The following is a 109,636-nucleotide window of genomic DNA, read 5'->3' on the forward strand; positions in this document are numbered from 1 at the left end:
ATAGTATAATATCGACGATCATGATGTTCGAACATAAGCTTAAACATGTTTCAGCAAACTGGTTTTTAAGCTATCAGTTAATTCGATGGTTCAGTTTGTTTAAATTTAAGATGTGGAAAATGTTACGGCGTACAATCGTGTTCATAAATATCAAGATACCTCCTTGTTCTATATAAGATGCGATAATTGGTTTCAATTATCAAGAAAATAATTAATTTTCACCTCGTGTTAAAAGCTTGAAGAAGTTTGCTTCGGAGAATATATAAATTAATTGATTCAGTTGTTGAGAATGTTTTAATACTTTCCGCCATATTAATGGTTGATACATGAGAAGTATAAAATGAAGAGATGAAAGTGCAATAATTGTTGTATCGTTACAAACAAAAAATGTAAATGGGAGAGCTGAAGATGAAATTAAAGTTGAAACGCAAATTTGCTATTTATTAAAAAAGTTTCGGCAAATGCTTCCCAGGAGTTTAATTTACTGAAAGTTGCACCATTGAATTTTTTTTAACAACAGAACACTCTATTTTTTGTCGTTGATTTTTATGTAGATACTATAGCGCAATAATTGAAATATCTTTCCTAAAAATAAGATATTTTCTCGGCGATGGTACTCCATAACATTTTCAGTTTGTTCAAATTATAAATTATATTAGAAAAAATAAGATTTTTTGGTCACCTTCGTATCTATAAGAAATCACATAAGAAAAACAAATTATCGAAGAACAAACTTAACCAAAATATTGTTTCCAGAAAGTGCACTAAAATACTCATAAACAATCAAATACCTTTTCATATTTACAGGATCTTTATTTCGGTAAGTGAACGAAGTATGACAGCTTACAACGTTTTCGATCGAGGATGTGTGCGTAACTGAGAGCCTCGTATTACATCGTTACGTGTAACATTAATCAACCTCTCATCTAATCGTCAACCCAATTAACTGTGTGTCTTCTATTTTATCCACAGCATTTATGTCTCACGTGTACATCCGCATATATTCTCCTTAATTATACGTAATACCTTACGAACTATCCATTCCGCATCATTTCCACCTCGATTCGTGTTTCGCATTTCGACGCGACTTTCAAAAAAGTCCGAAGAATACGCTATTCATTTCCAAATCCTCAACGTTATTCTATAACATTTCTTTCTCTTTTATACGTCTCACATGCTATAATTATCAATGAAAACACCGTGAAACGAAATAAAAAATATAATAGTATCTTCGTAAACGTAGTAGCAAACGAATTCTAGGAGGACGTTGGATATACACTTTTGGAAATCGATCGATAGAGAGCGAACGAGTTTGCCTGTAATTATATAAAGTGGCCTAAAGAGTGAAATTAATGTTCGCTCGGAAGGCTAACATACAGATTAATACAGAAGATAACATATTAGAAATACAGTAAAAGAATGCATTCTTAGCCTTTCGTGTAGAATAATGAGGCAACAAAGGGAAAATATACTTAATATACAGAAGCTTAGAAAGGAAATATTTCTTGAGGAAGCGTTTCTCGACAAAAATTAGGCTACTTTCATAATCACAAGCATAAATTAGTACTTCTCTAGCTGAGAAAAGTTCTCACTTCATAGTGTTACAAATAACATGTACATTTCGTCGTCGAGCACTTGTGAATGCAGCAATATATTCGACAAAATGGATTTTTTTTCTTCTTAAAAACGGATTGATTTAAACGATGATCCTAATAATTTATACGATGCTGGAATTAAAATTCCTATTGTCTAATAATTGTCTGAATGGATATGTAAAGGTCCAAATTTGCTTACAATTCTTATCATAGAATAACTATCTGTTTTGTTTGAAATTGTTTTTTGAGATTGAAAATGGTTGCATTCATAAGTCCTCGAAAGAGTGACTAAACGCTCCATCAAAATTGAACGTTGAATGAAATCACGAGATTAATTGTAGCGTCGTGATTCTGTGCATACACTGGCTATCGTATAACTTATATCGCTAAACACGTTTAAGATAGGGGTTTCGGTAATGTTCATACATTTTTAGTCCCACGTTTAGGCGACGTGCAAGCTTTCCGATAAAAGTCATTATTCATTTTCATGCGTATATTTCAGAAAATAAAAAAAAATGTATGAGCTTAATTGTTCAATTTCAGTCTTCGACTATAAAAATCATCACTTAATATCCTATAATTATTCTTAACTAAGGAAAAAGAAAAACAACCATATCGATCTTTCCCATATAAAATTAATTACCAGTTAACAGAAAATTAATAACTTTTATCGACAGCTCTCCGAACGTCCGGAATCAAACGACGATCTAATACAGCACCGAGAGACACCCACCATGGTTCACCTATCAAGTTTTCGCTTACCTACACGTATTTACACACTGCATGCACGTCTATATAGACACTCTTATCGTTTACAAATATCAAAAGGATTCGCCTGATTCTCTCCGTTTCGCGGGACTTCGGTTCATCCCTCGTCCATTTCTCGAGCCATTCAGCCCCTCGCGGTTCGCCTTTAGGGCTTCCTTTCAACCGGCGCCTCAGACAATGGTTCAAAGACGAGCCACGAGGACGTTCGCAGAAAATAGAGTAAATTTCCGGGACGACGTTGTCGAGGATGATTACGGAGCAAAGGGAAATTGTCTTTCGATCGCCTGTGTTAATCGTACCGAATGAAAACCACGAACTATGCGGAGAAAACAATGCCGTTGCGTTAACTATATGTTTAGGATAGATTGTTGAAAATTTATTCGATTTACGTTTGACATTTGAATAAATAGGTAATTTAATACTTTATTATTCGAAATTTTTACTAGAAATAAAGTATTTTAATCTTGATTTTAAATTGTAAATAAAGGGAAGTCTGGTTGTAAAGAGTTAACTCTGTTCTTAGTAGAAAGATATTTCAGATAATTACAGTTTACCAATGGACAGTTAATTAACGAATGAATTGAATCTCTCTGCAAGTTTCAGCCACGTTTATGACCTGCCAGTATCTTCACCGGTATTCAGGCTGTAACAAGAATGTTCGACACAACACGACATATTAAACTCGAGGAATGTTTAAAGTTTTTCTCGGGCACCGGAAACGAGTTCATCGAGTTCAATTTACTTTCTCGTCTGCTTTTTGATTGCCCTCCGTTTTCTCCCTGCTCTACAGCTTCCCATTTTCAAACGAAACATCCTTTTAAAATATTTACTCTGCAGCTAAGGGGTTGTTAACCCTTTGTACTGAACTGTCGCTGTTATAGTGACACTGATAAATGATATGAAAATTATTTCTTACATAAGTATAAGTAACGATATATCTGATATGTCTACGTCTATATATCTAAATTGATATAAACAATATCTCATTATATATGCAGTAATTAAGATTATAAAAATAACATTCAAAATCGGTATCAGACGTTAACAAATATTCACAAAAAATGTTTTATAAATTCACGTAATGATCAGCAATGTTCAAATAGAAACTTTCTAAGCGTTTAATTAACCATTTTATTACAAAGATTATATACGTATTTAATAAACAGACATTTTTACAAACGTACATTACACACCCACTAAATCGTATTAACGTTTCGGTTATCTTGTGTATCACGTATTAACTAAATACACCGAATATAAAATATTTGAAACATTACGATCATTCCACGCTAATAAACTCCGTTGTAACCTGCGCATCATCCCCACACTCCTTCATTACCAATTTTGAATAGTTAACAGCGTACAATGTATAAAAATCTACGATGCAATCTACGGGAGGCTGAGACACCCCCTTGCTCGATCAAACTCAGCCTTCGTTCAATCAAACAAAGAACTCCGCTAATTTTCTTCGCTTTCATCACAGAATTTCAATTTCCCTTTGTTCCGCAATGAATCTACGTAGAACGTCGTGCTACGAAACGAAGGCAGCGATCGACGAAAACCCGCAAACCGCCACCGTAACCAAACTGAACCTCAGACCTTAATTCACTCGCTATCCCGCTGGGTGGAACAGCTTGAAAATAATTTCGTACCTCGTGCAGGATTCGTCGACCTTCTCCCTTCTAAGTAGCGTAACGACGATCGATCAGCCGGTGCGAAGAAAAGGGTGTAAGAGCCGCGTTGACGATCGTTCACTACCCGTGATGATAGTAGATCTTGTCCTTGCAATTGCACGTGGCACCGCAGAACTTCCGTCGTTCGCGGCCCTCTTTCGTGTTCGTCTCGCAGACCCAGTTACGAAACGTCCTGACCAATTCGGCGCAGTTCGACCAAAGATCGTTGTAGTAGCAGGCGTTCGTGCACAGCTTGTTGTACGAACAGTGGTCCTTGCACATGCTGCACGGCTTGCCCGCCACGTAAGGACGGCTAAGTTGACCTTTGTAATTGCCGCTACAAGTAGAAAGAATCGTGAACCATTAACATGGTTTTTTATGCACATGTATATCGTTTGTTATAAACGTCTTTGTTTAAGGCTGCTATGAAACGTTTGAGAGTGGGATAATGTGGAATTTGGTGGAGGATTAATGAAACATGTATTTATCTAGGATTTATCATCATGTATTTATCAGGAAAGAAACACAATCTTTTGTTTTAATGTCACTTTATGACTAAAAACCAATGTTTCAATACGAAATAGTTAAAAATAGAAATATCTTTCAATATTTTAGAATAAGGAACAATTTTAAATTATGAGATAATCTAAATAGTCTAATAGTCTAAATCGAATAAAAGGATATTGTGATACTGCATTTAAGTGCTGCCCTGTAAAAAATGGAAAATATGATTTATCGTTTTTTTCCTCTGCTCAACCTCTTCGCAGTTGTACAATCAGTTACAAGGCACTCCGCATATCGATATCAACTTTCTGCTAAGTAATCATAATGATCTTTCCCAAAAGAGAAACATCCGTTTCCGCAACCTCGAAACAACTTTTCTCTGAATAACTTTTCTCTAAACAACCGGTGTTCGATTTTATACAACCATCATAGCTGTATTTCGACCAGAAAGAATAATTTTGCCCTGCTGCAATCAGAGCGCAACTTTCCTTCATCTCCAAGAACACGACAAAAGGCTCCCTAGCTCGCTCATTTCTCCCCATCAATTTCACCCCATCCCCGTGGCAAATGCTCGCCTAATAACTCCGCGTTTACCCGCTTCGACTCGCCTGCCTGGCACTCTCTTCCTCCGGCAATCTTTCCTTCAACTTTACTTTCAGACAATTAAGCCGTGACGTTTCACGACGTTTCATGATTGCAGTTCGCGAACGTCTCGAGCAACTTTCTCTACCCGTCAGACTCTACGTTTTCTAGCGACAAACAGCCCGAGGAATGGCTCGAGCCAATCTTCGCGACTAAGTCACGATTAACTTACATTTGGAGCATTTTTCGTGCCCGGTCACCGCGATCGTTGCCGCGCCGTTTCGAATTCAAATGTCCCACCGCGAAATTCATCACGAAACTGCGTCGGAAAGTAAAAAGTAATGCTGTCCCCCGTCATAGCTCTTTATCTACTGCTCGATCGACGGAAGACCGCGGACATCGTATTAGATCATCATGAATTAGGGTTTATTGGATAAATGCTAGAAATTGAGGCAATGGATAGTTTCGTCGTTTCTGAAGGATTTTGTTTCTAATTTAATACGTTTAGCGATTATAGTGTTGAAGCAGGTTTTTTATTTGTGTCGGTTTGATTTCATTAGACTGTGGACTTATATTTAAGTCCATTTGTATTCATGTACCTGTCTTGTAATTAGTGAGATTTTTAATTACTGCGGTCTTCGAATTTTTATATTATTTTATATTATACATCATTCTTGCTTCAATATAGTAAAAGAGATTTTAATATTATAGGAGTAATTTTAGTAAAATTGGAAAATAAATCATGAATATCGGTAACAGCATATTTTTCTGAAACTGACGAGCGCAGTAGACTCCATCAAAGTTCAAATTAGACTACATCAGTTATTCTTAAATAGGATCTTATCATAGTTGCATAAGGTTTGAAAATATTTACCGTGTCCTCGCCAAGAAAATATTAACAAGAAACGTGACATAAAATTTATTTTTGTTTATTTTGCTTTGCGTGCAAGAATTACTTTCAAAGAGTAGAGAGAATCGTTCCTGGCTCGATTAATACAACTGACGCGTTAATACTGGTTTTTATGTAAGTGGTTTGAAAATTAATTTCTTAAAACGCGGCTGACAAATTGCACAAGTTATCGGTCGTAATTTTCAAAAGAATAATCGTCCACTTTATGCGGCTGTTGCGTAAAGAACTCGAGAAGCTTTCCTGAAACACGATCCAAGGGGAATAGAATTAATTTCGAAAATGTGCTCTTGCGTCACGACGTTTCAGAGCATTACTCCGGGATATTATTCTAGAATACTACGGTGTAGCACACTATACCGTGCAATAACAAAAACACATATTTCTATAACAACAACAACAAAATATTCGTTGTAAAATGATGAAGCAGATAAGGAATAAAGTAGTTGTTAAACGAAGCATGCAACATATTTGGAATAGAACATTATAATATACAGGAATTTATATTGAATCGTTCGAGTTCCAAGAATATTTATAGAGCTTGCCGACAGATAGAATTTTTAGAATTGAAAAGTATACACGCAAAAAATTGGGAACGGTTTATCGGAAATATTCTTCTTGAAATAGTAAACACTTGGTTGAATCGGATTAATTGAAAAAACCAATCGAATAACACAGATTGAATGGATTCTGGGAATTCTACGACCAAATTACAGAAGCAGATGCCTTAAATATCGCTGTATTTAATTTAAAACGTGTTAAAAATGTAATTTTGTTGACTGTTTATCGAGTGGTTGAAAAATTAACGATTTTACGATTTTTTACGGGTTTAAAAATCTTATTGTAGAGTTTTATGATCTTTCATGATCATCTTCTATGTGAACAATAACGAATAGACGGAGAGGAATGATAGAAACAATCTCCAAGGTGCTAAACAACGTGGTATTCTGGTGAAGCGATAGTGAAGAAGTTTATAGAGGGTGGTCAAAAAGTGGCTACATGCACGAGAGGTCGGAGAAGTGGGTCAGACGTCAAGTAGAGTCTTCTTCAGAGAAGACGTGCTCCTCTTGTCGACAAAAAGCAACACCAGATACACGAAATGTAACGTACACTTCGTGATTCAACTTCTTTTTATCTTCCCTCTTCTTTTCCACAAGCATGCACGCAATTTAGTTATACCCTCTCATTGCACATTCGCATTTTCCACGTTTTTTAATTGTGCTACATTTCGTCGTTATAATCCATTTTCAATATCTGTTCGTTTCATAGAACACGCTCGTTTTAGGAAAATGACTTATAATATTGAAAATAACGAAATATCCAAATTGGGGAAACAAAACAATTCATAATTATTGGAATATCTAATCGTACCAGCTAAAGTGTGATAATTGATTTAACATTATAATAAAATAAAATTATTTTGACTTATCATCGTATAAATTTTCTCGCTTACAGGCCGTTGACCCAACATGATAAACATATCTTAGAATGTAATCGTTCAAAACACAGAGCTTAAGGCGAATTATGCGCCGTGAGCGCGATTTGCCGGCAAGATTGCAAGCCTGTTATGATTATGACGATGCAAATGAAACCGTGATACTCTTTACATAGAGGGCTACGTTGCAACTATTTGGCGAGTGCTCACACAGTAACTCGCAGAATATGACTGATGAAACACTGATAAAAGACTCTGACATAAGATGAACGACTATTGTACGAATCGTCAGATTCATCGAACAGATAGCGTGTTACGTTAATATGAAATCCAACGTTCGTACACACACGTTTAATCTCTTATAGCAAATAAGTATCTATAATTACGTTACATATGACGACATTTAAGACGTGAAATTTATAGTACCTACTATTCACAACCTCCTGAAAGTTAGATTCCTTTACAATCCGTCGACCTCATAAACACCGCCAGCCAGTTTTCCCCTTTGATTTCCTCTTCGCTATCTTATTTTCTGTCCCTTTAATTCCTTTGTAATTTCCTTTCTTTATTTATCCTTCCGGGCAGTCCTAACGCGCGTACACTGGTAATATTTCCTTGGAACGATGCACCAACAACAAGGAAAGAAGGAAAGAAAGAAGGGAAAGAGACGAAGCTGAGAGAATTTAAATTACGCGCGTCGAGCGCCGTCATAAATTCGTTTCTCGACCGCAATTTTCCGGATTATGCCCGTGGCCTTCCGCCGCGGTACCAGGCAAACTTTTCGATTACAATGAGCCACCATCATAAATTCCTGGCGCAGGAAGCAGCTGCGACTACCTACACGCGGTAATTCCCTGTGATACTCGCGACCACACGTGGCGAAGACAACTCTGTTACGTTCGTTTTTCATCAATTGACAGCGTGTGAAAAATTCATTAATATGTGTATTTAAGAACTCTTTAACTCACCTTAATTCAGTTTCAAACGTTTCTCAACATTTCACCAAATCAACATTACAAGTTAAGTTTCACGATTCAACATATTCCGCTCGAACAAACTTGATTTCTTTCTCTTGTCTTAAAATTTTACTACTTATCTACTATCTTATTATATAAAAAATTAAAAATTTCTGACCTACATTGCTCTGCCGGTCTATTACTCGGAGAAAGAAAACTTAGTTTTTCAAACGAATTCGAGCAACCTCGTGCCTTAACACGCTTTTGAAAATATCCCTCTGAAGTCGGCAAAATTAAATAAGACGCTTGGAAAGGAAATCATAATAGCCAGTCGGTCGCGTTTTCGAAACGACTAAACCACAGAACCGAGAAAAATGAAACGAAAACAGTGAAACGAGAGCGCGCACAGAACAGGGCAACTGCGAGAAGCTTGAAGAGAATACACGCAAAGGTACTTCAGCTTTGTTACCGCTCCGTATTGTATTCCTTTCGCTGTTCGCTTTATAGGCGCTTTTTGTTCCTTGACAAGTGGCTCTCTTGTAGGCACCTTTACACCAAATGCGATAGAACCAACTTCAACGTGTACTTAAAATTCTAACCAGTCCCGGTACTCAAATTTCGAATCATAGAAATCCGATATTATGGGGAATACATACAAAGCTATATACTTAAAGTTCTAGCTCTATAGTTTCGTAACTTGTGAAACAAATTGTTAGAATATCAACAATTGTAACAATTGTTCCGAGATTGGTAATAAAACATTATTTTATTTGTTACATATACTGCATAACTCTCAAATTGCAAGCCTCACTATGAAAATTTTCGAATGCCATTTCTCGGTGTATCTGACTCACCAACTTTTTTTATACAAATATTCCACAGTGATACTGCTCGAATGTAATCGATTGACTTCCGAGCTTATAAAATAAAAGAATTGTGAAATTTCAAGGTATCTTATTTTGAAATTGTCAACAGTTGTTTACTCACCTTGGAGCATAGTTGCACACATACATGAAAAAGTCCTTGCCGAGTGGGCCTTTGCCACCAGTGCAATGACTTACACCACAGCCTACTAAATGTGTGGTGGCCCACACGATTTGAGTGTAATGGCCGATTTTGCGATAATCGTTGACTTCTTCGTTGCCGTATTTGAAATCTTTATATTCCATGTACCACATTCTGATAGCGAAATTCCTGAAAATGAAAGGACGATCGATCAATTGACAAATTTACATTAACATCTTCCTTTTACTTTCGTCGTCATTGTACAATTCTACTCGGGCTGAAACGCCGTTTCTTCTTCGCTTTGTACACTGAAAGATGCGAGGAGCGTTCGAAAGGCTTTTCAATCCGAAAGAAGAGAATCGAGTCAATTAAAAACACGATAGACTCGGTCGAATGGTTTCATTGGAATTGCCGACGCCAAAGGAGGACGTGGAAGTGACATCAGCGACAATTGTTCACTGAACGTCAACAGGTGGGTCTCTAAGGAAACCAGCGAGTACGAAAGCAAGTTATCGTTAGGCAGAAATAGAACAATGCTGGTGAATCGTAACTTCGAATCAGACTAGGAACTTTCGTGCCTGAACAATAACAGCTTTTTCTACTGGGAGTCTACGGTCTTCCGCGTATTTATAGGCTTATTCATACGAGGCCACTGAATAATGTATTACCTATTTCTAGAAAAGAATTTCTTACATTGAAACTTTGTAGAAAGTGGCAAATAGAATTTTATTTATACGCGGCTCAAAGCTATTAGAAAGAGATTGTAATTGTGATAAGAGGTTTTATTGTATCAAACAGGAGATTATTTTCCGTTGCCATCGGCAATTCCAATAATTAAAACACTCGTTAAAGAAATTCAGAGATACAAATAATGAGTATAAAAATATGTAAATCTTGTTGCAAGTGAATTAGTTACGGTAAATTACAAGATGCACTGAATCACTGTACAGTGTGATTAATGCTGTACGAAAGAAATCAAACAATTTCATTTTTATAAATTATTACTACGTAAAACAATATATATATATAATACAATTTACATAAATTATATAACAAATATACGATTTATATGATACATAATGACGTAACGTATGATTGATATTTAAAATGTTTCAAATTTATGATACTGCCTGATATTGTATTACGAATAAGTTGAATAAAATTGCGATTTTTATGTAGTATGACAAATGAGAAAGATAAGGAATTTAATTTTATTAAATTACATACAATGGTAGCGAAGGGATGCAAAACTATACGCAATTTTAGCAGTAGTATGAACATAGTTCTTGGCGAATTTTAACTCTGAATCGGCTCATGCGCTTCCGTCTGGCCTATGGTTTCCTTTTCTACTGAAACTTCGAGTGCTTTGTTACGTTTGTTAAACGAATTGCAGAGTGCATTCTGAACCGCTAGACGCTAATGACTCTTTCCGAAGGAAAGTCATTTGTTTTCAAATTACATAAATTATCTCGATAGCAAGCAATGTTTTAAGTTACATCGATTGCATTAGTCAAATTGGTAGTAATCATTTAAACAATTTGATTTCCCCTATTTTAGCCTTCGGTTATTTTTCTTAAATTTCATTACGAACTTTTCGAATAATCCAATAGTCCAAAAAGTAAAATGTAATCCCAAAAACTAGCAAATATTTTCGGCTATATTAACACTAGGTTTACGGGCGTTTCGTATATACCTATCTCTACGGGACCCGTCAAATTGACGGGTAAACGAAAATACGCATTTTTCATTAAAAAATCGATTTATTCAAATTAAGACTGCAAGGAACAATATTAGGCTTCACATTTAAATAAATTATTAATAAATAAAACGTCTTTTTTTTAAATTATCACTAAAAAAATAACAATAACATTAACACGACCCGCCAATTTGTCGGATTTTGAACTTCGAAATGAAATATCTCAAAAACCATAGCATTAATTTTAACCATTTTGCATCGTAAATTAATCACTTCATCTAAAGAATTTATGCAAGAAATTATCTTTTCCTAGGCTTTCTAATTTTTGAAATCTGTATGTAGTATATCTATCTCTACGAGACCCCTCAAATTGACGGCTTAGCTGATTTCATAAATAATCCGTTTTTCAAAGATAGTGTGCAAAAGTTTCAGTTATCGTAGACATTTCCCATTATTGTCTCCACTTATTGTATTTACAATAGGATAATTGAATTTGGGCACAGTATTTTCTTATTTTGAACAATCCCCCTTTTCTAGCAATCATCAGTAAATTCAAGAAATATAATAAGATATTGGACAAAATGTCAACATCAATGAAGATTGTTCTGAGGATACCTCCGAAGAAGATCAGTATGAATTAGGCCAAAGCGAAGCTGACAGTGAAAGCTTTGAATACATCGAAAGTGGAGACATAGAAGGATCTTCGGATAGTGAAGAGGAACACTTCTTGAAAGTGTGTCGTAACAAGAAAAGGATGCCTATTCTTTTTAGTTCTGACTCCGAGGATGAAAGGACGAGCATTCCAAGCATATCCCAAAATGTAATAGGTAAAATTGAAATTGCAATTGACGGGACATAGTGCATAAAACTGAAAGCAGGCGATAGGACGCCCGTTCGTATGATATTCAAGGATATCGCAGGGCCTACTGGCTATGCTAAGAGAAATATTATGTCGGGTTATGTAACTAGTGCTTTCAAATTAATAATTGACAGACACATAATGGAACACGGAAACGATTGCACTGAAACCGAGGCGCATCGAGTTTTGAAAAAGGACTGAACAATCACAGTTGCTGAGTTGCGTAGTTTTCTAGGAATTCTATATACCCGGGGCGCATATGAAGCGAGATCATTGAAAGCCTCCGAAAGATTACAAACAGATAAATGTGCGCTGATATCCGAAATATGGAACAGATTTATAAGTAATAGCCAGGCCTGTTACAAGCCATATGAAAATATCTCAATAGATGAACAATTATTTCCAACGAAAGCCTGATGCAGGTTTACGCAATATATACTGAATAAGCCTCATAAATTTGGCATTAAGTTTTGGTTAGCAGTTGACGTCCAAATAAAATATATTTTGGATGATTTCCCTTATATGGGGCAAGATGAAACTCGATGCTCAAGAGAAAAAAGGACAAGATGACATTGTTTTCCTCAAATTTATATAAATCAGAAAACTGCACACTTACTGTGTATAAAAGTAAATCTAAAGTAAAAGTCCTCCTTCTAAGCACCAAACATACAGGTGTACGAATAGAAGATAATTATAAACGTGTTCCAGAAACCATTGCTTTTTACAATAAAACAAAGTATGGTGTTGACCAAATGGCACGCAAATATAGCGTAAAAGCAAGGAGTTTCCGATGGTCCCTTCAAGTCTTTTTCAATATTTTGGATTTGGCAGCGATAAACGCGTGGATACTATATAAAGAGTGTACCAGATCGAAAATATCCAGAAAGGAATTCATATTTTGTTTAGCCGAGGAATTAACTGAAGAAAACAAGGACAACATTTGCCAAAGATTAGACGCTTCATTTCTGTCACCTTCAACGTCAGAAGTGCGAAAAAGTTGCCAAGTGGATTATTGCAAAAAAAATAGAAGTAATAATTATTGTTTATATTGCAAAAAGATCGTATGTGGAAAATGCACAAACAATACTCAGTATATTTGCAAAAAATGTGCTCAATAGATATGATTAGCCTGTACTGTTAATGTTATTGTTATTTTTTTAGTGATAATTTAAAAAAAAGACTTTTTATTTATTAATAATTTATTTAAATGTGAAGCCTAATATTGTTCCTTTCAGATTTAATTTGAATAAATCGATTTTTTAAAGAAAAATGCGTATTTTCGTTTACCCGTCAATTTGACGGGTCCCGTAGAGATAGGTATACCACATACAGATTTCAAAAATTAGAAAGCCTAGGAAAAAATAATTTTGTGTATAAATTCTTTAGATGAAATGATTAATTTACGATGCAAAATGGTTAAAATTGGTGCTATGGTTTTTGAGATATTTCAGTTCAAAGTTCGAAATCCGTCAAATTGACGGGTCCCGTAAACCTAGTGTTAAGACACTCAAATCTTCTAGTCCAGAAAAAAATCTAACTTTCTCGATAAATTGTAATACTCTAATATGTTAGTCAAACACTGTAACTCTCTTCGCTCGAAACTTGAAATAATAATATTGCACAAGTAAATTCTTTGGTAGTAACAACGATAGTTAACGACTTAATTGAAAGGTATCGATGTGGCAATTATACGGAAATAAGGATCTGCCTTTGTCTGCGTTTTGTGGTGCACTCTACTCGAAATTCTATGCCCTATGCGCCAGAATTCTGCGGTTATTGGAGCACCACGGGGACAATCATCCCCTGCAGTGAGAATATCTTCCTCTGGGGCACGAATACATTATGCGTACAATCCACGAAAGATCTTTTGAAGTAAATTTGAATAATAAAGAATTTTAAGCCCTTACAGGGATGAAAGGTTTGTAGATGCTAGAATAAGATACGCTCGCTGCGAAATACATACATAGCTTAGCTTCTTTTGCATAATTTTGTAAATGTGAAAATTTGAAAATTTCATGATGCAATAAGAAAATCAAATTCAAATAGAAATATTCATAACTTATTTATATTCGCTTCTTTCTGATTTAGAAAAATAGATTGGTGGATATTAGTTAAACGTTAAACGTACTTTCTGATACATTTTAGCTCTAAATCATCCGAAACTTCCTTGTCTGAATAATAACGGGCTTTTCTATTGAAGCACCGCGATCTTCGATGTCTTCAAACGAAGTTTGGAATAAATTTGAAGGCACAAGACGTTACTATATCACTTTCCTACAAAAATTTAATTATTTTAAGATTCTATGAAGTGACGCAATGCTTGTAATATTTCCATGAATTTGATCAAGTCCATTGTTTTGCTCGAAGAACGTCGAGGATTAGATTAAGCTGATATGACTTTGATTGCCCATTGCATGCAGGAATATGTAATCTTACTTGAAAATGTTTAAACTCACCATAGCGTCCTTCTTGTTGTAATAAAGATATTTTGCCCACTCGACCCGAAATCATCCAAATATCGGCCGGTTGCATTGTCATGTACCAAACCGAGGCATCGATTAGCCCATTTCTGTGCAGCTTTACCCAAACCTGGATGCCACTTCTGAAACAATATAACATTTCCTGGTCATATTACGTGTCATATACTCCTGTTCATAATTATTAGAGAATCATCGTTAGAGACACTTATAATAAAATAAGAAACATTTATAATAAATAAATAAATACGCTTGTTAAATGTTTAGGAAATGAAAATCTTTTAAAATTTTCATTTGATTTGTAAATTGAAAAACCAGCGAAGAGCTATTTCCTCAATTGTTAAAATTCCTTAATCAATTTTCAATAATGTATTTACGTTATATCTAGAAAACAGCAGTAAGCACGAGAAATATAAAAAAGTCATTGCCCGGCTATTTTGAAGATGAAAATCCCTTTAAAGCACAATCTCAAATGGCCTCATAACCAGCACGATCCCTTCACATCCACTTCGCGATACAATCTCCACAGAAATTTATCGAAGAACCCCTTCGTAGGTTCCCTCCATGAAACGAAAGCGACGGTAACCAAGTGCCACTTCGTTTATTCGGAGCCCGTTAATTTTCACCCCGGTATCGCTTTAACGCGAGAGCGATCCGAGTTTCCTCATAAAAATTTATAACTCGCCACGACCTTACGATACTCGCGTCCGGCCATCGAACCGCGGCGTTAAGCACTTTTACACGAACATCTCGAAGAGGGAATGACTTTTCTCTACGAGCCCCGCGAATTTGCCAGCCCTGTTCCTCACATGAAGATTAGAATGATACCGTGGCGTCGTGAATGCGTCGTCGCGTCGGCATCGTGACGGTATGCTCGTAACGAACCGCTCGTAAACGAGAGTTTATTAAGATATACTATTTATTAGAGGAACGTGGATATGTTTACGTAGGTACTAGTGGCATTAGGCACTGTGTGAACTCTTCGAGATAAGATCTTACGCTTCAGTTACTATATTAAATATCAAGCAATAGTTTATTACTTTATTTAAATTTCGTGAAATTATAAAATCTAGGAGGAAGAAATAGCGATGAAATAGTATCAAAGGAATCCTCGAAACTACATTTTATGGCGACAATATTAAAAAGCAGAATTTGATAATGTAAAATGATCGCAGAAATTGCAAATAAAATGTCATGCTGGTGCATAAATTAAAAATTCAGAAAATGTCCATGAAACTTAACTTTCTTTTTGATTAAACGTGTGATAAATGCAAATAAAAAAATCACCCAATTTTGTTCCGTTGAAATTTTACAGAGCCTTTGCAGAATACAATTAGTTCAATTATCTTACGTCCGTGTAGTTAAAACAATTACAGAACATCGCGAGCAGGATGCGTTAATGGAATGAAGCCTGCATTTAACAAATGAAATCCAACTTTGAAATAAAGCAGTCTGTGTAATTTGTATTAAACAGAAATTCCAGATAAATCTGCATATTCCTGCAACGAATTCGTAGAACGAGTTAGAGTCAATTGTAATTTATAAAATTAGTTTCGTTAGTCGGCAAAGATATCGTTTTCCTCTTACATACTTTCTTATACTTAAGGAAATAGATTCGTTTTACATTGGCGTTTATGACATGAAATGATATTAAGCTTTCTGTAGATGTTTTTTAACGTAATTCTCATCGAACCAAAAGTGTGAAATCCATCTACGAATGAATGAAATTATACTTTTATACGCGCAATATAATCAAAGGCGCTGATGCAACTATCATTCAAACGGTAATTAACGCCGAAATGTTTTGACAAGAATCTTATTGTAATTGTAAAATAATAATTAGTAGTAATAGTACAACACTGTACTAATTATTTTCAACAAGAAATATCTCGGAAAAATCTTGTACAGGAGTTCCAACAAATCTGTAATTACTTATACGAATTCTTTCTACTTTAGGATAGGTGAACACTGTTCACCACCGTTACACTTCATGTTTGGCTATTATACTACAATTATTTTTGTCATAAACTGACATTTAATATAAATTAGCACAGTTCTATGTCAGAAACTAGACCATAGAAAGAGTAAATTTAGCTTTAGTTCGTAAGAAATATAAAAATTATACAAAAATTACTGCAATAAATTGTTGAAAGTGCTAAATTACAATAAACATTTAAAAGTTATTAAATTTGATTCAATTATAACAGAACAATCATTTTTCATAACATCGGGAAAGATCGTTCGACCAACCATACGGAACATTGAAAAGAGTATGTCACCGGGTATATATGTAAAGTGGTGATTTTCGTTTCTATTTCCGTACCGTGAATATCGCAAACAAATTTTTTTTTACTTACTAACAATTTAGTTATTCATTTGATATTACATTTAAAAAAGTGATTAGCAGCATTAAAGCCATTAATTTATAACATTTAAATTTGATTATGTTACGATAGAAAAATCATTTTTTATGACATCAACAAAAATCGTTAATGTGTATACATCAATTCATCATACGTGCAGTCTGATACACATAGACTTGAAAATATACCGCTTATATAAGGCACTTGTGCCACTAATTTAAAACAACTCTATTGCTAATTTATAAATATATATCATTAATTTCAGACAATTATTCCATTAATTTTTGACAATTGTATCATTAATTTATACTAAAATGCTATTAATTTGTAAAAATTAAATTAATGATTTATTTTATTTCATTTACTATTAATTAAAACCTTAAAATCTTTCAAATGATGTTTTATTTCTATTTAATTCTAGTTTTGAATGTTAAATACTTTACTTAATTTTTGACTAGGGAATTTAACTCTTCGTGTCCGCTCAAGGCCAAAGAATTAAACCGTTTTCATGGACTTGAGGAGGCAACTGTAATCAAATCAAGGACCACGAAATCTCGCCATCCAATCATGCATGTATAATACTATTGGTAAGCCGCATGGTTTGCTTCCTTTGGCGATGAGTTCAAATCTTCAAATATGATTATTTGAGCTCAGATACAGGTTTAATACGAATTCTATCAGTATGTATACATTTCAATAACTAAGAACATATAATATATCTTTATTGAAAGATATTTGAAACGCATCTTTATCCTCTTGTACAAACCTGACAGAGTGATTTACAGATTTTATTTTTGTCTTAATGAATTTCGACTTATTGTCATAATCTGTAGCATTCTCTGCTTTTGAAAACATAATTGATAAAATTATTTGATAAAATATTTGAGAACCAAATATGATGCAGTTAAATGTCCTGAACAATTTTCTACGTACTGTACCCTATTCCCTTTAACAAATCAGATATCATATTATAATTAATAATAAGATATAATATTGCGTATGAATGATCTATATTTTATGAATAGATAATACTAACCTGTAAGATATATTTTGATAATAACCTTTACTCTCGCTCACACACTTATAGATATACTCATATTAAAATCACGTACAGCACAAACCTCTTCGATACATTCAGGTTCTAATTAATAAATTTCAATACTAACTAATTCTTTACTATCCAATAGTTTTATATCTTTTGCTCTCGATAACATGAATGACAATTACTCGTGAACCAAGTATAATACGAAGCATGTTTAAGAACCTTTTACGTAATCTATCCATAGTCTATTCAGAAATCTATTCTCGAATCCATTTCCTTCTCTCCAATTATACATTAAATTGAAACAAATAAAATCTAATGCAACGTAGGATAAGATATTTTATAGATAGATATTTTATAGATATTTTATAGATAGATATTTTATCGATAAATATAATTGCCAATTTATGATATGTAATGAGATCCGAGAGTATTTGCCTCCCCGTAGTGGGCCCTAGTAAGTAGTATCATTTTCCAAATATTAATATCTCGAAATACTATTGTAAATATTAGACAGTTAATATAATATTAACATTAATATTACAGGCATATTGTCATTTGTAAAACGATACACATATTACTATTTCCGAGTATTACTATCAGAAAAACGATATCAAGCTAGCAACTACTTTAATACACCCCGATCTAGGTTATCGAAAATTCTTTTCGGAGTTTCCTGATCTAAACTGGACTGGTACCAGCCGTGAGGGCATCGTGGGACATCCTAGGATCCCGTGGATCGCCATAGGACGCCGTGGTATATCTCGGGAACATCGTGGAACGAGCGCGTTTTAGCTTTAACGAATTATAAGATAGATACCTACGTTAAGCCCATCGCCATCCCATTATGTACAACGACGCTTATCGAACTTGCAACGAAAAATAAAAATCTATTTTCTTCCGCCCCTCTCGCTGATTACATAATACAAATTGTTCTCAAGATTTATTGGTTCGCTATCGTTCATCTATTGCATTCCTTCTATCTATTGCACAGCGTACTCGTTCGCGCGTCGGTCAACGTGTACTTGAGATTCCCTTGTATTCGTAAGTCGGCCGAAGGACACCTTTGTTTTAGTGACTGCTCGATAACTGTTCGCTTATTGCGTCGAGTCGCGAGGGTTATCGTCGAGCCGATGGTACTCGCAAAGTCCAGTCAAGGATATGCGACTCTGCCCAATTGGTACTTCGGTACTCAGACAGGGTTAGAATCTGTAATTTGATGTACTTCGTAATCTTGTTCGGCGAGTTCCTCCCACTGGGAGTGGACCCTTCTAGTTCAGTTGGGGCAAGTTCCTCGTAATCCTAATCAGTGGTTCCTCTCATCGGGATCCCCACTTGTTCATTTGAAGTGTGTCAGATTACAGACCCGCACGCTCGATCCTTGGCTGAGTGACCGCGGCATCATCGGTCGATGACTTCAACCGTGGTTCGCGTAAATTTCGAACGGCGAAGCAGGGATCGAGTGACGGCCAATCTTTGAACCTTCCGCCGAAATTTAGTGTTATATTGTGCACGGGAATGCATCACGTATGTTCCTTGCTTCTTTCGAGAGATCGTGATCTCGTTCGTTCCGGGCACGTTACGATTTTTCTTTTATTCTCTGAATGATCGTTATCCTTTTTGTCTTCCCTCTTTTTAAGGAAAGTTCAGTTAACTCAGGTCAGAGTTTACAATTTTCCGATATTTTGAAAGTTAGAGTTTAATAGAACGACTCGAATTCCCCTTTGCGAGACATGAAATTACATTTCGTTTTCTTTCCGCCGTTTCACGTTAGACAAATGTATCTTTGATACTGTTCATAACGATCGGCGTAATTGCGTGGAAGATAGCTGTTGTGTCGTGTGTGCCTTATTTTAAGATTATAAAATTCACGTGAGCGTTGTGTAGGAAGTAGATATTGTGTGATGCATGCGTTATTTTAAGTTTGTATTCATGTAATATTCATGTAAGCGCTGCGTAGGAGATAGGTGTTTCACAGCTTAGGCTCAGAACTCGACATTCTTCCCAACAGCTTGAATGTCGAGATTTGCAAGCAATTTTGAGTGACTCGTGAGCAAGTCTCGTAATTACCTGCTCATGGTGAGACCTGGTAATTGGCATCGTTTTTCAAAGATTAGTCTTCACGTCATCTTCCCCTTTCTTTACATTATTTTATTATCATTACTACGCTAACATAGTCCAGTGTAGATCATGCAAAAGTTTTTTCGGAGTCTTTTCGTTGAACTGACAATCCTTCATGCCAACGCCTGTGGAATACCGCAAGGACATCGTGGGGCGCGTGCGTCTTAGTTTTAATTAATTAGTTTTAATAACCTTTATAATGATCTGTATAATCTTTGTATGGAAGATGAATGTTACGTGGTGTATGCTTGCTTTGAAGTTTATAAAGATTTGTGTAATCGTTATATATACATGTGTGTGTATTTATTTATTTATTTATTCATTTATAATATAATATAATATAATATATATGTAGTATCGGGGCCAAAAGGCCTAAGGTATCGGCCGAACTGTAAACAAAGTACCGTTTAGCATCAATGTACCGTTGGGTTCTTTAAGTGGACAGTTTTCGTGAAAAGGCTGCGTAACCTTGACCACGGGGGTTTCGGGATACCTGTTCCGAAGAACGGGAAAAGGTAGAGTGTGTAGAGGGTGTAGAGTGTGCAGAGTGTGCAGAGCGTGTAGAGCGTGCAGAGCGTGTGGAGTGTGCGGAGTGGGCAGAGCTTGAATTGGGAAGCAGAAAGCCGCATGCGAGAATAGAACGTAGAACAGCATTGTAATCATTTCGTTGCTTCGAATATATATATATTAAATCAAAACATCATTACTTGTCCTTTCTCTCTAAGACCCATTTAGATACTACATATATAACGATTCCATATAATATACACGTATATCATGTAGAGATTATGGAGAGTTGCGTGCTATATGCTTACTTTTAAGTTTTATATGTATTAGTTTTAACTTTCAACTGAGGCAGCTAATGTGGGATGCGTGCGTCTTAACCTTAATTAATCATAAGGGAGATCTTATGCCTCAGTAAATTATTAGCATCCATCGTGGGACGCAAGGAATATCACAGAAACATTGTGAGATACGTATATTCAAGTTCTAGTTGATTTTAAAACAGATATATCTAGGTTAAGTCCATGGTGCACGTCTCTCTACCAAGATACATTGCCTAACATAGAGCAAAAAGTTAAAAGCTCCTTTATCTAATCCTTTCTAATACTAAATTATTAAATAGAACGATTGATTTAACAAAGTATTTATAGCTTAATTTCGCTTTAAGTGGAGATCTTTGATGCGAGAGGCTGCCAGTAGAGCTGCTATCTAATGTACATTAAATTAAGTAGGTTTTAGTTCTAAGATCTAGATTAAGTTAATTTTAAGTCTCATTGGTGGACGACGAGAGACGAGTAGGGATTTTATTCTTCGTTTCAAGTTTTAGTCTTATTGTCTTCGTTTTAAACCTTGATTTTTGGGTCTTAATTTTAAATTTTAGAATTAGTTTTAAGTCTTACTTAGTTTTAACATATTTCTGAAATTTTGATGATTGTTTCGCTCTTTCGTGAAACACGAAAAAACACTGAATGTCACGTCTATACCTCGTCTGTGATTGCATCGTTCGGAAGTCGAAAAATTGAATTATACGGCTTTCAACGTTATTACCGAATCGTTCCCGCATTTTCTACTCTTCCAGATTGTTTCCTCTGTTATTGCCTCCGAACGAACGGATAAGCTCCTTGCGTTCCAACTTTTGTTAATGAAAATCGCGCTGCATCGCGGAAATTACCAACTTTCCTCGAAGCGGTTGATTCACTTTATGAGATTTGGAAACGTATAATGATACGATGTTTGTGCTAGTGTTGGTGTTTAGAATTAGAATTCTGTGGAAGTAACTGTTATCTCTCTCTTTCTCTTTTTAACACTATAACTTCTAAATTCGTCAAAATGATAGCTTTCGACTTTTTGGTTTGTTTTTTTTTTTTTTTTTTTTTTTGTTTAGGATTATCAGAAACATACAGCTATCTTTAGCGAAATTAATATTCACCTTTATTAAAATAGAAACATGATCATATGTACGTACTTACCTATTAATTTATTATCATATTGTTTTAATTAAAGATATCTTTGTGTAATATATTTAGGTTTATATGTGGTGATAATGACAGATATATTCGTGGAATTTTTTAATCGTGTATAAAATTTTAGAAATTATGTTAAATTCTTTAATTAATTCTTCTTCCAACGAAGAAGATTGTGGAACGTGAACGGAATATGGAAACTTACAAATTGAGTTACATTTAGAAAGTTATGAAGTTTTCACAAGGTCGAGGTCTGAAACTTCAAAAGTATAGAATACAGAAAAATTATGTAGATTTTGTAGAGTTATGGAGTTCTTTAACATGTTTTGTGTCATAGACTAGTTTACAGATGTAAAACTTTCAACGGAGAAAAATGTTTGTCACGCTGCACTGTTAGAGAAAGATACCATACTACAACAGTGAAACACAAGGGCGGTTTTCAAAGCTGATTTAAAATATTTAAATGTCCTATTTTATTTCCGAAACAGTTGTTAATATTTATCGCGTGTTAATTTTAGTTGAGAATCATACACGTGGTTTCGAACGTTCCATGTCTTGATTAAAATTGAGTATTCTCCTGTCCATGAGTAATTAAATGGCTTGAAAGTCTGGCTGATGAACAGCAGCGCGTTCCAATGTTATTTGACAATAACGAATGCTGGTACTTCAACCGCAGGGATTCATCATCGTTAATGCGTTGCCCGTGAATAATCAGGATCAGGGCATGACTTATGAGATTATTTATTATGCATTAGCCGTAATAGCAGGAAATATCCGCGAAACAACGTAACGATCGTCCATTTTGGTTTTACCGGCAATCAACTTAAAATTCATCATTTGACGCGAGCTATAAAGCTTCCACGGTAACCGTACAATCCGTTGTTACGATAGTGAAACGTGTTTAATGGCAAACGCGAAGTAATTGTTTCGGATGTTGAATGAACAAAACGCTCTGTAACGAGATTGATTTTGGTGACGAGCTACTGTATTCCACGTCAACGTGAACCAAATCGAAAATTTATTTGTAAATAAAAATACATGAGATATTTCCACATGGAATTGTTTCTATAGGATACGATATAAAAATCGTATATTTAAAACTTTTGTGTTAGATCAGTAACTTTTAAATAAGCTATAAAAAGTTGATTCGCGAATATTCAGAAAATATCCGATTCGATGGATGTTCAAAATCCAATTCCGATGTTCGTGATTATTTATTTGAATAACAATACGGAATATTTCTACATAAAACTGTTTACTATAACATAGAATTTGAATATTCGACAAATTTTCTAGAAAAGGATATGAAATTTTGTGAAACATTAATATTCGAGATGTTTGCAATTACTTGAATAGAGATACGAAGGAATCGTATTGCGACATAAAGATTTACACGATCGGAGCTTCTATGTTGATCAAAAATATAGAAGTACATGAACATCGGACAGTCTGCTAATAGAAAAATAATCGAGTCCCATATTAACTGAACTGGTATTATCTTCAGTAAAGCTCTGCATATCCATCACCTATAGATTATCCGATATCTCGAAAATGCCCTTATATTATTTTCAAATATAATTCCCAATTTCAAAGATTCGCTTTCAATTATTAAAAAAAAAAAAAAAAAGAATCTCAATTATAACAACGAATCGCGTACTAGAATCACGTTTCCTCGTGGCAGGTGGAATTTTATCAAATGAAGGCGGGAAGGCCGGAATCCCTTTGTGTCTCTTCCACGCTTCGTTAGCCACCCTGACAAAAGCAACTGCTCGGTTTTTTAGGAAAGAAAACGCGGCTCATTGCCTCGGCGAGAGAGAATTCGTCCGTCGCGGCGAGAGAAGCTTGGGATCGTTAAACCGACGCCTGTTACAAATGTTTCCACTCGCTCAAACGGCGAACGATTCACCACCGGCTTGTTCAAAGCTACCAATGTTACACCGGGCTTTACTACTCGTGCTTCGTCACGCCACAAAAATAATCGAATTCGCTACGACTCGTTGGTAAATGCAATTGATTTACTTACAGCGAGGATGTAAGCATGTTGTGATGTTTTTGGAAGGGTAGTTTTGGTTTAGTGCCTTTGGCTGAGGTAATGGAGCGTGAAATGCGTAAGCTTTGTAAATTAAATATTAGATAATATGTACAAGTAGTGTACTTATGAACTAAAGTGAATATAAATTACTCATAAATATATCTTATTTTTATCATTTCAAACATAAGACTAATTAGATGTTTTAGTCGAGAAATACACGTATTCTTGTGAGAAAGAATTTAGAATTCACCGTATATTTAGAATTTAAAATCACTGTTTTCTTCTCTCAGCGATAAATTGACTTTTATTTTATGAAATTTCGTAACTACACGCTTTTCCTTTAACGTTTAACAGCAAAAAAATATCGAATGAAACTTCAATGGCATTGCCAAAACCAAACGTGGAGTATACAATCGGAGGGAAACAACGTTGTTTATAGGGAAAGTAGTTTCGCGGTCCTGATTATGTAAACTGCAGTTCGTACGTAAAGTTTAATGCTGGTTTTACTGGGATAAACATGATCCAAAAGTAATTTCCATTTTCACGATAAGACTAACGGAATATCGATTTCCTTTGTTTCTCTATTTTTTTTTTATGTGTTTCTTTTTCTTACTTATTGATTTCGTTTTCATTAAGAAGATTTTGGAAATCGTGAATGAGAAAACGATACCATCGTTTGCATAGAATAATTCTAAATTTAATCAAGATACTAATGTCGATTTCAAACAAAATTTAGTATCGATTTTATCAGCTCAACTGAAAAAAAATGTTTTAAACATGAAAATTAACATTTTACATAAAATTCCTATAACAAAATATAAAAAATAAATAAAAAATGGAAAAAATAAATTCGGACAGCAGACTGTGTACAACTAAAACTCGTTATTCGCTAAATTGATCTGAACAATTTTTTAATCAAGAAGCGAAGCGAAGATATAGTAAAATGTTTTAATTAAAATTTCTTTATTAAAAAATTCTTAAGCTCTGAAGCATTTAATTTTTATCTCAAAATTTTAACTCAAAGTTTGCAACTTTCTTTCATAACAATGTATTCTGTTACGTTACTGCAACAGCAACATTTCCTCAATCGTTCCCTCGGCATTAAATTTCCTGTTTATAATTATGTTTAGACAAATACAGAATGTCCAACGCAGCTAGGACGATCACAATACCAATTATTAACAAGAATCGTAAATTTCCATTCCATCCATCGTAAGAAAAGATCTTCGTTAACCAAAATTCCTTTTTCTTGTTTCCTCGTAGAAAGATCCGGTTGTAAAAGAGACAAACCAAAAACTCGGAAATTTCATCAAAGAAATCATCTCCTATCTCCGCGAATATAGAGGAAAGAACCTTGCTTCAGCGTGTACCGCGCTTTGTTTCACGTCGATATCCCGATCCCTCGCATCGAAAGCTCGCTCTGTTAAAATGCACGAACGCGCCGACGATGAATGGCGGTGGAAATTCTTGGAAACGCCGTGACCCACTTTTTTTCCTGGGAATGCGTACGTTCCCTAGTAGTTGTGGGCACCAGTGGGGGTAGTAGCAATAAAAAAGACGCTGACTCGGCGTCTGTCGCTGGCCAGCGCACAGGTGCTGCGCTTGGGATAGGTCAGCATTAGAGCGGGAGAGAGAGAAAGATAACGACACCGAACCGCTCGAAATTATGCTTCGCTTCGAACGAACGATATCTCGGGTACGGAAAGTCAGTTCGACGTGAAACAAAAACTGGGTTAAAGGGGAAGAATTGCTGCTTCTGACGGCTTGAGTTATGGGGAGTTGGTGTTGATAGATTTGGAATTACGGTCCGGTGAATTTTAGGGGCATTTTAATAGACGATTGAACGTGCAATCACACTTTCACGTTGTTGCTTATTTGAAAAGTAATTAATGATAAAAAAGGAATAGCTAAAAGCTAATAAACAATAATCGAGAATTGATAAATGATAACATTTAGAAATTAGTTGAATTTAAAAAATAGATCACGTACAAATATCACATACGTGAGCAGAATTCTTGAATCCCCTTAGGTATATTCAAGCTTAAATTTTTGTAATCAAAGTACTGGCACCATATTGTTAATTACATAATTAGTAATAATGTAAAAATAACAGAGATAACGATATTTGCAAAGAAGGGAAGATCGAGAGAAATTTGTTAGCATTACCGTGTCTGAAATAATGAAGAACATTTAAGTTGAAAATTATGAGAAGATATACGCTTCAAGGTAATCATTTCGTATGCAAATATAATTTTAATCGTCCGCCTGGAAATCTTAATTCAACCGGCCCTCCCCTCGGTTTCAATTAAATCTGTTAATCAGGAAATCGTTGTACAAACTAATCTGAAATTTTCAATTAAAATGGAGTACTGCGAAGTCAATTGCAAAGGGCGGAATTAACAATCGTTGACAACTTACTCCCCTGCCTTTCCATTCTAATTTTATTCAAAGTATAAATTTTACTCTATACCTTCCTTTAAATTTACTTTCTCTCTTAAGACAACGTCATAAATAAAAATCATGTTAGTGAATGATTAATAAATTAATAAAATTAACAATAAAATAATAACGTAATACGATTGATTTAAAAAATAAACTACAAGGTAAGCAATGAAATTTCAAGTGTAACGATAAAGTTGCAAGTGACTCACCATGGCGAGCATATTAGCCGCTGGAGGATTGACTTGCGTGCGAAAATAGTTATGCGTGTCGACGATCTTCTGTCGGACCCTGCCGCTGTTCGTTCTTAGTAGCTTGACAGGCACTCTGTCCCCATACAGCCTTGGCGCTGAAAGCAGAGGCAAACGTTCCTCTCAACAACGTCTCGATAACCGATATTCCTTGTCAATAAAAGTCCTCTTTTTCCCTTTTCCCTCTGTCTTTCACCCTCCCCTCTCTTTACGCGCGTTGCTCCATTTCCTTCCCTTTCGCCCATGGAACAAATGTCCGCTTTAAAGGGGAATATCGACAGCGCCGCCAACTCCAAACAGGGCAATAACGTTCTATTTTCATATCCTTTACCCCTGTTTGCTGCTCCGCGATTCCGCGTTTCGCGAATCGCTTTGTCGAAGGGAAACAGACGGAACAGAGACTCACGTTCGAAATTGAGACGGGACATGCGATTTTCCAAATGGCGCCGAATGGCAACCTTCGGAAAGGACGTTGCTTCTTCCTGAACATTTCTGTCGATTGCGGTGAGGCATCGGAAGGATTGTGCAAACTAAACTGTTGCGTTTGAACACATTTGATTTGTGATAACGCGTGTCTCGGATTTTCATCTGTGGACCATGCACGATTCGCGAAGATATTTCTTGAATAATTAAGACGATGCTAAACTCACGATATTGGCGTGATTTTTCCATTATATTTTAGATCAATTAAAAAAGTCGTGATATCTTTCGACTAACTTAGATTTTCATATTTAGAATTCATAAGAGTTGGCCTCAAATCGGAGCTCTCTTTTTTATTCCATAAAAAGTGCATCAAAAAAACGTCGGGAAATAACCTACGTAAGTTCAAGCAATATCTGAACTCTTTTAACGCATCAAACGGTTTATGATCGAGTGCTTTCAAGTTTTTATTACAGCTAAGGATGGATAATTGAAAAGTTCCATTATGCTGCTATGAGACGTAAAGTACCTACATCTCGAGAGATTGCTATAGTTCTCGACATTATCAGCGACAGAACAAAAGATATTGAAATCGTTTAAAGAATAAGTTTATCTTCCCAGTATACACCTCGAAATACTAATTTCCTAAACTTTCGTGTATCTCACGGAAATTCTTAAAATACTACCGATACCACTAAAATACTGATACACTTAAAAACTGAAAATACAAGCTTTTATGGAAACGGTCACTCAATTCTCGGAGAAAGAGATTTATATAAAAGAAATTCCCACAATGGCTTATTTCATCGTCGAACGAGAAAACGAAAGGCGCGCCATTAAACGAAGTTATATCGGGTCCCCGAACAATGGATGACACTTATTTTAATGTGAACGAACACTTGCCATGTGCGTTAAGCCGTGATACACGGGTTGCCCGTGTAATTTTTGTCCAATTACCGTTCAACAATGAAGCCAGCGGGAACGCGTCTATTATAAAAACGCCCTATATCACCGGATCTGAACGGGCGATCATATTTTACTTCCGTAACGTTGACTGTAAATACATTTGTAAAGCGACGCGTGTAACCAGCTAACACCGGCTAATAACCGATATAAGGGAATGCTCGTAAAAAAGCTCGTCAACTCCCATGCACTTCTAGCTTTCTAAAATTATTTCGAAAATTGGTCGCGTGATTCGAAGATCCGTAGTAGCGAGATTTACATAGTATCAAGAATTTTTCTTGTATTATGAGAACAGTTTGTTGCAATTCTGTCGTATCATCAGCTTGCCTCTTTTTTTACTTTTTTCTTTAAAATATTTAAAGTAAAATATATTATAAAATCTTAAGTTATTAAAATCTTAATCTTAAAGTATTATGAAATCTTAATCGCGTTTGTTCGTGAGAATAAAAAGAAAAAATAAATTTCTAAAAGTTATTCAGTTCTGTTTATGTAGTTTCGTGGTTTCGAGCACTTTGGGTAGTTTCTTACTACTACGTTACTATCACATAAGTAATTTAAGACAGATTTTATTCGATCAAAGACACAACTCGAATTCTTAATTTTATTAAATCACTCGCCTATTTTACATTTTATCATTTCATGATAATACCTTACACGATTTTCTACAAAGTTTCCACCATTTTCACAGAATCTCCATTCCACATAAATTCAGCGTCTAATTAAGGGTTCCTTTGAATGGAACATTTTCCTAACACCGACCATCCTTTTATCTAAGAACCTGAGTAACTTTATCGACGAGTCCATTAACAGAGCAAACACGAAACCCATTTTTCTTACCTTCGCGTGTCCCAAAATTATTATTTTAATTAAAAAGTTTTTCGGCGCGTTAAATTGCTCATCACATCCCATTGAAAAATTCCATCTTTTTAGAGAACGTAAAGATAGAAAAAATAGCGAACCTAGCGGTTCATGATCGACTTGTGTATTGTCAAAATTTTGGCGTTTTAATGGAAAATTAGATGAAAATTTTATTTCAACACATTAGAATTCGTAGAAATAAATAGAAAATATGTGTTTCGATTAAAAGAAATATAATGTTAGTAATATAATAATTCATAAAATATGCGGAATGAAATAACGATATGAAAAGAGAAAGTTTCACTTCCTTCATCGACTCTGGAAACGTTCGAAAACTCAGGAACAGTTTCTATTCGCATTTACCGAGTCATTGTATCTTCGAGTCACGAGTAGCAGCCCTTGCGTATTTCGTAGGGTAAGAATTTTGCTGTGATTAATGGTAACGAAAATTCAACTTGGTTCGAGCGACAGTAGCGATATTACTCACGTCATAGTTCGCAAACTCCGGCCCTCGGTAAATACAGATTGGGTGATTTTCTTTCGCTAGATTCCCGACGACAGCTGCGTCCAAGATTTCGCTACGAAGCCACTCAGATTTCTTCTCACAGCGGCAAAATTTCTGGAACGGTTTACCGGTTCCAACTTCTTTTCGACGTGGAACCAAAAATATTTTTCAGATTATGAGACAGCCTGTCCAACGATTTTCTATTATTAGGCCGTCTTTTCAATCTCTTCGCACTTCTCCTAAGTTTAACTAACGATAAAGGTTCCGCTGAATGATCTTGAAATTTAAAAATATGAAATTTGATATTGAAATATCGGGTGTAAACCTATCTCGGTTAATAGCGTTAACGTGTACTATAACAAATATCAGGCGCATCCACAAAGATTAAAGCGAAGCAGAAATTTTCAACATCATTCTACGTACCTTAAACTAGTTTGCTACGTAATTTCTACCATTATTGAGACAATTGTCATAGCGAGACACCGGTTCTTGCATGCGCGCTTCATAAAATGGTGCCGCTAAAGAAGATACCCAGCGCGAACATAACTTCCGAAATTTCAGACGGTTCCGGACATAACTTCGTGGAGAAGTGACCGTAAAATTTGTGGGAAATGAATGGAAAGTAACGAAGTTGTGTCACGTCGTTTGGTATTTCGCAAGTTACTATCACGCTGGTTGCCACTTTAAATGGCATCACTGTACGAAGCGCGCATACAAAAACGAATGTTAGTACAAACATCTCAATAAGAGTAAAGAACTACAATAGATAGTAAAGAAATTTAAGGTATATAGAATGCAATGAACATAAATTACTATAGATTCGAAAATAAATGTTGTGCTTTTCGTTGATAGCCAATCGGAAATTTCTGGAGTACGCCTCGTAATAACAACGATAAACCTATGACCATTACGTAACACTACTGTAAACAAGCCTCAATTATCAGCAAACAAGATGCTAACGCACATTCCCTGTTCGACCTCCTCGACGACGTTAATCCACGATATCCCGCGAATGATCGCAAATTATCCGCGAATGAAGCCTGGTTCTCGGATCGACCAATCCGCATTGTCGCACGGCCAGAGAACCGCCTCGTGGGCTAATCAACGACAGCTTCATCTCCTTGTAAATTACTCGCAACCCTAATTTATCGCGGTGACCCACCAGCATCCGGGGGATCAGATGTTTATCCACTCACGTGTTCTGATAAAATCTCCAGACCCCTAATAACCCCTGACCCTAATTTAACATTCGAACCATGTTAGGCGAGGCCAAGCTCTCACGCGAGTATGGTTTCGGCTTGGATTTAGCTTTTCTCTCCAGCGAAGACGAAACAGTTGATCCTACTTATAGGTCGGAACTTTGAAAGACTTATTCGACCCCGTTTATCTTCTAGATTCTAGTGGAATGGGATTACACGGGACAAATGTGAAAATTCTGATGAGTCGAGCTAACGTTGAACGTGTATAATAAATTGGTGAATTGCGCAGAATTTACGAATTCTTTGTGTGTTTTTTCGTTTCTTCGATGAATTATTGTGATTGTGAATTTCCCTTCCTCTTTTTTCATGAATACGTAAAATTTACAAAATTCTTTGCGAATTTGTCTCTTGTTTTTCTAATCATTTAAGAGAAATGAATTTTCATCTATTCGTGTACATTACGTGTTTTCGTCGCTCTACTGTCTAATTCGAACTTATTTCATTGTACTCGTTACATGTTTTAATTCTTCGTTTGAAATATATTCGACAGAGAATGATTCCAATGGGTGTGGAATTTGTGAAAATCGGCGTGAATTCCCTTTTTGTTTTTATAGCGAGCAATGTATTCGTTTTGTTGTATTCGTTACATGCTTCGACAAAATTGGAAAAGAACAAATTCCAATTGGTGTGGAATTTTCCAAATGCATTGTGAATTCTCTTTGTTTCCTTTTTGTAGAGTTTCATAGCAGATATAATTGCATTTTATTTTACCACACCCACTGTATGTTTCATTGTAGTTTTCGAAATTTTCGATACACACACCTCTCCCATTCGCAACTTTTCAGATTACTAAACTATTGACTTCCAACGTTGCGCTAACGCAACATTTCACTCGCAATTTTTGTCAGCAAATTCACGGTATTGAACTTTGCTATTTCAGGTTGCAATAGCAAAAGTAAGTTCCAAACATTTCCGTAGTATTTTTTCATTATTATTTTTTCTTCCACCTAGATCGCACAATGTCTTGAAATTTGACGAAATTGAAATATTTGTAACATTAGGATAAACCAATCTTTTTTAAAAAATAGGAATAATCTTTTTCTCTTTTCGTAGACCTGCGTGCAATGTCTAGTATCGTAATGTTCATATTTCGGCAAAATAGTATATATGTAATTTTATTTACGTTTATCAATAACGTTGCGTTTGCGAAACTATGGGATTAATAGATAAAGTTCGAAATATAGAAGAAAATGTGAGTGAGCAATCGAATATTTTTTGACAATTTCTTTTCGTTATATGAAAATTTAATTATTTCATACACTAAAACTTCAAGGATTCTTTACCACTGGCACTATTCGCGAAAGCTGCGTTGGAAATTGCCATTTGAAAGCCACTTCAACTATGAAAAATAAAGAGAGGAGCTCATTCGACTTTGCTTTCGAAAGGCAAACTGAAGTTGCGGTGGTGAAGTGAAACGACTATTCCATTGTGAATGTGATCACAAAAAATAGCACTATAGAATATTTAGCACAGGCTAGAAAAGAAAACTGCCTCTGTACCACAGCCTCGTGTAACTTTCGAGTATAATCAAAATATGGGACACTTCATTATGTAAAAAGTGGTGATGGTCTCTGTTTATAAATTCGGTTAACAGCGTTATTATAAATTCATGGAAAATACATGAACTCGCACATACTAAGATGTCGCGGCTAGAGTTTCCATCATATTTAGCTACGATCTTAAGGAAATTCGGAGGATCTTGAAATTGGAAATGAGCAATCTAACTTAAAAATTAATTAAGAGGAAGGAACAAATTATGACCGTCCTACAAAAAGTGCTTTATCCATAAAAATACGTTATGCTCGTATAGGGCATGCTACAACAGTTGGTACTTGAGCAAAGAGAAGATGTAAATCGTGCAGAAGTACAGCTATTTATAAATGCCGAAACTATAATATGCATGTTGTATAATACGCAAAATGTTTGGAACAGTTCCAATCTTCAAACTAATAGTAGGAATATATACCTTAAAAAGGCAAAGTTGCATAAACATAAAGTTTTGTTTCGAAATTTATTTTGATAGCATTTATATTCTTTCTTATACATTTGTATAAGTAATAAATAGCTATATGTATAAAACTTGCCCCATCTCACTAATTGGTCTTTAATGGGCTAATAAACAAATCCGCTATGTAGTAGAAACAAATTATTCTATGTGTATTACACAATGTGGGGAATTTATTACTAACAACCGAACATCTGATTGTAAACTGCATTTTACCTTCTGCACATTTTTACCTCATATTTCTACGAAGAAAAATGTGTGCCTCACTCTACACAATCCACCAGAAAATTCGTGACATTTTTCATTCTTCTGTAGACTTCTTTGCCTTGTGTAAATCTGACTCACAGATAGCAAAATTCTCCGAGTACCTTCGCTCGCAGACTTACCATTGTGCGCGGAGCTTTGTTTATACCAACTTTATATCGGTACTTTTTTCGTGACCCTAAAATTAGGGATGATGAAGTTGAGAGTTTCTGTAACAGGTGTGCATAATGAATGCGGGTGCAACTTTCGAAAAACTCATTCTATCTGGCCCATGAAAAGCAGTGAAAAGAGAAACCCATGACAAAAATTTGAACAACTTGACCCTGTTCTTTTTTCCTTTATATTAAATGCTCCATCTGTCCTATATCCCTTGTATTCTAGAAATTTCAAGAAAAATATAGCGGTAAAATTCATGGAGATATTGGGTTTGATCGATTGATAACGATTCGCGCGTGAGAAGAGTTTCTTGACAGAGAAAAGCTAGAAAGAAGAATCGAAGAGATTGAAATAAATGTGACTACTTACTCGGCTTGCTACGATGCGTCTTCCGTGGCACAGCCGCTGGCAGCGCCAGAGCTATTAGGACGATAATCCACAGCCACCTCATAATTTCCGATTACGACCTGCAACATACCAAACAACACCTTATTCAAGTGCAAAGATCGTTAATAGCTTTGAAGTTTGAAAGAAGCTTGTATCTTTTCTCGCAGACTAATGGTAGTTTCATGAAAATCTTTCAAACTTAACATTTAATATTATAATAATATTAATTCAATATTATTTCATGGAAATTTATAAACGGACTCGAGTGAAGCATTCGTTACACTTCGATTTTTGTCATCGTGTAATTTCTACATCGATACCTTGTATCTGTTTGCGCGCTTTAATAGTAATGACTAACAGCATGTAAATTAATTGCTCAGAAACTTACAAAAATTACATCGCTATATATTTATTCACAATGCATGAATTAAATAGTAGATCTTTTAATTAAATTACACGTAATCTCTTCCGTCTTTGACGAAGCAAATTTATTCACGAAATTGAACAGATCGTTCAAAGAAATTCATTTGACAAATTATAAAACTACATTGTACTTCTTTCCAATTTATATTTCTAAATAATACATTGAATTTTCTCGGAGCTTTCGCTTCAAGTCGGTTGTATCACCGCGAGTAAGCTTATATTTTCGCAGGCGGCGAGGTGTTCATTAAAGAAAGCCTCTTACCGGGCTTCTTATCTCCGCCCTTTTCGCGACGAAACGGCACGGGCCTCGCTCGTATGCGCTTCAAATAGCCGAGCGTACGTGCGCGAAAACGGAATGACGTGCAGAATGAAGAGCAAGGCAGTCGGCCAGAAAAGAGCAGAAAATGAAAATAAGTGATCCAAAGACGACGCGACGTCAGGATAGAGAAAAGGGATTTACACGCGAGATTCTTTTACCTGTTTCCCTGTGTGAGATCTTCTTTCAATGATCCCGTATATTTTACGTAAATAACCGTAAATAAGCTGGAACAAAGCACATTTCATTTCGACTCTCTACAACAAAGCTACGTGACCCAAAAGTTAAACTGTATCTATCTACTTTCTGTATTTAAAGAAGTTCTACGATTGTCTTCTTTTTAAAAGAAACCTGCTGTATAATATATCATCTCGTATAAAATTGAAGATCTCAGGAAAAAGATACGATAAATACATTTTTATCGAGTTACGAATCTTCAACGGAGCAGTTCGACGTCCACGATTCTCAGAATACCAGAGAAAAAGATGGAAGATGAGTTTTATGATTGCAAATTTTATCTTCTTCTTGTTGCAAAAAAGGATACGACTTTATTACTCGCCCCAAACAACGACGAAAATTTTCAAATGCTAACGTGACAATAAAAGTGAAAAAGAGAAGATTCTATCAACATCGGGAAATAAAATTTCACTTGCTACTCGTGTTGAAATCGACATTGATCGCGGTGAATCGGCCGTGTAGCCGAGCTTTTCACGGGCGAACGCGCTTCTCATTAATCACGATTCTCCGCATCAGCGGGAAATTTCATTATTTCTCCGGAGGCGAACGCGTCCAATGCTGTGACAGCGTCGATGTCTGCCACACTGTATCAAACGCACAAACGAAGACAGATTGTGTTGCCACTCGTCAAAACCGCCCAGAGCGCGAACACCGGCCAAAATCGAGGATTAACGCTGGCCTTTTTTTTGTTTTGCGTGAGCGAACAGCTCGACTACCTACCCGGAAAATCAGTCATCAGGTTATGAGCATCGAGCTGTGTCGACGGGACGCTCGTGGTCAGTAGCGTTGAACGAGTTGTTAACTGAATTTGGTTAATGGATTAAAAACGTAATGCGGAAGCTCTCTTAAAATTTACTATTCTAGTACAAGTCTTTATTACCATAAAACACTTTCCTTTTTTGTTGAAAAATTTTGTTCGTAATTTTGTACTTCGAACATATACGATGTCTATAAAAAGTACATCGTCGTATTTATCATAATATTTACATATTAGATAATTAAGTCCGGATATATTCATAGCATTTAATAATACTTCCACGTAATTACCAACAATTCGATACGATATAAAATGAAATGTATAATTTGGTAAAAAATGCTTCTCATTTATATCGTATTCATTTAAAAAATTGCTGATTCCTAATTTATCCGAGATCTCAACAAATGAAACGTTTTAAGTTTCAGAAATTCTTGATCGTCAAAGAGATCACTCTTTCCACTAAACCAAATCCTCTCAGTTATCATACCCATATTTCCATTATTCCCGCATCCCTGAAACCAGCCACTGGTATCAAACTCTTTATCCGTGCTTTACATTCACCTGTCCCAATACACCTATATAACGATATCTCGAACATTATACGCCCGTTTATTCAGCAAACTGGCGTAGAAATCGTGCATACCGATGGAACGAAAAAAAAGAGGTTGAAATTCTGCCAAATACCAAGCGCTTAAGGTATCGTTACATATTCGGGGCAACTATCGATGTAGGGAATCGAGTCGATACCTGAGCAAATGGTTCATGAGTCCGTATCGTGTCTCGATTTCAGGCCCGAGTGATCAGAAAGCCGATAGAAAAAGGCGAAAAAGGGCGAGGAGTAAGAGCCGCGTATCAGCTCTATATCTTAAACCACTTTGCATTTGCTCTATACGGGGTACCATCGTCTTTCCGAATGGCTGAAAAGGGTGAATTCCGCCGGAGAAAATGAAAACGGAAGGTATAAAAGCGTCTGCACACGGTCCATAGGACCGGGGCGCTGGAGAACGAAAAATATCTTTGACGTTCGATCTTGAGAACCTTGCGCCTGACTTTGTTGCAGATACTCCACTATCTTAGGTGCGCGCACGTGAGACACTGGTGATTTAGTAAAAGAGATGTTAACGTGGTGGTTTATGACGTAGACGTGAGAGCAGGATGAAGTTAAATTCTGTAAAACAGAATTTAAGATTAAGTTCTAAATTATATCATAGACATATCATAGGCGCGAGAGAAAAATATAGTTAGATTCGAATTAGAATACCGAATGATCTTTCGAGAGGAAAAATTTCACAATAAAAGAAATCATGGCGCAACGTTCCGACGATCAACGTCATTAGCACGTGTTAAAATCTAGAAGGAGTGTTAAAGTTTCAAAAATTCAACGATCTATTTCCTTATTTACTTTTCGCAACGTGTGAAAAGTGATTATTATTTCAAAACAAGTTGGAGTTCAAACGACTACTTTCGAAGGTTTCGGTAAGTAAGAAGCAGAAGTTTTAGAGTTGGGAACTCTATCTGTCTTCCTATGCGAAATTGGAAGATTAGAGGACTCGTGGTTGTATAGTTTTGAATTAGAGAGAGTTACTGAGTTCAAGATTGCAAGGTTCGGAGTTTTAGGGTTTTGGTTTATAGAGTTTCGAGTTGTGAATTCGGAAGTATAGAATAGAAGATGTAAATTCGTCGTAGATGAAAGACATTAATTTCAGAAAATACTATTTTTTTCTTATCACGTTTTATCTGTTTTTTAAACGGAACTTTTTCCGTTTTATTTATATTTATTCTTAATATCGACACATTTGTAGTATCGAATTAACTATAATTGTTAGTGCTTGAAAAAACAAGTTATTGTTATTCGTATCATTATTACAAGCGCCTACATTCAACATTTTGAAAATGAATTATTTAATAAGCAAAATTTTCAAGAACATTAATTGATGAAAATTAAACAGTCGAATAAAATATATGACAATTGTAAAGTACGTTGGCTTGATATTATTCATAAACAATCATCGTGTGTTTTACATTAAACTAATCATACATAACGATGTAATTGATAATGGAGATTAATATAGTTGATAATGAAATTAATATGTAAATGATAATAATAGAGGGAGCAAAGTGAACAAGATTTATTGGACGCTATACGAATATGTGATGTATCTGTTTCATTTTATCGGAGAAACTAGATATCATATCGAATTTCAGTAGTAAAGCTAGGATACGCTCAGCCATGTTTGACCACAACTAATGTTAACTACTAAAACTTTCATAACGTATCGTCGTGTTTAAGTTTGGATTGGATAACAAATAAATTTTTATGTAAGAAATTAACGAAAGTAAGTATATATAACAATTGTACATTTTCGTTAACATTGTTTGGGAAATTTAAAATATGTTGGAAAATAATTTTTGGAATAATCTTTATTTAATCAGTTGGTAATACATTGTTATTCAAGCTATTACTTAACGATCTTTTTAAAATTTTTATCGATAATTATATTTAGCTGAATGTTTAAGATATATTTTAACGATTAAGTAAACTCCTAATTATAAAGTATATTATAAACTTAATTATTGCTTCTACTTTATTAAACAAATATTTTACAAATACTTTATTACAAATTTAAATGTTTCAAGATGAAAATTTGCACAATATTTATTTGTTTATTTATCATTCGATACATGAAACATGTGACACGTATAGATTGCAACCAAACCGTTTAGCATGACGAGTTATTGATCATTAAAATATTTGCGAAACACCGTGTTGACATGCTTCAATAATGCAACAACGCATAAACCAATCATATACGTTAATAATGAAACGTCCAGGTCGTAGAAGTTGTAAACGTCGATCAACAAGTACTTATTTTCACTAATTAATGAGCTTCAAATCTCTAGATTCGAACCTTCGATCGAAGCAAACATTTGTAACTAAGCGATCATGCTCTGATTATATGTACCTACGTTATGTATGTTGTGTCAATCATTATTTAAATTAAACTTAGTCAAAAATAAGTAAAATTAAATCATTTCATAATTAAATAACAAATAATTAAAATATAGTTTCGAAATATTCAAGCGTGTTTACCTCCGTGTTATTCGTATTAAGAAAAATCAACCTAATTTAGCTGGTAACGAGAAAGACTTTCAATTTTGACAGTTACAGCGGAATGGTTAAACGACACGAGTCGGTAGCAACATATACACGATAGGGTACGTTGCTGGTCGTTATCAGCAGAATTGCAGCATCATTTGCAAAATTAAATGCAAACATTCACGAACTCTACACAGAAATTTTGAGCGAGCGATATTTCGCTCGTTTTTGTTCGGCAAGCTGCAGATGGATTCTGTGTGCGATATGAGTACTTGAATTTATTACTACTTAAGCAAATTGTAAAATTATACATTTCTTCTAACTAGAAACACAGAAATATCTCGTAAACAACTTTTATACTGATACAATACTATAAATGGTATTATAACTGAACAAATAAAGCTAAATAGGGATCTAGTTTTTTCTGCAATTAACTTACGAAATAAGAGTAAAACAAAGCTCTAATTTATTACGAAAAGAAATTCTACGAATACAAATGGATAATTTCAACGTTCGAAACTGGTAAATAGATTGGGCATGAGAATAAATCTATCCTAATCTGAGGAATTTCAATCACCTTCCTATCTCGAATCATTTCTCATAAAACTTCACAGAACTTTAGAATTTCAACGAATTTATATATTCCCAACGTGTATAAATTACCAGTGATCCACGATACGTTTTCATTAAGTGGAGAGAAATGCCCTTTACCTCGATATCGAACTAAAGCGAAAAAAAAGGTTGAACTGAAACGAAGTTACTGTAATTGTCGGGTTTCTGTAATCGAGTATAGCAATGAAACTTTTTGACCCAGTTTTAACGTTCTATCCAAGGTCTTAAATTTAACAGCACATTCGAAGAGTTAGAAAGAGCCATCAAACCAAGGTAATGACATTCTGAACGAACAGAGGCACTAGCTTACCCTTTAACTATACATATTATAGAACCTCTGTACTAAAATTTAAATTTAAATAATATCAAAGCAATTTTACCCTTAAACAATCGCAATCTTTAACAGCTGTTTTAAGGTCTATTACGTATTTTAAATTTTCTACACATTATTTGAAACATTAATTTTAACAACGAATCCACCAGTTTAATCCTTATGTGCATGTAGTTAAACCGCGATTATCAATCAATCACTTAACAAGTAACAGTCAGAACAGTAAGTTTCTAACAGCCAAGTCAGTCCGTTGTTTAATCAATCAGGATCGGCATTACTAAGAAACAATCAGACTTCGACGTTGAACCACTAAATCCATGTTTCTCGTAATAAATTGGTTTCAGCTGCAAACAATTTCTAAATTGGCTGATTACTTCAGATTAGGGCGAAACTATGCCCATTCACCGCCAATTTCTTTAAATGTAAAAGGGAATCTCATATTCATTGGTAACTCACTGGTAACGAGGTAATCGAAACAGTCCGTTCATCTCATATCGCTCTTTTAACAGAGAACATTGAGAAGATGTAGGAAAAAAGGAGAAATACTCCGTCTAGAGAGGAAGACGAGTTGAAGGAGTAGAAGGAAGATCCCTGAGGAAATCCGGCTTCGTCAAAGAAACCCGGTAACATCTATTAAGACCTTTGTCGCATGACTCGCATTTTTATAACCGAATCGACGTGGTTGAAACCCGATTTCATCCCCCGTTGGCTTTTGTCAGACAAAGGGATTGAGATTGCTCGACGATGCACATTATAACAATATTCGTGTACCGTAGAGATTCTAAGGAAAGATACGAATTCTAAGGAATGATCTTTGTCATTGAGGAACTTTATAAAATGGTCAATTTTACAAATGCTTAAAATCGCTCTATCAATTCTTCTTTCTTTCAACCAATCGTAAAATTACAAGTATTCGTCAATATACCTGCATATTTTCGAAAGCTGCTTAATCGTGAAAGAGCTTAATCTTTGTCCATCCTTATAACTCTGAGTACGTTTTCAACTTAACGTATAAAAGGAAAAAATTGCTACCCAATTCTCAAGAACGTTGAAGCGAAAGAGAAGAAAGATGTCTGAGAGAAGCCCGAATGAAACCGGCCATAAGACTCGAAGTTAACGAGGAATAACGAAAGAGACCAAGACGCAGGTTTCCCCTCGGGTGTACCCGGAAATCGGGTCATCGGAACTTTTTCCAATGTCGCGTACCGCTAAAATATCGGTCAAATAACATTTCTCCCTCATCCCCGTTACCTTTCAACAAACGACCATTAATTCGCGGGGAGAGGCTGCTTTCAACTCATTCGAGGAGAGAACCTCCTATTTCCCGATACTGACCCTTCTTCTCTCCACCCCCTCGTTTAAAAACCCTCTTCTCGCTACCGCGGCTTCAAAATCCGCCTGATCCAACTGTCTGTTTCCTCTCTCTCTCTCTCTTTGTCCCTCTCTCTCTCTCTCTCTCTCTCTTCCCACCCAAGCGACGAATTCATGTCGCTGCAGACGATCGAACGAATACCATGCGACCGCTATGAATTTGTAGAGGGGCGAAGACGAAGGGATGATAGCGAGACCGGGGGTTAAACTCAACGACCGCTTTACATCATCGCTTTACATTACCGCTTCAGGCCAGTCCGAATGGATATGGAAACCCAGCTGTTTGATTTCTTTTGATTTACACCGAAACTAGAAGGTAGAGTAGTCTTTCGTGTTTTCGTGGGTTCGGTACGAAGGCGATGAGCGTTGTATATTGGTATATAGATGACTTTTTTGGAACCTTCCCTCGGATGTATTTTGCCAAATAAACCTGTTTTCTAGAGAGCTTGTTCTTTTTATTAGTATAGTAGTTTTGAGGGGTAAAATGTTGTAGAATATGGCAAAGTCGTGAAATCGGTAGCTTGTTGCCCGTTGGAAATTATATATTATTGCCTGTTAAAAGTACCGATATACTATTTGGATTAACATTTCGAAACTCACATGCTATTATAGTACAAGTCCATAGACTAGCCAGTTATAGAACTAAAATATAAGAAGTATTGTACAGCCATCTTGAAAAAGTGTTCGAAAAAATTTGCCACTACGGATTAATACTATCACATAAAATTCACTTTCTACCATTATATTATAATCTTCTAAAATCTTACTAAATCTTCTAAAAACTTATTGATCGAACTTTCTATGTAAAAATCAAGGATATTCTCGGGCATTAAGCAGATCAGAGGTGTACTCGGACTAATTTTATACATCCTCTTTACGGCTGATATTACGAGCAGTAATAGATTCTTGAAGATTGATTGTATAAAAAGAAGTTTAAAGTAAACGCCACTAAATATAAACACATAACGTTCACCTTAACGAAGAGTGAAGCGTCAAAAGACTAATCAAAAGACAAATAATACCAAGGTTTTGCTAACGAAAACAGTCAAATATTTGGGGCTACATTTAGGCTCTAAATCGACGTGGAAGGAGCACATTATCGGAAAAGTTCGGCGATATATAATGGCATGGATGATTGGCAAAAGATCGAAGCTTAGTACGGAAAATAAATTACAGCTCTATAAAAGTATAATAAAGCCAATCTGGGCGTGCGATATACTACTATGAGGAATGATGGCGAAGAGCCATATGACCAAACTTGTGGCCCAACTCAATTATGTCACGTTCAATCGTTAGTGTTCCATGGTTTGTTAGAAACGAAGAAATAAGGAATAAGGATAGTGTCGTCACGGTAAAGGAGAAAATAATCAAGGCACTCGGCAATTATTAAAAAGGCATAAGAACGCACGTTAATCCATTAGCCAATAATACATTCGATCGATATATGCCACGTAGGCTTAAAAGAATACATCTTACAGTCCTAATAAACAAGTAAACATCTGCAAATAATCCACATAAATTGATCTTAATGAGAATGACGTTATCTCTCAGAGACATCGTCGTCGTGGTATTTTGCCACATTTAGAACAATTTGGCTAATGTCTGACTGACAAATTGCAAGGTATACAAGAGATACATAAAAGAGGACAAAAATTTAAATTAACTGGCGGCACTTAAGGTGAATTAGAAATTTTTCTGTTTCATTTTATATAGTACAGGCGCACACAACTGGCTGTTTCTATTTTTAATCCTTACATTATATTTCTTTTTCCTTTCTTTTTACTGCCATAAATCCTTTTTTTTACGTCGTTGCATTCTTCTTCTTATTTCTGGAACTTTTTCTCCACGTCTCCTTACACCTTTTTATTGTCGAAATTCTCTTGTCGGTGATCTTGCGTAGCTTTTCATTGGCGAAATCCCTTTTCCGTGCCCAGCATTATTTTTTATTGCCCGTCTCCCCTTCTCGCTGGGATCCCCTGTTGCTAGAATCTCTGTCTGGTATCCTGCGGCGGAATTGCTTGACCGAATGTGAAAACTTTTTGAGTTAGAACCTGGTCATATCGCAGATGTTTGTATTAGCTTTCATAAATTTTGTATAAATATCTTAACTTCCAGAACAATATCCTTTTCAAAATGAAACTTCCAACTTGCCTTCCATTCCAGTATTCCATTAAAGTTTGAACTATACAATTATTTAAATCACGGACAGGTTTGTACTATTAATAATCGCGCAAACTTAAATTTCAAGATCACTATTGCTTATAATGAATGAAAATGTAACTCAAAGCAAATTTCATTAGCCCTACCGCAACTTTCTTTTCTGTAATTTCAAACTTTTCAAACGAAGAAATTATCAATTCGATATAAAAGGTCAGACATTACTTAAAATTATGAAACTCTTTTCATGAAAGAGAAGCATGACTGGACTAAGAGCATATTGGAAAACATAGCAAATAAAATTACAAATAATTTTGAATTTCAATAGTAACTGAAATTTTAAACATTGTATTTTACATAAACGATATTATGGCCATTACCGACGAATTTTCATAAATGTTAGACGAAATTAGAAATTTCCCATAAACAAGCAGTTAAATATAACTTCATTTTATTCGCGTGGTATGAAAGATTAAGTATAATTACTATGAAAGATATATCATTCCACGATCATTTCGCTTCGTCAACTTCTTCTTCAGCAAGACACTTCATGGAATTATTGTATAGAAGAAACACGAACGTACCGCGACTTTTGCTCACAGTTCCTCGACTTTCTGGGATAGACGAAAACGCAGTCAAGTTTCTTCTCCAGAGATTTATGTGTTGTCCCGAACTACGATACGAGCGTGCTCATTCTTGTCCGGTCTTTCAACTACTGTTACGTGGAATGAATTATGACGCGATACTTTAGACACGAGCGTGATCGTTCGATATCGTTTGAATTCAATTTTATGCCTCGATGTAACTTTAGTACTAATAGCAATGTATACGTGAAAAGAAGAATGAGCGATAAAGGAAGCTTAATACAACGAAAAAGCGAAAGAGATTTGGATATATAAATATATTTATAAACCTTTTACGATTAAAATAGAAAAACGGTATTGGAGAAATTCAAAGGACAAATGGCTCGTAAACTGCAACCCTTTCCTTCTTTAATCCACAGAAACCGAGTCATAAATTCGACTTTACTTTACTGGTCGTTGCACTTCGAATCACGCCATAAATGTTTATAAGAGAGCTTAAATTTTCCAACGAGCAGACTTTATGTAATTCTTACGTAAAATTAGCGTAAATTCGAAACTAAAGCGATGTTTTACGATCAGTGTAGTTTTATAGCAATTCGCTGACGCGAACTGTAATCGACCGGGTGCTTTTTTGTTCGCAAAAATGGCGATCAGTCGTGAACGGTGATATTTTCTGACAGCGAGGTGTGTTCTTTCGAAACAGCAACTGTGTCGAATGATTTATCGCCGGAGTGAAACACGTCAAAGAAAATCCGTGGAGATTTAGTATTTCGATTTAATGTGATCGAATGCTTTTATCGAAGTTGTTTTTGGTGTATCTTTCGAAATGATCGAAGTTTCCCGATGAATATTTCACTTAACAGAGGATTGGATAAGGAATCGATTTTATATAGGTATGGAGAAGATTCCAATGCTGTGAAGAATGAATTACGCAAGCGATACAGGGTACTCAGCTTTTCTCTGCAATAGGTAAAAATAAAAAAACATGTCATATAAATATAGACGTACAAATGCTTTTATAGAAAATACAAGAAAATACAAAATGGCAATAAACTGATTTTTTCCTGAATTATGAGAAAAATACGAGATGACTGTGGACTGCCAATTTCATTATGCAACGTGAAACCGAGTATCAGGATGACAGATTCGCCTGATGTAATATTTTATTATATAAGTTAATGGTCGGTCTTAATTCACAACATTGTTATAGCGCTCGTAGGATTTTCTGGGCCCCACATTTTTATTCCTGTGAATGTAGAGGAATAGCAAAGGATATCTATCGACGTTCGATGGAATAACCATCCACCGTGAGCATAGTCGAGCAAATATTCCTAGAAATGATCCCTTGTTATGCAAACACGCATGGAGAATAATCCGGTGTAATAAGCCCTGCTGGATTGTTAGACGCGACAATAATGGTATCTGAATAGTAGAAAAAATAGAGATGTCGAGAATATGATTTGAAGGAACGTAAAATAATTCCGCACGTTTGTACGTTCTCGTTCTTGCCCACTTTCGTCACGTTTAAGTCGTTGAGCTGTAATTAAATGCAAAAAGAGCAAAAATCCAATCTGCGCGATAACTAACGTTGCCCGCGAAATTTTGTAATAAAAAGTGAGAAATATATCTCAAATAAATATATCAAACTGCAATAAAATCGCAGTAAATTATTTGAAACAATGCATCCCCGCGTGTTAAAGGCCTTTGATCAGAGTCCAAATAAGCAAAAACAACAGAATATATCGTTATCTATGATACGACCCCCGGAAACAACGTATAACGGATTTATGTGGCCCATACTGCTGGTCGCAATGATAACGCTGTCAAAATTCATCGTTTTCTCGCAACGCGAGATAACGCGTCGTGTCTAGCTTTCAGGAAACCGTGGATGAGATTCGACTGTCACGAAACGCGCAATTACCCGGCTTCTATACAGAGTAAACAGCGTGTAACTTTCAAATAGAACATAGCAGTTAGACCGATGTTATATTCCTGTGAAAATGTTGCATTCGCTACAGCGATTTCGCGTAGTTGTTTCGCTATTAAAATTAGATCCGAGAACGACGCATATTACTCTTGGCGGAAGAGACATATGTTGTTATTCTGTATGTTTCTTATAATTTTTCAACTCTGTATACCTTGAATTATTTCATTTTCACATTTCTAACGCTATATTAAGAATTACAGATGCTTAGAACGTTCTCCTGCTCTAGCAGAGAAACTTAAACATAAACAAGAGTGGTTTTTATTATGAGTCTTTTAATTGCCAAAGTCCAAGATATTTCAAAGTCAAGTTTCACCAAGCTCTACCTTCAACCCTGTCACTAAAAGAGCGTGTTTTGGGCCAGCAAAGAATTCCCAAGAAATTTGTAGATAACTCCGTTGACGATGCGAAAAATTCACCGGTGAAACAAGCATCCGAGAGTTCCAGTCAAACGCATTTCAGCGCAAACGAAGGAGACGAACACATTTATCCCTTCGAGATTCGGGGGATCGTTTCAGATTCGCGGCGTGCGAGCAATTCGTAGCGTCGGCATCGCACACGCGCTCGCGTGTTCCTTCCGTTTCCATGTATATATGCATGCGCTGGGACGCGGCGAGCGAGGATTTTATAAGGGATTTTATTCATTCCGAGCGAATTCCTCGCGGTAAAGGGTGGCCTGCAAGCCGACACCGAGCTGTTTCATTCACATTTTAACACGAACCGCCAGAAGTATTCCCTTTAGCGAACCTCTCGTTCTCGTTTTCTCTCCTCCTTTGTCTCTGTGAGGAAGACGAGATGGACTAATCGTAACGTGTTAGCCTTTTTCGGAGAGTTTCGTTTTACCCTTCGTGAATTATTGTTATCGGACAAAACGGTTTTTAATATTTTAACAAAACTTCAAGCAGAACGTTGAAACAAGAAATCACGCATATTAATCGTTTCATATCGTCCACGAACTTAAGAAACGTCTTAATGACAGAAAAATAAAATTATGTAAAAGACTCGGAGAAAGAAGCAGAATAAATTGCGCAGTATACAACATGAACCTACTCTGGAAATAACGAAATACCAAAAGAAAAACAGGCAATTTTGCAAAGTTTGCCAATTATACCGTCATTTGTTTCTCCAATTGGCAGTCGTTTCGTTCATTGCATCGACTGTTGAAACAGGGGAAACGTTCAGGACGCTACAATATACGGAAGAACACTGCAGGCGAATCTGTTTTTCATATTGAGACAGTCACGTTCCTCTGCGAAGGTATTATTACAACCGACATGCCACTGTCTGCAGCACAGCCTCGTCGCTCCTCTCCTGCAATTTGCTATTCAACCTGGAACCCCCTGTTTGCCGAATAGTTTGTCGAATACGTGTACGTCCGCGCCTGGAGTCTGATTGGCTGTATGCGCAATTGCATCAGAGCCTGGCGCTCTTCGCCGAAGACGCATCACAAACTAGTTTCCCACACGTAAACCGCCGTTTCGCGATTTCCTTTTGACCGAGATGAGGAGAGGATTACTCCATGAGAGAGGTATTAACGTAAAAGCGAGTGGTATTGCGAGTGGCAATTGTGGCTCATGACGATTTGCATTGCAAGATCGTTAACGCCATTCCTAGTCCAGAGACGTATTAATTTAAGGATTATATAGATATGTTTAATTTAATTGCTTAGGGAAAAATGGCTGAGCCGTCGATTGTATAAGTGACACGATACTGTGATACTCGATGTATTATTAAGTAATTTGTTGTCGATGTGATATCGAGTACACAATATGATCAATATATCGATATCGTTATATTATCTGGCTTTGCTTTACAATAAACAAATTTTCCAATTTTTTTGTACTAATTGTACATTTTTGTACTAAATGTACATTTTTTGACTAATATAATTTATTGCAATGGATTACCCCCACCTTATCCCCTCAAATCATCCTTACCCACGAAACAAATCTGTTTAAGATCGCCATTAAAGACTTCCACGCGTAAACACCAACCCATCACAAAATAAACGAATCTCTGTCTCGGTCCTTGGAGATTTCTACGCCTTGCTTCTCCCTTTAACGGTACTGCACACGGTGGAACTACAAAAGCGACAGGCAAAACTCGTTAAGTCAACGCAACGGTCTCAACCATCGGTTTCACCGTGTAACGACGGTAAACTCGCGACTGTATTAGCCGAAACGACGTCGATAAACATTTGTAGATAGAGTTATATTTCAACGACAACGAGTGAACCAGAAGGGGTAGAACGAGTAGGACAACGTCTTTACCCAGTTCCTAGGCGGCAGTATCGATTGTGCAACTTGGCTGGGAACTACTTTAAAAGTTTCCACCGCGGTACTCTTTCGTTCCTGGAGACTCTCAAAGCTCGACTCTTCGTACCTGTACTCTTGGACTGGTCCCTTTTACGCGATTACACCCCCGTTCGTCGCGATTCTCACCAACTCGAACCACCACCAACACCGAATCAGAGCTGTGGAGATCGCAATTCGCTTTGGATTCTTTTCGATTTCTTAATGGAGACTCGAGACCATTTCGATATAGAGGAGAGTCGTGCAGTACCGACCGCCCTAAAGTTTGTTGTTATATCTTTGCTAGAGTGGGTAAAAATAAAAATTTAAAGGATGAGTTTATAATATACTTATGGAATTTGATAGAAGGAAGGAAATTAATTGTGTGAAATTCAATAATAAGAATTAACAATTTCCAAGAGTAAAAACGTTATAATTGACTAAAAAAGAAAAATAGTCGTCCAGTATTGGCCAATTACTTAATCAGTAGATTTTTTATCTAAATTATTAATAACGTTGAAAAAGGACACTTTAGACGTTAGAGTACACATTTCTATTCAAATTTTATTTTTACATAAATCACACGTAAAATAATTAATATTTCCTTGGTCTATGCATTCGAGGTTTGTCCAGTCTTCATATTCGTCGTTCTTGGGACATTAAAAGCCGTAGCCTATCTCTCGGTAATTTTATTCTCAAATAGTAATTTTATAGCGACATTCGTGTTCATTTTTCTGCATTGGAATTTCTTCCGCGACATTTTTCTGCGGCAAAGGTAGAAGTAAGATTAAATGGACATTCGTTAACTTTAGTTACCAACGGATTGAGCTTACAAATAAAAAAAACTTGGTCTATAGTAGTCGACAGCCAATTGACTGATACTAGGCGGTAAACATGTAGAAACGTTTTGGATTACAGTGTATATAATTTACAAAGAAAGTTACAAAACTGGAGCTTGCAATTATACAGCTACTTAATAGACTAGATATGGAAAAATATCGTTTGCTTACTTGACAAACAAATTATCAGCTCTAGAAAATAACTTTTAACACTTGGAATACCAACGTATACGCTTAACGTGTTGAAACAGCGAAAACAATATATCTTCGAAATAGACTACGCGTGAATTGTTATATTTATTTGATTATTTTTATAAAAGTGCCAATATCTGGTGAAAAAGCCGAAACTAATCTTGGTTGGTACTGGACAACTCTCCTTTATGTATAATATATATACGTAATTTTTATTGAGATAAATTGAAAATTTAAAGAACTGGAAAGAATAAAAAACATTTCTGTACAGCGTATGGTGAATAAATAAAATGTTTAACAAATAAATATTTTTATGTACATAGTATCGATAAATATCGAACATCAGAAAATGTCAAAAAGTATTACATTCCCGTTCCCTCCTGCCATTCTTTGTGTTATTTCATCGCGTTATTTTATACACAAACTAGTTTTAAGATAAATATTTTTGTTTGTTTATTTTATTTATTTATTTATTTACGAGATAAACCATTTGACATAACAGATTAACGTAGGAAACAAAAGGAAATAAAGAAAAAAAAATAGAAAAGAGAACAAGACGCATATATACAACAAAAAAAAAAAAAAAAGAGAATAGACATGTAAGAAGTAATGAGACAGACACGGTATAAAAATGTAAAAAAAGCTTACGATACAACATTGTCATATATACTATAGATATATAGTATAGATTGTATAGATTGGCCGAAAATATCTATGCTCGTGTGGCAGAAATTTACGTGATTGACTATGCGATTTATGCAATTATAGTAACCGTGCAATGTGCGATGTTGTGTATGAAACAATAAATGACTTTTTAAGCTTCTTAACATTGGTACATTGAGGAAGAGTAACAGCATGATATCCGAATAGTCGACAATATTATTTCACTAATAGCTATTTCACTAATGAAAATTATATCAGACATAATTGTTCTCCTGCTCAGTGTCGGAAGATTTAAGCTATTAAGGACATTGTCATAATTGTGAGAATCAAACGGCATCTGATATTCACTACTTTTGACGTCCAGCCTGAAGAATTTGTGTTGAACATTCTCCATATTATGACTGTGAGACATACAATTTTTGACAAATTTTTACAATGAATTAACAACGTTATTATACCAATATTATTATTAAAACGTTAATTGTCCATAATTATTTATTTTATGAGGCATATAAGAAGTATTTCTTATACAGTACGTCTAGGATTCTCTCTTATTCAATTCAAGCTAGGAACCTTGAAACTCCTGAAATACGTTGCAAATATCGTCCACAGAATATCAAGAATATAAAGAGCCTCGGCTTACGATGTTTTCCTCCAGCCATACTTTATCAGATATTCAGAAAAGAACTCCAAAGACCAAACAGAACGCAGTTCATTTAAAACACTGTCGGCTTCACGATCCTCTCCGCAACAATAAATTTAAACCTCCTTACCAAGGGAATGTCGCGTAACTTACAGAACAATGGCAGACCTCTTCCACAAATTTCACATACATCCTTCTCCGTAGAAACCACTGAAACTTAAACTGCCCTGCACTCCCAATACTCCATACGTTACTTAACTACGAATATCCGTCCACGTTATTCTCCTTTATTTTCGAGTCACATGTCGCAGTAGTTCTCAGCATTGAATCCCTTATGCATTACTTCATTTGTATTTTACTTCTCTTTTTAGAGATTTTTCTTACATCGTCTTGTCGTATCAATGTATAATTTCATCCATCATATTCTTCTAATTTATCTTTCTTCTGAGTTCTTCTTAGACATTTAGATCTTTGCGTTCATATGTAATTAATTCTTGTGATACAATGGCAAAAATAGTATTTGTATTTCCGAACGGGAAGATAACACATGGCACAAATTTGGAAAATTTTATTGAATAGAACATAGAAATACAAAAGCATATTTCTTTAACTTAACAATTAGTTTCTAGCATATGGTTCTTAAGTGTTGCACATTCCTGAAGTGAGAATAAATACTTTTTCCTGGAAAATTAGAAATATGGAATTCGATGGAATTAAATGATAACAGGCGCTGCAGAAGAACAAAAAGTTGCTCACATTTAACGAATATGTTAATATTTTGTATAGTTTCTTACGTTTCTTACAACTACCGTCATTTTTCTTAATAACGACTTAAATAGCTTTTAGATTCTTGTTTGTGTTTTTCTTTTCACACTCTTCGACGATACAGTTTCTCGAGTTATTTACATTCTGAAATCACCGTCTGTTTACATAATCTACTCTCGTGAGCTCACCCTGACAATTTTCTATTATTCGGCTGACCTTTCTGGCCATAAAACTTCTATCTTTCCCTCAAGAAATATTTCTGTACCGACCTGTACAGTGTAACCACGACACTATCCTATAGGAGTACAAAGTTTTCATCAGATCAATTGATCAAGTCAATCTACTTTATACTATTCATTTTCTCAGTTAACAAATGTCCATAAGAAGCGAGGACTGAACTTTGCGGGAAAGCACTTAAAACGATTTAAAGGATGGAGGAGTGTTATTTTCACCGATGGAAAAATGGTTAATTTAGATGGCCCAGATAGGTGGGAGTATTATTATCGTGATTTACAGACAGAAAAGAAATCCGCGATGAATTGGTGGAAATGAGACGAGAGACGAAAATCGTATTTATTAGCGGAAAATGAATAGTATGAAATAGATTGACTTTATCAACTGACAAATACAAGCACACACAGTGCACAGGCCGGTGAAGAAGTACTTTTTTGAGAAAATGATGGAAGTTTTATAATGGGCAGAAAATTCAACCTAAATATAATAGAAAATTGTTGAGGTGAGATCGCAAGAGCAGTTTGTGAAAATAGACGGCAATTACACGATGTAAATGACTCGTGAAACTGCATTGTCGGAGAATGATAAAAAGCAAAACAAAAAGAATGGAGAAGCTATTTAAATTATAACGAAACAGAATGAAAGCAATTGTAAGAAATAAAGGAAAGTACATGAAATATTAACATAACAATATCTTTGGTAAATGTGGATAAATTTTCATTTTCCTGCCGCATGCGTTGCCATTTTGTCGCACTGGATTGATATTTATTTTTACTTCAGAACTATACACACAGTGGTACATTAAAAACTATTTACTGAGTTAATGAAAAATATTTTTGTACGTTTATTTTCTATTTGATAAAATTTTCCGAATTTATATCACATGTTATCTTTCCATCCGGAAGTGTATACTTCAATTACTTCAAAGAAAGATGCTCAGAAAGCTTTCAGGATGATCTAATACATTTTTATCTACCTATTATTAAATATCTATCGAGGGCAATGTAGCTAGTCTGTTCATAATCTGTTTGAAGAATCTTTTCATAAATATACAAATCCTAATCTTCTTATAAGCATAAATAAATTCAATTCGTAAAAATGTATAAACTCGTTAGTCGTTACTGCAATTCTCGCAACCACAGCACTCGCGGATGTATTACATTTCCACCGCGAGTCAGGATTAATTTCTGCGACACCCCCGCGCAGCGTCGATTCTCGCGACGTAATTCAGCAAGTTACACGTTCAGTTGTCCCCGCGCGAACTTAATATTTTCTGCATTGTCGAGTGTAATTCCTAAGGCGATACCACGCGCATTTCACCATTTTCGTATCTCTGTCGCGCTATAATTCTCTGCTCGTCGCGCTTTCAGCGCCAACCAAGCATAATACGTCACCCCCATTTACAACGGTGTGGCGAACATCTTCAAGATTCGAGACTTGTATATGCAACTTATGTGCAACAGTGGTTTCGCATGCGTGCACCTTGGGAACATCATTTAAGCGGAAGCATCCCCGTCGACAGAACTTCTCGCGCGCTTTAAAGTTTTACCGTGGACGAAGCGCGATCTAATAAGTTGAGCGAGACCCAGATTGCTTACTCTCTTTCCCTGTTGCGCCTAACTTTATGCCAACGTTAGACTTCCATAATTTCTAGATCTCCAGTTACAGTTTGAATTTTGCATTTCGTTTATTTGCAAGAGTTGCTGAAAAGCTTCAATCGAGTGGTACAAGCGACGAAGCGTTCAATTAGAGAAAATTGTAGGAGGTGAAATGATCCGAGAAAGTGAGTTTCAATTTTGGATTTCGTTCACTCGTAGGATTTTTTCGGGTTTTTTAATTATAGGATATACAGATGCAAATATCTCTTAAATTACACGTTATTCGAAGACGTGTTTCAGACAAAACTTATTCTGTTTAAAGAGGCACATCTTACGATGCCCAGCAGATTTATTTAGGTGGAGGCGTTTCCGAAATCTCAAAGTGATCTTTGTTTTCCTAAATGGAGCTATACATCTTTTTATACACCGTTCAACATAGTTTTTAATTCTCTACAAAAAGATATTATATTAAAGTGCCTGTATCTGGAAATGCTTAATCCAAAAAAATATTTTTCAAGATTAATTAAGGGCGAGGAAAACAAACAAAAACATCGCGTTATCTTTTCTTGCTCTTCGTACGATAAATTTTACTAGATTAAAGTTGAAATATCTTTTAAACTAATCATTTTTTGTCCCAAATACTTTGATAGTTTCTTATAGAGAGTTAAAAAATGCATCGAACGGTATATGTAGTTTATGAAATATATAATTTAGCAGATATTTGTGTAGATCAATTAAAATGGAACATCCTGTATGTGATAAAATCTTCAACTTGGAAAACTGTAAGCGTGAAATTATAAAATATCGAGAAAATAAGATTGAATTTCGTTTATTCGTAAAAGATCCAATTGGAGGATAGAAGCAATAAAGTTTTTAATTTGGGAAATCTCTAATGCATCCTGATTCGATTTACAAATTCTCGCACAGTTTTGCACCATTTCACAGAATTGGTGATGCGTTTGAACGGTACGATTCCGTCGAAGATGTTTAGTATTTTATCACGCTACTCTTTCTCTTTTTCTCCCTCCCTTTCTCTGTTTCTACGAGAAATCTTTGCCTGTCACAGTATTTAATTTGCCCTTCCTTTTGTAAAGTTCGTCGCCCTGTTCGCGGAATTTGCATATAACTTGCCGTGTCGCAACGTCGGCGTCGTTCGCGAGGAAAATTCAAGGGTTAAAATTCGCCTCACGTATCAGTGGCGCAGGTAAAAGTTGCATTTTTTAATCTTCAGCCGCGCTAACGTGACCGTGCTTCATCCTCGAGATATCGCCGCCTTCTCTTCACCGACCAATTCTAAACTTTCCACCGCGTAATTTTATAAATAAACGAGCTGCGAGTTACTTACGCTATTTTTTCGTTTACATTGCTCTCGGGATATCTGGCTTGGCCAAAGTCGGACAGTAAACAAAAGACATTAGAAAGTAACAGCAGTAAGAAAAAAAGAGATCATTTTAGATTAAAATACTCTAGTATGCACTATTTCATTCGTGTTTTATTTCTCTCTGCGTTTGTGTATGTTTTATCTTTTAAATAAAGATGTATCACGTAAGCTGTTGCGAAATAATCCAACCGAACGAAGAAAAACAAAAATAACGATAGAGCTTTAGCTTTCTTCTGTTTCAAAGTCATGAATAGAACATTTTTCAACGCGCTAAATTTACATTCAAAACAGAACAGATAAAGAACTACAAGACGATGCTAACAACATGTATCGTTAAAAGGAAAGTCCATCTCGAAAGCCGATCGTTAATTCGGTCATCGAAACTGAGAATTTTCAATCTCGCTCGCATCGTCTCGCCGAAACCTTTCCTCGATCAATATCGATATTCCCATATTTTCGAACTCTTTTTTATTTTCCCCCGTAAAAGTTCTCTACGCAGGAATCCCATGAAACCGTACGAAACGCGTTTCAAACCGAATTCAGTGATATATCTGCGCATGCGAAACTAGATACGAGCGCAAAAGTGATCCTAATGAAATGGCCAGCGGAACAATAATAAAAAGCAAGAAAAGGGAAAGAAGATATATTTTAGCAGGGTATTTTCATTTAACCGTTGGTAAACGTTGGACGTTCGGGCGCAACTTTGAATGCCACTTCACCGGTGATATTTAACACGATCCCTCTTTGTGAAGCTCATCGCTCGCGCAATTTCCATATAAACGCAGTTCACAGCGAGATAGTTTAAGCACGAATGCAAATGCATTTTCATTGCCTTCTCACAATGATCGGCGTTTTTCTTTTTTTTCTTTTTTTTCGTCTTTACGCACTCGTGATCACAGCGAACTGATACCCCATAAAAACATCTTGCTATGTTCAAATGAAGAGAAATATGAAGCTTGGTAAATGGGAAATACCTGCAGCCAGTTAGACAATGGACGTACTTAGTCATTGAATCAGGATCGTTCACATTTCGATCCTTTTAATTTTCTTAACAGGTTGACGCCGGCGCCGATATTCATAGTTTTTTCTGTGAGGCGGCGCCCGAATGCACGGTCTGCTTCGTGGGGCGGCGCGGCGTCAGATTAGACTATTCGACACGAGCGCAATTTTTCAACTTTGGCCACAATTTGTAGCAAAATTAAAAAAGCTATACGATTCCTGTTGGGTGAATGAATTCCGTGGACTTCAACTAATACATTGATATACAATAGTTTAGCAATATTAATTTGCATACATCTATAAATGTTAAGTAAGGCTGACGGGACCAGTTTTGGTCCTAATTTTGTACTCTTTTCGATTTTTCTCAAAAAGTAGAAGTCTGACGCGAATTCTGACCATCGCACGCAATTCTGTGAACATTTTTCTGTAAGAAACGTTCATAGCTTTCACTCGAATCAAAAATTTTCAATTCAACTCAAACAAACTCGAGTGACCCATCGATAGTGCACGCCGCCTCATGAGACAAACACGTGTGACCTGCTGATGGTGCACGCCGGCGTCAACGTGTTAAGTATAACACGAATAGCGTATTGTTCTTAATTGGCCAAATTATTACTGCGTAGACCGATCGACATTTCTAAGAAATTGAAGTTTTCAACTTAAAATGTACTTTTCCATCGCAATACTCCATCTATCCACGATTATCGTACGCAACAAGGGACAAACGATGTTGCTCTACAAAATCATGAATACCATTCAGAATCGATTTACGAGGAACATCGATCATTCGGCTGTGAACGCGATTTTCCCCGCTCGTTGACAGCGAAACTTTATTACGCGGCATATTTCGTCTCCATAAACTATTGAATATAAGCGTGTGCACCGTACGAACGGTAATATTTCCTTCCTTACCGTTCACGTGCTTGCAGCCTGTCAAGGATTTGTGCAAAATACGGATATTTGCAGAATAAGATAAATTTCAAAAAGAGTTTTGAGTTTTTAAGAAATATCTCCGAAGTTATATTTGTATTGTGTTATATTATATGTATTCTACTTTATTATATCGTATATTAATTTTATATAGAGTAACGAAAAAGATAGAGTTCTGCAATAAAACTGTACTGGATATTTTAAATGGAACTTTCGATTGCGAGAAATATCGAATTGGTATTTGCACATAGGAGAAAAATTATGAATGAGGAATAATTTTATTCTATTCTATCAATAAATAAGACTGAATTTAAATAAATTTCTTATACATGTTTTTAATTTTACTTTCTTCTTTTTTTTTTTATTATCATCAGTATTGTTTGTGCATTTTCTTTTAAATTATCTTTCGACGTATCATCTCTTATTTTTACAAGCAATTCTATAACCTACTAAACCTCAAAGAACTTCAACTTTGGTAATTCATTGACATTTGCGATGAAATGCGTGTTATGTAAATTATACGTGTAAAAAATAGAATCGTGTAACACAAGAAGTTAAATATTTTGATTTTATTTTACTTGACATTCAGTGTTTGAATCGATGATTTTTTTATAGTGTCTTACGCACAAAAGCTTAAACACATATTATTCGCATAAAGGTTCAAACTGCGAAAATTTTCAAATCGACCTAATATTTTTTACCATTTTACCTACCAAACAAGTAAAAAAATCCATCCATTATATTCAATTTATCTTCCGCAGGAAAATCACTCTTCTTTACCTATCGCTATCTAATATCGTTCCATGCAAGAAGCAAATGGTAGACGACGGAAGAAAAACAGGCCAACGATTCCGAGTCGTGCAACGCATCTAAAACGCTTTCAGGGGCAATCTATCGCGACGTGGGTGGAACGCGCTTTAATCTCCTGCACTGTACGCTGTAAAATGAACGGTTCCTGGTTATTGACGAGTAAACAGTGAAATAAACGAATCCCATAGTAGCGTAAAATATTCTCGATTAACGAGAGGGACCGACACAACTCCAATTTCACGACATTCGTTGTCGGAAATTACTAGCGTAAAAAACGCAACTTACCAGGAATCAGTGGCGCAATTCGTTTCCTTTTGCACTTCCAAACACGGAAAAAAACTGAAACAGAGAAAAGGAGAAGCGAGTGAACTATATGCGATCGATTCTGCAACATGCTTCGTTGATGATATCACTTTCTTTGCGTTTAAATCAAATATTAATAACGATATTAATATAAAAATATTAATAACGTAAATTCGTCAACATTTTTTCAGAGAGCTATATTGAACGTTATTACTTTTATGAGGAGTGTCTTAAACGCTACTGCTCTAAAGATACCTGTTGTTTAACTCTTTCGTGACGATATTTCTTTTAATTGGCTTAATTTTGGAAAAAAAATAGGCGATTCATAATTAAACTCCAATGAGACACGGTGATGTCAGAAAAATTGTAATAGCTCAGCAATTTTTCTAAAAGCTGGAACGTATGGATAATACCTGTCCTTGGATCGTATTGTTAATACTCTCAAAAGTATTGAGTCCCGTATTTTATATTAAGTCCGATATTTATAAGGCGTTAAAAAAACAACAGGTTTGCTGCCTTTTTAAAAGTCCTTATATTTATAATATCTAGAGTAGAATAGTTTCTTACTATGTAGAAGTTGTAAAATAAAAGCGATACAAAAATTGTATCATCATATTTAAAAGAATTAAAAAAATAGGTAACCTAAAAATTGACAATAAACGGCTTTAGAAAATGTCGAGTTCATGCGATGCAACGAAATCAAGTGCAGAAAATTATTAATTACATGTACGGAATTCCAAAAGATTGATGGTGATGAATGGCATTAATCGCTTTGTGTTACTCACCGATCCATTCGCGAACGAATACGCAAACACACGTATTATCTATTGATGTTCGGATGCGTTCGTATGCGACTCGGCAGACGGAAGTTCTGTACGGGCTACGAAGTTGATGTAATTAATTAGCGGAGCAATTACGAGGCGTAATGAAGCCGCGCGAACAAATCGGAAGCACGCGAGGCGCTATCGAACAATTGCTATATTCCGGTGTTAACGAAGATCACATTTTTTTTAAACAGAGAATAGTACTATTCTTCGGTTACGAATTTGTCGTTCGTCGGAAAATTGTAATTTGTAGTTGGAGTTAAAGATTATCATTTTAAATATAATTAGTTTCGCTTTGCCTGATTATGTTTAGATAACGTTCACTACTCACGCATGTGTATGTGATGCTTTAAGATTTCTTTAAATTTAACTTCAAGCTACGAAACGAATACTAAAGTACGAAACGAAAGCTTCGATCATTTATCGTTTAGTATACTGCTCCATGAAAGAGCACTTTACCCAAATCCATTCCAGCGTTTGCGAACCGTTATTTGTGCCAGTTTATCAACGCCGCAAGAACTAAGAAGCGCGTGAAGTATGAACGAACCTATCTACGGCTTAATTAGGAGCATTAATATGGATAAACTGGGAACCTCGACGCAGAGGATTTGCATGTTGGCTGCCTGCCGACGAAGACACCTTCGAATTTCCAGCTATTTTCCCTTCCTTTTCGACAATGTCCGGATTTGTTGGTTCGTAGTTCAGGAATCTAGGATTTCTGGGTACGCGTATCGTCTGACGAATATCGAGGAAAGTGAAGACGTTGTTACGAGAATACTCGCTGAGGTCTTAGGTGAGTGGAACACTCAAGTGGCAATTGGCGATAACAACGTAAGAATGTTGTAATGCAGATAGATTACAAGTCGGAAGATATGACAAAGGATTGGCATCATTGAAATGTAAAAGATATTTCGTAAATCTTTTATCTCTAGAAATTATCTAGCTACAATACTTCTATCGTTATATTTCTATACTTCCACCGCTATAAGGCGTACGAAAGGCGAAATATATATTTTGTGCAGTCACAAAGACACGGTAAAATGTGATATTCAATGATAAGAGAAATTTTATAGATTTTTCTATCTTATAAATTACCTAGCAGCAATAAATACCTCTATTTCTAATTTGTTGTGCATCCACGGTTAGAATACAAGATCTACAAATAGATTCTGTCCAGTGTAAAGGTATAACGAATTGCAACATTCAAGTATAAAAGAAACCTCGTAAATCTCTTATCATTAGAAATAAGGTAGCGATAATACTTCTATTGCTAAACTTCTATACATCTTCTGTTAGAATTCGAGGCCTACCAAAGTTCAAGAATAGGTTTCGTGCAACCACTATGGCATGACAAATTACATCGTCTGGGACTGTCGGTGATCCATTGTTCGAACAAAATCGATCGTTCCCTATCTCTTGGCCGATCGATCGGTAGTGGAAGCCTCTGTGCGGTTTCAGTCACATCCAAGCGGCGTCTAATTGCTCCTAAGGGAATCGGGTCATCGCCACAAACGCATCTAGGCCGCGATCTACGTAGCCAATTAACTAAGTCGCTGAATTGCACCGTAAATACGTATAAATGGCCCGTCGCGATTCGACGTCAAACCAACGATGAATGTATCCTCGTCTGTATTTATCTGCTTCCATGCGAGACAGCTGTGAATGAGAATGATTCTAATAACTGCTAGTGATTTCAAAGACTTCGACGCTATCATGCGCGCTAATGGAGGATTTCGACCATTTAAAACAGATATGCTATTTGTGTTTGTGTTCACCTGTGTTTTAGTTGTGTTTAGTTATTCGTGTTTTCTCTAGAAAATTATGTAAGCAATTTTCTTTCTTATTTTATTCTCCCTTATTGCTTCTGACAACCGGAATTTTTATAAATTGTTCCTCTCTACTTGGCCAAATAATATTTTACAGGGTATGTAACATCAAAAATCTTTTCCTTCCTTTTGCTTTAACGAATGCAAGATTGAAATGTAAAAAGTCAGGGATCGTAACAGACTTCAGCGATCTACTATACATATACTGTATATGTACATATATTAGAAAATTATTCTGTTAAGGAATAATAATAATCTATCGAACTCTCTAGATTATTATTCCCGATCGTAACATTGTCCCGGGCAATCCTAGCGTTTAAACCGAATGGTAACTAACGCGAAAACCGCGATAACGGCGCAAGAATCACGAAAGGTTAAGACGATCAGAGTTCGTGAAATCACGATTGGTTCCGACAGGGATCGATATGACATCCGTTTCAGATTTATCGGGAACACGCCGTCTGTTGAAGCGAATCAAGCGATAACGATGAATCGCGACTAACAGTCTGCAGATAACAATACCGCTTGACAGAACTTTCGTAGAATCGCCTAATGATTCGCTATACTTACCCAACCCGTTCTCCCTTTCGCGAATCGAAAGCAATGAATGCATCTTATTCCCTCCTGGCTCGAGGAACAAAGAAGAAATCTAGACTACCAGTCGGAGATCGTAGCAATCTATCAAATTACCTCACTTCTGCCACTTTGCTCGATCGCCAGACGTCTGATCTTTCATCTAGCACATTTGTTCTTCTCGAGCAAGATGTTCGTGCCGAGGTGGAATTTTTTAGATAGTCTCAGCAAATGGAATGGACGATGGCGCACTATCAGCAATTTGAATGGGGAGAGAAGGTTCATTAAAGTAGTTAAGGATCTTAATGCAGTGGTTTTTGAATCTAAGACTTTTATTTTAATACTAGAACTGCTACTAGATAGGTTTCAATTCCCACTTTCTTCTCTTTTTTCCAATTATTAGAAAGGAACTATTATCGTTGAATAATATAACAACCAATACCCTAAGCTTTTCCCCAGATTAAAATTGATTATCTACTTGAAACAATCGTTCACTCGTAAACTTTCTATACAAATATAACCCTCGCTTCTTCTACCCGAAAGATCGCTGGTATCTCGAGTCCACTTCAACCTTTTAGCCGCTTCAATTTGCAATCCGCTTTATATCCTTATCAGTAAGGACACTTCGAACATGCTCAAATAGCATAAAGATCGCTATTCTTGAATCTGATGAAACGATATAAATTCATGATCTGGACTAAGCTTTTAACCTTCATGTTTTGAGTGCGCCATTATTTTCTGTCGATATTTCGCCCCGGTATTTTCCCCTAATCTACTTTGGTTAATAAGTTGAATAATAAAACATTTCGCTAACGCAGAATACAAAAAAAAAAAAAGAAAAAATTGAAACAACGCGAAAATACAATCATATTTTTCTACGTTCCTATCTATCTCGTAATTTTAAACGAAGTACGAACTATGCTGGAACCCTGCTCGTCTCGCCCGATGGAAATAAAGCACAATCGATAGATTGTACCAGGAGTAGCTTCCGCGTAGTTTATTAAAAATAATGGCCCCGTGAAAAATTGCTGCTCCGCTTCATTTCGAGCGAATCGCGGCTGAAGACGTAGCTTCGAAAGCGGAACAATTTCGAGCAAAACGAGGCGTTGTTTCTCGCGCGGATGAATTTCCGTGTCTCACGTTCGAGGGCAACGTTTGAAAGACGGGGAAATCCCTTTTAGAAATTGCCCGCTACCATTCGATATTGAAAACTCGCCGCCTTGGTTATTCCATGACACTGGGTATCGTTTAGTCCGGTCAGTGACGCTCTCGACTGCTATTCTTGCGTCCTATTTAATTTGATATTCACTTTTCGAATATTTAATTTCGTTTCTTGAATTTAGGATAGTTGATTTTAATTTGCATTTTGAATCTTGCAATTTTTTATCATATAGAATATAACAAACAAGTCAGGGTTAAGTTTCAAACGTTACATCAAAATAAACATTAAGTAAAAAGGATCCGTGAGAACTTTAGTTTCGACTGGAAATTTGGTTGTGGAGCATTTAATCTTATTTTGTATTTTAAATTGAGCACGATAAACGTTATTCATAGTTATTATCATATAGAATGCATAAGACAAATCAAAACAAAGTACTCATAACGAAAATCCTTGTGAGTGGAAAGTTAGTAAAATCTACTTCATTATTTAGCTTCTTACTTTCATATTACTTTTCATCATCTTTTCACCAAATCCAAGCTCCATCAAGATGATCAGAATGTAAGGATAGCTTACAATCACTGGAAGCGAAACCCCTCTCGGAGAACTACAGACACACCAATCGATCGGATTGTCCGTGGATCGACTCTTTGTCCAATCAAACGCAAGTTCCATCTTTCCTTTGCCGCTTTTTCGCGACAGAAACCATCTGATCCCCAAAGATTTCCGGTTTCGACCACTAGCCTCGAAACCTATAGCAACGTGTCGAAACTACAAGAGGAGCATTCAATACCGAAATCTCGTTCGATAAGCACAACTCGTTCAGGTGATATTTTTAAAAACGAGGAATTTCGGAAACACACCAAACTGTTTCTGCCTCGTTATGCTTCTATTTTTCTGTTTTTTCTATCCGTATTGTTTTTGTAGTTTTCTATTTGTTTTATTTTGCGATCGGCGATAATTCAGAGGCGACATTGAAGCAAATTTTGCGGATTAATATTTGTATCGTGCGTCCCGAATTGTTGTCGTGCCGCGAACGGTTTGATTTGTTTTAGCGTTTCCAAAACGCGACTTGAATTCTCGCGAAAAAATTAGAAACGAAACGATACACGAGAACTCTCGAATTTAAATATTTTTGTTCTCCTCCCCTTTTTTTTCGTCGGTTTGCGGAGTAGGATCAATGGGAATTTTTGTGAAATTGCTCGTTCTCGGTTATCGGCCGTCCTTTTTTATTTTTTCAAATGTTTTTTACATTTTTAGTCTTTTTTTCCTAGCAACCATTGATGTTGTTTGAAATATAGACCAGAGGATTGTTTGATTTGCTGTGCAGTTGGTTACAACAAGTTGTTAACAAAAATACGTGGTTTTACTCTATGCAGGTTGATTTAGTGACGCGCGGTCGTTGCGATAATGCAAGCATTTTCAAGAAGTAAATGCACCGTATCGGATGAGGGTATTTGTACACCTTTGAAAACAGAATAACTGTTTTTAAATTGTACCTAATAACGACTTATGTTTTCGTAAGAAGCGTTAGTTTATTAGATGACGTGAAAAAAGTTCACTTTTTACTACTTTTTTGTCTGGGCCTGTAATGAGAATTTAAAGAACACATTTTGAATATTTATGCCAGTCGTGTATATGCTAAAATTGTTATCGAAATAGGTTCATACGAAAACAAGCGACAAGCGTCGACAGATGTAAGAACCTTTGTATTTCAAGCCGAAAGTCGTGAAAAACTACAATTTTCATCGCATTTAACCGTTTATAGCCCATAACAACGTTAACCGATTTCAATGGAATTTTTAGCGCGCATATAACTGATATAAATCTTCAACATGTGTTGCTTCAACTTTCATTACAGGCCCAAATAAAAAAATTATAAAACGTGAACTTTTTATACGTCATCTGATAAACTAATATGTCTAACATCTCACGAAAACTTGTTTAACCCAATCTTAAAAGAGTTATACTGTTTCCAAAAGTGTACGAATACGTTCGCCAGGTATTGTACGCCTACTATTATTTTCTCTCCGATAAAAAGATTGAAATCTAGTAGAGTAAAGAAGAAATACGATAAACTTTCCTTTTAACTGAAGATGCATAAATGCTGAAGTTTCTGAACTGTCTTATTATATTTTAAGCAGAATATGCAATAGATAACGAAATAAAGTTCAGTCTCCTCTCAGAGACAAAATGATCTATAGTCGAGAATTAAACTTACTTTTTCCCGCCATTATAGAGCATTAACGAAGCTTGTATCACAAGCAAAGTTACATAAACAAAAGTTTCAACCTCGGTAAAAAAAATGCTCTTTACCCCATCCCTATCTTTCCTTGTTTCCAACACCCGCATTTCACTGTAACCGAAAGCAAGTATACATCCAAATGCGTTCATAATAATGAAAATTAAAGTAGCGTACCACTGTTTTCGCCCTGCTCGCATTTTCCATCCCTGTGCTTGGATATATCACGAGGTTCGCACGTTCTTTCTCCTCCACAGCATCTCCAAAGTTATTAACATCAGGATCGTGCTTTATTTCCATTATTATTGTTTGTTTCATGCTTCCACGTGCGCGAAATCAGACGCCAGTCGCTCTGTTTCTTTCCATCAAGGAATTCTTTATAACAACATAGACGTGGTAAAATTTGCATCGGGATATTAATCTGTATTCACATCGATACGGCGGAACTTCGAGCCTCTTTACTTACTCTCCTGATCCCTCTTCGAAACTTTCTACTGGAATTAAACCATTCGACGGTGTCCGTCTTTGAAACTCGTTAATGAAATTCTATCGATGTAGCCTGCCACCATAGGGATTTTAATAACACCCTGGCGAGCTTCTTTTACAACCCCCTCCGAGCCGGCTTCTCATGGTAAGTTTGCTTGGTAATTAAAGAATATTTTTTTATCCTTTATCCGTGAATAGGTAGGTAAGGACGAGGGATATTGTGATTAGGATACTGTGACTTTTCAACAGATCTAATTAAAGTACACAAGGTATCCCAATAGTTACGATACGGACGGCAAAAGCTGATTCTATGTGTAAAAATGAATCGAAAATATAAAATGAAACTTCATTTTCGAGAAAATTTGCAAACGATTGTATGATTTATCTAAATGATAAGTATCCCAGAAGTTTTGCAGATTTTTGTAAAGTCTAGAATAGCCAGAAATTAAACCTGGGCACAAAGAATACAAATAATCAAAGGATCGTAACAAAGTATTTTTGCTTAAAGAAGGTTGAACAAGTTAGACATTTTGAAACGTGTCAAGCGATTCTTGTATAACATATATAAAAATCCAAAATGCAAAATGAAATGTGGGGCAATGGAATTGTTTCCCATTTTTTTTAAAGCACGTAGATGTCAAACATGCAGTATTCTGCGTATTGTCCTAGCCGATAGTAAATTAATATGAAAAGAGCAGAGAGAAGAATTTTATGGGAACAATGGCGGAAAATCGTTTTGCTCTTCGATAGCACACGATGCATCGCGTCATTTACACGTGCGAACGCGTAGAGGCTTGCAGTCAATTAAACTCGACGAAATTTAACTGTTGCGCAGAAAATTTAATGCAACGATATCGGATCGCATGTTTTCGACGTGATATTCTCGCGCGGAGAACTTTTATAGCCGATTGTTTTCCATTCGCGCAACCCGCAGCTCCGCGAATGCCTGTTTTTCGCGCGACCAATTACATTCGTTATCATCCATTAACAAATCTCGTTACCGTTAGTTCTCCAGTGGTTATTTGTTTAATCGAAAATGAAAAAAGGGAAATCATTTGCTGAATCGTTATTTATAAAATCGAAAAATTCGAAAAGTTTTCACCGGTTTCAGAGAGAAACGTAACTGTGTATGATTTAAATTATAACTAACTATAAAATTGCGACGCTGGTAGTATTATGGAATATTGAGTTGTTGCGATAACGATTATATTATTAAATGGGATTCTAGAGGAATATATGGAAAGTTATTAAAACTAAAACTAATACGTCTTGTTTCCGATGTTTCGCCATTCTGATACTTATCTGTGGATATATTTAAATTTGGAAAATAAATTTTATTTTATTGTACTTTAGATTCAAATATTTTTTTAAATTTGTGAAACTTGTTTGAAACACGATCTTTTGGATATTTTACAATTATTTACCTGCAAAAATTTTAATTGTTAACTCTGTCGAAGTTTCTCTCATTTAATTGTGAATATATCGGGAAAAAAACGAAACGAAAATAACATGTATGCAATTTACATTGAAACATCAAAATTTCATTTGCATCAGCAAGCGCGTTTACATTGTACAACATCGAAGTTACAATCATTGATACTCGGAAGGAGAATCGATCGCAAATTTCACATCGTCCGTTCGAAATTGCTGAAATTGGTTAACCTTAGTCGGTCAGTTGTTATTGCCTATAGTTCGGCTATTTAACAGGCCGAAACAATCAATAGACCGATTCGGTTAACCGGTTAGTGAAGTTAACCGAATCGGTTAAACCTTCAATACGCCGTTTCTCCAACTACGAGTGAAGTTATTCCGCAAAATGAGCCGATTGTATGACAAATCGGAAACGGATACTGATAATAAATTCAGCTGATGCTAACGAGACGAAAGAGTTAATTAATAATAATAACTCCAATTATGTTTATTTTATATTTTATCTACGATAAAAATAGCTCTCTACGTTAATAATCTTGGCTCTCTTGCATTTATAAATTGTAGATTACAGATTTATATAATTTATGAAATTTGCTTCTAAAATTTCATATGGTTTATTAACAATTTCCTCATCGTTGTATAAAAGGCTTTATTAATGCAATTAGTAAAAAGTAAAAAAATATTTGCTTTTAAACGATGTTTTAAACTAATTTATTGCCAATGAAAGTATTTCGATTGTTCGAAGACAAAGGATACGAAAGTTTAAAAACAACGTAAAAAATAATCAAATCCATGGCCTATGTCCTTCCATCACTTTCTACAGAGCTCTACTCTACAGATACTTCAACTTCCCCACTAGAGAGATCCTCGAAAACTCGGTTCTAGAAACGTGAGAAAGTTCGATCGATAGGGTCCTTGAAGGACTCAGCTGGACATTTAGTATCCTAAAAAGTTTGCTCCTCTCTTTGCTGAGTTCTTCAGCCAAGCCTATACTTTCGAGTGGTCGCTGTATTTTTCATGAACAAGAGAACAACTTTTCCTTCGCATTCACCGCGCCGCGTCATTTTGCTTTCAAAATTAACTTCCACAACGTGAAGTACAGTTGCACGGATTTATTGTTAAAATCGTTTCGTTGCAGTTGCTTTGAAAAGTTAATTTAAATTACACGTCGATTCTTTTTCTCTGAAATATTGTTTTCAAGTAAATTATTCCAGTTTACTTTTTTTTATAGTTGTATTTTCTTTTTCAAATATCAAAATTTAATATATTTCTACATCAGATTCTGTGATAATTTTTGAAAAACCTTCCTTTCTGCGTACATTATCTTTATTAGTAAAAATTATTTATGAAAATACCTGCTGTTTAATTTATTAACGAACTGAACTTTTCACAGCGAAAATAACACCTTTGTTAACACGGGAGTAAATTACCCATCTTTTTAATTAATTTTAATTTTGATTTTATGATTACATTTCTACTAAAAATGAATTATGTAATAATTTAGTCCGCCCTTTCGCCACACACTAGAAGAAATATTATTTTAAAATTAATTAACTCATTTTTGCGTGATAATTTAACATCCCTTTCCTAGTCGAGAGATAGTTCGCTTAATTTAATAGAAAAAGCTATCCAATCTTCAAATTCATAACTGATAATAAATATGAATATTCAAATAGAAAAATTGTGCGTTTATTGGAAATTTAAATGTTTAAAAATACATGTTATATATTATATGAGTTATAATTACATATTATTATATAATATATGTATTTATACACGCTTTACTTTAAATTAATTGAAAAATAACGTCGAGGGAAGAAATTGTTAATCGAGCAACTTTGAGCTCGTCATCTTTGTGAACGTGCGCGTCGTTAATTAAATCAGCCACCCTAGTCGAATTAACTTTCCAGTGCGTGTTCGAGGAAACAATTTTAGGATAAGCTGACACAACGTCGAGGATATAGGTCAGGTGAAGCAACGCAGTCTAATCGTGCGATAATTGAACGAGATTAAAGTTAAGGCGTTTAATAAGAAACGAGCCGCTTAACCGGACACTATGACCACTTATCTTATCATCTAATATGATCGCCTCGTTGAATCACTATTCAGCCTTGTCATACCCGATTTAATTGCCCTTTTGCTTGATTAAGCTATAGAAATATGGTGAATTTACGTTGCCTGGGAAGGAAGAAAAAGGACAAAGGAATTTAAAGTTTAAGTTAAAGTAGTATTTAAAAATTACTCGCATGTTTTCTTAATATTATATTTTATAATTATTGAGATATCAATGTTTTTAATAGGCGATACAAATCATTTGGTTACTTAAATTTTTGCTCTTCCAAATTATTTGGCGCGAAGTTTTCTAAAAGTTATAAAAATTATTTGGAACGATGTAGATAGTCATTTTTAATTAACTTATTCGACTACCGACTTTTTTTACTACCAATCAGCGCAATAGACACGGAAACATCTGTATTAACTCAATTGCATGTTCTGAGTAACCTCGACCGATCCCGCGAAAATTTCATTACCAAACGACAAGATAACGAATCTATACTAATTACAGGCTGCTCGATACAAAGGAAATTAACTACCTGTACAATCAGTCCTACAGAAGCGCCTTCGCCAGTGTATCGAAAGACCAAGACCAGAATCAAAGGGAAGTATCGAGAATCTTGGAAAGTTAAAAGTAGAATTACTTTATTTAGAGTCCTTCACAATGTTCCATACATTCAACCGAACGAATCAAGAGTAACGGTACACTAGGAAAAGATTCATCGAAGTAGTAAATCGTTTGAGATATTTTGAAATATTTTCCCTCGCCCTAATATATCTCAAAAAAATCTATTTCTTCTTTTATCTCGTAAGATAATTCAGGGGCTAACTCAATTGTTCGTTTTATTGTACAGATTTTCGCATCGCACGAAGTTTAACAAATACAGAAATCATTACAGAAATCGATGTAAGCTAAAGCATACATGCCAACATCTCTCAAGGAGATAATTTACGATCTCATCGCATGGATTCCACTAACTGCACAAATCAAGTGGAACGCATTTCAATCAGTCGCGATAAGACTCTAGGACGTAGAGATACGACTGTTTATTTGCAGAGATATTACACAGGCACGAGTTGCCGCCGCTGCGTTGCCTTTAATTAAAAGTACATTCCTTGAGAGTTTAACTTCCATCGACGCAACGTTTCGAACTTTGGAAACTTGCCATGGCTCTTTGCTGTTTGCTCCAACGTTCCTTTTCGATTATCGTTGCATTCGAGGGGTTGATTACCTGGCAATTAAAATTTTTCTCTCTTGAAAGGGCGCAGCGCATAGTGCGTGACTCTTGACAGTGGAAAATAATCTTGGCGCGAGAGAGTTAATTTTGAGTTTGATTGCGCGTTAATATCGAGCAAGACGAAACTTTACAGAAAGTTACAGCAGCTTGATCAAAAGAGATCTTAATTGCGCGTCTTTGAAACAGCAACGATCGTTATTTTCGCAATTATTCTTTTAGCATTTTATACCTTCCTAATAAACCTATTCCCATGGAATAATAACTGTATCTAATATTACAATATCTACAATAATAAAAGAAATTATGTTATTTGCATCCCTCGGCTATTATTAAAATGTTTAAAAATGGAGTGAATAAAGCGAGCACCGATACGAAACACGGTATGAAAAGATTGTTGAATATTCACAAGCTAATTATACGAGGCAACCGAATATGCGAGAACGTCGAAGTTCTAGGGATGTCGACTGCGACGGAAACGATGAAAAACGCTTTATAAGAAACCAATCTAGCTACGTGTAAGTGTGCTAACGATGCAAAGAAACGACGGTGAAACGAAGCACGTTTTTCTTTAACGAACCGTCCGTCCAGAATTTAATTCCAAGGATACTGACTGCTAAGAGACTTTCCCGCTTCGTACACTTTTACATAATCCATGTCTAGGTGTCTATGTATACTACCGTCGAAATCATCCCTCTCGGTAAAACGATGAGGAATCCCTTTATGAAAATTCAGTAATTTGTGTGTAAAGTTTGTCCTGAAACCTAAACTCAATTAATATCTTTTCTTGCTTTTTTAGAATTATTATTAATGAAGAAAAAGTTATTTTTTCAATGTGACTTTATTCTTCTAACTACTATCATTAAAAATACAGTAACGACAATAAACGATTTGTAATAATATTAAATATTTATATAAATAATAATAATACTTATATAAATATTTCATAAGTATTCCAATGAATTAAACAAAGTAGAAATTAAATTATGCTAAAAAATGATGGAATAAATGTATATTTTATAAATTTTAAAATGCAATTTCCTCGAAAGTAGAGCGCTGCATAAAGCAGAATACTTTATTTTACGTTTCGAATTTATTTTTATACGAAGAATCAACCCCTGTCTGACTGTGTCAGCTATCCCATCGCTTTTTGAATATTTAATACAGAATACTGCAGTTCCTCGAGCACGAATATTCATTGTTTTAAGAACATGTAAATAACAAACTCTTCTAAAACATCATACCGTGAATATCTACGATTAGAAACAACGAAAAAGCCATTCTATTGAAAATTCAAGTAATAATAGTTATTATGTATTTTTTATTACATTATTTGTTACGTAAAAGCAAATATCATTTATACAGATAAAATTGCGTATAACTTTTCTCATTTAGTATTTTACGTAACAGTGATAAATTTTTCAAATTAAATTAAAAATTCCATCATGATCCTAACATTAAAGAGAATAATACATAAATTTCATTAAAATGCCACTATAGTTAACTTTCATTGCAATTAATTTTCGACAGCATGCAACATGTATCTCGACACAGAAAACATTTTTGACGTCAAGTTAACTTCCATCGTAATTCAGATCATAAAAAAAAGATAAGTATTTCATTAATAATTTTAATAAAATAACAATTTTTTGCAAAACCAGATATCGTAACTCCGTTGAAATCATTTGTTCTCATAACTTAATTAGCATTCAAATTAAATTTTATGTCACCTCTGGATATTAAAATTAATATTAAAAATATAAATATCTATCATAATTCCATTGAAATCATTTGTCGCCATAGCATAATCACAGTTGACGTTCAAAATAATTTCTACCTGCAAACCAAATTTTAACACTGAAAAATAAATACCGCACGAGAACATACATCGTGGTTTCAAATGAATCGCTTTTTATTCTCCATCTACCCCTTGCTTTAAATTCGTTTCACACATCACGCATATAATTCATTCATACGGAAGCCAGTGAAACAATGTCCTAACCGGGCAAAACGTCACCGGAATTCGCAGCAATCGAATCTACATACGGTTATCTCATCCAGACACAGTTTTATTCGTTTCAGAAATTCCACGATTCGGCCACGAGAGGTTGTAGCGCAATCAATAGCACGCGAAATTTAATCTTAGGCAACCTGGCATAGCCTAAATATCCTAAATTCTCTTGTTCTCGTGGGATTTATCTCCCGGTCGAGCTATGACACGAAAGAAAATATGAACCTGTATTCTTTTTACTTTTTTCTCTCTTCTTCTCCCTTCTTTCTTTGTTTCCTCTTTTCCCTTTTTGTTGTTTCAAAGGAATACGTAGTGAAGTTTATCCACTATATATACATATCGTTTTTACAAGATGAAAAAATTAATCAGAAGATTACATTATGACGCTTAATTAAATATCGATCCAGATTTTTTCCCGCCCCTTAAGTGAAAAGATTGCTGGAGAAATTGATTACCGCGTATATACCCTTGAACCGAACCTTTTGCGCCTTCTCGCCTTCATTCTCCCTTACTTTAGCGTACGCCGCTGGAATATTGTCGGCTTTCAAAAGAAATTTTTTATTCAGTCCTGAGCAACGTAAAATATCGATACGAATAATTTTTGACAAGATCGATATTCTTTCATGCTCTTCCAGTATAAATTTAGAGAAATTTTGTTTCACGATAGAAGGGAAAGAAATGTTTAAAAATAACCAATCGTTCGATATTTTACCATTAAATGTATTGATAATAAAATTAAGTAATTTTTTCTCAAAATTACTTGATTTTTGAAATAGCTTATTAAGTATGAATTTATTAATACGCAACTAATACGAAATCCGATTCAAACCGTATCTAATAAATGTATTTCAAAATCAATTTGAATAATACATTCTTCCTCGTTCTATTATTTTGTAACATTCCAGTACTCAGCATCCCATAATATCCACCATCCAACCCTTTGAACAACTTTGTTTTCATTTCCGCGTAAACACCAACAACAAATCCTCTTTACATCTTCTACATAATAATTTCCCCTACTCTTAACCTGGACCATGCCTCTTCGCCATTTAGAATTTCTTCGAAACATTGCGCCGCTTACCGACAGCACATATACAATAGGTACAATACCTTACAAAATTTTCTTACATTATCCAGCATAGTGATCTCGTTATTATATATTATATTATAATTATATTGAGAAAATGTAATAACAATATAACATTTTACTGTATTTCAACTGTAACTGTAACTGTATTTCAAAACCTTTTGTATTGCGCTAATAAAAATAGAAATAAACAGAATTTCGCCTACTACATTAGAATCTAAGATATAAATATTAAAGAGTTAAAAAATGGATAACAATAGAAACGAAGTAACATCGAGCATCCTTGCATTCATTCAAAAATATGAAATATTTCTCTTTGGTCTAACATTTTTCCACGACACTGTACCTTCGTGCGTTAAATACGAAATATCACGGCAACCGGGAACACGGAGTTTCCTTAATTGCGGGATAGAACAAGATGTGGAAGACCACGGTGAAGAGGGTAGAAAACATCGAAGGAAGAATGGACCGGTCGACGAGTAGAAAAGCAAGACACGCCACTGACAACGAACACGAAATTTAATTCTACCGAGGCCTGTCTCCAGCGAGAATGCATCCATGCCGCAGCTATATAATCCCGAGGCCACGGATTTATCTTAGATTATGTCGTTCCCGTCCTCTTGTTTAATTCGCTCGAGCAGAAGATACTCGCGATTTTTCATCCTGACTTTTATAATCTCGCACCGATCTCATTGTTCCACACCCCGTCCGCGGCACGATCCTTCATTAATCCGCGAAAGGAACGATTCACGGATTACATACTTGTCTATTCACCGTGTCTGCCGTTTCATCTCCTTCTTTTCATATTTTCAAAGCAGAATAAGTTTCCGATTATGCGTAATGTTCGGTTATGCGATTCCTCCGACGTTGATGAAACGAAGGAAATTTACTTTTTCTATACTCGAAATAAGAGATCGAAAGTACTATAAATTACAATATAGAGAAATGTTGAGGTTGACTGATAGAAGAGCGAATAGAAGTATAAGTTCAGGCATAGTGTATGCTGATCCAGATCCTCACTCTTACAGCGTTACAATACAATAGAAGAAGCAATGATAAGGACCACGTTCAGATATTTATAGCAAAGGACATTACCAAAAAATTAACCTTGTAGCTCTAGCTGAATGCTATAAGAAACAATAGAAATCCACTTATAGCTTTTTTGTTTCTAGACCTTGTAATCCAAAACAAAATTTATATTCAAGGGCACAATAATATGGACTTCTCCTTATTTCGAACTTTTTGGTTCCACTAAATTCTATTCTCTTCATAACAGCGGTCTCCAGGTCACGGATATACAAAAGTAAAGATGTAGAGTTTTTCTCGAAGTAATTACTTCAACAAGATACAAACGCGAAACTTGTCATGAACTACCTCATAAAGAAACATGATACTTAACGTACGATACTGAACGTAAACGAATCTGCTATTTTATATTTGTGATGAAGCTCGCTGGGATTTTATTGAGAGTATCTTCTTTAATTTAGTTGGAATCTCTTTTTGAGCGTTCTTTGTATCTTTCATATTCCAAAAAAGATAAATGTTTCCACTGATGTTTCCGGTTTTTCTATCCATTCTTCGTTTCGTAATACAGATTGCAGAGATTGCACTGTAGATGGTAAAAATTTTTCTAAATTTATTTCGCTTGATATGGTAAATAATACCATATCGGAAGAGGAATAATTTTCTTATTTGCGAGTTAGAGGACTGTATTTTAGCGATCCTCTTTTTCACTCGCATCATGAAAATTGTAGAGATTATGGTGGATAAAAATTTCCTTAATTTATCAGAATTTTCGTTCTAATATTTAGCATCAATTTTTTTCACGAGACAAGTATGACATCAAGAGGATGAAGGTTTAAATTTTTACTTTACTTGCTAATCTTCTCTAATTTGCAACTTTTTCCTTTTCCTTCACGATGAAACTATTAGGATTATGTGTCACGGTTATGAATATCTCTTTGAAGTACAGAAGGCTTACGTATATTATTTTCAGGTACGTATTTTACTTCAATTCTAAATTAAAAATTCTAAATAAATTAAACATATTATAACGAATGAAAACTTATTCGGGTAATCTTTTCTAGCTATTACATTTTTTCTGTTCTCTTTTAAAATAGTATCGAATATCGTATTTCTGATGATAAGTTCCACGAGATTTAGGAGCTTGAAAACGACGTCTTCAGCTTAAAACCGAGAATCAATTCTTCCTTATATCCGCATTTTCTCTCTGCTCTTCACCTACTTGTTTCAGAACGAAGTTACAAAAGTTATATCTCGTGTCACGACGAACTCTTGGATTAATCAAATCCTTAAGAAGAATTTTCCTCGTTTTTTCAACTGGTATTAAATATTGAACTTTTAATTATTGCAAGTTTCACGTCGAAGTTGAAGAATGACAAGGGGACATGACCTAGATTTCGACACGAGTCTCTCAAGAAATTAAATTAATATATTATTAAAATATTGTAATCTTACGTACTGGCATTCTTTTCAGTCGGGAAAATACTAATCAACGTTGCTAAAAATGCTAACCAAAGTGTAATTCTACTTTATTAATAAATCCTATTAACCCTAATAATAGTACGTACCAAGTAGTACAAATATCTACAGTGTAATAATCGATGATTAACGATATCATCGTCACTAATAATTACTCATGTTTAGTTAAAACAACACACATTAACACTTATATTTAAAAAATGACAATAAAATAATGTCATTAATTCATCTTATATCGTTTTTGTAATAACAGAACATTTTTATTCTCAAGGAAAAGTAAATAAGGAATCACGACGCAAAATTGCAGTGAAAATAGTAAACGGCAGCTCTGCAGAGTTCGATATCGTTACAACCCCTTTGAAATACACTCGTATTTTATGAGAACCATGTTAAAAGGCATGAAGTGGTGGAAACATTCTAGACGGGTAGTTTCGTCGCAGAATACGGCGCGTGTTCTAATTCGAGGCAGCGCGAACAGGAGGAAAACGCCGCGGTCGATTTTAGTTAAACCATAAACACCCAACAATAAAACTCAAAGCATTATTAAACGCTCACGCACGTGCCAGAAAACCATTTCGATCCGCAACAAGTTTGCCGCGCGATTCAAATTGAATTTGATCACTCTTTCTGATGCAAATTCCAAGTTAAGCATAAAAATTCCTCTCGTTTCCTTTCCAATCGAACGTTACTCTAAATTTTTTCATTCGTTTCAACGGTGAAATGAAAAGACAAGAAAACGTCGAAAAAAAATCAGATAGAAATTCTACAGATTTTTTTCCAAATTTTGTAATAATAGAAGAAAAAGATAATATTTCGTGATTGGACATTATTTTACGCAATGGTACTTCATCAGCAGTTTCAAGATCAACATGAAATAGTGAATATAAAAATATTACAAGAAAAATATTAGAAGAGAAAGTATTCGGAGAAAATATGACGGGAAAATATTTGAAGAAATTCTACAGAAACGGTGAAACCACGTTAGAGGGAACTAATGCCAACAGCAGAAATATGTTGGAGGACATTGGAATAATACTTCATCTCTTCAGGCTATACGGATGTCATCCACACACTATTAATATAGCGGCAACTTCAAAACTGCTACACCCTTACTCTTACATGTTAACTCTTATTCAGTGTGCAACAGTGTTATATTTGCTTTGCAGTGAAACACATAGGTGTAACGTTGACGCTCAATAGTTGTACACTGTAGTAAATTTGATATATCTCATGGTTTAATAACACGTGAAGTATTCTTAAATTTTCAAATTTTCAAATTTTCAAATTGTTTTCAGCGATGTTGCCATAATAGCTTTGCCTTTTTGTAAAGGATATTTAATTACATTGTTTTAGCAAAGATTGCAATTTCAGAGAATTCCTGAAAATACATTAAATATCTAACAATACCGGACGTATACAACGTTCCTGAATACTTGATGGATGCTACGGGATGTCTGAATGCATACTACGACGCGCAATTGTTCTCGTGGCTCGTGGTTCTAATAGTAGACATTCTAGATACGAGACTAGTACCTATATTGGGCATATATTTCAGCCAGTATAATTGAGTTTTGCATATTGCATTCAGGATCGATGAATGCATTAGCACTTGTTACCATCTTTTTCAGTTAATCTGTGCCACTTTCCAGAAGCATCAGTAAAATAATTTCGCTATTTAAAATGCATTATTGTTTCCATTTGAATCGCAATTAATAAATAATTCGAAAATAATTAGTAAATAATTCGATTTTAATACCAACTTTGCAAACGAAACGGTTCGCATTTCAATTTCAAATAAAAATACTCCAGTGGCACAATCCTCATCCTCGCCATTTCGTGTTCGAACCTCCGCCATTACAACGTCGTCGTTTAACGCGACCGCGTGAAGCGCGTGTTACGAAACAAACCTGAGAAAGATGCGTGTATACGCTACAGACGCGGTAATATATTTATTCTTTTTTCTGTTCTTCCCGACGTCCTTTGTGTCAGTGCACGAATACACATGGACTCGACGGCTACGAAACTTTTCATCCTTTATAACGCGACGAGCTTTTCTTCCGTGGAAGAAACATAACGTCGCCTCTGAAATAAACGGCGTCGCGTTCACGGTGTTGTGCGCGTCCAGACGGGAAAAAAATATTTGAAGAATTAACAGGGTCAATGTTTAACGGCCGATTCGACAAATTACACCCACGAAAGAGAAAACGTGATTTCTTTCCTTCTTTATGAAACAAGAAAAAATAAAGATTTTAGATTTTTACAACACGATTACGAAGCTGATGCGAATAGGTGAACTCTGCACGGTGAAGTACTTGACCCAATTTGATCATATTTGAAGATTACAGGAGAAGAAGAACGCGATAAGCAGTCACATTTTTCATGATTTTTTTGATTTTAATGTCACTTTACGAAATTTGAAAATTTGAATTTTGATCAGCTTCTTAAGCCAAATGCTCTAATATACGATGGATCAATCGCATAATTAGAATAAAAAATGAAGCAGGAAGTCTCGTCATTTTTCCCACGTCAAATAACTGTCCAGGACGAGCTCCCGCTGGGAAAGCTCTATCGAATTACCGTGAGGAACGCGATATACCATGAGACTACATTTAGTATTCGGTTTATTGATAAGGTTGAAAATTTCGCGACTTTTCGGCGTAATTTTCTGACTCGCGACGCTTTCTCATTTCAGGAACATGAAAGTTCCTTTCTCGTTATCAAGCAGCATTATTACGTTCCTGCTAATCAGTGTCGCTCGTTGTAAATTGAAGATTATGGATTGGAGATGAAGCGAAATTTCATGGCGTTTGTAGAGTATGGATCTCTTAAATTGATGTTTCTCGTGCTTTTTATTTTACGATGGAATAATTAAGGAAATTTCTCCTTTAATTATCGTGGTACGATATAATTATAGTTAAATTATGATTATAAATAATAATTAAGATAATAATGCTGCGCGTTATGTAATGGCGAAGCCGATATCACTGAAAATTAGCAAAATCTAATCTAAACACCTTCAAGCGTTAAATATAGGAGCTCAGCAGCTATTAGCTTCTCGTTGACGGTATTTCCCTTAACGAAAACGGAACGGCGAATAATTCTAAGAGTTAATTAACTTTTTGCGTGTACTGAGTCCACAATTACCCGGAAGGTGGCTACAAAGATCCTTTCGAAAATATACAAACTCCTTCACCGTATATACAATATGCATACTTTATCCACCGATTAACCCAAAAACAAAAAAGAGAAAAAAGAGAAAAAGGAGAAAGTAAACGTGATTCGATTATCTAAGCGTTAAAGGCGCTTTAAATTTACATAACGCCCGTCAATTAGCCGCTTGTGTCGCGAGAAATCTACGAAAAAAAAGCACCAAGGTTAGAGGAAACAAAGCTCCTGATTAATTTTATTTTCGTGCAGAGAGATCGTGTGTTTGAATGTAGCCAGTAGTTTTATCGCAACACAATTAATTTTAATAACATCGTTTCGAGACTTCGAAAGAAACGAAAGAGTTCCCTTTAAGACAAACCTAGTTAACGCGAATCATTTTATGAAAAATATATCTTAAATTCTTCTCATTTTAGTATTTTCTTATATGCTTCGAAATGAATTTGAAAACGAATAAACTTTATTAAAAAACTTCAGACAAATTAGATAAGAATCTCCAACAAGTTTGCTTCAAATAAAAGGGAAATGACACTGGTTTGAGAAATATTACAAAAACAAAAAATCCAAAAATTCAATCTGGAAAGTAGAATCTAAACAGTAAGGTCTAAGTGATTTCGTCTGTTCTATCATTCTTTTCTTCCCCTTCCTTTTTTTTCTTTTTTAGCTATCACTCAATTTCGTCTAGAATTACACAAAAGGAAACTACGTGGCGAGTATTCCACTATGGTCCTAGAACAGCCACGAATTTTCTGGATCCACAGAAATAAAATGTTCTTTCGCAAAAGAGGAGGCGAATGTTGGGATAGGATCGTTTGCAAATTCGCGTCTTGGAAGCGAGCAACGTTCCAAACTATCCGCACGGTGCATGACGGGAATTGTAAAGCGGCGCTCGGCAACAATATTCATAAAATTCAATGGGCTCGCATGCAAATGCGGGGCGCAACCAATTCACACGTTTCCGCGTAACAGGCAGAAGGAAAGGAGAACGGAGAAGTGGCCCTGAAACCTCGAGATCAACATCCTATGGGAAAGGATTGCGTGGCTATAAGCTGCAATAAGCTTCCCGTCTCGTGGTCGGTCAATTTTCTCTGCTTACAGTGAGATTCCATACGGATGATGTTAGAACCTTATTTTTGGCAACAATAAATATTTATGTAGATATGTATCGTCTTCATCTTTTTCAATGTCTTTAACGTAGAATTTTTATTTCTGTTACCAGACGTTCAAATTATTATAAAATTGGATAATCATTTAAGTAGTCTTTTCTGTTTAACAAGATAAAATACATTTAAATGTGTGCGAAGCGTATAAACATACACACGTGTACATGCACGCGAGAAACGAGAGAATTCGGGATAGGACTGGAAATTTCCATCTTTACTTCCTTTTAATTGGAAGCTCGCCTCTTCGTATTTTCGTACCGCTGGGAACGCGACAGATGCACAGCAATCTACACGCGGCCAGCGTAACGGGAAACACGAGCCATCACGTAACAAGAGATCCGGTCTTCTATCCTAAATGTGTCTCGTCGAAAACTTGCTGCACCGATCACGCAGACGAAGAGAAGAAGAAACGTTGAAAAGGGGGTCGCAAACCCTTTGACCCCATCGTGATTTTCATGAGAGCCAATGAAGATCCGAGTACGAACATAAAACGTGGAAAATAGTCGAAGGGAATTTACGAATCCCTACTGGAAATTACATTTTCTTTGCCAATTGACAAGCTACGTAATATTGATTTTAATAGGAAAATAATACATTTGGAAATAACGAATTTGTATCGTACTTTGAGGGCAGATTTTTTCTGATTCATCGAATCTAAGTGTATTTGTTATTAGTGATTACTAGACATTTATAGAGAATTGAAATATAAATTTACATTAAAATCCGCAGCCTAGCAATTACTAACCACGCCTATCAAAATCATTAGAAAAGCTATAAAAAGCGCAAAACAACGCACCTCGGTATAAAAGTCAATGACATAAGAAAAAACGACGTTGATTATCCAAAAATCCAAACTGTTCGTAAAGTCGGCTAATTTTGCCGTGTTTTTAGGAAAATTGCAGCCATCGACGTTTTCCACAGAAGCCAATAAGAACGCGTGCGAACACCGAGCGGAAGAGCAGCAGGAGGCGGAGGGAAACGGGCGTAGCAGAAAGTCCTTTCGCAACCCCTAACACGAAACCGCACTCCGGCAACATTTGCGTTTTAACGGGCTCGCGACGCTTTTATTCCGACGGAATCGGCTCGATTCTCGTGGCATCCGCGCGTCACAGACTGATCCGTCGATTATTCGATTTATTTCAACTTGTTTTCGGCTGCTTTTTACCGATCTTCCGCTTGCCTTTTATGCTGGATACACAGACTGTTCGTGAAAATGTGTTCGCCGCGGTATAAAGCATCGGTTTTTGATTTTTTACAGGTCAATGGAGGTTTCATTGACGATTATAAGTTATCGTTTCAGACTTACATTCAATCCTCTTGTAATACGGTTTCGATGTAACACGGTGCAAAAATTGCAACAATACCATATTCTTGTAACACGATTTCCATGTAGCACGATTTAATAAATTTGGACAGCTCTCATATAACACGAATGTCACAATTGTCTTGATTAACACGGTTTCGATGTAATGCGGAACGAATTAATCGCGTCATAGGAAGATCGATTGCATTTATAATTGATCCCGGAAATATTCGAACACTAGCATAATTTTAACTTCTATGTTCGATGTCTAAAATAAATGGAGATAAAACAAGAAAAATGTTTTGCAATATATTGAAGTACAGTATACAGACGACTGAATGTAAAAATCACCTGACTCAAGTTAAACCGTCGTTTAAATATCCAAAAAAATATTGAAAATGGTTGAATTTTCATGTTTCAGAAATATTCGGGAACTTTATAAGTTAACGTCAAAAAAACTAAAAATGGCAATTTATTATAAAGGTTTAATGTTATGTCCGGTACCGTTTTTGTTCAATTACAAGTTCTAAGCAGTTTAATGTGTTGAAAAGGAATTAGTTGTTTACAATTTAAGAATTTAGAATGTAATATTTATCGTTGTTTTTGTTAATTCTATGATCCAGCTCATTCCATAGGGAAGGTGATACCTCCCCTTCTCTTCTCTTAATTTGATAACTTAAATTTGTGATATATCTTACAAATTAAATGTGCATTTTTTTCCATTTATCTTGTAATGCTCTGGCAATATTACATAATTAATTAACAAATTTTTTATTTTTGATAAATTAAAAATCACCAGATATTTATATTATTTTATATCACTAATATTCGCAATACTTTATATCACAGATTTTTACAATATTATACGTAAGTAACTAAGAAAAAAATATGCTGATTTATTGTTTGATAGTTTATTCATACATAAATCGAAGAAAAATAAATTTAAAATTAGCAACAATACTCAAATAGGTTACAAATTTAAGCTATCAAATTAAGATAACGGATTTTTTACAAAAGTATGCCCATCTCTGTGGAATGAACTGGACCATAGAATTAGCAGAAAACAACAATAAACAGTCAAGAAATATGATAAATTCGTCTAATGTAGAAATAAAAGACAGCATCGATTACTAACAAAAAATAATTTTCAACATTCGACATCTATATGTCCGAATATTTTAGACACAAATTATGCGAAAATAATTCAGTGAGCTGTACGTACTAGAACGAACGATTCTATTAGATTGCTACTTGTGAAATGGTCAATTTTAGAAAATCAAAATCTAACAATTAAGTTTACCGTTATGTACTATTTATCACATGTCAACTTAAAGCTCAAAGTTAACAAAAGACAATATCATAAACATCTTCTGAAAAGTGAAATAAATTAATCTTATATTGTTTTTACGCTTATATTACTCACTTCGTATTGTTCCTGTTCAAATCATATTGGATAGTAACTTTGTTTTAGAATGTTGGCCTGGAACTGATTACCCCTAAATACCTATTACATATAGATATTAATGTATGTTAAATCAAACAAAGTTCTAGAACCAGTTATGTTCATTCCAGCGCGTTCCACTGTGTTTGAGAATGAAATTTGATGGAAAAGTGGTAAAATGGCATCTTTTCTACCTAAAATTCTATTCCAAAATCACGCATACGAAAATCTAATATACGTTTTAATAGATTTTGAACGTATTTCGCTGGACATTATTTTTCTGCTACAGAATCGCTCTCGAGGATAAAGATATTGACTAGAGGAATAATTATACAACTGCAGTAAAATTAGAATTCATTATCGTTCGAATAATTATCTGAGGAATACGTAATTTATACTCCTGTAAGGAGTTAAAACGCTTTTAATGACAAAGTCTAATGCCGGTAAAGGACGATCGAGATAAAATGAATTTCAAACACTATGCAGAAACTTTTTTCGACTATAAAATATTGAAAATCTAATTGTTCATTCAATATACAAAATATTGAAGATGTGAAATGTCAAATGACTTTTTCCTTAAAAATTACAAGAAATTTTCTGTTCTTTTTTTCTCGATTTAATTCGGGTAATTAGTGATAAAGAACATTTATTTCAAGAATTTAATTATGCAAGTGTTTATTTTACTACAAAATCAAAGCATAGAACTCTACAAGTGGACTTTTGGCGTAAATTTTCGGAGACGCTTTACCAACAACAGGATGCTTTAGAGTAGACGGAAATACAGAGAATGCCGATTATCCGGACAAGAGAGCGGACAAGCCTTAAGCCGATAATACACCACCGAAAACAATTAAAGGATCGCGCCTGCTATTCTGGAAAACAGGCTAAGCATCAAAGTTGAATGACATACTTTACCTAATTGAACAATCAATTTGTTGGTCAAAGTAAACGCGTAAGAAGATAATTTAAAAAATTGTTTATTTCAAGGGAAGATTTCGTTTCAAAAGAAATATAAAAATTGGAGAGAAGCAACTCGTTCTTGTTTTGTGTAATTTGTACTCTTTCGATAATCATTGTCAGTCTTGGAAAGGAATCGAGTTTTTCAGCACTTCAACAACTACTTCGATGTTTAAATCGAGCTTTTGTTAAAATACTTTGGCTACTCCAATGTCCTTTACTTCAGCTTAATGTTCTTCTCTTGAACCAATTCCTGTTCGAAAAACATTCTTCCTGACCGTAACCTCTTTTGTAAACTTGATTCAAAGACAGTATGGAAAGAAAAGAAACATGGTCTAAACTTACAATAGAAAGATAAACATGGTCCATCTACTTATTTCTCAGTCCGTCGATTCCTCTGAACATCTTTCTGTCGAAAACTATTGTTCTTTCGATATTTTTTGCCACGTTTTGTTGTTTCTATGAGCCAGGAATTTATAGATTAAAATAATTAACTTCATCGATTCTTGGACATTAATTTTCAAAGTGCAATAAACTGCAAGTTTTCTCCTTCCAAAAATAAAATCAATGTTTCAAATATATATATATATATATATTTGCGCGGAATATTGAATATATTATCGCGGAAATATTGAAATATTGCTACAAAATATGGAAAGTACGATATACTCCAAGTCCAACTTGATAAAAATGACACGTAGTCATGTTTTTAATAGAGTCGACGAAATTATATTCCATGGGAGAAATATTTCAAATATCGGGGATATTCACACCAAATGCAACGTTAAAACGAAGCGATAAATTATTTAATCGATGAAAATACCGACGAATCACTTTACGCTTGATCACCTCGCAAATGAGAGAGCTAGTGGAAACAGCGCGTACCGTTCCCAGCGCGATTATTCGTCGAAAGAACGCGGTAAAATGAATTTTCGAGCTGAAATCATTTTTCCCGCGAGCCAAGCGAATAACTGGGGACGACTCAGTGATAACTAACGAGAAACTGTGGAACGTAATGAGCTCACCGTTCCTCGGCTCTATTTTTCGTGTAGAGTACGTTAGCGAATTGTACGATTTAAATAAGAGAAAACGAGAGCAATGTCTAAGTGTCATTAATAATAACTAGTTATAATAACAAGAATAATTATTCTGATATAAATATCGGAACTGTAAATTATTCATTACATTTTCAAACAAATATTTTCATTGAAATTGATTCGAGTACACGAATTACTTATGCGTTTAATCCGTATTGTTGTTATCTCTCGGATCAGCGATATGACAAAATCGGCCTTCGATTAATGCATATTCTCGTTAGTTATTGTTGTTCCGCTAATTACGTGTATTATGAGGATACGTCGCTGTTTAACGATTGACATTGTTACAATTGGAAATTTAATCGGTTCCATTCTATGATTTATAATCTTTATGAACATGCTGGCAGTGAACTTGAAAAGTCTTGAAATTATTAATATATATGCTACATTTTCTTTCAAAACAAAAACATTCTACGCAATTTGATGTATTAATACCACATAAAATAATACAACTATCTACATGCGTGCAGAATACTGCTTGAATCCAACTCTGGAATTGCTTATACAGCGTTGCAGAGTATAGGAACTTTCGCGATAATTAAGGAACCCGAGTGCGAAGTCAATAAGAAGTTACGGAGTCAGCGAATAAATGGAAATATATTCATTAAGTGGAATTCTTTTAACTGGAAAAATTTAACGATGCCCAAAATTAAACTTTATGCGTAACCTTCTTTTCGTGGTGTATGTGAAAGAAGTATTAAATATATACTATATTAATGTACCTAACTTACCGTAAATTAATTTCGCAATTTAGCAAGAAGATCAAGAAAGTTGTGAAGAAAATATACGTGATTATCGTTAGAAATAATCACACCCTATCGTCTAAAGATTATAAAATATATTCTACAACTAGAATGTTAATAATAATCGTGATCATCTGCTATCTAACACAAGAACTCAAGTCCGTAAAATTAAATGCTTCCTAACTTGTCTTCGGTCCTCTACAATGCCTTTCAAGTATCCGAACCACATTTATACCAGTCGCGCTGCTAGAATCAAATATCAAGGAAGTAAGAAACGTTGAAATGATATAAATCACCGTTAACGTCCCCCCATACGACCCATACGCACATATATTTCGTTAAACTGTTCCACGAACGAGCATCAATTTTCATCGTTAACCAGTTGTTTGCATCCTCCTCCTCCCCGTTGAACGAGATAAATTAAATAATGTATTGATGGAAGCGTTAACGAAGAATTTCGCATTGGCAACGACAAAAGCAAAGTTGTAGCTACATTTGCGCCCGGTGAAATATTTAACGAGCTGTCCAAACATGATCCGATTTGCAAGGGTTGATTCCGGTATTCGCACGCGCAACACTGAGCGATTAGAGTTCATTTCAAGCTTTAACGCGGCTGAATAAAACGGCCGTCTGTTTTTATCCATTCCTGTCCGTCCCATTTTATTTTTTTCTCTTCTTTTTCTATTTATCTTCTTTTTTTTCGCGTGCGCTTGCTTGCAGTAACGCGAAATGATTGCATAATGTCATTAACAGCATGAAAGCTCTCTATCCAGAACGCCGCGAATGAAATTTGCGAGTGGCACAGTATTATGAATTTCAATAATTCCCCGAATTTTTGCGATTTACGCAATCGAAAAACGCGTGCATCAGTTACAGCGAATATCGTTGATTTGCTGGGAGAGTTACACAATTAAAAAAGTAAATTTTTCAGAAAGCCAGTTTGAAATATAAAATTATTAATCACTCAACCGTTTAGCAATGAACAAATTTTTACAAATTTAACGTGCGAAACGAACATGAAGATAATGCTAATATTTTTACTGAATTAATACAAGACTATTCGATTTGTATTATCCTAGCGAATATTTTTATTATTGTTTTATTATTGTCTTCTTAGCAGATGATGGAATTATTTTACTATTTGTCTCTTCTTTTATAAATCTATTTAATTGACTGGCGAAAAGCAAATCCAGTGTTTAATCGGATTTTTGTTGGCAGCTTGAAATTCTCATAAAAGGAACATCATTGAGTAGCACACAGTCGAAATACGCGCATACGATTTATCTAAACGAAAATTCGATTTTTTTCAATGTTTTATATCCCCTCCCCCGACCCGAATCCATTATTATACAATTAAAATGCTTTTGCCCTGTTATTTTATTTACGTGTTGTTTTAACGATAATAAATCGTTACCGTTAACGCAATACCAACATGCTTTTGTTAGGAACAAATATAGATTTTTTCCGTCCAAAATATGCCATACGAAATACAATTTACTCAGATCAAAACTTTTGCAAACAGAATGGAATATTTCGGATCCCTTTTATTTATTTAAAAAAAAAATAGATACTAGTAAAATACGTAGGAAGGTTTTTAATTGTTTCATGTATAAAATAAAAAATGGCGAAATTTATCGTCGGAAAAAGAAATGACGCTAAATGTTTAATATAGTAAAATTATTCCCTATGACGCGCAAAAAATATAAAAATGTATGATAAATTCATGTATTTTGATATTTAAGTATTTTCATTAAGTTTTTGCTATTTTTAAATAGAATAGAAATTCTAGATCGGATGGATCAAATTTTAAAAATTAAAGATTCCAATTTCTTTCTTTTATTTAATCATGATACAATGTCACAGGTCCTACTCGCGCTCATCTAATCGGTTTTCCCGAGGACAATGAAAAATGTGCGTGCTACAACAAACAGGCAGAAAACTGTTAAAACGATTTCCTACACGCCAGAAGAGAGAACCTCGACCTGGTTGCTCGTCGTTTAAAAATATCGTTAAGCTACTTTTCCCGGTTGCCATTAGACTTTTAGCGAGAGCAACTTGCAAAATAAATTATCACGAGGAAAACTTTCGCATTCGCGCTGCCGCCTTTGTCGCTATTTGAAACAAGACAATCCGTTCGTCTGGAAAATTGGATTATGATTCTCGGTTGCGTCTTATTAACGTGTTTATCGAAGGAAACAGGCAAATACAGAGAGTGTATAGAAATCGCTGAAACACGGGAATTATGCGAACTGTTGCAAAAGATTAGAATAATAGCAACGATATCTTTTATAATACTGCTTATCATCCCACAAATCCTGATTATTTATTTTCAATTTATATGAAATTCATTTATTAGCACGCTCAATTACACCTTCAATGCCACTATAACTCCAAAAATTATCATTTAGTCCTCACGATCCAAAAAAAAGATCGTTCGAATGTATAAAAGGATAATTAACAGAAAAGATTTATTCCACGTAATGAACAATCTCGCGTTTCCAACCTCACTCCATTTGTATCGCCGAATAGTCTTTCTCTAAAAGACAAAAAGGAAGAAAAAGAAAAAAAGATTTCGCGTGACTTTGGCAGAATCAAACTCTCCAATTTTGCTTCGAAAGTTCGAATTATCCGAATTCCGTCAAGCTGGAACAAAGGACTCGGCGAAAATCCTGGAAGCGTTTAAAACGAATGATATTCCGGCAAATACCGCATTATATCGTAAATGAAACGCTCGGTGGCACTCGAACAAAACGAACCGTCGTCCGGCAGACCGAATATCACCGATCGAAATAACGCATCACCGCTCAAAAGCCGCCGATAATTCGTTTTGCGAATCATGTGACCCAATCTCGTCTGTACTTTTCATTTTCGAATATTTGAGCGAATATGGCACGACAAGCACCGATTTTACCCAAACACTGGAAAACGATACAGAAATTTGTGTTGTCTGTAAGCTCGAAGAATCAACAAAAACTTTTTGGATTTTAAATTAATCCTAGATGGATAAAGATAAATTAAAGGGAAAACTAAATAAACGTTCCACTTTTTCAACAGCAACACCAAAGATGTTTGTATAAAGAAAGGGGAAGATAGGATACTAATACGAAGTATCGCGTAACAATCGATACAGGTGAATCCAACACGCGATAAACCGAACACAGAGCAAACTTATCTTGCACATAAATATAAAATGCAGATGCAAAGTTGTAGGGAGGCTGGTCGTTCGATTCGAACACCAGATGCGAGGGCCATGGACTCGCAGTTAACTGCTGAATCGCAATAGGAGGTTTTTACATTTGACCCGAATCGAGGATAGCTTACGAGACTGGCGAATGGTGGTATAGAATATTTCCATGGAACATTCAATGCAACCGTATTTCGAACAAATTACACTACCGTTCAATAGTATTGAGGCACTTGCTTGTTTTTGATAACACAGTAGAACTGCATTTATCCGACTTCCATTTGTTCCAATGAAATTTTAGTTAATACTAGGTTAAATGAACTTCCATCGATTGAATCGACTTATTTGAATCTGAGGTTTGATTAAATAAATGAAAGAGTATAGGTTTTAAAATAATGCGGTCACAAGAAGTAATTAACAACGTTACGAGATAAAAATTAATCGTATATTTTTCTCCTATTAATTTATCGTTGAAATTATAGTATAATTGATTCGGTATAAGTAGATCGAAAAAGTTCTGTTCATTGGAAGAGACAGATTTTACTTTAAAATGAAATATTGCTGATTGCGTGATAATGAATTTAAGATTGGTAAGTCCGACGTTTTATGAATAATAATTAGTAGTAGAAGTTGCGATAGTTCCTTAAAATGGAATATCGTCCCACGATAAGTTGACATTTTTCGTACTTTATTCAAAAATTATGTATGGGAGAAATATGTACTGTCGAAAGCAATGTTATAGTTAAAAATTAAAATATCTACTTATAATTTAAAATTACAAAACATAAGTATTTTAACAATTTTTAAACGAAACTGATACAATACATATTGATAGAAAATGGTAATAATTAAATTTATTTATCACGATAAACGCAAAGATTTTTGTACGTCATTTTTATGAGATAATTTAAAATAATACCTTTAAGAAAAGTATATTTTTTACGTGTTTTTAAATATACATTTATTTTACAACCACCATAAAGCCTGTTGAACGTTGTTAGTGTCTATAAAATTTAATGACAGTACTTCGATTTTATAGTAGCCTGATTAATAAAGTTTTTCAGGTGCTCAAATACCCAGTCACCACTAAAAATTTAACGTGCGTCATTAGATTTGATGATAAGAAGACGGAATATGAAGGTAACTCAATTTCCCAACTTTTTCGACCTACTCCACTCTCATCCTTGAAAGCTCAACTAACTGTAAGAATTGCTGTGACATCTTTTTCTTTCTCATCATGCGAGGAATAAAAACTGCTTTCGTTGTAACAACGAAATTCCCTCGTATCTCGTTATACCTAACACATCCCCAAATTAATTAAGCCAATTACGATCATGAAAATAAAAATTCGAGACGCTTATATGTGGATAATAATTAATCAAGTTTTCTCGACTTTCTTTAGTTACATTCATAAAAATAATATTTTCTACGAACATTCACAATTTATTTACTGTATTTTCATTATTTATTATATTTTCTACGAATTTTTTTGATATTTTTTGATATTGACCTGTTCAGTCGTCCGAGATGTAAGAAATTCGACGAGAATTTCTCGTTCGCGAAGAATCCGAATGTTATATACGTTTAATTTGATCATGAAGCAATAGAGCGTCTCGTGCTAAATAAAAACCCTCTATTGCGGGAAGGGGTACAGGAGACGAACGAGAATTTTATTCGGTTAGTTTTCCACGCAAATATTTACAGCAGTTGGCAAATATCGGTAGCATATATGCATTCAAGTCAAAATACGCGTATGTCCAGTTATTTTATCAATCACTGACAGTGAACAAAACACGAGGCGACGTTTTCCGTAAAGTATAAACTTCAATGGGAATGGATCTGTGTCCAGGGATAAAGCACTCGATTGAGTAATAACAGATGAGAAACTTTAAATGGCACGTATTAATTCAAATGAGAATATTTACAACAACACATATTTTTAGCCAATTTTTTAATAGATTGCAACTTACGAGTCGTTCGTGTTCGCGTAAATAATCCTGCTTCGTATGAACGGATATTCCTGTTCGTAACTCTGAACTGTACTTGATGATAACGTGCAAGAGATGAAATGTTTTTTCTGTATTTCTTCGGTTAATAAAAGTTAATTAATAGAGACTACAAAAATAGAAGATAAGAAAAGAAAATTTTTAAAGATCAAATATGGAAAAAAGGAAGAGAAAAATGTGCAAAAACGCATAGCTAAATTTATAAAGAGATAAATTTAGTTAATTCTACTTGGATTATATATGATTCGAAGAAAATAATACCTATTTAATTTGCTATTGATAACGAATATGTTTCAATGTACGAATATTATAACCCAATTCAAATAATATCGAGGAATTTTCATGAGAATTAATTGGCAATTTGTAATGCTCGAACTTCGCTTTCATACATTTGTATACATAAATCTAAGTATATTGAAATAATTATTGTAAATAATTAACATAATGTTTTATCAGATATCTAGCTGTGTATCTGATAATTATATCTTTTTCTGATACGGTTTCCTTATCGTTGAATTAATTATATCCGCATCAAATTTTAATCTGATACAGATATTCACTCGGAAATCCAAGAAATATAATGTGATTTAAATATCGTTTGAGAAGATCAAGCGATTTAAATGTTCGCTTGTCACACCACGATTCATCTAAATTTCTCTTTTTGATCATACTAACAAAAAATGATTACTCACCAAGTCGACTTGGAGGAAGCTTAAAAGCGAAAGCTAAAGAACCACGATTGGTCACAGTGCGGTGTCAGTGATTAATCAGCAAGAATTAGCGATTCCAAACCGATTACCGTCGTTCAGCGACCCATTAACCCTTCCAATCTCATCGCGATCGGCAAGAGAATGTTTTCCATTAGCACTTTGCCGATTGCACTCGACCAACATGAATTCGTCGAGGAACAGGAAGGTACAGATCTCTTCTCCTCGATGAGTTTTCGTATCGACCAGTTCCGCCAAAATTTCCGTCGTAGTGCCACGATCCAGTTACGATATACCAAACATTCGTCCTTGTAACTTCATCTCACTCGAATAGAAAAAATGTCAACACAAAATATCTGCACAACTAATCGTACGTTTCTTAGAATTTCGATCGGTCGAAATTTCTTAAAATTGACGATCGTTTACCAACGACAGTTCCTCCAGTTATTTTACGTTACAAACAGAATGAACGATCTGTCCACGTGTTGATCGTAAACAGAGGTGGGATTTGCGCTTTTTTCGGGTCACATAACTGGTATTACTCTAACGACGTATGGTTCAAACATTTATCATAGTAACAAGACACGAAAGAATTACAAGCAGGTTGTACAACCGCACTGTATCCGCGACCAATCTTTCGCGCTAAACCTCACCGTCCGCTTCAAGCCTGAATCTCTCGAATCTGTACTCTGAGATCTTACAATTATAGTTAGAGTTGCTTGGATTTTACGAAAAACCTTCGGAATGCTACCCTCCAAATTTGGCGATGTTCTACGATAGCTCTTTCACATTAATTCTAGTAAAAACCTTTATAGTACAATCCTTTTTTCGATTCAATAACCCTCTATAACGCTCTTGTATCTCTAAGATACAACCATTATCTTTGTAATCAATGTTAACTTTTCCACTGGAAAACTTTCGTGATAAACACTCGTCGTTCTAATTATCCGTCACAAATAATGTTCCCACTAATTCTCAGTGTTCACTCGAAGACACTCACGATCGGAGAAACTCCGCTGAGATCAATTCGATCGATGGAACTCCACCAAGATCGATAAGATTCACGAAACTTCGTCAACTTTGACGAGATCGACGAAGCTTTTCGCAATGAACGATCGATTTTCTGGACCGAAATCTTGTAAGGGGCGAAAAGATCGACCCTCAAGCGGTGCGATGGCGCGTACGATGCGAGTTATCAGTCATGCTGACGCAAAGAGGTGACTCTGGTCCGAGCGGATGAACGAAACTGGCGAGGGCCGGTCGCGCGCCTCTGCGAATTACCTCCAAGCGGAGCGGAGCATTCGGTGGCGCGGCGCACGTCTCTCTGTGCGGCGCGAGCCGAACTGGCGCAAGCTCGCCGCCTCTCGCGAACCTCGGGGGCAAGTAACTCGTTCGCCAACCCTTTGCAAGCGCGCCAAGACGACACACACTGGTTCTGTAGTCACCGCTATGGAAAGGGAACGGATATATGCGGGCTCGACGTAAGGAACAAACTTTCCCTCTGGAGCTTTTTGTGGTGGGAAATGGCGCGCTCGAGAATAGGGGGAGATGCTCTACAGTTTCGTGATATGATATACCGATCGTCTCAAGTGCGCCTGATTTTTGATAGGATATTTGAAACGTAATTAAGATATAAAAGTTAAACACTAGAAGTTATGGTTTCGTAGTTTTACGAGTCATGTGTATTGAACGTATTCTCATTTCGATGAGTGTTGTTTTTAAAGAAACATCAACTTTAAAAAATGTCATATAAGAATTAGAAACTCTAAATAACAATCACAAAAAATACCTTTCTATACGCTAAAATAAGAAAATAACACATTATAGACAAATTTCAAACAATCTCAATGAGAAAGAAAAAGCTAAAATTTCCTTTTGAAGGGAAACAAGAAAATATATAGCGCAGGCCTTATTTACACAATATTGACGATTTTCTACGTTCTTATAAATATCGTAGATAGAAAAACCGATGCACAAAAGGATTGATACTCAAATAAAAGAAACATACCCTCTTCGAATAACTATACTGGCCATAAACTCAATATAGAGAGTATACAAAACGTCCAAGTGAACCTCTGTTTCTACAATCAGCCCTGAGAAATTCAATCGCAGTTACTAGGAGGAGCTCGATCTTTGGTTTGAAACAAATGCATGCACGATTCTCGTACACAATATCTGGTCGGATCGAACATATTGGCGTTTTCCTCGAAAATCAAATTACTCGAACGGTGTAGGAACACGCGTACAAGATAACATAAAACATTGAAAAATAATGTTCGTGTTGGAAACACAGAAACGAATATGCAGTCACTTTATCAGACCGCCCCGTACGAAAAGAAGAAAAAGAAGGAAGGAGGCGAAATAAGTTCTCTTGCAAATGAACGTAACACGATGTATCCATGAGGCGACAGTGAATTATATTGGAATAAATTGAAAAAGAGCACAAACATTTAACTGCGTTGCTTTAAACTTTTGCCATCTAACCACGCGAAAAACTTCTGAATTACCTTTTGTACACGCTTGCCAAGAATGTCCATGCGAATGAAATAGAACGACCTCTTTTATAACATTATGAGAATTGTACCACGGTGTATGAAGGCTATATATAGTACTTTCCCAGAGTCGTAATTTTCCACAAATAAAGAAGGTATTAACCTGATTAACGAGAAGTTAGTTCTCGAGAAAATGAAATGAGGAATATGATCAAAATAGTTTTTCCTATTGAAAAACGCGAACACCGAAATACCAAATCTTGTTAATTTGCTCCCTGCTTGAAACCGAGCCAAGTTATGAAGCTGCTAGTTGGTGAAGCAATTAAGGAATTTGAGATATTTATTCAACCGAGAGTGAGAGAGAGAGAAAGAGAGAGAGAGAGAGAGAGGGAGAGTTTATTATTCGTTAGGTTATTCGCTGTTTTGAAGTTACTTGAGCTACATGTTCGACTAACACGTTTAGATGAATATTATATTTTCCGCTTCAGAGTCGGCCAAAGTTATCGTTTGAATTTCAAGACACGGAAAATCAAACTGTACGCATTTCGACGTGTTACATCACTGTACACGTCGGTCTACGTTTCCTACAGTCGATATTCGAACGAATCGATATAGCGGAACCAAACATTTCTGTAGCGAAGATACATTTAATATAATATAGTCGTAGGATATTGATTAGGAAATTTAAAAACTTTGTGTCTGAAAGAAATATATATACATTTGAAACACAAGCGAGAAGAGATTAATAGTCTAATCAAAGAGACAATTTACTCCGTGTACAGAGGAAACTTCTAATTGATAGTTTCTAGACAATTGATTCCCCGGATAATCAACGTCTCACTTTCATCTCTTCTGCCTCATCACCTTTGCACAATCGGTTATAAGCGTATCTCTAATCATTTTGAGCAACGTATTAATAAACATCGGATCTACCAGCAAGAGAATAATAGCTATCTATGATTTACATTTTAAACGCATCATTTACTAGATGAAGGATAGAGATAATAGGCAAGGTATTCAATCTTTTTTTGAAAAATACCAATCAAATTTTGGCGTCAAATTTTTAACATTTTATTTTCTTACTAAAAAAAAGGTAAAAAGGATGATTATTACATTTATCAAAATTTGAATTCACAGAAACCAGAACCATTAAATCAAAAAGATAATAAGATAACAATTGTATCGAATTCTTAATAATTTTTCTTTTTTCCGCGTTTATTTCGCTTATACGAAAAATCGAAAAGCATCTTTCCTAATCCAGCATAGATTTCCGGGTCACTAACGGCAGTGCGTTGCTAATAAATCAAGATCAACCACGAACAACAGAATTTTCCGACGATTAATCGTTGCAACGTTAAAAATGAAATCCTTCTCAATTAAAAGCCCACCCTAAGGTAAATAAATCATCGACTTCCCGGCAGGTTGGTTGCAAACCGGATTCTTCAAAAATTGAACAATGGAACGTCAATCATATTCTATATAGAACAAAGAGCGCATAAAGGAGATTCTAATGTGGAACCAGATCACATTCAAAGTTCGATCCTATGCAACAAGATATTATTCATGTACCATCCATCAAGATACTAAAATTTCCTTCGTTCCGCGCGTCATGAAAACCTCGTTCGTTATATATAGCAAAACTTTCGAAAATGACAGCTCCAGCAAAACGAACTCTGTTTGACACACATACGTCATCGTTACGAACTCGATATGCCCACTAGCAGCCGTGTACATGTTCGATATCCAAACGATCAGTGTCACCGAGCGCATCTTTTCATCTATGTGTTTCGTGAGAAGAGGATTGTTTCGATTGCTGCGTTTCAATGCTGTCATCGTTTGCTACTGATTTGGATCACGATCTATTTAAAGATCACACGATAGAGACATCACATGCTCTAACTTCTCGTATCTTCTACGTTTAAAGTAAAAACCAGATTCAATTTGTTCTCCAATGTTGCTAATTGAAATGCGCAAAAACCCACTTTATTACGGAGTGTATTAATGAAAACGTGTTCCAGTTATTTCTTTCATGCCGCGACACGATATTGCAAACATTATTTATACGGGATTTGAGGGGCCCAATAAGCAGATCTTGGGACGCCCGGTCTTAAGCAGAACGAAGCGAAGCAGCAACCTAATTAGCACGAGAGAAAAAGGAGGAAAGAAAAGAAAAAAAGAGCAGAATTCCAGACGTTCATTACAGGGTAAACGCGCTTCACCCCCTGTTTGCCTGTCACGAGAAATAAACGATTAATAAAATAAATGACGAAATTTCAGTCGGTCTTCTTGTTTCCCTAATTGCCGAGCTTGACTATTTCAGTTGACTAAAACAAAAAACGAACTTTTCTTTAAGCTCCTTTCTTATGGCTTAAAAGAAGAGAATTGAAATTCGCGTTTTAATGACAGCAAACATATTGACCGAGGTTTCTTCCGTTATTTCTTTCTTTCATTTCGATTTTCTTCTGTTGCTTGATCCTACTTGGTTGCTTGCTTGGATATTATGAATATGAAATGAGAATTTTATTGTTTTCAATCTCACTGCCTTTTTTATTGCGATAACATTTGTTAAGCTTGTAACAATTTTTACTTTATTATCCATTAAGACATATTATTGTTATTATTCAAATGTTATTTTTTTTTTTAATTATTTACGTGGTGAAATATATCTTGGCTATGTCTTATCCGATTCAAAAATAGAGAAAAAGTGAAAAATATATCATTTCCAATTTTACTCGCTCTTTTTCTAATTTATTATTCATCTCACCAATCAACTTGCTAGCGACGTATTCCATTCGATTAATCAGATACTGCAATCTCTCATTTCTATTTTTCCTGTCTATTTCTATTCACCAACATCTAACTTGAGTTCCCAAGCACGTTCCATATCAAAATCGACCAACGAAACAAACATCAAAAGCGTTTTAATCTCGCGGCAACCCAGTCGACAGATCTGCTCACACGATACGGGGACCGAGATTTTTATGAAAAACTGTTCTCTCGTTACTGAAGCCTCTAGTGATAAAGAAACTCGAGTCTATTAAAATTTTTTACGATATATCGCGATATAATCAAAGTTCAAATAAAACGTCTAAGACTTTAGTAAGTTCACAGGAATCTTAAAGATATAATACAATTTAATCCATATATGCCAGTCATCATTCCGAAAGTATGAATACTGTATAATTGAACTTCTTTCATTTCAGCGCTATCCACATTTTAACGGTATTCTTTTATTCGAACGACTAAAATAATACAATGGCTCACGAAAGTATTTAAATACTTACGGAAATCTTTTATCAATCTGTTATATGAAAAGTTGGAAACCAAAAAATGGAGTGTTTGTTAAATGAAAACTTCGCTAGAACTTGATAAATACTTCCAAAACTTGGTGTAAGTCAGGAAATACTTGCAGTAAATTATAACTAATTCAAGAAATAAAGGGTAAGATTTGGGAAGATTCGTCTAATTAATTTCTACATCTAATAGTTATTTTAAAAAACAACAATCTTTTTCACAACGAAAAAGATGCTTTCGTGAAAATATTGAAGAGTTAACTTTACCGTAATTTTCCCAAATCGAAATTTATTACTCGTACATTTTTCGAAAGTCAGATTTTACTTTCGATTTTACTTTCAGAAAATTTCCAAAGTTTCTTACAAACGAATAACTAATTTCCATAAATTTATTTATAGTAAGAAGATTTATATCATTAGCGCTATTATATTTCCCTATTCCTCAATTTGTAAAGTTGATCGATATAGCTTCCGAATGGCTCATTTTTCCTCCGATCCCCTCGCATGAACGAAATAACGTTACTTCGACACGATACAATTTCGACAGAAACTCCCTCGGTCGGCAGCCTACGATTTGGAGGTGGCTCACCACCCCCAAGGGGAACAGTTTCGTCCACCAGCCACGTGTACAGAGCGTTTTTGCTCGCGATTCTTCGCGCTCTGATGTGTACTGGCCGCTTTTCGAACCACCTCGTTAAAACCATTTCCGGACGGAGACTGGTTTTCGGAGCCCCACTCGTCCGCTTCCCATTAAAATCGGAAATCTACTTTTTCCACCATTCCATTGGAACAGTACCGGTACACCTAGCACCGTATCGTTAATTCCGTTGTATAATTGCAAAAAAGATACGTCGTTACGAACAAACGGTAAACTAATGATAAATCTGTAGGTAAGAAGTTAGACATTCGATATGCGCTTGTTGACCAGTATGGGAGAAAGTTAAAATGAAGAGATTTTCCCTTTTCTTCGTAATTTTCAGCATTTATGATAGAAGCACGTCAACCCAGAAATTTAAAAAATTATGAAACTTTATTTATATACTAATTGAAACATTTTAATATCATAGTAGAAAGTAAATACAATCTAAAGAAATACTTACCACAATTGAAACCCCTCGCGTTTACATTCGCTGGTTCTCTTCCCTAAAAACAAATTTTCATATAAAATTTCATACGACTAGTTGAACCAATAAAATCCAGAAATAATTCACAGAAAACCAGCAATACACGTACGATCAAAGATTCTCTTGGTAAACTTTACACGATGTTCGAGAAATTACGGAATTTATTTTATCTATGCGAAACACCTATACATCAACAATTTGATCGAAAATGACGGAACGATCCTTTGGCATAGACCGAAAGTTTATAGAATACTAGCAGTCGGGCTGGTTTCTGTCCTATCTTTTATAGCCTTTGGAAACGTTCGTGATTCCTTCTACTGATGAACAATAATCAGCAAGGAACCTTGGGCTAATAATGTCTCCGTTATGATCGATACAACGCAACGCCGCGACCAGAAGAAAAGAAGCGTTTCTCGGTGCGATCTACGCGACGTGACTGATTGAAAACGGACGCTTCCGCATGTGTCAGTAATAAATTATGTGCAATTGGTGAACACTTTTATTGTGATGTCGGTTGAACCATCACGGTACTTATCGCACGCTGACAACTTCTATGAATTTTAATTATTAGTAGTCGCTTGAAACAATCTTTGTTAAATGTTTGCATCTTGAAGGCGTTACTCGTTTTATGGTCTTCATCGTGTTTGAAATTGATAAAATTGATTCTTATTAGTGTTCAAACGCCACGGTATTTGAGAGATTATTATGTACATTATCATTATAGAATAAAATTTTACATAGCTCCTTAAATACTTTATTAAAAAGTTAGAGCAAAAATACGAAATGATCACTTGATCGCACAAATGAGTGCTTTTCTGTTCGACACCATACAGGAATAAATCGTTAGTTCACGTAATAATTCCTTTAAATATTGTCCGTCATCATGAATGCAGGATGACATCTATGGAAAATGGAATCTATTGTATTAGTAATTTCGCGTTATTTTCCTTAATCACAGCAAATATTTCCTTTGCATTAACCCCTAACGTGCATCTATTTGTGTTTGATAAACTGTTTCTTTCACAGTTTCGCGCAAAAATTCATTGACATAATATCTAGTGATCTTGGAGATCAAGGAATTCATCGTCCTCGACCTATCCATCGTTGAGGATAATGGTCATTTAACCAATACCGTACTGGTTGAACAAATCAAAGACTTTAGCAAGTATACATTAGAGTTTGTGTAAACGTATCAAATGGATATCGACAATGTGTTCTTATGCTGTGTCGGCGAAACAATTCGCTATCATTTTATATTTTTGTTGCAACTTTAATAAAGAATTTAGAAGCCTACGTTTATATAAAAATTTCTTCTTAATTTTATTGATGGAATATACTGATAAAGCTTTGTAAAATGAAATTGAAATATCTTGTATTTATTTCTAATAGTAGACACTGTAATCGTTTTGCTGTACCTATTAAAACATTTGTTAATGGAATCATCAATTTTGTTTACCTCTAATAAGCGACAAAAATTAACTTCAAGACCATTATTGAAAAGGGAATATAGAAATACAAGGGATGAGTATTAAAATCAAAATAACACGAAAAACGATTCTTTAACTGCCTATTGCTTTGGCAGGTGTAATTGTGTTAAAATACAAGTAAATATACAATATAATCAATAGAAAAATTCATTTGAATTCATTATGTTGATAATTATAATTCTATGGTGGCATTCTGTAATCAAAATAATAGAGCGCAAAAGTCACGAGGGACCTGTCTTCCACAATTCCCTTGGCTGACTATAATCGACTGTTTCTACTAACCGTCTTGCGGTCGCTTTTAAGTCCCGCCAGTTTCATTTGACGTACTTAGACGTGGACAAGTTTCACTCGCGTAATTTTCCCAAGTTAAATATACCGGGTGGTCCATGAATCAATCGCCACAATATATGTATAAAGCATGACTGATAAGGGGAAAAAAGTTCATCGATTGATTCATTGATATCAGTATATTTCTAATGTAAAATTAAATTTTTGTACATGAACCTCTTCAATTGTTCCGGTGTTTAGACTTGGACCTATAATTATCTCGCATATATTTTATGACACCCTGTACTATATGTCTGCGTATATGTATTATGTAACCACTATCGAAGCTCGTGGTTGGAGAACACGATGAATCTGTCCCACGGAACGGGCTTGCCAATTATAACATCGTAACCTGTTTCAGAACAGCGCAGGATAACAGAGAAGATTCGAGGAGAAAAAAATAGAGAGTAGGGGTGAGCGAAAAAAGTTAAAAGACGGTACACATTAGAGAGAAGCTTGAGAGTAGCAGTGGGACCCGATGGCCGCACTATCTTAACTAATCTTAACTTGGCTGAAAGTTCGTAACCAATCCCGTAGGAGCTCCAGCACCTGACTTTGCTAACACAGGAAACGGTTTCGGGGGACCGTTACAGGACATCCAGTTCAATCAGTAATCAAACTAATGGCCGATACAATAATCTATCTCACGATAACGCGACCTCATCGTATTTCTCGCGTTTGAAATTGACATTTAATCAATCAATTGAACCGATTTCCCTTTTTTTTTACGGGGAAGGTAGCTATTGGTATTAATCGAATGTACAATGCAAAAGGAGGAACGATACTGATACTAGATGTTACGAAATAAAATATAATATACATAAAAAAATACATATAAATGTATAAGGAATAGAAGGATAGAACATAAAAGCAAATTGGTGAAATTTTTAATTTGATATAAATTATTTAAAAAACTATATATTTTAAATATAATATAAATAAAATAAATAAAAGTTTAAGTTTTAATTGTATTAAACTGAAGTGAAATGTAAGGTCAGGTTTCTAGATTCGTGCAACCTGAAAGATATAAATCTTATATCCGCCACTGTAATTATTGCACATCCATTCTAATTCTCTGGCACATTTATCCACTGTGAACGTATATTTATCGCAAACGCAAGTCTTGATAGAAATATATTCGGATCAACTCATTTGGGATACATAAATCAAGGTGGAAGTTGGTTGGAAACCCCAAAACCGACTGGCAAAAGTTTGAAACACGAGCCAATGATTTCGGTTCGGATATCGACATTATGCTTTTCTCTGTATTATGCGAATATAATATATGTATTTTAATGTAACAATTCGGAGACCACAACAGGGTTAAATATTGGATCTGTTTCCTTATTGTTGTAAGTTCTCTAATTCCCAAAAATAGTGACTGAAAATTTTTTACTGGATTGTAATCAATCAATTATACCAAGATCGGAATTGGCGATCACAGAATTCGACTGTTGGGTTAAAGGAAACGTTGTTTCACAAAACGAACCGAGATTTTGATCATGCACATACATCCATCTATGAACGCAAGTAGGTGAATGCACATTCGACGAAGAGCTGCGGGGATGTAAATTGAAAATAGGCGTTACGTTAGAATTCTAGGTGAAACTCGAAACATGTATAAATGCTTTCTATATCTACGGATATACATATATTTTATAGAAGGTAAAGGGCAAATAGCGTCGGTACAAAAAAAGAAACATATTAAGTCGTTGCAAAATGTTCATCGCTTTGTCGTAAATGTATAACTTCATTTCGCAACGCATAAACGCTAAATCAAATACGATTACTCATTTATGGAACTTTCGTAAACGCCCTGCACTTACTGTCTATTTAAGGCGCTATATGGAAAAATCACCTCGTATCAGGTAACGTGGAATCATTAAATTATCATTTAAACGGACATTATTGTGAAAGAAGTAATGAGATGATGTAATTTGGTGGTTGTTGAATTATATATTAGTTGTAATATCATCAATACTTTTTAACTCTGTAGAGAATAATTAAAATATTTAATAACGCGTACTTAATATCTGTATTAATATTAAACCATCCTGAATATTCTCACAGTTTTAATCTATTTATTTTGAAAAAACATAACTCCACTGAAATTAAACATTTTTGCTTTGAAAGATTTCAATAACGTTCCGTACAACGCATTAAAATTTGGGCCTACGTTAAAAATCTAACCTCTAAAGTAAAAAAGTTACTGAAACAAGAAGTTAATAATTTCAAAACAAAATACAAAGTCGTAATGTTCCTTTAAAAATAGATAATCGTTATTTAATTACTGAAGTATTACAGAATCGTTTAATTTTATTCACTATTAAACTTAATAGCAACTTTGTAACACGACTGACTGTCTTATACCTTTGATTATACTTGATAGTACTTCCAATTATATAAAATATGCTCCAGTTCAACAAATACGATAAGCATACTATTACCGTGCCGTGATAATCAAGCAATTAATATACAGTTAATTACCTTAAAAAAAAAGAAACAGCAATATTGCCTAGAACATAAAGTGATAGATTGGACGATACGAATAGAACTGCAAGAAATTACATCTTGTCGTACTATAATGCTACCGTATCATCGCACTATCGTACTATCGTATCATCGTACTAGAAAAATGGGAAAGTGATAATGCTCTCGATAAAATTATCTAATTACACACATAATACGTAAAGCGCACAGAATGAAGAAACAAAAAATTCGTTGTCAATATATTGAATCTTAAAAGTATGGTTTTATAAGAGATAAAAATATAGCTTATCATGTTTCTCACTCGTGGCCTTCACATTAAATTTTCATTTGACGTATAAAAGAATTTCGTAAATTCTATAAACATTATATAGATCAATTTTCCGAATCTTCTCTAAACGTGAACCGTGCAGTGTTATTTCAAGGACCAGACATCGTAGCTTGAACTCTACTCGAACGTTTCCGCATAGAAAACGGTAACACGTCCACGAAACAATGGAAACGGTCTATCTGGAACGAGAATCGCGTTGAAGAAGCTGCAAGGATGGGACAGAGATCCTAGATCACTTCTGCTACATGGTGCAATGGAAGAAACCATCCGTTAAAGTTTATATTCTACACTCGACGCTTTTCTACCATCACCGGAACTGCAGTGTTCCTGACGATATACGTACGCCTGCCATAAGTCGTACTGTGCGAATACTGTTATTTTCCAGCCACCTTCCTGCATATCTCGTTGTAAGTGCGTTTTTTAAAGAAACGAACACCTTGGTAGCTTACATTAACTGGAACGTGTTAACTAGCGCTCAACCGAAATAGAATTCAGAGAAATAAGAAGGGAATCAATTGTTTATCGAAAGCAATCTAACTGGAACCTAGCAATTAAATGAACACGTTACAACCCTCAATTTCCAAATCGTATTCACATGGAAGCGGAGAAGTTGACTGAGTCACGACACAAGTTTCGTCGAAATGATTCGAATGCCGCATTGCAGACGAATAAACCTCGCCGTCTGACCAGCAACAAAAACGAAAGAATTTAATTAATTTTGCCTATTCCTTTAATAACACGAATATAATAAGATCTCTATAATAACGCTTGAATTTAGAGATCTTTGATTAAAAATTCCGTTTTAACGGAAGTGAACGAAACTCATCTGTGTTCTTCGTAAGTACAGACGATGGAAGCATGGTATTATCTAGAGCATTCATAGAGAAAAAGCAATTAGCGTTTACTTGATCTCTTTGTGCGTCTGACAACCACTGTTTCCGCTGCTATCACTATTGTGCACGGATTATACGGATAAATGAGAATCGATATGAAGCTGTTGGAGGACAATTGCGCAATAGATGCGTCACTGTAAATGAGTCATTTTAAGAGGTAGTCGAGAAGAAAAATCTTATTCAATGACTGGTGTTATTTTTCAGTGTTATCTAATAGATGGATCACAGGTTAATTTAAATCCTTAACCTTAACTTTAGTCTGTATTACTTTGTAGTATTTGAACGTATTGTGCATATTTTTTACAAGATTGAAGCGTGTGAGAATACAAAATTCTAATTTAATATTTAATAAGTACTAAAAATTTTCAACCAGAAATAATAACAGCAATCTCTCAATAAACAATTTCCCATCATCCACAAATTAGGAATACGCTGTTACTTAAAGAACTGAAAAGTTTATCAATTTGTTTTACTTCTATTACTCAATCATTAATTATAAGACGAATCAACCAAAAAATCCCCACTAATCCCAAACATTGATTACCTTTGTCATGCAACTGCCGACAAAACAGTCTCTCGTGTAAATAATTCACCAGGTGTTTACAGTTTTGAATACTCTCATGTACACAAGTAGGAAACAAGCCAGTCTCAGGACGTACATTCGCATAATGCATGGCTGTATCATCCATTGCTTCCTCGAAAGCCAGTATACCTTCATCTCGTTCTATCTCCGACGAACGAATTCTCCAGTGTATTATTTCCGCGAGTAGTAATTCTGCCATGGAACGCATTATTTCTAACGAAAGCGGATAAAATACAGTTAGTCGCCGTTTAGCGGTCCGCTTTACAGGTTCTCGCGTGTTTCCGCCAGCATAGCCGCGAGCCGCATGTTTGTTAACCAATGGCGAAGGCGATAAACGTTTCCAAGGAAAGAAACGATTGGCAGAAACGATCGTGTCAGATAGCAGAATACGATCGATTTCTTCCATTCTCCAGGTGTTTTACGCGATAAATTGGTAGCAACGAGATATATTGTACTATACAGAGTTCTCCAGTGCTCTGTTCTCTGATACAATCGGGCATCGTGCAAGGGGCGATTCTACGTGAAAAAATAAGTCGAAAATATATATGTAGGATAACAATTTTTCGTATGTCGCATCATTTCCGAGAAAATCGAGACCGAAAATTTGCGAGTACATTAAACTTGGCTAATTCCTTTAATCAGATTTTTAAATGGAATAAAAATATGACATCAGAATATTTCATTAAAATAGAACAACCCGTATGTGATTCCGTATAATATTAGATTATTTGTATAACAAAACCACGAAAAATATGAACAATAAACAATGAATTCAATAAATTTCATTCCTAGCTGATCGTATAACATTTTGCCAAGATTTTTATTCTTCAACGGACACTTTCAGACAAATTTAATGTGAGCACTCGTTTCAGATAATATATAGCAAAAGCAAAAAGAAATAGCGAGATCATTTTATAGGTGGGAAGAAAAAGAATCGGTCGATTGGCGACTTGCTAGCTCAGGATTCGTGGGTAACTGGTCATTCGCGTCGTTTATCAAAAGAAACATATTTTTCAGTTTGATATTTCCCTGAGACAGGCGGAGTGAAAAAAAAATGAGATTCCAATGATTCCACCAATGAATAGAACAATACAGTTTCTTATAAACTGTTTAAAATATTAACAATTTTTTTCATTAAACATAATATCTAAAACTTTCTTGTATATGGCTATGATTCCGCTTATTAAGTTTATTAGAGTGCTGATGACAGACAAATATGTGCTTCTTAAATTAGGCAGCATGTTTACTAAGTTACCATGTAATGGGTCAATGTCAAATTTTGAGATGTAATACTTGTATGTAACATCAAAACTGAGAGGCACGCTCTCTTATTATATAATCTAATGTAACAAACTTAATATAATATTAATAAAAAAAACTTATTCATTGGTTTAATAAGACTTGGATAACATCGAAGCCAAACTAGCTTAACATAGAACACGAACAGGCACATACACGTAATAGCTAAGCCGGTGAACGGAAAGCAAGGTGATTCCCACAGTAGTTCGTGTGTGGTATGTCTTGGCCGATAATTAGGTATCGATTTCCACGTACCACGAGAATGCCTGCAATAATCGACTTCACACGTTCCAGTATCTTCGCTCTGTTGACTGTACCGCTCCGAAATCGAGCTATTTACCGCGCTTTTTCGAATCGTTCTACCTCCAAGAGTAAGGAAGAAAAAGCTAGAAAGGGAGAAAGGAAGAGAGAGAGAGAGAGAGAGAAAGGGAAGTCCATTAATCATGAAACAGGAACGCAAGAGATAGGATAGCGTCACGGAAATGAGGCAAAAATGCCGTGGAAGAGCGGCGCATAATTCGCCGGCAAACTCCCGTCCGGAAAATACTATCAAGCAAGGAAACGATTTGTAGCCCGATCATAGATTATAGCGACGATACAAGAAGTAAGAGGACGTTTGAGAACTATTCGTTGACTCAAATTATTTGACTTTTTGAGTGCACAGGGTACTTCGTTTGCCTTGGGTTCCTTAATATTATTTAATTTAAATTTACTATTTACATTTAATTTGAAAGCATTATATAACCGCGAATAACTGTCTTTGAGATATTATCATTTTTGTTTCGTAATTTATATTTTGTAGAAACAATAGTTTGGACTTTAAAGAGACTCGGAGGTTTTAAGAAAAGCTCGACGCTATAGTTTTCTTGAGCAAGAATCAGCGTGTACGTGAGATACAGACATTTATTTTGAAGACAATGGTAGAGGCTACATAAAGAATAAAGCCTGTAATAAAAGAAAAATGATGGCATTATCGTTAAAAAAGGAGAAAAATTATAAACACCGTGATAGGAGGCAAAAAATTCTGCAATTATTAAAATCCACTGAGAGGACGAAAATAATAAAACACATCGAATGTTAGATGTATATATTTAAATGAGAAAGGAGAAAAAACAGAGATAATTATTATGCGAATATTTACGCTACAAAGGACATAAATCATATTCGCGTATATGTAAAGACATTTAATTTTTAATTTAGTTTAAAAAATAGAAGATAGCCTAGTCGAATGATTAAAGATTTATGTAAATAATAAATTAGATTTAATATAATAATAAATAGTAATAAATTTGATTTATCAAAATAGCATCAAATTATCTGCAAAAGTACGTGGTTATATACCATATTTAATTTTTAATAAGTTTATTATTATAATGATGATTTAAATATTGCCCTACATAATTTGTTAATATACTAAATGAGTTTGCAGTTAATATTTGATGTATTATCGACTGGAACGTTTGCTTCTGCAAATTACCCTCCCATGTTTAATTTTAATAATTGCAATTTATTTAAAAGGAAAAATGCTTGTATGTATAAAATAAAATACTCAGTTCTTGCTTTTCCTTGAAAACTAAATGTAATTTCGTCGATTTTAGAGCGTCATAATTTACTGGATGATTCGAAATTATTCAATTCTCTATACCACTGTTAGACTCACTCCAATGATCTGTTTCACAAGGTTGCGGAACATGCTTGTTACGCGTGTAACAGCAAACACGCTTGACCATGCAATTAATCCAAACTGTTATCGTCATCTACCGTGTTGTATGACAGATTCTAACACTCTGTGCATCGATTTAGGCCGCGTAATAGAGTGAGCAGCTTGTAGCAAAGTGAATGGTCTAGTGCAAACGTAATTTAGACTACAATTAGTCTTGTCTTACAAATTATTTTGCACTTTTGATGCTACATTTATCCTTCTTTCGTAATTACGTATTTAACTTATGTACATACTTATAATATGTTTAATTTTACAAAATATGACCATTTGAATTCACATTACAGTTTAATTTTATGTTTATAATTGCAGATTTGTTGGAACACGATACAACATAAAAAATCAAAAGATAATAGTGAAAATGTTAATGCTCATCAATCAATGATTAGTAATTTGAAATTTGTACGTATGTATGAAAAGTTGAGGAAGTTGAGTAGTAATGCGCTTAATCGTGATAATTATAATTTAAAGACAATCTCCATTATCATGGTAATCTTCATAATCGCGAATGACTTGAAATTATTTTAATGATATGAAACCGTTGAATATTGAATATAATAATGGTGCATGTGAAATATTTCAATGTATGAATTCTACCAAATTATGTAATTACGTTCATATAAACTTTCTGGTGTTGGTATTATTTTAATATCGTAGAAATATTTTATTATCCCAATCAACATTCATATTAATCTACAGTTACTGCAAATATAAATTTTCCAACTGCAAAACCACAATTATCGATTTCACCATTTCAACTTCGAAACTAAGTATCGAGACTGTATGCATTTAATTTGTTGGGAACAATTGTCGCAATGCAGCGTGTGGTTACTTTGCATACTTCCTGTTCGACTGTGTATCGAATTATCTTAACTACTCAATCGTGAAATAGAACTGAGGTAAACGTGTGGCAGATTAATTACTTCCCATAAATTTCAGTTTAAGAGATGGCATTTCTCTTATTTTCTGACATATCTGTATCTATAATATTTGATATTCGAAATGTAAAATTCTCTAACGTTTTCATTAAGGCGTCGATTGATTATAAAATGACATACTGGTACCGGATAATTTTCAATTACAATACCATTATACGTATGTACAATGTACGTATGTTATCAGTATATTTTGTCAAATGGATCGATGGTGAGCTGTTGAAATCTTTGTATAATGAATTCGGCGGTATATAATAGAGCGTTCTCTGGACTTAATTAAATGCTAACTACTTCACGATCGTGCATTCGGTATTCAGGTCGAAAGAGCTTTCAAATTGGAAGTGATAAAAGCGAATAGAGGGGAAAAAAGCTTGACGTGACGTTTGACCCTTTTTTTCTCCCGCCATGGAAAGTTGTTGCACCTGAACAGGTCGCATGTATTATCTCTATTATAACTTCACACAGATACAACAAATTCTCTTTCGAACCTTATTTTCAATATTTAAAAGAAATACGAGAAATAGTATTAATAATATGTCTATTAAATGGAAATAATTCATGGAAACAGAAAATGTCAGTGCAGTGCAGACATTTTTAAAACTTTTGTCAAAAATATCTTATATACCTGTAGTATCAAAAAAAGAGGGACGTGTACGCTTTGTTACGCTGCGAGGTTTTAGTATGGGTCGCGATTCTGGCCGTCGCTCGCGGTCCTACAATGTCGCAGGGGGATCACCTTATTTGCCCGACGGAGGGCATACAATGTATCGACGAGCGCATGGTCGTCACCAAGCAGCGACTTCCAGAAACGTCGATTGTTTGTTGTTTCGGTCTGTTGTTTCAAAAGAATGCGGCATATGTGATCATAGGCGCGAACGGTGGCGTGATCCGAGCGTAGTGGGGGTCGTCTCCCCGAGAAGACCAAGAAATGATCCAAGGTCAAAGCAGTCCTTTTTAAAGATTCTAAGAGCACACATCGAGAGGTCGGGTTGTAAAACCGCTAAGCCGAACGAACGCGTTAACATTGTTTATCACTGAATAATCCATCACTCTTTATCATTATATTCATCGTTATTAAATACACAAACTATATCACCTTGTTAACAAGTAAAACATCCTTACTTGTCCTTCCTCTAAAATCCATTAAGCCACTAACCCACTACATACCTTTCTAATAAATATTTGAGTATTGGCAAAAGATTATTCATAATATATGTATTTTAAGTAAATTTAATTATAAACAATTCCTGACAAAATATTAAACTTTATTTCTAAATGATTCACTTCACTGTATCAAATTTAATAACTGTAAATCACTACCATAGGATTATGTAGGATATTTTTATTTATCGATAGATCTATTTACAATGGATTAAACAGGAAACGATGATTATTTAACATGGCCATGGATAAGTAGACCTTTTTTCCGCGTAACTATTTGACTGAAGAACCGACGACACATTGAGGGCCCGCTCGGTCCATTGAAGTTTCTAGACCCGTTTGGCCTGTCGACACCTTTGGCTTCCTCGCAACATTTTTTATGGTTCACCCGATATTTCTTAGGCCATTTGTCCATGATACTACAATTATTTCACTGCAAAAGCAGTACAAATTCAGTTTATGTATTAACTATTCTTAAAGATATTGTGCATTGATGTCAAATCCGATTTAATATGTATAATTAAATTTTCTTTAATTTCTTGTTTACACGTTCATAATAAAAATAACAATAACTTTGCATCTATTAAAATAATTACGTTTCACTGGATTTTCGGGTAATTTAATTAATTTCTGAATGATATTATTTTGACATCGTCAAAGAAATGTATCGCATCCAAAGTAATATTAATAGGAGCAAAATTACAATTTATTTCTTATTATGTAAATAACAACTGGTCATCCGCACAAGAAGAATATCTTAATGTAACACAGGAGACTTCAAATTAACAATATTTAATAAAAATAATAACAAAAAATTCTCCAAATTTCTAAAAAAAACATTTGCGAATTAACTCGATAATCCAACGAATCTAATTCTCAAATTCAAATAATTATTACCGCGGCGATTCCAGACGTTAGAAAGGAGCAATAACAATGACTTCCCTTTTCATTCTATTAAGCGACAAATTAAGCATGCAAATGCCTTTTCGTACTAGGTCTGACGTTTCCTTGGTGTAATTATCAAACTGCTATCTGCGGAACATTATCAGTTCCCCTTTTTCTTTATTTGATTTTAACTTAGGCAAAGGTGTGCGCAAGCAAGCCAAGCTGCGCTGTCGGAACTCAAGGCAACTGCTATTATTTCCGCTGAAACTGCAGAATTTCCGTGTCCCTGGCACACTGCAGTCCGACAGAAAGGAAAATTCACATTCGAAACATCTGCGGCTGCTTTTCCTGGTCGCCGTTACAATTAACTTTTAAGAGCTATGCGACGCCAGGTGTCCGTTCGTCGACGCTAAAGA

The 109,636-nt window shown here is 35.1% G+C and overlaps 1 protein-coding gene across 4 annotated transcripts; it reads right to left on the reverse strand.

Annotated features, from left to right (window-relative positions):
- Positions 1-788: 788 nt before the first annotated feature.
- Positions 789-97,376, reverse strand: LOC100643104 (cysteine-rich secretory protein 2). 4 transcript variants are annotated; one of them, XM_020867948.2, is made up of 8 exons: positions 97,222-97,376; positions 97,089-97,131; positions 56,989-57,042; positions 33,472-33,569; positions 26,634-26,770; positions 14,437-14,582; positions 9,408-9,614; positions 789-4,373 (listed from the first exon to the last, which is right to left on the reverse strand). In XM_020867948.2, exons 4-8 carry the CDS (start codon positions 33,551-33,553, stop codon positions 4,118-4,120), a joined length of 828 nt encoding a protein of 275 aa, XP_020723607.1. In that variant the 5' UTR covers positions 33,554-33,569; positions 56,989-57,042; positions 97,089-97,131; positions 97,222-97,376; the 3' UTR covers positions 789-4,117. The 4 variants fall into 4 exon arrangements, with proteins under 4 accessions (XP_020723607.1, XP_048270556.1, XP_020723608.1 ...); XM_048414599.1 differs by having other exon boundaries at positions 97,089-97,369; XM_020867949.2 differs by lacking the exons at positions 97,089-97,131; positions 97,222-97,376 and adding an exon at positions 90,189-91,546.
- Between the last annotated feature and the right edge of the window lie 12,260 nt (positions 97,377-109,636).

The sequence above is a fragment of the Bombus terrestris genome, chromosome 3 (genome assembly GCF_910591885.1).
Source record: "Bombus terrestris chromosome 3, iyBomTerr1.2, whole genome shotgun sequence".
Taxonomy (NCBI): domain Eukaryota; kingdom Metazoa; phylum Arthropoda; class Insecta; order Hymenoptera; family Apidae; genus Bombus; species Bombus terrestris.

What these genes read in the sequence shown, in the direction of transcription:
- LOC100643104 (XM_020867948.2), bottom strand. Translation starts at nt 33,553, where the DNA reads ATGAGGTGGCTGTGGATTATCGTCCTAATAGCTCTGGCGCTGCCAGCG. An exon ending in CGGCTAATATGCTCGCCATG is followed by an intron (nt 14,583 to 26,633) that starts GTGAGTCACTTG and finishes ATATTGTTTCAG; the next exon opens with AAGTGGCATCCAGGTTTGGG. An exon ending in ACAACAAGAAGGACGCTATG is followed by an intron (nt 9,615 to 14,436) that starts GTGAGTTTAAAC and finishes TTTCATTTTCAG; the next exon opens with GAATTTCGCTATCAGAATGT.